This window comes from Clytia hemisphaerica, unplaced genomic scaffold (genome assembly GCF_902728285.1).
Source record: "Clytia hemisphaerica strain Z4C2 unplaced genomic scaffold, Clytia hemisphaerica genome assembly, whole genome shotgun sequence".
Taxonomy (NCBI): Eukaryota; Metazoa; Cnidaria; class Hydrozoa; order Leptothecata; family Clytiidae; genus Clytia; species Clytia hemisphaerica.
In genome coordinates this window covers 1,294,627-1,413,822 of record NW_027104166.1, presented here as the reverse complement: position 1 = coordinate 1,413,822, position 119,196 = coordinate 1,294,627, and the positions used below count along the sequence as shown (strand labels likewise).

The 119,196-nt window shown below is 35.5% G+C and overlaps 10 protein-coding genes across 10 annotated transcripts; 4 read left to right on the top strand and 6 right to left on the bottom strand.

Moving 5' to 3' along the window:
- Nucleotides 1–4,098: 4,098 nt before the first annotated feature.
- LOC136814169 (endoribonuclease Dicer-like) lies at nt 4,099–19,828 on the bottom strand. The gene is made up of 14 exons (XM_067070682.1): nt 19,693–19,828; nt 13,357–13,643; nt 12,598–13,173; nt 12,184–12,387; nt 11,753–11,977; nt 11,105–11,514; nt 10,747–10,922; nt 9,933–10,068; nt 9,502–9,702; nt 8,996–9,280; nt 6,018–7,937; nt 5,656–5,818; nt 4,987–5,059; nt 4,099–4,352 (listed from the first exon to the last, which is right to left on the bottom strand). Exons 1-14 carry the CDS (start codon nt 19,761–19,763, stop codon nt 4,199–4,201), a joined length of 4,881 nt encoding a protein of 1,626 aa, XP_066926783.1. The 5' UTR covers nt 19,764–19,828; the 3' UTR covers nt 4,099–4,198.
- A 6,512-nt stretch (nt 19,829–26,340) lies between these two features.
- LOC136814263 (ADP-ribosylation factor-like protein 2) lies at nt 26,341–29,089 on the top strand. The gene is made up of 4 exons (XM_067070780.1): nt 26,341–26,450; nt 27,213–27,323; nt 27,601–27,763; nt 28,486–29,089. The coding sequence occupies exons 1-4, from the start codon at nt 26,386–26,388 to the stop codon at nt 28,699–28,701; spliced, it is 555 nt and encodes a 184-aa protein (XP_066926881.1). The 5' UTR covers nt 26,341–26,385; the 3' UTR covers nt 28,702–29,089.
- On the bottom strand, nt 29,037–32,156 carry LOC136814168 (glucose dehydrogenase [FAD, quinone]-like). The gene is made up of 5 exons (XM_067070681.1): nt 31,173–32,156; nt 30,871–31,028; nt 30,301–30,579; nt 29,629–29,822; nt 29,037–29,363 (listed from the first exon to the last, which is right to left on the bottom strand). The coding sequence occupies exons 1-5, from the start codon at nt 32,154–32,156 to the stop codon at nt 29,107–29,109; spliced, it is 1,872 nt and encodes a 623-aa protein (XP_066926782.1). The 3' UTR covers nt 29,037–29,106.
- A 1,104-nt stretch (nt 32,157–33,260) lies between these two features.
- LOC136814166 (glucose dehydrogenase [FAD, quinone]-like) lies at nt 33,261–34,328 on the top strand. Its single transcript, XM_067070680.1, has one exon. The coding sequence runs from the start codon at nt 33,261–33,263 to the stop codon at nt 34,326–34,328; it is 1,068 nt and encodes a 355-aa protein (XP_066926781.1).
- Nucleotides 34,329–43,051: 8,723 nt separating this feature from the next.
- On the bottom strand, nt 43,052–61,792 carry LOC136814262 (uncharacterized). The gene is made up of 4 exons (XM_067070779.1): nt 61,641–61,792; nt 49,474–49,599; nt 44,595–44,662; nt 43,052–43,469 (listed from the first exon to the last, which is right to left on the bottom strand). Exons 1-4 carry the CDS (start codon nt 61,744–61,746, stop codon nt 43,266–43,268), a joined length of 504 nt encoding a protein of 167 aa, XP_066926880.1. The 5' UTR covers nt 61,747–61,792; the 3' UTR covers nt 43,052–43,265.
- A 71-nt stretch (nt 61,793–61,863) lies between these two features.
- LOC136814165 (uncharacterized) lies at nt 61,864–63,144 on the top strand. Its single transcript, XM_067070679.1, has one exon. It carries the CDS (start codon nt 61,996–61,998, stop codon nt 63,142–63,144), a length of 1,149 nt encoding a protein of 382 aa, XP_066926780.1. The 5' UTR covers nt 61,864–61,995.
- Nucleotides 63,145–63,983: 839 nt separating this feature from the next.
- Nucleotides 63,984–72,610, bottom strand: LOC136814164 (uncharacterized). Its single transcript, XM_067070678.1, has 9 exons — nt 72,590–72,610; nt 72,054–72,123; nt 69,934–70,099; nt 68,881–69,065; nt 67,939–68,120; nt 67,371–67,503; nt 65,939–66,103; nt 64,829–64,954; nt 63,984–64,533 (listed from the first exon to the last, which is right to left on the bottom strand). Exons 1-9 carry the CDS (start codon nt 72,608–72,610, stop codon nt 64,301–64,303), a joined length of 1,281 nt encoding a protein of 426 aa, XP_066926779.1. The 3' UTR covers nt 63,984–64,300.
- Nucleotides 72,611–80,337: 7,727 nt separating this feature from the next.
- On the top strand, nt 80,338–85,365 carry LOC136814261 (cytoplasmic polyadenylation element-binding protein 4-like). The gene is made up of 8 exons (XM_067070778.1): nt 80,338–81,454; nt 82,438–82,543; nt 82,829–82,882; nt 83,060–83,182; nt 83,574–83,663; nt 84,197–84,612; nt 84,774–85,000; nt 85,216–85,365. Exons 1-8 carry the CDS (start codon nt 80,513–80,515, stop codon nt 85,268–85,270), a joined length of 2,013 nt encoding a protein of 670 aa, XP_066926879.1. The 5' UTR covers nt 80,338–80,512; the 3' UTR covers nt 85,271–85,365.
- A 6,078-nt stretch (nt 85,366–91,443) lies between these two features.
- LOC136814260 (nicotinamide/nicotinic acid mononucleotide adenylyltransferase 3-like) lies at nt 91,444–104,774 on the bottom strand. Its single transcript, XM_067070777.1, has 8 exons — nt 104,646–104,774; nt 104,183–104,271; nt 103,812–103,879; nt 97,251–97,369; nt 96,581–96,654; nt 95,776–95,877; nt 92,414–92,472; nt 91,444–91,652 (listed from the first exon to the last, which is right to left on the bottom strand). The coding sequence occupies exons 1-8, from the start codon at nt 104,722–104,724 to the stop codon at nt 91,562–91,564; spliced, it is 681 nt and encodes a 226-aa protein (XP_066926878.1). The 5' UTR covers nt 104,725–104,774; the 3' UTR covers nt 91,444–91,561.
- Nucleotides 104,775–106,593: 1,819 nt separating this feature from the next.
- On the bottom strand, nt 106,594–108,555 carry LOC136814259 (ADP-ribosylation factor-like protein 11). Its single transcript, XM_067070776.1, has 3 exons — nt 108,062–108,555; nt 107,531–107,693; nt 106,594–107,244 (listed from the first exon to the last, which is right to left on the bottom strand). Exons 1-3 carry the CDS (start codon nt 108,506–108,508, stop codon nt 106,895–106,897), a joined length of 960 nt encoding a protein of 319 aa, XP_066926877.1. The 5' UTR covers nt 108,509–108,555; the 3' UTR covers nt 106,594–106,894.
- Nucleotides 108,556–119,196: the final 10,641 nt, after the last annotated feature.

Here is a 119,196-nt window from a genome sequence, read left to right as displayed (position 1 = left end):
TTCTTCAACCTCTCCATATAGGCTATTTCAGGGTCGCGGTGCATCTTGGGTAATCAGGATCAATTGGGTCAAACATGAAACCACTTAGCCAGCTACTAGTGCGAAGCTGCTTTAACATTTCATAAAATTGCTCACAGTACGCTTCGGAAGAGGTGGCGCAATATAAGGGAGATAACCAGTCGGGTGTTTAAGATAAAAACTGCAATTATTGCTCTTTTCGGAAATTATTGCCGAAAACGGCAATTTTTTTAACGATGAAATGCGATCAGAAAAATAAAAGTAAATAAATGAAATTGCCGTTTTCGGCAATTATTGCCGTTTTTGCAATAAAAGTTGATTTGATTATTGAACCGTGGTATTTGACACCCGCGCGATAAGTAGGCCCACTTTGCCTCGTTAGTTTTTTTTCAACTGGTTTTTGTTGGAAAGCAGATAGCAAATCGAGTCCTATTAAACAAATTTACAACGGGGGTTTTGTTATCTCTTTCTGGTTGTGTTTCGGCATCGATGCAGGATCTTTACTTATTATTTTAGAACTTTTCATGTTTTGAGCAACGAAAAATGAAAAAATCACTTTTAAAATCCGAAAACCTTTTTCTCGATGCATTTTACTATTTTCAAACACCTCTGACATCTTGCCCTTAAAAGGACAACACATTTTGCTGATTCAGCATTTCATCGTTAAAAAAATTGCCGTTTTCGCAATAATTTCTGAAAAGAGCATAATTGCAGTTTTTATCTTAAACACCCGACTGATACGCTGATGAATAATTGCCCCGCAAGGAGCGCAGCGACTGAGGAGGCATTCAAGCTTCACGCAATATATTGGACTGGAATCTCGATTTTTTGCGAATGTTTTTGTTTTTTTTTGCGTCGTAATCCGGCTTTCCGGCCAAATAAGTGTTCCGCAAAATATGGCGGTAAATTATACAGCGGTAAATGTTATACATTTTCATATTACGTTATATGCGATTACATTATGCGTATTACATTTATAGTTTTTGATTTAGATTGAAAACCCGAAGCGAGTGTTATAATGCAAATATAGAAAAAGTATAGTGATTACACCATAACACGAATTACAATATTACTTGTCAAATCAAAACAAACAAAATGGCAGACTGGTTATGATGATGAGCTGATCATTGACTGGAAAAGTGTTTTGTATGTTAAATTTTGTTTCTTGTCTTTCAAACTGAATACTAATATTGTAATTTAGTTAGAAGTTCATTTCAGCAATGATTTCAATTCTTTTTCTGGAATCTTAAAGAAGTTTGCTCAAGTTTTCAATGTACATTTGATATTTTTGTTCAAACTGTAATTTATCTTTGTCTGTTATTAACTATAACTAGCTTTATTGTTATAGAGCTTCTTGAGCTTTAAAGACCATCATGGTCGTAACTCGAGAAAGTCCTCTTAACTTGGTAAAACAAGATCCGGCAAGTACAAAAAATTGAATGTACACATAAGTAAAGTTGAATCCAAAAGTGTGAATGTGTTGAATGTCAATCGATGTTTTTTTTTTTGGTCCTTCAAAATAGATTTACCTCACTTAGAGTGTTTTCACTGTTTGTTCAGTGTGGTAAATCTATTTTAAAAAAAAACCTGAAAAAAGTTTGTTTACATTCGTTTAACTTTGCATGCGCACGTTCCACTTTTTCATTGCAGTTGTGATAGGGGCTGTCCATATAGTACGTACGCGCAAAGATTCTCCAAAATTTGATACCCCCCCCCCCCATGTACACAGAGAACAATAGAAATGATGTCATTTATACAATAGATGTACGCTTTTGCTAAACCCCCTCTCCCCCTTCACTGCGTACGTACTATATGGATGGCCCCATAGCCTAAATAACATACGCTCTAGGGGTTTGGTGAAATAGCTCCAATTCTACCTTTCCAAGTTAAGGCATTTAACGGTGGTTAGACTAGGCACACAGACAGTCATACAGGAACACCATAAAGTGAGAGTATATAGCTAAAAACTCAAAAATTCTAGTTTCCTGAAAGCCCATCTCTTCATTGTCTGCGCTGCAATCATATCTTCAATCCTTTCAGCTTGGAGAAAAGATTGCATCATGAAAAAGTACTATGCACTTGAAAAAAAATTAGCACATTTCAACTTTCGACTGTACGTCTAAATGGACCACAATGACATTCCTTTATTTTTCTTTGACTGCAATCAAAGCGTACGCAAGTGGGCCTGGGCCTTAACTAGGATTGGTCTATTTCAGATGGCGCAGAAATTTTTGATAAATTTTAGACCTTAAAGGAAGAAATTTTTGGCAGGAATTAATTTGGCGGATGGGCCAAAAAAGTTTTTTCAGAGGGAATTTAATTTGGCGGATGGCGGAAAATTTTTTTTTCCGCCATCCGCCAAATTAATTCCCCCAAATTAAAGATGGCCAAAATTTCTCCTTTAAGGGGCTATTGTTTACTAGGCAAAGTAGCAATAAGAGAATTGTTGAAATATATACCAGCCAATGAAAAATAAACAACTATTTCTGATTGGTTACCTTGTTGAATTATGCAGCCTATATTTTGCCTACAATCTAAGATGTCTGCAGCATTATCGGAAAAGGTCTATTTAGTGAATGATCATGACATATATTGTTGTAAGAAAAAACAAACAAACAAGGAGATGTGAATGTCAGTAAGATAATGATACTATGATTTTCGAAATATGTTTTTGAGAAGCTTTTCAATATTTTCCTTGAATTTCATTAAATTGTCAAGCTGCATGAATTCTTCAAGTATTTTGTTAATGGAATATGATTTTTTTTTCAACCGATAATTAAATCAATCAATTATTCCTGATTATTTTTTATGCTTTAATTTTTAAAGCATTAAAAGCTTTGTAAGTGCATGAGATGACCTTTCTGTGGGGGCATTTAGTGAAAGCTATGACTAGTTATAGCGCAGCTCGGCGCATACACATTCTTGTTTCGGATTTTCTAAGTCAAATCGGGAAAATCGGAATTAAACTGAGGAGTCTTAACGACGACGACCAGCGGGAAAAAAATCGCGGAACAGATTTGAAGGGTCACCTGGGCTGACCAATAATGAGGTTTCCCAACGGTTTGAATGATAGAGCAATTGGCGTGGTTTTTTCCTGCATGATAGGGCAATTGGCGTGGTTATTTTGTACATGATAGGGTTATATCAAAAATCTTTTTGTGCGTTATAGAATCAAGAATTTTTTCCTTCAACAGACGAAGACCTTCGCTAGCGGCCGAAGAGCGCACACTAAATTTGTAGGTCTCCGGCCGCTAGCGTAGATCATCGTCCGTTGACGGAAAAAAAATTCGCTTCGGTGTAATGGATCCCTAGAAATGTAATCCAATAATATCATAAAAATCTCTCGTTCAATTTTAAGGAAAAATTTAACCGGTACATTTCCTACGTTATTATATTAGCTCTACGTTTATAATCAACACGACGTAGAAATGATATCATGAAACAAAACAGAGCTTTAAGATTATTATTATATATACTAATTTACAAAAATTTAAAAATAAAAAAATAAAATCTAGTTTGAATTAGGATCCTAACCTAAGAATGCTGTAAGAATATTTTAGGATGATTTTCCCAAAAAAGTTAAGAATATCTATGATGAAATGTATTTACACCATTCTTATAAAAAAAAAGCGTGTATGTTGGCATGGAAACACGCCAAAAACACTCCACTTTTGTGGACAATAGATTGGTGGTAGTCTGGGAAAACATATTATGTAATCAGCATTAAATCTAATTTAAGAAACACGAAATTAGTTTTTGCTTTCGCAATTTAAACATTAAAAGGTAAATCACAAACAAGAGCGACAAGTACCAGCTGCCTATCATTACATGCTCTTAAAAATTATGAAAATAATTAGGTTAATAGATCGGAGTGACCACATCAAAAAATAGAAAGAAACTGATTTCTGTTTATTGTACAGCTTAAAATAACCTACAAATTAAATATGTAATAGAATTAAAAACCAATAAAATTAATTCGCTATCAGACATAAATTCAAGAAAGAAAAGGTTTAAAAGTAATCATTATTTAAGATTCTAAAAATATATCTCTAAAAACTATTTTTATCTTAATTGACATTGTTACCGACTGTTAGCATTATAATTTAGCAAAGTAAACCATACTGATGGTCCAATATATAGCCTCAACAGACATGTTTACTTTGCAATGCCAGCCTGACCATCATTCTTCTGCTTTGAGTTTTTGTAAAGCTAAATAGCAAGCCATGGTTTGAGCAGTCTTCTTATTTTTGCCAGATCCAATCTGTTCACCACCATCATAAACAACTTTACATTGCGTCATTTCTTTGTCCTCTGATTGGCTCTCTTCAGGATCCCTAAAATGTTGAATAGCTCAAATCTAGGATGCGTTGAAATTACATTGAATTTGTAATGACTTTAGTGTAAACAGGTGTAAAGATTTCGTTAAACTTTACTTTTGCAAACCACAAAATTATCTACACGTTTTTTTTTTATTAGAACGTCTTAATTTTAGCTGAGGCTGGATGTGCCTATTTTCTCATCAATTTTCAGCCTGGATTGTTCTTATTGACGTTCTTGAAATCGATTTGCTTAAAATCTAATAAAACCTTTGAATGTCGATATTGGATTAAAAATCGAGTATAAAATTTGCTATTATTTTTAGATGAGAGGAATAATTACAGTAATAATTGCACAAAATTCCTTAAGAAATCTAAAGATTTTTAAGCGAATTTCGTCAAAACTATTCGATTCTCAGGCTAAACATGTTCTTATAATGTTCTTAAATTTTTGCCAAATTTCAGCCTAAATGTTCTTACAAACTGGGTTCTAATTAAAAAAAAACGTGTAGCTTCCTTAAAAAATTATCTTCAGGTTCATGGAACACCTATATATGATGTGAAATGGCAGCACGACGTTTCAAAGAAGACGCAAATAGAAAAGAAAAACAGAATCTCCTTTAGAAACAGAATCTTAATATCTGACACTTACTCGAATTTGAGGTTTGGAAATTTTTCATGCATTTCACGTTTTGGGTTGAGCGGTGTGTCCTCGATATACGCCTCTGTATAAGTGAAAACAAAAACATCAAATCTACTGTATGATTCTCAAAACCAGAAGATCTAACGAAATAATAATTACGTTAAAAAAGTTGCGTTAAAATTCATATCCTCTTACAATCAGGGTTGAAATATATATTGGGAATTTTGGTTATTTCCTCGTTTTTCGAAATTTGAAGTTCATGCGAGAAAGTCGTTATCTGTTAAATCTAATCGGATATTTCAATTTGGGAAGGGTTTCTAGACTTCCAGGCTATATTCTGAGCCTTATTGGACCATTTCTGAACTTTTCGATACTCAGATCCTAGTCTTAAGTCTAGCGTTAAAACTCAGAGTTAAAACTCTACTCTTCTAACCTAAGTTATAGCGCTTGCAAATCGTTTGTGGTTTTGAAATTTCGTGGGAATTTCCCTTTTTTCTCAAATATTATGACCTTGATTGTAGGACCAACTAAGTAGATAACACCATTCCATTTGTTTACTTTCGGGGTTTCCACAATCAGTCAAATCAATAGAAAGGGTTAAATTCCGGACAAAAGAAAAACTGTTTGCGTAAATGTGACCCACGTTGAATCTTGTAATAAATATAGATTAAAACATACCTATGGTTTCACGCATAATCGGATAGAAGACTTTCCAAACCACCATCAGATCCATTCCACTGTCTAGGAAGACTGCTCCAGCTAAAGATTCCAGTAAATCACCAAACACTTTTGGAGAAATCAAACCACAGTGTGAACCAGGAGGTGCAACTATGAAAGGACTCTGGAAATAGAAAAAAATAACACGGCTAAAGTAACATTATTTCCTATTGACAAAGATTTGTAATATTTACCTCGTTACAATAACTTTTCAGCCTGAGGAATTATATAAGCACATTAATATAGAAATTATCAAATTTGTTACAATCAACAACAAAAGATGTGACATATTTTCATGAAGTTGTTATTTAGAAGATCATTACCTTATATAGTTGAGGATACAATTGGTCATCTGCGTCAGTGACATGACCGGTAAATTCATTCAGAACATTAACCAGAGCTGGTGAATGGTGCGATAAATACTTGTGTAATCCAAGACGAATGATATGAAAAGAGAAGACATTGTTATTGACCAGAGATGACTTGATGCTGGTGAGTTTACCAGGTGAAAGTGATTCACTGCTTGCAAAGACGTGAAGAGTTACCAGGAAATCTAAGATCGCATCACCAAGGAATTCATATTCTTGGTAACAGCCAGTCACTGCATTTCCGATGTACGATAGATGCGTAGTTGCTTGGATCAAATGTGATTTGTCTTTGAAGGTGTAGCCTATGGTCTGCTCCACGTCTCTGAGACGACCTTTCTGATACAAGTCTTCAACGTCCTTGATTTGACGAAGATTCCCGACCTCTTCACTATCTCCTCTGAGTCTTGGATCACGAACAGCCGAAGCAGCCTTTGGGAAATCACTGTAACAGCTCCTGGTACCATATTGAATTCGATTTGAATTATGTTCATCAGGATGGATTCCTTTGAACATGGTAGGGATTTTGAGAACATCGTTCATGAAAACAAGGCAATCTTTGACACCAGCGCTTTGAAAGAATGCACCGATCAAAGCTTCCATACAGTCAGCCAAAGACTTGTCTTGCACAACTTGGTATGAATAAGGACTTGAGAACGGTAGTTCTTTTTCAGGTGTGTCTTCCTCCATTGGTTCGTCAGGTATGGATCTCTTGAATGCAGGTGGTAGCCAGACGGTCAGTGGGTTTTTGTTGTCACTTCCACGATTCGTATCACCAAAATGTGAATTGTTCACATAAGAAGCTGCATTCAATTGGACGGCAATGTTGCGGAGATTCTTGTTACTGATCTGTTGTTTCCTGATCAAAGTCAACCGACCTTCATCATAAGTTGGGTGCTTGAAAAACAAGAAAATCGACACAGCTTGTTTCAAGAATGCATCACCGAGCATCTCCAGACGTTCTAAGTTGACATCAAACAAAGCTTGCCTTGTTGTCAATGCTTCGAAGATTTCAGACGGTGCTGGAAATTTTGGAAATCTTGGATGCAATAATAATCTCATCTTCTGTATCTCTGAAGCACTTGATCCCTGGTTCATCTCCATTTCACCTGCGTCTGGTAAATCCATATAGGATAGAATCTTGTTCCGGAAATCATCAGCATTCAATCCACATTCGAATCGGTACAGAAAGTAAGGAAGCAGGATAGCTTGCATATGAAGTTGAGAAGACAAGGAGCTAACTACTTGACATAGCTCTGGAACCAACTCTTCTTTGTGTCGACCACTTTCTTTCTTGCTGTCTCTCATGGTTTCTACTTCATGGTAATTGACAGATCTGGAGACTGGGACAACTTGCATTAGTAATGAATTGGCATCGACAGGACGGTTGTATCTTTTCTGGTAATAATGTGCAAAAGTTTTGTTCCCTTCCATAAAGTCACCAGCTATTTTGGTTGACGGCTCAACGACATAGTAAGGACGTCTATTCATTTTCTCATCGTCTAGATAAGTCTTCCTAATAACCTGTTGTTGGTTAGGATCTGGAATTTGATTGAGATTCACTGACTTTGAGACTGTATCCATCTGCATGAAGTCGATTGGTTGCAACTTGAATCTAAAGACATCACGTTGGATTTGAGACGTTGCTTCTGGTGTTAGGATCACAACGAAAGCTTTGGAGATTTCAAAATCTGTATCATCTCTGTAAAGCGTCAAATCTTCGGGAATGTATTGCTTGTAGAAGTCTGTAGACATATATTGACTGAATCTTTCAATAGATTCTTGTTGTTTTGTGGAGAGTTGGAATGGTGGTGATTCAAGTTTTCTCAACGTGACAGTTACTTCGCCAGATCGTGTGTACAACTTCACTGGTCGAAACTATTAAAAACGAATAAAAGTAAGTAAGTCTGCGACCGCAGTCGGAGGCGACCCGAAGGCTCATCTTTCGATAGCTATCTACCCGTAGGTAGGGGAGGGCGCCACTCTTTCTCCCTGGATTTTCCACTTCCACTTTCCATCCTTCTCTTAATTGCTGAGAATCAAGCAGAGAGGCATCAAGTACCATTTTGAGAATCTTTGGTATGACCCAGCTGGGGGTTGAACCCACGACCTTGCAAACCGTAGCCGGATGTTCTACCATTGCACCACGGTTCGCAAAAAAAAAGAATAACAGAATATAATTAACATATTTAAGTCCTGTGGTGATGGACTGTTCCTAATTTTTTTTTTAAAGGATCATTTTCCTTTAAGGGCTCTGGTCATAGTGAAAAATCAATTTCATAATTTGAAGATAAAACCTTATTTTTTCGCTTTTTTGACATGTTTAAGAACAAACTGCTTTTGAAAAAATGAATTTAAGTAATTACATCATAAGTAATTAAGGAATAAGTGTGGCATGGACCTTAATAAAACGTCATTACGACGCTATTCATATACTTTTCACAAACAAAGCCTAATCTCCTTGGGGAAATCATTTTATTGTTTCAAACTTTTTTAAGTTAATGACAAATAATTTCTTTATTTAGATTTTTTCGGAAAAATTCTCTCTTTGGCTACATCCCAAGTTATAGCTGTTTTCGTATGGAAAATTAGTGGAAAAAATTGCCAAATAATGAGATTTTTTGGAAATTTTAAAGGAAAGACTTTTTCTACTTCCACAAAAATTTTCCGAAATTATATTTTTAGATACTAAATAGATACATCACCTGAACCAAAAAAAATTCCAAAATGTTTGATTTCTACCGAGATTAGGGCTTTGAAAGGTGAAATACTCTTCTTCGAAAAACTTTTCGTTTTCTTCTTCATTTAATAAAATGCAGAAATTGCCATTTAAGTTGGTGTAAAATCGAAAAATTGGGTATGTCCAGAGCCCTTAAGCACAGAAAATGTATGGTGATGAAGCTCACTTTTGGAGTTAGCGTGAGTGACTTGGATTATTTACCTTTTCGGACCAAAATGATGCCACAAAAAGAATTATTGTAACTGATTAGAATTAGAATATTATGCAGTATAGCCCTTCTGAGAAGTTTAATATAGCAAACCTTTGGAAAATCCTTGGCGGGGAGAATCAGCCCAAAGCCTTCTCTCTGGGCAGCATACCAAAGAGGCCAGGTGGCAGTAGCAGAGGGCTTGTCATAGGGAAAAGTGAGTGTCATCTCAATTACAAAAAGATGAAAGTCGCCCTCTAGCAGGTTACCATCATATTGCAAGAGCTTTGGAATCTAAAATCATAAATAAAAAAAGACACTCAAATTACAGCAAGGAGTTTTTGTTTATGGAAACCCGCCTGAAACCCGGTGAGATTTTTAACTATGACAGATTTCACATAAAGCCATCATACTCACCTGTTAGTTTTAGGCAAAATAAAATCCCTTGGGATCGAAACTTAAGCGGTAATAATATGCACGACGTTTTGTTCTCCTTTTAAGTTTTATACTCTTACATTTCGCGTATAGCATGACCGGTTTTTTCTGGTTCCTTCGGCTGTTTTCCCATTGGCATCTTGGTCAAGATCTGTATATTTTTCTCGGTGATCGACTGGTAACAAATGCTCTTTTGTCAACTCTCCCATGTCTTTGAGTTGAGCACATATCTTGCTTGCTGCATCTTTCTTAGCGGTGTCTTTGTCTGGCATCCAAGCACTCTAAAGAAAGGAATTTCGAATGAATGGTTAATAAATCACAGATCATTTTATGTTGGATGTTTTCTGCGCTTAAATCTGGTAAAACAAACATAAACACGTTAAGCTCAAGGAGTATTTTGGAGTGAGAAGAAAGATGAATAATCCTTGTTCATTTTCAAGAAGACCCAGTTTAATTTGAGCAAAAAAATAAGCACATGGAATGAAAATTAATATAAGAGGCAAGATGATACCTTGATAACTTTCTCTGGCAATGGAAAATTCAATGGAAGAAGGCATTCGGCTTGTCTTGATCCATCTTCACACTTATGGAAACGAAATACAGGATTTGTGGAAGAATAAATATCTTGTTGTAAGAAAGAACAATACCTATGAACAGAAAACAATTTTTTTATTCAACAAAAATCACTTTTGAAAATACTGGTTTAAAGAATAATTTTTGGTCCATCAAAAAAGGTGTAATAGGTAAGTATCTCATGGTTATGAAATTTTCCGAGTGAAACGGAAAATTAAAACATTTGAATTCACGAAAACAAGCATAGGATTCCTGGTTAATCTCGTTTTTGGATTGAAATTTTGACAATTCTGAAAGACGTCAATTTAATACTGGAAATCAATCTGAAACTTTAAAAAGAGGTCTCAAAAAGTCATAGAAACGCGAATCGAGTTTTAATCGGATAGTTTTCCATTTACTTAAGCCTTCGAAGTCAGTAAGAAATCCGCAAAAGATGATAAATTTCCAAACGATGGAAATTTCACTTTTGCAGGAAATTACAAAATCTAGGAGGGGAATTACAAAAGCAAGGAGGGAAATTACAAGTTCGAGGGAAATTACAAGTTCGCGGGAAATTACAAATTAACGTAAGCAAAAACGTCAATCGAATTTCAATCAACCATGAGATTATTAAAAAAAATTCTTAAAGGGCTTAAAGTTTTTCGAATGAAAATTAACCAAAATGGCAAAAAGTTAAAATGTGGTAAAATTGCCATTTCGCAACCTAGAAACCTAACAACCTAAGTAGACTTTCATTATATGTTCCACCTGACCTGTATAACAAGCTGACAGCGTAATGAGGTTTGATTCTTGCATTTCCATCTTCCGAGAAGATAGTGTTGACCATTTCATCAATTTCATCGAACATCTGCTCTCTAATCTCATCCTCTGTTGGTAGTTCCCGGTCTTGGCATTTGTCAAATAATACTGATTCGATTTTTTGCATTACCTTGTTGATAAGAAAAATAGTTTTTGGAATGCCATTCCTTCAGCAGAAACTTTGCGACTTTAGTGGAAGTTATCTATGAAACTTAAAAACATGGGGAAAACATATAAATGCAATGCTTTGCTGCAAATGACTCGATTTTAAGAATTAAGTAGAAATAATTTCCTTATAACTTGGAAATTTACCTCAAGTTGTCTGGAAGTATCCTCATAATCTTCCTCACTCGCCATTACAATAAATTTGGAATCTTTAGCCCGTGCTCGCCCTTTAGACTGTGCATACTCTCGATAATTGAAGATTCCATCAAAACGCACCACCAGGTTACATTTGCGAACATCAAGACCTTCCTCAACTACACTAGTGGCCACCAGAATGTTAAATTCGGCAGCTTTGAATCGGGTCAAGATTTTGCTTTGCTCTGTAGACTTCATGAAACTATCTGCCAAACGGATGTTTTCATCAAAACCATGACCTAAAACATATTCACTAGAAATTCCTTGATATGTATTCGAATCAGATTTGACCATTCTTTGAATGAGTTGGGATAGAATGATGGCTGTACATCTACGTTGAACAAACATGATGGCATGAAGTTCTAAGATGAAAAAAGTTGTAAATATCAGTATGTATGGATCGTAGGTTGATTATTCATTTCAAATACACCTAATACCACTTAAAATAAAGCGTGGGTTAGAGTGTACCAGGAAAGGTGATTTAAAAAATGCCTAAAGTCTTCGCTCTTGAGCATCCCTCAATACGTAGTTTACTGTTGTTTAATGTAGTATTTAGAATAATTTGAAAGATCAAGTGCTTGAAATAGTCCGATGTTTTACCTTTATTTTGCCTTTGAAAGTTCAATTTTTCCTGCAGTAATACATCTGTCAGAAAAACATGTGCCTTGTTGGTGATAAAAGGTTGTAGAGGAATCACACGGTCTGGTTCACCAAAGCCTTCTTTGATTACTGCTTCCCTGTAACCAGTTTCAAACTTGTTGAAAACGTTACTGCAATCTCTGAGCACCTTTCCATTCTCTGTGCTGAATCTTTTTTTGTGTTTTTCTTAAAAGAAAATGAGAGAAAGTTTAAAAATGCCATATAAATTAACAATTGAAACGAAAGTTGAACGAAACTTTTTGAAAAACCTTGTTAAATCATGGTGGTATCAATTGATATCAAGAAGCACTATACTCAACAAAAAATAGTTGAATAACAAAAATAATTTTTTAAATTAGAATGAGAATAAAATTGTGGTCAAACAATTCTACCTAGTTGTCCTGAAAGTATTTCAATGGCATCAAAAGTTGATATTGGTCCAAGTGTTTCCAGAATCTGCAGACCAAGCTTTACAGCATCTGAAGCAATGGCACATGCATCTTTAAATCCTAAACGACTTGTTCTGTTGATAACATCAAAGTAGCTTACATTCCGAAACAATGACTTGTCAACTTTAGCCTGTTTCTTTTGAAGATCTGAAATGAATCATAAAAAAAGTTCACATTTTTTAAATTTGTACTGTGGTCATTTTTACTAAAAAGATGATTTATGAAACAGTTACAAAAGAGCAGAAGAAACTTAGAAAGATGAAATATCATATTATGAAAAAGCAGAATCTTTGCAAACTAAAAAACCCGAAGGTTTAACCCTAATTTTCACCCTTGGATGAGATAAATTCTTCTTACCAAACATTTCAGAAGCTTCTTGGAACTCTCTTTTCAATTTGAAAATGAACAAATTAATTTGGTCAAAGTCGTTGATCTCATATTTGCTTGAAAACATCAATACAGATTCAACAGGTTTTGTAGCATACTTTGATGTAGCTTCACGGTCAGAGCATGTAATGCACTTAGAACGCATAGTGGTTTCCAAAATTTTCATACGGTCATCAAGAAAATCTCTGATAGAATCTTTATCTGGTGATTTTTTATATTTCTCATTGATTATTGAGGCAGTCAAACCCATTATATGGGGACCACCAGTGACTGGTAAAAATTCCATTACCCTAACATACGGGTGTTTCTTTGTTGCGTTGTGGCATTCATCCATTATTAGAAGATTAATGTTTTCTCGTGTGAAAAAACCATGGGTTAATATATTGACCAAAATTTGGGCAGTCATCACTAGAACATCATTTTCATTAAATTCTTTCACCCAAGTATCTTGATCCCAAAAATCAACTCCCATATCACCTGTGTAATGTTTCACTTTCAAACTTGTGTTTTGAGAAACAGCTTTTGCTTGTTGTTCGGCAAGTGGTACTGAAATTGAGAACGAATATGTTGGTTTTTAGAAACTGACACGATAAAAAAACACAGAATTTTGTTAACCCTCAACGATACCTTATGCTGTTTTTCGATTCTTATAGAACAAGGGTTAGAAAATCATGCAAAGAGTTAGACATTGCTAATGAATACATACACAAAAACAATATTTCTACAAACCTGTGTTGACAAGAAAGAAAGTTCGTTTTCCACCATCCTCAAATTTCCCCTTGATTTGGTCTTGTTTGTCTCTGATCAACATCACGCTGATGAACGTTTTACCAGTCCCAGTACCAAGACATACTATGGTGTTGTCTTTGATAGCTTCCTCTAATATTTCTACTTGATATGGACGTGCTTGTTGGATGGCTTGTTGGTGAAAGTCTGGAACATTCTCAACTGTCCCTACAGTTTGTAAACCATTCCTTGGTAAACGGATGGGTGATGTGGGTGACCCAATTGAGCTCCTAAAATATTTGACAAATAATTCTCAATTCTTTTTTCCATTGGTTGAGAGTCTAGACTAAGAGATTTAGTTTTTTAATTCATACTTATCATTCATACTTTTTTGAAACACCTGATATTATTTCCAAACACAAATTGTGATGGCAACGTGCACAACAAAAAAATCTTATTTATCAATAACAAAAGCGCAAACAAAATTGTGTAACTGAGCAACAGAGCTAAGGTAAGAAGTTTATGAAGCAGCCCTGACTAGCCACTTTTCAAATTATGGACAAATGAAATATATCCAGACTTTGCAAAAGTTATATTAAACACAAACACTTTTTCAAATTAGTTTTTATTTCTACAAAAACGAAAACATAGAGGAAAAAAAAATCATCTCGATGCTTCATAAAATAATAAAATTGGCACATAAGGCTTCTCAAGACTTTGCCCTAAAGCTAAAATTCAGGACTTGGAAAGTGTGCATGCTGAAATAGGGGATTATGATCTTAAACTTAAGTGATCTTAAAAAAATGGCTGTCTTGAATGGCGATTTCCACCTTTTTGCAATTTTGTTTACAATTTTTTTCTTTTTCAACTTTTCCTACACTCCAACATTCACTGTGTATTTCTCATCGTCAAATTGCCTTGTCTTACAAATGACCGGAAATGTGGGGCTATCTTGAGTATGCCAGAGTTAATGCTTTCCCCAATCGAATGAATCCAACGCTGAATCAATTGAATGCAATCGAATAATTGTGATTCGATTGTCGAATAATTGCGATTCGATTGTCGAATAATTGCGATTCGATTGTCGAACGCAATTGAGTCGCAATCGAATATTACCCAGGATTTGTCGTTTGATTGTAACGTTATGTTTGATTACATTCGATTAATTCAATTGTATTCGATTTTATTCACTCTCGTACCTTACTTACGCGCTCGGCTGATCACGCTTAAAAAGCTCTAAAGGAGTGATCCAATTTAAATTAATCGCAATCAAACTTATCAAACATAATCGTAATCAAACATAATCAAAGTTAATTCACAATCAATCAAACCAAACGTTACTTGAACGCAATCGAACACAATCGAATATTACCCAAGAATCGGTCGTTTGATTGCGTTCGATTGCGTTTTTTGTTTGAAGTTGTTCGATTAACACTGTCTGGATATGTTCTTCATAAAAAAGAAAAACATTGAGTTTATAAAATCGTTATTTTAACATGCCTATTTCAGTATGCTCGCTTCTCAGTCTATTACTATTACGCAGTTAATTCTACCATGTTTGTTCATACTATTGTTTGTTTTGTGCAAAAAACCAACAAACATAGAAAATTTTCCAAATCCCCCATTTTGATTAAAAGAATAAAAAATCAAATTCCCGCTTTCTTCAGAAAATTGAAGATGAGAAAAAACCTAAGCCTCAGATTGAAACAAATATATGAAGGGTGAGATTTTACAGCTGCCCGTTGTGCAAGGCTACGGATGCCAATAAGAAAATGAGGGGTTGTGTGAAATGCGGTAATCTCATTGGTGGAAATTTGATAAACAGCTGCAAAGGAGCACCAGGAAACAATCAGTAGAACCAGATTGTGTCAATCAAACAAAAACCGCAATCGAACCAATCGAACGCGATCAAATAATTGCGATTCGACTGTCAAACGTAATTGAATCTCAATCGAACAGCAGATTCCTGAGTAAGGTTCGATTGGTTCGATTGATTATCAATTACATTCGATTAATCTTCGATTTTGTTTGATAACGATTAAATCAAATTGGATCACTCCGTTAGAGCTTTTTAGCGTGGGCAGCCGAGAGCTTAAGTACCGTGTACGAAAGCAAATAAAATCTATTACAATTAAATCAATTGAAAGTAATCGAACATAATTGAATACAATCTTAAACGTAATTGAAGCAATCAAACGTAATTGAAGCAATCAAACGGCAAATTCTGGGTAATATTTGATTGCAATTTGATTGCGTTTGACAATTGAATTGCAATTATGTGATTGTGTTCAATTGATTTGGTGTTCGATTCCTCTGATTGACGCCGTCTGGGTAGAAGAAACCACTTTCGTTTTTGTTGCAGATTTCAAGAAAAATTCTTTCAGGGATTACTTGGGCGGCAATCAAAAATATGTTCCATTTGGGTCCTAAAACATCTTCAAATCCAGTCGGTCGGTCGGTCGGTCCGTAGTAAATTTTGTTGGATTTTTAAGATCTAGTAAATCCCGATGAATCAAGTTGGCAATCAACAGAATCTTGCCGCCATCTTTAATTTGCCAAACTAAATGTGCGAGCGCATGTGTTAACCTTAAAGCGGCCCTTATTTTCGGCCCCTAGCATATTGGCCCTACCGCGTTGCTGAATTTTGACATGAAAATTTCAATAAGGGTACATGAAAAACTTGAACGGGACTCAATGTGGGTTAAGTAAACAAAGAATAATGATTCAAAGACATGTTCCGTTCGCCCGTACCCGCCATTATGGGAAAGATCTGAACATGCGAACAGCGCCCAAAAAAACCCGACGAAAAAAAATTTAAATTCAAAATGGCGGCCAAGCCCACGCTGATAACTATCAAAAATCTTTGTTTTTCAATCAGCTATTGCAGCTCAATAAATCAATGAAATAATTTGAAATAAAAAGTAAACAACCCTTGAACCTTTCAGAAATCCAAAAAAATAAAAGTATTCATCTAAAGTGAAGATTACATTTCAAAATAAAACGATTTCCAAACCAACCTAAAGTCAGTGTCTGCCAACTAAAAATTTCTCTGCGGGGTCACTGGCAAGGAGTTACGACTTCAGACTTTAGATTCCAATTCTTGTATAGGCTGCAACTACACTGCCAAATGATCTGTATTATAAATACTTCCAAATGGGTCCATAAGTTAAGAAAATGAACTTATCATATAGCAGGGGGTTTTGTTTTTAAAAACAAACTTCAAAATAAAATTGTTAATGAACTTGTTACTTAAAATATCACTTACTTACATAATTTATTTATGATATAACACCCCTTTCTTAAATAAATGGCCTCTTAAAGTCTTTTATGTTTGCCGCAAGAAGGGAGAAACATTTAATTTGACCCCCGGTTTTTTCTTTCGTTTTCTAGCTGGTTCCCGCGTGTTAGTGTAGACACAACTTTAATCCGGGAAATGAAGTGTTTTCATTGGTCTAAAATCACGGATGGTCATGTGACCAGAATTTTTATCCAGGAAATGCCGTGGCCGCAATGTTTTGCTTTAGTGAGATTGACCATTTTGTTGTTTAGATTTGAGCGGGCGAAATTTCTGAACAAACCAAAATATGGCTTTGTTGGAATAACGGTTGAAACAATTTGGTGGTTCGCGATGTGTGCTTAAAGGAATACAGCTGTGACTCTCTGCTTTTTAGGTGCTTTATATTTGTTTTTAAGTACGGGTTACACTGCACTGGGACATTTTCTGTGCACGAAGTGGATGTTGTTTATTATAGAAGAATCAAAGCAGTCAGTTATAAAAAAAGAACCACACAGATACCGTAAGTTGGTCTAATATCGACATCCCTCTTCTAATTTCGACATCCTTCTTTAAAGATAGGAATAATAGAAAGGTCGTAATCACTGATGGACTCCTCAACTGGTTGCTCAGCAAAGAAAATTAGTTTCAATCTGCGATTCTGACCTTCCTTTTATTCCTATTTTTAAAGAAGGATGTCGAGATTAGAAGAGGGATGTCGACATTAAACCAACTTACGGTAGTAGTTATCATGTGAAAAGGAGGTAAAATTATTTTGAAAAATTTTTTCTCAAAAATTTATGGTTGGTCGGAGGACGCGAACCAAACTATCAATTGGGCCTGGCCTTTTCTTGTAAGGGGACCCGTCCATATTCATTTGAAAACGCAAAACTTCAAATTGACGTTATCCTCTGAACCCCCCCCCCAGTGAAGTCAATCAAAATCAGTCAAAACGCAATTTACCTTACCTCCTGAGTTTGTCTTTGTTATGCTAAAATATAACAAACCTTTGTCATGCTGTCTAATTACAAAAACCTCCAATCACTACTTCTCCGCCATCTTGTTTCACTTTAAATGCCGTGTTTTAAAATTCCTTAGCTGCATTATATGTACGGAAAAGGTTTTCTCCAGGTTTTTTCAATCCCGGGAATAAACAACGAGGGCGGTTCCGCCCACTTATTTTTCTTTTCACGTTGAGCGCCCCGGGGATACTTAACAATAAAATAGATGTTAAGATAAATGTTGAAAAGCATATTTTTTCTATAAATTTAGGCGATACTCAACAAAAAATAAGGTGGTTTTAAACAAATCTTTGACAAATTGGCGTTTCCTTCTGTTCTAATATATGCAAATCAAGTCGAAAAAAGAATATATTTCCGCCTTTACTTTCACTTTCGCTTTCGTGTTAAGCGATTCCAATTGGATGAATACCGCTCACTAACAAATTCTGATTGGCTGTAAGTCTTTAGCTTCGGGATTCTGATTGGATCATTTCCCGCGTCACGGTTGAATTTCGATTGGTTGAAAGTTTCTGAGCGTGAATTCTGATTGGACGAATACGTGAAAAGTAAACAATAGTATGTAAGTATTTTGCTTATCAAAACCTAAAGAATTCCAGGGGGTTTTATTTACTTTGCATGACGATGATTAAGCCTACAAAACACCGAGAAATTCTATGTCAGAATTTTTTCTCAATGCCCCGTAACTAAGCTCGGGGTACCCGTTGCTAAGACCTTATGTTAAAAACGAAAGCGTTTACGGCAAAAAGTAGCGATTTTTGTAATAGGCCGATGAAATTTATATATGAGTTTACCGTCGGCCGCCCGCATCTCTAAAAAGCACCTGCATGAAAATTCCATTATTTTCAAAATTCATAAATTTTTCATTATTTCCATATTTCTTTACAACTACAACCTCTATCTTTGTTAAAATCGTCTCTACGCATGTTTACACGGGTAAACAAAGAAGATTTATTACAGAAAATGCTGCCGCCCTCAATCCTACAACTGCAGTGGGCGTCCCGCCCATATATCTGCCAAACCGCCCTGACCGCCATTTTAGTTTTTTGCAAAATCTAGCGCCACTGTAGCAATCAATCTTTATTTTTCGTTCGCAAAAGATGCGAAGGGTTGAAGCGAAGCAAAAATTTTTATTTTGAGAGAGCACGATTGGCAGAAATGGTGGATAAGGTGCTGTTGGGAAAATAATGAATAATGAATAATGAAATCATGCCGCATCTATTTTTGGGTAAGTTCACGACGGTAAACTCATATGTAAATTTCATCGGCCAACCTCAAATATTGATACTTGACTGTACTGCCCCCACCCCCCACAGATAACGTCAAGCGATATACTGATGTATACCAAAAGTTGTAGCCATTTTTCATCAAAGTTTTCCCATTCCGTCGCAAAGTCTGTACTTGGTTGTACCCGTGCGTGTATGTGTTCTTTTAACTAATGATCTTTATTTAAAAAGAAATTAAAAGCTCCACTTGGCGCTAGGTCCGTGCCGTGCTGTAGGCGTACCAACTTCTTTGCCCACTTGTGCGATATGGTTTGCTCGATCGCGCAAACAATGAAAATATGATGTAATGATATCATAGCGCAAACCAATGGGATTATGCGAGCAGCAAATTTTCATGTACTTCATACACAAATATATTTTTGACAGCTTATAAAGTATAGTGTGGTTGGTGGTTACAAATATCTGCGATTTTCACAAAAAGGTATACCTTTGATTTCTTACAGCGTTGTCAAATGAATATGGACGGCTCCCCTAAATAAAACTAACTAAATAAACAGTCGGTCGAACGAACGACCCGAACGCAACACATTTTTTATTGCCGCCTTGTCAATTTGTTGTGTCAACTTGTCAAAGGAAAGGAGGGAAACGTTATGCCGGAGCTGCGCCAACATAGCTGGGAAAATTTGAAGGCAGCTGCTCTCATCAAACCTCAAATCTATTATATTATGCCAGAGATATCCGACGCTCAATTTCCAGACTGGCAAATGTTCCTAAAACTGACATGCTGTAAGTTTGCTTGTAAAAAAGAATTTGCTCATACCTCTTCATAATCTTTGCCACTAGTTGATTTGTGGATTGGTAGATAAACTTGTTTCTGCATATTCGAAACATCAAACTTTTTCATGATGAATGATATAAAAGAAAAATTTTATTGATGACCTCACCCTCCTGGACGATTTCTTAGAAATGGAAATGAAAGAACCATTATTGAAAAGTTCAATGCAGGGCCTAATAATAAAGGTCTATCTACACTATATATCGTAAGTCTCCGTCTACATCAGCAAACGAAAGTGAAACCAAGCATAATGGCGGCGGAAATTTTTACTTTTTGGAAAGCCAAAGCCATGGTCTTATGAAAATGAACCAAAACTTTAAAAACCATTTCCTAATCACGACGATGTCAGGTGCCAGGTAGTCCAAAAGAAACTTCGGATGATTGGTGACGTTTTAGAGCTATCAAAGGGATCTGTAAGGTTGATTTTGTTGGGGAGGGTCTAACTTAATTTTGATGTATAAAACTTTTTACATTTTTGTTGAAAAGGGTGTGACCAACAATTTTATTTTTATTTTCATAATATATTTCGGGAGATTCTTCCCATCATCAGATTTAATATCTAAAAACAAATACATTTTACTTTTTTTTTTGTTTGGTTTGGACAATAAGGTGTTAATCACATATAAGTTGTGGAGTCGGCGGTCGGTGTCGGTCAGCACTAAAATCGTCGGAAAAGTGCGCTCGGAACCTAGGCAGTCAGTCAGCACTAGAATCATCGGAAAAATGCGCCCTGAACATAGGTTTGTTCGCGCGGCAAGAATTATCAAGCGCAGTAGCTGCATTATGATCTTTGTTACATATCACGGTTGCAAAAAACAGTCGCATAGCGCTTTTTAACGCAAACAATCTTTGAAAAATTACTGACGGAAAGCTTCTTTGAACTAACACTGGATGATCAAATCGGCGACTAACGATGAATGTACAAAATGCTTTGAAAAATGTTGGTTAAAAAATCCGATAGATTTCTGACTTTCCGACTGAAAAGTGTCGGATTATTAATATAGAAAGTGAGTCGGTCGGACAACGCGAACACAACTTATTTGTGATCTACGCCTAATCAGTTGACTGATTAGTCAGGGAATCCCTCAATTGCGGTAGTAATTTTTTACTGCAATTGCGGTATAAACGTCACTGTTACATTTTTCATATCCGCAATTGCAGTATATTCAAGAAATATAATTCAAGATTCAAGGGGAAAACAGGCAATTTTTGTTCATAATTGATCATATCTTTTTAACGCACAGACAAAATATTTTTTCCGTAGATCAGATTCTTTTAATAAAGAAAAGCTTTCTTCTGGTACGATTTTTTACTGTCGATGTTTGTTTATCTTTGTCGACCAGCACTATATGTAGCCGTTATAAGCCTTTGTAGGCAGTCAGGAACAAGTGCAAATTAGGATACCTGTCAGCAATCTCTCCTACTTTTAGGAGAGTTGTATCCCAATTTGGAGATTTAGATCCTAAATAGGAGAGCAGACACTTTGACCTGAATTTATGAGGTTACTGCTTCGATCCGCATTTGGAAAATTATGCAAACCTTTTCTTCATCAAGATTTGCACCACTGGCCAAAATTTCAAGTAATTTCTCTGGCGGGTTCCTCGAAAATTAACATCCTTAATAATCTGCCGTTCAGAGCCTAAAATTTTGCAAACACGAGCTAAAGATTTGTTTTTCTTTTTATGGAACGGCCTGCTACGTTCCGAATTCCAAAATGGTAGCTGTATAGAAGGAGGGGGCCTGGTGATTTTCGCGTGAAAAAAGCTTTCGGGTATGCTAGTTATCACATTTTGAGTGGTTTTGGGCTATAGTTTTGCATTCCGCCAGCCAAACTCGATGAAATTCAGTACACAATCTCATTTGCTCATTATTTACATCTTGGAAGTGGTATAAGATGGTTTTTTTGGTTTTGAGTATCCTAATTAGGATGTTGATTGCTATTTTGGATACTTTTTTGTAACCAATTTAAGATATTCTCCTAAGTAGGAGAGATCGTCGAAGGTATCCTAATTTGCACTTGCTCTTGACTGGTAGGCTAACCACAAATGAAAACTACCGCAATTGCAGTATACTGCAATTGAGGGATTTCCCTGACTGATAATAGTCTGATAGATAGTTGTTAAGGGCTACATACACTACACAATATATTGTCAGGCAATATATTGATGATATATTGCTGAATGTAGACAATATATTGAAAAGGTGTCCGCAATATATTGTCAGCTCGATTTGCAATATTCCAACAATAAAGGGGGATTGTTTACAGAAAGAAAATTCTTTTTTATAATAGAGTACCAGTTGTTTACTTCGTACATTACGGTCCGCAAACCATATTGTCGAATATTGTTCGTCAATATATTGTGTAGTCTAAGTAGCCCTTTAGGCTGTTAGGGAGAATGCAACGGTCTTTTGAATAACTAGTTACTCCAGCATCCCTCAACCAGTACAAACAAGATGAGTTACTGTCAACTGCTCTAACTTGGGACGATTGCTCAAATCTTGCCTTGGCCTTGGGATGGTTGATTTCTGGCAGTCTAGCAAAAAGTTAATTCTTCTTTCAGAAAAAAGACTATAATTTGTTTACCTTTATTCTTGCAGCTTCCCAACATCCAAGCTCTCAAACATCATATATTTGACTATTTTTAACCCCCTCTTTGTATTCTTGAGAAACAATCTTTGTATCTCTAAAACAGCTCTCTTCTTGGAGCACGGATTGTCAATCTATATCCACTTGCACCGTCAGCATCCTTTTATTGAGCTTGAAAAAATATGTTGTTGTAAATTGGTGTACACACCTCATATTATGTGATGACGTCATTATTTTTATAATTTAAGTGTCACTTTGTCAATATTCAGGGTTGATTTAAATAACATTTTCATATACAAATTCCCCTGTGTTATGACCTGTTGACCTGTGACCTGTGACCTTCGTAAGTTTCTGCCAGGTGAAACTTAAATTTGCTAAATTTTGCAACTTTTCTCATATATGTGAGAGTTTCGATTTCTTCATGGCCTCACTTACTAGATATAAAATTGGATAAAATGGATAAAATTGAGAAATAAAATATGACCACTGGTTTTTCTTCAAAATACCCCTAATGAACGCCCGGCATGGCTTCAGCCCCCCTCTCAAAATAAGTGGGGACTTGAAATTTGGACCAAATTTTAAGGGCCAAATTTTTAAATTTTCAGAAATAAGGGGGGATACATGTTTAAGGGCACAAAAGAAAAGGTAATTTTGAATTTAAGGGGGGAGTAATTCATGTGAATCCAAATCTCTTTTCATACTCTTTGTAATACCAAAAGCTGAAGCACTTTGTAATAGAATATAAATTTAAATGCCATAAAAATGACTTCGTAAAAAGCCCTGTAAATTGTAGAGAGTTAAAGATTAAGATACAAAGTTTCAGAATTTTAAAAATAAACAAAATGTACTGGGTTCTGTCCTAAATACTTAAACATGCAAATTAATGAATATGTTACTGTCTTAATTATGATCTGATTTTATTAACATTGAACAAGTCATAACCCTGCTTTTTGTAATTTCCCTGATACAAACAAAGAAAAAACATTACTTATGGCTGAAAGAATAAAAAATTGACTTTTTCAACCGACGTTCCAATCTAATATTGAAGACAAATCATAGTCATCATAAAAATACTGGTCTGGAAGGCTTTTGTCTCTTAAATTAACTTCGCCATATATATTAATATGAATTTATTTAAAATTGACTTTAATTTTAAAGAAGAAAATCATCCAAGAATATATATTACAATATCTTATCGAATTTAATCTATAGTCTAATTTCATTAAAATGGCAGTAATGTCGGTTGATGAAAACTTCGTATTTAAAATATATACGTCAGAAAATAAGTTCTTTTTTTACACTTTCCTGTTCTGTTAGTATTTCTTTTTGGAAGGTTTGATCTAGTCCGTATAAAAAACCCTGGTCTGGAAGCCTTTTTTTCTTTCCTTTGTGTCTTACTTAAACTTGCGTTTGAGAAATTAGTTTGTTTTGCTCACTTTTTGATCATGTGATTAAATCTTAAACCAATCCCAAGAGGAATACTTGGTAACGTGATCAAAAACTGAGCAAATCGAATTTTATCTTTTGATATAAACAAAGGGAAAAGCTAACAAAAAGTTAGAACAATAAGCTTCTAGACCAGAGTTTTTTATACGGACTATGGTTTGATGAAATTTTTCTTTTCATATAAATTTACCGGCAAAATATTTTTTCTTTTCGTGAATTTTCGTCGTCTAGCAGAAGTATTTTCGTACACCAAATAAATAGTTTAGTCATTCCATCGAAAAAGATCAAAAAATCAATCCTTCCTGTACAATATCGAATTTAGAAAGCTTTCCTATGCAGGAGCTTCGATGAAAACCTATTCCTTTAACAAATATTTTATCATAAAATTAGTTCTTTTCGTACACTTTCCCGTTCTGATAGTATATTACTTTTCGGAAGGTTTGATGAAATTTTTCTTTTATATAAATTTACCAGCAGAATATTTTCTCTTTCCGTGAATTTCTACCGACTGATAGTAGTTCTTTTCGGAAAATCACAAAATAGTTTAGTCTTTCCATTAAAGTGTATCAGAAAATTAATCATTTCCCTGCAATTTCGAGACCGAAAAGATATCCTTTTCGTAAATTGAAAAGAAACAGGTATTCTTTCCAGTACTTTCGGGGCAGAAAATGATAACTTTTTGGTTACAGAAAATAATGGAAATATAATCTTTTCGGAAAGCTTCAAAAGGATACTTTTCGTCCTTATCGTGCACACGAAAAGCGTCCTTATCGTGCACACGAAAAAAAATCCTTTACGGTGCATCTAAATACGAAGAAAGAAATCCTTTTCACCGTCTATCGGACAGTCGGAAAGATCATTTTTCATGCAGTGGCTTTTTATGGTTAAAATATGGAGCTTATGTACCAAAATCGATTAATTTTGCAAACTTTTTGATCATGTGATTAAAAATAGACCAATCCCAAGAGGAGATTTTGGTAACGTGATCAAAAAATTTGCAAATCGCAACTTGTGTTTTGTTTGTAACAAAAGAAAATTGAACAAAAAGCTAAAACAATACATTGCCAGACTGGGGTTTTTTTATAATGACTATAGACAAATCACAATCTCGAAAGCAAAAGAATTAAGGGGTACTTTAGAAAAGAAAAAGGAAGATTTAAGGGGGGATTAAGAAATAAGGGCGCAGTACAAATGGAATTCCAAATTGAGGGGGGAGAAATGGATAAGGGGTAATTTGCTGTTTAAGGGGGGGACTGAAAAACATGGATGAAACCATGCCCAGGCGTAATTCGCTATGCCATTTGGTGTGCCATTTGGTATGCCATTTGGGGTGCCATTTTGGTATGCCATTTTGGGACGCCAACTTATGTCGTAACTCCAAAATGCTAGGACTCTGCCATGCACTTGTTGAAATTTATTGTTTATTCTTGCTCTTTTTGTCAAACATGGTTTTTGAAACTTTGAGGTATATACTGTATATCAGGCAAATTGAAACAATTATTCTTGCCTGTGTCAAAATTGTGCTCACAATTCCAGGGAGTGCAGGGATACTTGGTATATTCATCCCGGACATCCAAACCCTATACTTAAGAGGGTGATTTTTTGCTGACAAAGAGAGACTAAAATTGCTTTAAAGGTGAGCCTTAAAGAGATTTAAAAAATTCAATTATTGAGAAAGAATCTTTCTTTTTGACCTTGGTTGTTTTTGTAATGACCCCTGGCTCACAACTGTTAAGTGTCGCCTGAAATAGTTCTCAATATTTCTCAGGTGGCATCTAGATCTCTATGGGGGCCTATAACCTGTGTAAAAGCCATGCCTTATAGGAAATTTATTGCAGCATAACACTCATTTTTCTAACATTCTGTACTGGACCTTTAGTGTGGTCGTGTTACAAAAATACAGGCTGTTTGTAGGAAAAAAATAAGATCTAGCTGAAACTTTCTCCAGACCTTCTCTATAGGATGCTTATACCTCAGGAAAAATTCCCCTAAAATCCCACTGGTGGAACATCCCTTTTTTGGGACATTTCTTTTTTCCCCAGGCAAAACCCTAAGGGCGAAATTTTTTGAAAATTTCAAACTCATTTTCAGACATTATCAAGTATACCATTCGAAAGCTCTCGAAAAACTATATAGAATACTTTCAAACGGGTATAGCCGATTTCATTACCTAACTCAAGATAATTCACGCAGAAGATGCTATTTATGGTCAATTTTGACCAAAGTGTGGCGAAAAGTGAAACTTGCGCATGAAATATCTCGAGTTAGGTAAGGAAATCAGCTATAACCGTTTAAAAGTCTTCTATATAGTTTTTCGAGAGCTTTCGAATGGTATACATGATATTGTCTGGAAATAAGTTTGAAATTTTCCCAAAAAAGGGATGTTCCACCAGTGGGATTTTAGGGGAATTTTTCCTGAGGCATAACCATCCTATAGAGAAGGTCTGGAGAAAGTTTCAGCTAGATCTTATTGTTTTCCTGTAAATTATGCTAAACGACCCCACTACTTTTGGATCAATGAACCTAAGGTGTAGTGTTACACTTGGTTACCTTTCTGAAAATCTGTAACATTCAAAATCTTATTACCATATTATTGTTTTTATAAGGAATAAGGAATTTATTAAGAAAAATAAAGAATTTGCAGAATGGGTTTGTTAACCATTTTGAAGAAAATGAAGCAAAAAGAAAAAGAAATGCGGATTTTAATGCTGTATCCTTTTCTATTATTGTTTGTTTTTAACTTTCGATTTTATTTTTCTTCTCTCTAAGTTAGATGATATTTTCTATTTTAGTGTGAGGTGTTACAAATGTAACTGCTAAAAGAATTCCCTCCAGCTCCACTCTGAACGCATATACAGTCATTTATGAAAAAATTGGCCTGAAGGAAGGCTGCCCCTGCTTTCTATTGTTAATGATTACCAAAATTTAATTGGTGTTGGAGGTGCTAGACCTGTTGTATCTGATTTGTTGTGTATGATGATGATAAGACTTAAGAGCAATGCCATAAGGAGAGCTAAGTAACCTACCTGGTCAATTTGCAAGTTGCAACTTGTCTTACCTCTTGTGAGTGACTAGAAAGGAGAACCGTCCTGTATTTTTAATCTGATGTATACAGGACGGGACCTGTGAGGCAGATTTCTGCCTCAAAAATTTTACAGTGGCAAATTCGAATTTAGCGCTGTCCTCACTTACTAAAATAAAAACCAATTTTCGGAACTTGCGCTCTCTCTAAGAAAGTGTGACCAGTAAAAGAATAACAAAATTTGATTGGCTATGTTTTCAACTGTTATTAGGATCTGGGAAATTCAAACTCTCAGCCCATACCATGCTATATATTTCGCCATCAGTATATGAAATAAGAAATCATAGCATGGATCTCCAGGTTAGTGAGTGACCTGTTAAAAAAGAGTGCTGAATTGGTTCATTGCGAGTAAGCAAAAGATTTTTTCCTTTACAAAATTCAACTGAATAGAGGTTTAGATAATGCTGGCAAAACAACAATCTTGAAAAAATTCAACGGTGAAGATATTGATACCATTTCACCTACACTCGGTTTCAATATCAAAACATTGGAGCATAATGGGTAATGTCTTCCTACTTTGTTAGTTTTATGTTTTTGTCTTCAATTATTTTACTGATTTCTTCATCAACTTTCAACAGTAACCTTCAACTAGAAACTCTTTTCCCTGATTTAAAAACAAGACTTGCTCGGACTAGAAGTCTATTGATTTTTATTTTTGGCTATTACTTGAAATAGAGCATCTGTGGGTATCTTTGGGTCTAAACAAAGAAAATCTCGAGATGATCAATACTGTCAATGAATGTGATTTCACATATCTCACAATGAATATTTCCTTCAGCTTCAAGTTGAATATCTGGGATGTAGGAGGACAGAAATCATTGAGATCGTACTGGAGAAATTATTTTGAGAGTACAGATGGGTTGATCTGGGTTGTTGACAGTGCTGATAGTTGGAGATTGGAAGATTGTAAAAAAGAACTCAAATCACTTTTGTTAGAAGAGGTATGTTTTGAAAATTATGATCCTTTTTTCAATCAAGTAAAGTAACCTTCTGACTTAGACTACGTTCACACGCTACGCTCCGTTTCCCTCCGAAACGAAACAGTTCTGAAACACTGTGTGAACGTCAAAATTGGAAACGTCAAAAAAGAAGACGTTACAAAACAAAACAGATCGAAACGGTTTCGCTCCACTATTTTCATCGGAACGGAACTGCTCCGTTTTCTTGCTCTGAAACGTTCTCTCTGATGAGTTTGAACACTTCCTATCTGTAACAAACACCACACCGGAGTGATACGAAACCGTATTAATGATCGCCATTGGTTAGATTAGGCTGAATAAGGTATTGGTTAAAGAAGGCATTAATGCCATCTCTCTTTGAAAGATATTGGAGTAAATGACCATTTAACTATCTTACTAAAGCAACGCGAGTCCATAAAAGAAACAAAGCAAGATAGATTATAATGATTTTTCTCTTAATTCTATTTAGGGGGACACAATATGTTCATATTCATGATATGCACAACTGCAATGTCTTCTGACATTATATCACAGACCCAATAGCTGATTGGTTGTAAGTGTCTTAAAATCAGTCAATAGGTCACTTTCAACCAATCAGCTGTTTGGTCCGTGGAAGACATTGCAATGGTGCATATCATAAATTACTACATTAAAGGTTTTCAAAGGAAGTGGAGTGTATTCAATTTTCACTTTTGCATTTTTAGAGACTTGCTGGTGCAACCCTTTTGGTGTTCGCCAATAAACAAGATTTACCAGGAGCTTTGAAAGCTGATGAGATTGCAAAAGTATTAGAACTTAATGAAATCAAAACACATCATTGGCAAATTCTTGGTTGCAGTGCTGTGACTGGTGAGAAGCTTTTAGATGGGGTTGATTGGTTGATTGGAGATATAGCTTCCCGGATATTTACCATGGATTGAGGAGATTCAAATAAACAAAGGAGGTTAAGTGTGGTTTTGGAGACTGTTTGCTTACATCTCCGACTGAAATTCGCCTTTGAATTAACTTGATTGAATTTCGAAGGGAAAGTAACATTGTTGTTAAATAAAAAAGTGAAAAACAATGAAATCATTGGATGCAAGTCTTCATAGACGTGTATTGGAAAAGCAATAACAGTATAATCTATTGATCACACATAATTACTTTAATGATGAAATTTATTCAATGCAATATTTTCAGTAATAAATCCATACAGATTTGAAATTTTATTACATCTAGATAGGGAATATTTATTTTACTAAATTTATAATTTGTAAATAATCAAAATCTATCAAAAAACAAAACTTGGACAATGTATGGTTCTCAGAGAACAAAAAATTTCTGCTTCATTCTTTCCAGTCCTCTTTGATCATATCAGCAGCTTTTTCAGCGATCATGATTGTAGGTGCATTAGTATTTCCACTGACAATGGTTGGCATGATTGATGCATCGATAACACGTAATCCTTTGATACCATAAACCTTCAATGTTGAATCTACAACTGCTTGATCATCAGTATGGGGTCCCATCTTGCACGTACCTACTGGGTGGTAAGTTGTTGTAGCTCCTCTCTTAGCAATGCATCCAAGGTAGTCATCAGAGTCTGAAAACAGATTTATTGTTATTACTGTAAGATTCAAATACTTATTCTTAAACTCTTTAATTTGTCGGTTTGGTACATTTAGAAAAGAGTATCGAAGCATAGGTTGGTCAGGAGATTGTATAATTCATGAAAGCCATCAAACAAAAGAAGATTCAATAGTCAACTTTGATTCTCTAACCATCAATGTAAGGTTGACTTTTCTTAATTCTTTACATTTTGATTAACAAAATACAAAATACTCATTTTTGGATCTTCCAATTCTCACCTAGCTCATGTTGCTCGCACCCAGGCTCTTTACCGCGATAAGTTGAAGCATTTAAATGTTTCATAGCGGCTGCAAGTTTCTTGGTGAATTTCATCCCTTCAACGAATTCTCTTAAATCTTCAGGGTGGTCGAAGTAATTTGGTATGATCAATGGATGGTCTTCTGCATTGACACTTCTCAACTTGATACGTCCCCTGGAAAAGATGAGTATGTTCTGGTTCACTTAAACTTACAGTAAGTATTCTATCAAATTGGCTTATTTTATGTTGTTTTTATGGCGATAGTACTTTAATCGTAGAAATTTTAGTGAGACTTATTTATTTTAACGTATATTAGCGAGTCAGGAAAATCTTGATTTTTTTTGGATAAATTTTAGCGAATACTCGTATTACATTTATTGATTGCTTTCGTTTTCTAGCATTTCTTTGCACTGAAACTCTTCCTATTGATAAAAATGTATCAAGGCAATATAACCAGAAATTTCGCGCGGATAATTTTTAGCGATCTGGCGATTCGGTGTGTTTTAGCGAAAATAGGGAAAACTCGCTGAAACGCTAAAATTAGTCTCGCTAAAATTTCTACGATTATAGTAGATAATAAGAAAAATCATAAGTTCTTGACGAAAATTTGGGATAAAATTTATAGATCTTTTATAGCATTTGAGGCTGTTACCTGCTTTTTGGTCGTAGAACGCAATACAGGATACTCATACCAACTTTTCCATCCATCTCTTTTACCAAGTATTTCCAATACTTATCATCGACATTGAAGACTTGTTTGAAACCATAAAAGTCACCTGTCAGTGCAGCGAAGATATGTATTTGTATTTCAGGCCAGTCAATTTGTTTCGCTTTCGTTGTCAAGGGTAAGAATCCACCAACGACTAATGATTGGGTGAGAGGACCTTCTCTTTGGTTTGTGAACATCTTGAACGTGTCATAATTCAGCACTCTGCGACGTAGAATAAAGACAATCTTAAGGTTACAGTAATTTATTTTTAATAATGCTTGACGAAAAAGGCACAAATTTTCTTTTCAAAACCTTGCACAAATATCCTTAAATACTCTTTAAGGGACTTTGCCTGACCGCTTAGTCGGCCTTTGGCAAGGTATAGATAGCCAGAAAAAGCACTCTAAGCATGCTCCACGTCCAATTATACCGTCTATACGTTTTTTTACGTTTCAATTCTGAAGTGTGGCACAATCACCATTGAAATTGTTATAACTGAATTAACTTTCTTACTCAGCCATATGGAAATCGCGACTGCTATCATTCAAGAGGATATAATCAAAATAATTGACATGGTCTTGTAAATTGTATCCAACTTGAAGTTCTTTGATGATCGGAATTCCATGTCTCTCCAATTCCTCCTTTGGTCCAACTCCTGATAACATTAAGATCTGTAACACGAAGTTAGATCATTAGTAATTACAATCTACCACGTTCTAAAGAACCTTTCCAGATTTGAATATCAAGATCTTTGACTCATTAGTGTAGAAAAGTTTGACTGAGTTAAAAGTAAGTTTGATGTCTAAATTATTTACCTGGGGAGAAGCGACAGCACCAGCAGACAATATAACTTCTTTTTTTGCTTTGACTGTCATGGATTTTCCATTCTTCTTATAAACAACACCTTTGGCTGTTTTCGTTTCAGGATCAATCAAAATCTTCTGAACATGTGAAAATGGACTGACGTGGAGATTTGATTTCTTGGGTTTAAGAAAAGCTTTGGCTGTACTGCATCGAAGACCGTCGCGTCTTGTTAATTGGTAGAAGAAGCAGCCTGTCTGCTTCTCTCCATTGTAGTCAGTGTTTCGACCAATCAGCGTTGAGCAAGCTTCTTCAGTATCTTTCATCATTTCTGGATATACCATTGGACTTTCAACCGTTAATGGCCCTTCTGTAGAGTGATACTTTGATCCCATTAAATCCTTTTTCGTCTGGCCTTCTGATTTCTTGAAATATGGCAGAATTTCTTCGTAAGCCCATCCTGGATTACCTTGTTCCTCCCACGAATTATAATCATTCTTGTTTCCTCTTGTGTACACCAAACCATTAATTGCACTTGTGCCTCCAAGACTTTTCCCTCTAGGCCATAAAACTTGTCCGTTAGCCTGATTTACGGAAGTAAAGTTATCCTTATGCTTTTCTGCTTTATAATTCCAACTGGATCCTGAAACGATTGCTTCATATGCGAATCCAGGAACTTCAGTTAAAATAGTTTCAGCTCCACCAGCTTCGAGAAGAAGAATTTTCCATGATTTGTTTTCACTTAAACGATTGGCAACAACAGCTCCTGCAGATCCTGCGCCAATAACCACAAAATCATATTCATCAACTATCTGATCATCTCCTGTTGCAAAGTCTGTAATGTCAGGATTTAGTTCTTTGTAAGTTTCGAAGGGAAGACGCGGTGAAAGTAAAGTCGGTATCAAAACTAATAACACAAAATTATCCCTACATAGTTTATATCCAAAATATAATGCAAAGGGCAACAGGAAGATGCCAGCTTTCTTCTTCCAACCCATCGTGCACACAAAGTCCTTATGAAAGTAATACAAGGAATTTTTTCAAATAAAGATTGATATTACACACTTAAGGAGCTCTAATTAACTCGCCACTGCAAAGATAATTGCTGAACGTACGGAATCTTATCGTAAAATTAATTGCATGTCGAAAACACAGAGTTTATGTACTTAGTCCATGAAAAAAAAAGATTGTAACTTTTACAATTTCTGACACAAGTAGTGTGTTTTCTATACAAACAAACAAGTTGAATACTCGTTACTAAAAATCCTCTTTAAAGTCTCTTAAAAGTCCTCTCTAATTTCATATCAATTTCATCATACTGTGTCTGTTAAGCGGGCTATGATATTGGGTTTGCAGAACTTATTATTTCATTCATTTTGAAACATTTTGTTGCCTGACATTATTTTCGATGGGAATTTTTAATGATCTGATTTTCACGTGGTTTTATTTTTGTTTACAATTTTTTCAAACTACATGTTTTATTTTATAAGCAAGTGTACGCCCCTTGGTCAGGATTGTGTATTCTTAAGTTCTCAAAGTATCTAGGCATGGCTTATATGCTTATTATGTGCTTATAAATCATTCTTATGATTCACCCCGAGCCAAGATTTTAGTGAAATTTCAGAAATTTTGTAAAAATTTGTTTAGATTTTGGGAGCAGTGGAATGTAGCTAGCCGTGGAATGTCTTTGACCTCTACCAAACCTTTTTAAACCGATAAAAAATGACAACTTGGAAAATATTTACATACATCCGGCTGACCTATATGCTAATGTTATGCTTATGCTTGCAAATCTGAGCCTTCGTAGGCTTATAAGCGTTAGGCTTTTATAAAAAACATATAACCATTTTACATTGAGCTATGAAGAATATGGATATTTAATTAATCACTCTAGATTTTAGAGAAAGTCTGATAAAATAGTATAAGTAATTTAGATTAGAAGGTTATTTCGGAGGCAATTAAGTATAACCATAGTCGTTACACAAGTATTTTTTATTTCTTAACTGATTCCAGAGTGTGTTATCCTTGATCTATTTTTATCGTTTCAGAGTAATCAAACTATTAAACAAATATCTTAAAACATTTCTGGCATTTCCACTAAAATGGGCTGGAAGAAAAAAGCTGGAATACTTTTTCTGCCATTAGCTATATATTATGGATGCAAACTAGTTAAAGACTATTTTATTGTTTTTGCATTGATCTTCAATTTATTGACGACAACTTTCTTTCCAAGTTTGAATTTGGAATGTTTTAAAGACTTTAATCCTGACATTGCAGATTTTGCAACAGGAGATGACCAAATAGTTGATGAGTATGATTTTGTGGTCATTGGTGCAGGATCTGCAGGAGCTGTTGTTGCAAACCGTTTAAGTGAGATCAAATCTTGGAAAATTCTGCTGCTTGAAGCTGGTGGAGGGGAAACTATCCATACCGAAGTAGCAGGCTTTCAGTACACTGCTATCCGATTAGGTGCTAGTTGGGATTATATGACAGAAAAACATGAGGATGGAATCACCTCTACCAATCAAAAGAATGGACAAGTTTATTGGCCGCGTGGTAAAATTCTCGGTGGGAGCAGCTCAATTAATGCTTTGATTTATACTAGGGGAAATAAACGAGATTATGATTCATGGAAGGAGCAAGGTAACCCAGGGTGGAGTTATGAAGATGTTTTACAATACTTTAAAAAGTCTGAAGACCAAAGGACTGAGAATTTGGTAGATTCCGAGTTCCATTCTACAGGTGGTCCACTTTCTGTGGAACAAGCCGTTGTAGACCTACCTATGATTCAAGATTGTATAAATGCTTGCTCCAAGATACTGTCTTATAACCCTGACTACAATGGAGAAAAACAGACAGGGTGCTTCTTTCATCAATTAACAAGACGCGACGGTCTTCGATGCAGTACAGCCAAAGCTTACCTCAAACCCATGAGATCAAATCTTCACGTCAGTCCATTTTCACATGTTCAGAAGATTCTGATTGACCCTGAAACGAAAACAGCCAAAGGTGTTCTTTATAAGAAGAATGGAAAATCCATGACAGTCAAAGCAAGAAAAGAAGTTATCTTGTCTGCTGGAGCTGTTGCTTCTCCCCAGGTAAATGATTTAGACATCAGACTTCCTTTTAAGTCAAACTTTGCTACACTTATACTCTCGGGTACCAATTAGCCGGGGGGTTTGGCATAAGTGGGGGNAATCTTCCCGAGGTAGTGGCGCAGACTGACAGTCGAGAAAAAACTAGATTGCCACATGACGTAATGTTTATCCATAATAATCTGTAATAATGGTAGATCAAACTTTGAGCACTTTTTGATAAATAACGAGATGGCTCATCAAATTCTTATGTTAAAAAGTTACTCTCCCGCGAGCTATCTTGTCATTTATCAGAATAACAGGGAGCACATGGCACAGGAAATTTTCTATCGAACTTTTTTTATGATTTTTCAACTGTATCAATTTGGAGAACGAAGAAGCTACATTAGAATCGTGGACTGTTAGTTTTGTACAATACCAATTTATACAGCCTGAAAGAGAGGTCATTTTTGGTGGTCAGTCATCAGTATATGCAGATATGATATAAGTTTATACATCTTTTCCGCTATATAAAATTTGACAACGCTTCTTCTCTTCTTTGAACACCTTTGATCTGATTTTGCTAATGCTTGTGATTTTAAGAAATATGCTTGGGTATTTATAATTCTTAATCATAGACTAGAACAGTCGTTTAAGAGAAAGCAACAACCTGTTGATTCAGTTCTGCATATTAACTTTCTCCATCCATCAGGAGGCAGGTCAGAAATTTTCAACTTCCCGCTTGTTTTACTTGCATCCACTGACAGTCTAAGCTTTAACTCCTACTTATCAGGATTAGAAACTAGGCTAGTCTTACCTCTCAGTATAGACTTAAACTCGAATATCAAGTTTACGGGATTTCAAGTACGGGCCGATTTTACTTTCGTTTTGAGTGGTTTCATTTTCGATTTCAAGCCAGCATCTTAGCAACAGGGTGCTCGCCCATAGTTACAGGGGTTTGTGCAAAAAACTAAACATAGAAAGATTTCCAAATCCCCCATTTCAATTAATGCAATGAAAAATGAAACTTTTCTATGTTTCACTTTTTTGCACCTATTCTTCAAAATGAAAATATTTTAAGATTTTAGGTTCTTCTTTTATTCAATGATTTTTTACGGCACTTTGTTGACAATCTAACTCTCGCATCAAATTCCCGCTTTCTTCAGATAAATTGAAGATGAGAAAAAACCTAAGCCACGGATCACGGATTGAAACAAATATATAAAGGGTGGGATTTTACAGCCACCCGTCATGCAAGGCACTGAAAGGCAACGGGTGCCAAAAAGAAGGGCTCTTTGAAATGTGGCAACCTCATTGGTCGAAATTTGATAAACAGCTGCCAAGGAGCGCTGGGAAGCAATCAGTAGAAGAGACCACTTTCGTTTTTGTTGCAGATTTCTATAAAAACTTCTCTCAGGGATTACTTGTCAATGTACATGTACACATGTGTTGTGTCAACTTGTCAGCATTGTATTGTTGTAAAGGAAAAGATAAAAGAGGTAAGACTAGCCTAGTTTCTAATCCTGATAAAGGAGTTTAAGTTTAGACTGCCTCTTTTATCTTCCCCTTTACAGGCTGCATCATTTGAAAATTTCAGGCGTGTTGTCAATCACACTCCTAAAATCCTAATTTTAGTAATTTAGGCGTGTGATAAGGAGTGCTATGCACAACTTTTAGTTGTGAAACTTACTTTATGGGGTGTCATTGATCGCACATTTTAGGCGGCAATCACAAATACCTTCGTTTCGTGTCGCCCGCCCGACTTTCGAAAATTGAGTAGAATTGAGTGAGTCGGTAAATTTGTCGCTCTTTTTCTGTCCTTCGCTCAAAAATTTTGTGCGAGTGATTTCTAGCGCATTCGCAGCATTTTGACTTTGTTTAACATTACATGCACAATTTTGGGGTCGAAGGTCACAGTGTGTTCAAAGGTCACAAATTTAAACCACCCATTACACGCGGTTGTTTTGGCTGCTGGCTGGCTGGCAGTTTCCTCCAAGAATGCACTCCAAAAATGGATGGAAAAATGGAAACCCGAAAATTTTTACGACCGACCGACTTTTTAGACCTAACGAGGATGCGAAATGAAGATATTTGTGATTGCCGTCTTAGGTGTGCGTGGAGGTGTGCGCGTGCTATCGCACGCCTCAAATGATGCAGCCTGCCTTTACAACAATACAATGCTGACAAGTTGGACACAACACAGTATTGTATTGTATTGACAAGTAATTCCTGAGAGAAGTTTATAGTGAAATCTGCAACAAAAATGAAAGCGGTCTCTTCTCTACTGATTGCTAGTGCCTTGCACGACAGGTGGCTGTAAAATCCCACCCTTCATATATTTGTTTCAATCCGTGATCCTAAGGCTTACTGTCAACTGCTCTAACTTGGGACCAATGGTCGAAACATGGGACTGGTTTATATCTGGTCTGTATTTTTCACTTACGAGAGGCTCTATCTTACAATTCCTGCATTACTAAAAATAGACAAATTGAACGACAAATTTCATAAACAACGACAAAAAAGAACAACAAATTTCATATTTTGCCGTCCACAACCCCGACCGAAAGTTGACTTTGTTTATCACGGGAAATAACTACATGTGGTCTAAAAGAACAACAAATTACGCATGCGTGTTATTAATGCAGGAATTGTCAGTCGAACCCACTGTACTGTTAAATCTCTTTGACAACAAATTTGTCAATTTTACCAATCACCAAGTTTATCAATCATACTTCTTCATTCCTCTTCTGTCTACAGACACTTGCGTGTGTTCCACTACAAATTTTTTTTCATATTTCGGTTTAAAAACCTACTCAGTACGAAAGAGATAAATCGTGCATTTTTTAATACGCCGTTCATTAACTCAAATCAAATGACTTTTTGGAGGTTTGGGGAAATGGTGGCCGAATTGCCGTCTCATGTTTTGTCAGATAGTCCCAAGTTAGAGCAGTTGATGTTAGGTTTTTTTTTTCTTATCTTCAATTTACTGAAGAAAGCCGGAATTTGATGCGAGTGTTAGATTGTCAACAATGAGGTGCTGTAAAAACTCATTGAATATAAGAAGAACTTTTTAAATTATTAGATATTTTCATTTTGAAGAATTGGTGCAAAAAAGTGAAACATAGAAAAGTTTCATTTTTCATTGCAGTAATCAAAAATCAGGGATTTGGAAAATTTTCCATGTTTTGTTTTTATGCACCTCTGTGCAAACTATGAGCAACCACCCCACCCCATTCAAAAATGAAACCACTGAAAACAAAAGTAAAATCAACCTGTACTCGAAATATCGTAATTGATACAGTATACAAGTTTAGGTCTAAACTGACTGAAATCCACTTTTCAGTGAGGCTGGAACTTCGATTTTTGAGGATTACCAGTTTTTTTGCCTCGCTAGCTCAAATCTCGCAACCTCTTTACCTTAAGGAAGATCGAAATTATAGTGCAGCATGCTGAAAAAAAGATAGGAGTCTCTAAAGAAAGGAAGAGGGGTGGACATTGGAACCAATTTTAACGGTAAATAATATCAAATATCCGGAGGCACCAAAAAAATATACAGTTTGTCGGAATTATTGAAGCTTCAGATTTAAATTTTGTTCATTCTTTTTTATTGTATAGAAGGGATCTCTCTTGATTTTTGAGCTATTCCAAAACTAACTTTTGCATGTATTTTGCAACCAATTATAAATAAGACAGAATTAACACCATTTCAATTGTAAGTTTTGTTGTTCTCTACGAGAATTTGATCTAATTAACAAAACACCATCAAACTCAAAACCATGAGGAATGATCTATTTTTTCCAAAAAAAGGTGTTCAGCTTTTTCCAAAAATATTATTTACATGGGGAAGAGCTTGTTTTAAACATATTCTTAAATTCCGTGACGAGTTTGATGAACGACATTTGCATTTTTTTGGTATTTTTATGTGTAAACAAGTTAAGTGTCAAGAGAAAAGTTTGCTCGCTGTTTTTGATGGTTTTTTGAAATTTCGACATTAAAAAAAAGTCAGTTTTTTTTAAATAATTTTCGAACTACGTTTTCAAATTTAATGTATAATAGCTCAAAATTCAAGTTAGAGCATCCTCTATACAATAAAAAAAGAATGAACAAAAAAATTAAATCCTGAAGCTCACAATATCTCGACAAAGTTGTATACTTTTTTTTGGTGCACCCGGTATACTATATATGTATATTTGAGAAAATAAACACTTAAAAATTGAGATAGCACTTAAGGGGAAAACGAAAGTGATCACTATTCTTCGGAGGAAGACATCAGAAAAAACACATTGACCAAAAGATGTATTTTGTGGTTGAGAATCGATCTTATGAAGAAGAAAAAATTTCAGAACCCTGAAAAACTCTAATTTTGATCTTCCTNAAGGAAATTTTCGGTTTTTGCTCACTTTGGGCATAATGAGTGACGTCATCAAAATAAATTTTTGTCAAAAGTTACCTTATGTGTCAAGGATCTTGTGTGCCAAGTTTCATCCAAAAAGGCCCACTAGATCAAAGTTAAGGGGTGGTACAGGAAAGCCCCCCCCCCCCTAGTTCTGACCGCCCCTAAAAGCCTAGGTTGAATAGGGTTAATAAAGAACTACTCGATACCTAGACTAGCAAGCGTCTGTCTTTCCTTGGACACAGGAACGCGGGAATAGTGCTTTAATAAAGAGTTCTTATAAAAAATAGAAATTGCCGCGGGAGAGTGGATTGGAAAGACAGTTATATTCAGAAAACATTTAAAAAAAATAGATCCCATTGAAAGTTTAATCTGCAGCGAAATACAACGACGTGGTTTACTAGTCTAGCCGGTACCCGGCGTCGCACGCCGGTCAAGCTGTAGCTGAACGCACTAAAAGTCCTTTGGATGTTGACACTGGCTTAAAAAAACGAAAAAAACACGAAAAAAAACGAAAAAAAACTCTAACCCTCCCCCGAAGATATTTTTCTCGCTTCGCTCGCATTAGCTACGCCGTCCAGTTTTCGACAATTTGAGAAAATGTCATGGTAAAGAGGAGTGAAATGTAGAAATAACAATTCTTCAGGAAAAAGCGGGAAAGTCCACAAAGAATAGTGCAACTTTGTTTTTATCAGATTTAAAAAGATAAATAAGTCAATTCTAAATTGCTTTTTTTAAACCCTTGTCATAACTTTTCGAATTTAAACATGTAAAATGACATACACAGTTTATAACAGTATCAACCACTTGAATGTTTTTATATGAAGAAAGGGGTGAACTAATTTCTTCTCTTGCTTTTTGAATGCTGTTATTGTTCGACAAACTTTTAAATTTTTATGTTTTGATTTACATTTGAAATGTTCTTTTCTATAAAAGAAACTTTTGTTTTGAAAAGAAATTCGAATGTCATTAATAAATACGATCGTTAAATGCATTCGAAAACATTTCAAACAAAAGAAAAGAGAAAAACAGGGTCGGGCAAAGCTGGGCAGAAATTAAAATTACTAAATGTAGATGGGATTTAAATTTCAAAACAAAGGCTGAATAAAGTCTAAACCAGGCTCTATCCGATCTGTCAATCAAGACATTGCTTGCGAAAACGAAAGTATAACACACAGACAAAACGACATACACAGTACGGCTATTAATATATAGATAAAATAAAATTTCTGAAGATGAATAGAATTGTTGTCGTGATCAAAATGACTCAAAATTTCTCTACTTTTACCACGCATTTTCATAGGAAAACAAAAATAAACACAAAATCAAATTCATTGAAATTCAAAAAACCAAACCTCAAAATATAAATAATACTTTAATGTGATTAATTTTCTCGGGATTAAATTTCGCGGTTGAGCTGTCTGCGAAATCTTAAGATCTCGCGAGGACTTAATTTCGCGGATGGCACTATTGGGTGACAACATTTTCACGATTTTGTGCCTTTTACTGTCAAATCATTCATGTTGGTTGTTGAAATATTCATTATCAACGCCTCTTTGATGCCATTAAATATTCAAAAAGTATTTACCAGACATTTTTTGAGTTTTTTTAAAAATATTTCGCGGATAAGGCCTTTCCAAATTTCCATTGCGCATTGGAACTTAATTTTGTGGATGACACCCAAATCCGCGAAATCCGCAAGATTCAATCCCCGCGAAAATTTATCCCATTAAAGTAAGGGAATAGTGCAGGATAATAAGCAGATATGTTTTATTATATACCTAAGGCAAAAACAAAACATTAATTATGTTAATAGTAATTAAGAAAATCATTAAAATAAAAAAAAACATTCGAACGTTCGATTATGGGAGTGTTTTAAGTGAAACGTTCGAATGTTTTTTGTTTTTTTTTAATGATTTTCTTAATTACTTTGAATCATAAAATTTGTTCATGAAATTGACAATAGATTTATTTTAATGAATTTCTTTGATACAACAAGAGCGACAAAAAAAATCAAACTTTGAAAGCAAAATTTGAAGAAAAGAAAATTCTACAATTTTTTTGTCGCTCTTGTTGTTATCAAAGAAATTCATTAAAATAAATCTATTGTCAATTTCATGAACAAATTTTATGACTCAAAGTAATATAATTAAGAAAATCATTAAAAAAGAAGGACATTTGAACGTTCGATTATGGAAGTGTTTTAAGTGAAACGTTTAACTATTGACATAATTAATGTTTTGTTTTTGCCTATAGGTATATAATAAAACATATATTCAATAGGTTTTCGTTGCTTATTGGATTTATTAACCCTCGGTGATGTATATTCAACTCGGCTTCGCCTCGTTGAATATTACATCACCTCGGGTTAATAAATCTCAATAAGCAACTTTTACCTATTGAATATCTGGTTATTAAAGATTTCCAACATTTCATTTCTACTTTTCATATCCTGGCCAAAAATATAACAGTCACGATTTGGAGTAAACTAACTATTTCTGAAGATGAAAACTAAAAAAATAACTCAAAAAATTTCTCTATATTAACACGAATTAACTAAAAAAAAAAGCAAACACCGAAAAGGATTCATACACGTTTGCTCGTGGTTTTAGTTCAACTTAAAAAGATATCGAGAAACAAAAGATTGCAAAAAGTGGCTTTCAGTGTGCTTTCTGATTCTAACAAAATCTTGATTCAACAATATCACTTCTCGATGCCAAGATAACCGAACAAAGTTACTGGCAAATTCAGCTTTCTCAATTCTAAGGTACTATAAGACATCAAGACAGCCAATACAGCAAGATACTTGAGGGTAACATTAGAGTTGTTTGAGTTGACAATTTTGAAAAACATTTCATCGAGTTGCTCTGGATCATCAGGCTGAAAAGTTACACCGATTTCCATCAGATTCCAGTTCAACGCATATTTGGAGACTGATATCTTCACATCGTTAATTTGAAAAAGTTTTTGTTTGGATTGCAAGTCAATTGCACTGAATATTTGGTTTTGCGGTGTTATCACAGTATGACATGGTTGTACAACTCTACCAAACCTTTTAATGGGGTGGTTTAATAATCTTTTCTCAGGCTTTTGAGGATCCATCGAAGCCAATAACGAAACATCGAACTCATCAGCTAAGATGACATTATCAGATTTCGGATCAAATTTGATGATAATAACTTTCTTATCTTCCTTTTTAAGTGGGTCAAAGCATCTGTCATGGAAAAATAAATATTGTGATCCATTGATGGTTTCGAATTTAGCTTCTAAACCATTCTCATCCATCGAATAAGTACCCAGCTGGCACACAACGTTGTTTCAACGTTTATCTAACGTTCACAACGTACATTTAACGTTAGATTAACGTTGAAACAACGTTGTGTGCCAGCTGGGTACGGACAAACTTCCCATCATACCCATATTGGTGAATCTCAAAACTTTCTTCCTCGTCAACAATATCAAGTTGGTGTAAATAAAGACTATCTTTAGAAAACTGACCAGTTATAGGGTGTTCTATCAACTCTGGTAATTGAATATCCACTCTCTTCCCGTGCCATATATCGTTTGCTTTAGTATAAACAACATCAAAGCAACAGTTTTCCTCGCAATCGTTATATGCCATTACAATCAATCTCCTGAGTCCTTGTTCATCACAAAAATCGAAATCATATTCGAAATAATCATATTCTTTACCATTATAATTTAGGGAAAGATCAGGCTGTTTATATTCACCAATGATCTTTGAATCAAATTCATTATCCAATAGAGGATATAACCAATAGTGATAAAGATCAATATTAAACATCACTGGTCGATTTAGGTTATCCCTGGTCGATCTCTCCACGATTTGGATAAACGTAGCATCATAAGGGTTAAACCAACTCCAATATTCCATCCGATTATCATGGGGTACTGGAAAAATCACTCGAATCAATTTTCGTGCAAGTGAATGTGTATCTTTGTTAAACCATATGATAAAAAGTAAATAATCTCCATCTAAGACGTCCAATTGAATATTTACCGGTCATGTCAAAGCCCTCTTTCTCCGTTGGTCCAAAGAAATCTGGTCCAAGTGAAATTGCTTCAACATCTTTGTAATGAAATCCTTGAGGTAGAAACATGGAACGTTTTATATTTTCCATTTGTTTAACCTGTTTTCGTTATTTTCCTAAAACAAAGAGATAAGTGATTTGTTTTGTTCTGTTTTGTTTCGAGTGATTAGCGAGGTTAATCACGGGTTTATTTTGACCGTAAAGTGCTATACCGTAGGCCTGTACATAACTTGCCAAAGCAAACCATGCAAGTAAAATGTTATGTACAGGTCTACGATATCGATCGGTCTAAATAAACACTTGCTTTAGTTGGTATTCAAATAAAAATCCTTTTACTTATCTTAGAGTTTTTAAAAGAATCTGCATGAGAAATCTTTAGCAAAAAAAATTTTTTTTTGAAATTGAACAATAAACTAAAAATAGTAAAATAAATTTTAAGTAGCTTTTTAATTAGTTATATTATAATACATACATCCGTTTCGATCATGGAGAGATCAATTCACTGTTGGTTCTGTTGAAACGGTACAAAATTGACAGTAGCCAATGCAAACTTAAGTCTCACAAAAAAAAGCTACAAAACACGCATTATCAAGAATAAAATTTAGCTAAACTTTCTGGGTTTTTACAAATAATACGTCGAACTTTAGGTCGTTCTTCCACATGAATAAATGTTCTTTCAAAATAAGGTCCTTCACCCCATTTGAACCATTGAGGACGTTCAACAAGCTCTTTGGTTATTGCAACGTTTCCTTCGCGTAACGCAAACAAAGTGTGGTCTTTACCGTAATCAACCTTTTAAAAAAAGCAAGAAAAAAATAATTCATAACTTTTTTGCGAGTGTCGCATAATCAGTTTACCTATGTTTAAAAAAAATCAAATCGTAACTTTCCTAATACATTTTTTGTGGTGTCTTATAATTAAGAATTGGTAAAATTATAGTTCATTATCAAAATTTTCACCAAAATAAGGTGGGAGGTATCACTTTCTAATTCTGTCAGAGATAAGAGTAATATTGCATCCTTCTCACTGATCTTTATAAAGTCTGGACCATCTTTGATCAGAGTATTTAGAAAAGTGGTATCTAATGACAGCACTACTAAATGTGGGTAAATTTTTAATATAATGAAATCTTGGTTTAAAATCACTTTGACCCATATCAGTAGTAGGTAGGGGGCGTACGGTATTTCGGAATTGCGGATATCGACCCTTGCTTCTTCGGAATTTTGGAAATCGGGCAAAATCCCTTCGGTATTTCGGAATTCTGAAATTGTTTCGGTATTGCATAGAATGCACCCCCCCCTGAGCTTAGGGGGGGCTAAACCATTTTTGCTTGATTGGAGGCTGTATTTTTCAAAAAATACTGGGGGCTAGCTTGCTTGGGGGGCTGAGTGTTGTGTAATAGAACTGAAGGCAGAGCTGATAGGTTGAAGATATTTTGAATTATGTTAAAAAACTTTGCTGTAGGGAAGGTTGTATCCCTCTTGAAAAAAGTTTTTAGCCCCCTCCCCCTGAAAAATGCTGGGGACTGGACCTCTCTGCACACTATATATCGGAAATCCATGAATTTTTGCTTCGAAATTTCGGTATGATAAAGTTTTTATCCCCCTTTTTCGGAATTCATACATGAAAAATCAAATTTGATGAAAAATTAGTCAAAACAAGGAAAAATACCCAAAAAAATATCGGTATCGGAATTGCAAGTATTTTTTACGAAATTTCGGAAATTTCGGAAAAATTATTCGGTATTTCGGACATTGCAAACCCCATTAGTGGATACCATTTTCAAAAAACTTTTATTAAACATTGTTTTTGGCCGGGATACTGTAGAGAAGATGGTGCTCAATGTTTATAAAGGTCAGTGATCTTACTTTACAACTATAATTGTTGCATTTCACTTAAAAAAAAGTATATACTAACATTTCTGCCAGGATGCATTCGGAATCCTTTTTGACGAAACAAGATTGCTCCTGGTTGAACTAATTCACCTAAAATATGAAAAAATATGATATCAAGTTGTTTTGAAAAAACAATGGCAAAGAAATATAGCGGGTGTTTCTTTCTTTCAGTCAAATTTCCTCAAGTTCTGTGATATTTAACAAACTTAACCCTTCTCTACTTGAAAGAAAGGGGAAAATAAACTTTTGGTGGGTTAAACCTTGGGCCAAAAGTTACTTTCAGGAATTTGGTCAAAGCGTCAAATATTGACCTATCAAATTTTTATATAAAAACGAAAATAACATTTACCTTTTGCATTATAATAAGCTTTTGTTTGAAATCAAAAACACAAATCATAAACTTAAGTCTCAGAAGGAAAGGAAAATTTCATTGAAATCATTTCAATTTGTTTCTAAAACTAATTATTTCATTAGATTTTGCCTATAGACTTGTAAGTTTCAATATAACGCTAAATTCATCTTAAATTTTTTATCAAATTTTGAATTTCAGATTTAACTTCTTGTTGAGTTGAACTCTCATTCATCAGAAGAGTGCTTGACCAATCGGAATCGATTAATTTCAGATTTAAAGGTTTTGTTTTTAAATAAGAGTGATATCGTTTGCTTACTCGTCGATTTTAATTCGCTTTTTGCTCCGGCCTAGGAGCCTTTAATTCTCTCTTCCGACAACGGTCAAGACATTTTTTTTTGTTTATCTAATCCGATGATCTATTCCGATTTAATAAAAACGGATTATCTGGATTCTGATAATATTGTGATTTGATTGGCCGAAAGTATTTAGAAAAAAATGGCTGCCGAAAGTGGGCTAGCTGACTGTGTAGCGAATGGTTGGCAAACGATATCATACTCCAGGATGCATCGTCTCTTATTTTCCTCCTATTTTCTACTTTCCTATCTTCTATCCTGATTTTCTGTCTTTCTCAAGTGTTTCTAACTGTTTTCTAAGTATTTTTCTGAAATTTGCCCGTACCGGTGAAACAGGTCTCCGACCCCGGCTTTATCTGGCACCCGATGTAGAAATTTTCTTCCGACACGCTAAAGCTCTGAAGGTCGGGAAAATTTTCATTGGCCCGCTCCTTTAGAGCTTTAGCGTGGGCGGCCGCCAATACGCCATCGGAATATCAGATAAACCCCGGCTCGAACCACCAAATGCAAGCAACCTTTGCTTACTAACCCAATGCCTATCCGCTTACGCCAACGAGACACGACAGAAAGCTGTCATTCACAAATACTTATAGCGTGTAATTTACAGACCCTAATTAAGAAAGCTCCCAACCCTACCGGTGCCCCTACAAGGATCCCTACGGGATCCTAAGTTAAGTCACAGGGTACAAATGCCCCTAAGAAGGCCTTCGGCCTTATATTGTGACTCTCGAGCTCCAACCCTAACCCTAACTGATAATAACCGAACCCCCGTCTAGGTCCGCAGATTGAAAAATTTCACTTGCATCCTGGAGTATGATATCGTCTGCCAACCGTGCGAATGGGCAAATCTCAGTGAAAAATTGATCATTTTCATCATTATTCATGATGTTTTGGACATGATTTATGAGAAGTTTGATGCATACTGGTTCTCTAACAATGTGGAAAGACTTTTGGCCATGAATCGTCAGCTGATCGAGTGCTTAAATCTTGCATATGGCTAACTTCTCTTCTTCTAGACACACAAAATCATAAAACTCTAACTTGACAATGAAACTTGCAAACACACAGCCATTGGAATTCAAAAGAAAATACTGAAATTACAACATAACAGTGTAAATTTGAAAACGATCCGAGTAGTTTTTGTGGTGTTATGTGTATGGCTGAAAATGATCCTGTTTTGTGTATTCATCATCATATTACTTCATATTATTGTTGACTGGCGACCCGTTCCTTTTGATTTTTCAAACCCGACACAGATTTTCTACAAACATATCACTATGAGAATTCAATAGAGAATACTAAAACACAATTCCTGTGTAAATTTGAACAAGATTGGAGAAATTTTCACAGTGTTATGGCTGAAAATGATCGTTTTTGGACTTTGTCGTAATTTCTGGCGGCCGGTTCCTTTTGATTTTTCAAACCTGACACAGATTTTTTTAAAACATATCACTATGAGAATTCAGTGAAGGATACTAAAACACAATTCCTGTGTAAGTTTGAACAAGATTGGAGAAATTTTCACAGTGTTATGGCTGAAAATGATCGTTTTTGGACTTTGTCGTATTAATTTCATCGCGTCTGGCGACCGTTCCTTTTGATTTTTCAAACCTGACACAGATTTTTTACAAACATATCACTATGAGAATTCAGTAAAGGATACTAAAACACAATTCCTGTGTAAGTTTGAACAAGATTGGAGAAATTTTCACAGTGTTATGGCTGAAAATGATAGTTTTTGGACTTTGTCGTAATTTCATCGCGGCTGGCGACCGTTCCTTTTGATTTTTCAAACCCGACACAGATTTTTTTAAAACATATCACTATGAGAATTCAGTAAAGGATATTAAAACACAATTCCTGTGTAAATTTTAGCAAGATAGGAGAAATTTTCAGTGTTATAACTGAAAATGATTTTTTTTGGACTTTGTCGTAATTTCATTGGCTTGGGCGACCGTTCCTTTTGAAGATTTTTCAAACCCGAAACAGGTTTTTTCCAAATATACCAATATTTATTACATACACACTATTGTACCATTTTATTTGGATTATCCTACTCTCCTCCACCAAGTATTATCCCAACAGAAAAAATAACGCTTAGCTGAAAGCTGTGGCCTCTAATTTAGGCTATTTTTCTCCCCAAAATTTTATCCGGACAATCAAATCAACGGCGCATCATAGCTTCGCTATTGGCAAGTTTAGAAAAAAATAAATTCATAACAACTTGGAAATATTGACTTCTAAATGTTTTTCTCCTTTAGCTCCAATTTTGAACTTTTTAGTCGAGGATGAGTGGGCGGGGGGGTGGTGTTGGTTCTTGAAGCAAGAAAGTGCATGTGTAATCACTTAGAAGAGCTATCCAGCTGGTTTATTTATTCGCTGCAATAGAATTATTACTTTGCTTTCTGATTATTACTTTGCTTTCTGATCTGTTCTGATTAGTAGTTTGTGGGCAACGTTCTAACACAACTAACTCAACAAACTCATCTTTCACATCTTTTAATCTCTAAGCCGGAGCTTCCAGCGCAGCTGGTTTATTCACATTGGATTGACACGGATGTGAAGCAAGGTTGGTCAGAAAGAGGAATAGAAAAACGTTTTTTTTGCTTATATCGGCATAATATAACACTGTCCTGATATGAAACGGGAACACTTATGTAAAAATAAAACCTTTAAGAATCTCAAAATATATTCTCGCTGTTGTATTTTTATAAACTAATGTATACAGGACGGATTTGAGCTGCCTTGATTTTTTTTCTAAAAAAAGTATAACCAAAGTGAAATAAAAACAGAATTTGACTGACTATGTTTCAAACTGTTTTTGGAGCTAGGAAATTCAAACTCATATAGCCCAAACCATGCTATTCATTTCTCCACCAGTATATGGAGTATAGAAATGGAAGCCGCACAGATCTCCAGGCTATGGGAATCCTAATAAATGAAAATAATTAACAAAACTAGGAGACAATGTCGATAAAAATTTTGACCAATCAAAAATTTAAGTTTATCTTTCCCTTTTTCAATGTGACAAAGTTTCCTCAACTTAAGAGTTCAAAGAAAACAATCTTTTCTTTGCCGCGCACCCAGTCAGTAGTTTGTATCACACAAACTAATGTATATTCTTCTTTAGCAGAAAAAATTAAATTCAATTGTCATTCTCATTGGGAAGAAAAGAATATCTCTTACAAGCTAAATGCTAAACTATTAAAAGAAAGCAATGTCTTATTCCCATTGTTACTTAAATTCTGTCTCAAAATAATTTGCTTTTGATCGACAAAATTGATATCTTTTGATTGAATGAATATTTTTGATAAATTTTTTGACAGTGATGGTGATCTATACAGGTACGAGCCGGGAAGTATCTTATCCATTTGGTGGACTAACTTTCTTGGGGTTTTTCTTGTTCCTTATGGTAATAAGAATATTTTAAGCTTCTGGGCCACCTGGATTTCTCACCTGGGTATCCATAATGGCGGATTTTTGGTCATGTGACCCCCGTAGAGGTCTGAAAACTTTCCTATCTCGAGATATGAACCACTTTCGTTTTCTCAATTCTGGCTGCAGTTGTAGGCGGGCTTTCATGGAGTGAGGCAATTCTTTTAGTCATATCTCAAGAAATATGCCTTTAAACATATCAAAACTTTATGTGGCCCTAGAAAAGGCATCAAAAATTGTTTGTGCAAATTTTCAATAAGTTCGCAGTAAAAATGTGTATTTTACAGACCAGAGTAAAATTTCCTTACAGTCGAAAAAAGATCTTTTTTTCTCAAAATTGGCCTTTTTGTCTGAAATGAATGAGTGAAATGTTTCCCAATAGGGTTTAGAGCCAATCACTTCTTCGTAATCTCACTCAGAAGGGTACTTAGCAACAATCTAAGATTGAAGAATTACTTTTGTGAAAATGGTAATTATACCACATTTCTACAAGAAATTGATTTTTTTCTTCTTCATTTTTCATTTTCATTTTCCTTTTTTTTTTCAAATTATTTTTACTTGATAATATTCAACTCACGAATATCTTTTTAACGAGCACAAAGTCGCAACTTGATTCGAATTCTATCAAAAGTTACAGCCATTTTTGTCTCCAGCTGCAAATTATTTTGAGACAGACTTTAGATAGTTAGGTTATATTCCCTAGGCGAATAATTCTTTCTATGGTATATTGTACAAAAAAAATTTCTTTTTTAAATAATTACCTTGATCAACTTTTGGTCCATAGCGTTTGCCTTTTCTTTTACGGTTATGATTTTGCCTTTTAACCGATCCTCCTGCTTTCTTTGTTGCATTCCTTGTTTGTGATATGAGAGGTAAGTTTCCACCTACTGTAAAAAAGTAATTTCAAATATAGTTTTATACAATCATTAGATAAATATGTTTATGGAGTAACTTAGTCAGGGGGGGGGGTACAGCCACAGGGTACTAACCCATAGCCGGGTGGTGGTGTCTAATTTGGAAATTCAAAAAAGTTAGTACCCGGTACCAATTTTAGGGTGGGGTGAGTATCATTTCAATTTTTCTTCAAGTACTCAGGCCCTGAATATGGTATATTTGTTTAATTTTTTGTTTTCAACTTTCAGGATTTTGATGAGGATTTCCTTGTTATGGCTTACAGTATCTGACAGTATTGAAAAGTTCCCCCTTCCAATTGAAGGTATTTCCCTGCTTATCAAGTATGTAGGGAAGTTTGGAGGTTGTTAGTTTCAATAGTTTTCAGAAAAAAGAACTGTTATGCTTCTATCAATAAAGAATTATTTTATTCAAATTCATGGGTACTTTCCCTACTTTCTAAGAGGAGAATTTTATGACTAAGTTATACAAATATTGAAATAGCTAATGTAAAGAAAGCTATTGTTCAAAATCAGTATTGTTTTAATTAGTGAGAAGGATAGTTCGTCTTTGATATCTCAAGTTAGAACGAGGTATATGTTTGTCATTGCCTTCTGATGAAAAGAATTACAAGCTGTTGCATCCAAAGTGATACAATCTGTCTTTTAAACAATAAAATTCTTATCCAAACTGATGATTCTTACAGCCTGGTTTTTGTTAGAGGGGTTAGTTTACACGTTGTTTTTTTTATAAGGAACCTTAACTTTGCTCTGAGCCTGGAGTTCCTTATTTTTACAGAGAATTTCAGCCTCAAAGTTCCTTATCGAGTTCCTTATTTACATAGCTGCTACGTTTGGATTCGCAAAAATTCCTTATTTTTTGGACCATTTTCAGCCTCGAGTTCCTTATAAACGTGTTCCTTATAAAAAAAACGTGTATTTTAGCTTATTGCAGTTTATATTATACCCTATAGCTTATTTCTGTTTATATTTGTTTGTTTGTTTGTTTGTCTGTTTATGACAATTAAGACGGAGGCAGGTCAACTAAATAAAGCCGACCAGAGCCAACAATGCAACTTTTTTCTATTTCAACTTCTTTCATAAGATTGACACAGTTTTGAATAATTTGAATAAATTACCAATCTATTGAAGAAAAAAATAAGGAAATCCATCCAATCCAAGCTTTCATACTATTCTTCAATTTTTATCAACTTGATTTTTACTTCTTCTGATAGATATATACTTTTATTGCCGTTATTACAGCTATATAATATTTTACTTTGCCAAGGAATTTTGGTGGTACCTAAGACAATTTTTCTTAAAAATCAGGTTAGTACCCTATGGGTTAGTACCCTGCGGATGTACCCCCCCCTGACTTAGTCAGTATTTTAGGCTAGCTCACGCATCTCTTTTCTGAAATAAAAATCCTCAGACATGGTGTCATCCCCCCCCCCACTTTAAGTGGGGGTACCTAAAAAAAAGAGGTGTTAAAAAAGCCAGGTACCTGGAAGTATTCCCACTTTCAGGGGGCACCTGATATGTTTGGGGGGACCTGTAATCTCGTCAGTGAGGGTGGGGGCTGTTTTTTCTGTGTGAGATATTTTTCTTAACTTTACTCAATTTCTCAATTTTCAACCAAACCCTTCGTTTTTACTACTTTTTCTTTCTTGTGTCCTTTACATTTTACAGTAACCCCAGTGAAGGAGATTAAAATTCAACGATTTTTTTGTTTTTGTTTTTTTTTATAAATAGAAATTTGTAGTTTGCCCACGGACGTGGAGTGGTTTAATTTGAATAAATAAATAAATAAATAAATAATGATATTGCATTTTTGCTGACCAAGCGTTTCTATCATAACAAACATGGTAGCTTGAAGTTGTTATATTTTTTTATAACTTGCGAAAATCTTTTGGATGCAGTTCCATATACGTTATTTGATTGTATGTAATTTAGTATATTTTTTAATTTGTTTTCATATTAATAATTTTCACCTATTTTGGATATTTGTTTCTTCACATGGATTTGTGGGAAAAGACATGTCTTACTCTTGTGTGTTCTTTGAATACTTTCAGCAACTGACACAAAATTATCATTACAGAGAATAGAATGCAAAAAAAAGAAATTCTTCTAATCGGCTACGTAATAAAAGGGGGTACCTAAAAAACATAATTTAATGGGGGTACCAAATCCTGGGGGCTACCTAAGAATCCAAACAACTTTGGGGGTACCTAAATCGTTGGGGGTACCTAATTTTATTGGGGGTACCTGAAGCCTGGAGGACCCTATTTTTTTTTTTTTTTTTTTTTTTTCTTTATTGAAACAAAGACACGTGTACACTACGAACATATATTACAAAACATTACTTAAACATAGAATATAGCCCCTCCCCCCGCTAGGAACTAACGTTATATCGCCAGAGGTACTAGACTATGTAAAAAATAAATAAATAAGTAAATAAAGAAAATAAAAAGAAAAAATCTTGGAGAAGGAAGCTACAGTTGTTAGGTAAAAGCCTAAAATAAAGCACCGCTAAACCTTCCAGTTTCGTTAAGAAATTCAACAACAGAACAAAGAATAGATTTATTTAGATTTGCGCCCAATCAGTTATCCTGGAGAGATCTCTGTTAAGTACATCAAGGCTCAAGAGTTGATCAATCACAAGAGAGAATAAAGAGGTATCGTCAGCAAAGATCTTGGGTTTTGACTCAAGGTTTTCTGGAAGATCATTAATATAAATTAAGAAGAACAATGGACCAAGAATCGAGCCTTGAGGTACCCCTGCATTGATTCGCTTCCACTCAGATGTTTTCCCATTCAACACAACTCTCTGATGCCTATCGTCAAGAAAGCTGCGAATTAAGGAAAGTAACGGTCCAGTCACCCCATAAGATTTGAGTTTAAAGAGTAAGCCATCGTGCCACACCCGATCGAATGCCTTTGAAATGTCTAAAAACACCCCCCTGGTATCTAGAGAAGGATCTTTGTCAAACCCTGTATAAATATCATGCGTTATGGATAACAACTGAGAAATGCAGGAATCCCCCTCCCGAAAACCAGACTGACAAGGAGAAAATAAGTTGTTATTTTCAAAATATCTGTAAAGTGTATCATAAATACACTTTTCATATATTTTTTCCAAACACAGGAAGAAGAGACACTGGTCTGTAGTTTTTGGCTATGCTCCTGTCTCCCTTTTTATAGACAGGAACCACGTTTCCTTTCTTCCACTGTGATGGGAAGATGCCAGAGTTGATAGAAAGATTGAATATACTAAGCAAAGGTTTTACTAGAGACTTACCACAGATTCTGACCATACGAGTAGAAATATTATCCCACCCATGGGCCTTGTTAACATTCAAAGAATTAATAATAGACTCGATTTTTTCTTCTTCAAATACAAGATTATCGAGTCTGGAGTTAGTAAGAAATTGTTCAGGTGGCAAAACACTGCCAGTATCGATAAGTGAGCATTGGTTTGAAAAAAAAGAGTTGAAAATATCGGCCTTCTCAGAAATATCGCTTACAAGGACGTTTCTTTCATTTCGAATAGGTGGAATTTTCGGGGTTTTACGTACGTTCAGAAACTGCTTCAGAGTAGAACAGTATTTCTTACTTCCTATGTTTGGATCATTTAAAGAGTTGCCAAGACGAGAAAAATAGTTATCCTTGGCAGTCTTGACCTATTTTTGAGTTAGATGGGTGATCACATCTGAGCAACTCATAATTTTCTATCTTCAACCTCGAATCATCGCTCTCGATAGAAGAATCGAGAAACGACTCACCAACGCAGAAGATATCAAACTTGTGAGCACTCAGAAAGGCAGTAATTTGAGCAATCTTTGAAAATTTATTAACCCAAACGCTGTTTAGATTCCAATGAGAAATTGATAAGGTGTTATCTTTCTCTCTCGGCCCCGGGTTAGACTCAATATCTCCTGCCAAAAGGAGAAGGCTAAGCTGAAAAAGTGTATAAAAATATTGTAACCAGAAAAGATGGAAACGATAGGGGAGAAGATTTGGTAACCCCCAAAACATAAGATTAATACATAGACTCAGGCTTACTCTCCCGAAAAGATATTTGCAAGAGTTAAAATTTCCAACGCACGCTCTATACTGCTGTAGACTTATTCCCATATCAAGCCATCCGGTTCGACAAATCCAAAACCAAAACAAACCTTACAGATGTAGCTCCAACATACACATAAAATAGTAAAAAAGATACGACAAGACATTATAGAAAAAAAAGAGTTGATAAAAAGTAATTAGGTAGAAAATACTCGAACACAAATGTAATGGTAATCACACCCGTAATCAAAGTGCAGGTGATAAAAAGACAAAAGAAAAGCAATTAATAATCACTTTCAGTGTAGAAAAAGGGCATTATATAAAATGCAAAAACGGCAGATGGTTTAAAAAATGTTATAAGGGAAAAAAATAGAGTTTGACGAAAAACAAAACAAAAACACAACAGAAAAAAAACTCTATGTTTTCAAGATTATGTCAGATTATGTCACCAAAGATACATAGATGCTATACATCAAGGGTGTTGACAATGACAAAAGAAGGACTACTCTGTACGCAAAATCATATCTTTGAACGTGTGAATGTTGTCGAAGAACTTGTACTGGGAGGATTTCAATTTCGCAACCACATTGCAGTTGATGTCTCCAAATACGTACTCAACGTTACAATCTCTCGTGATCAACTCTCTGGCCTCATCCAACAATTTGAGACGCTGTTTCGTCAAATCCAAATAAACTTTTATATTTTTGTTCGTAGCATTTTTCCTATTTTTGTAGATACTTGTTCGTTTATTGAAGGAGTAAAATTTAACAATCATAGTTTTACGATCTTTTCCCACACGATGGGCCCTGTCAATGTCACTTGCCTCTAAGTTGATATTCAAATCCTTACAAACCTCAGTCACCTTAGTCACACAATCTGCACTTGACTCGTTTACATCTTTTGGAATTCCATTGATCCTCAGGCAGCTTCTGCGTGAATATTGCTCCTGAGCATCATTTTGCTTTGTTAAAAAGTTTACTGAACTGTTTAGTACTGCGTTTTTATCCTGAAGGATCTGTAAATTTTCCTCTAAGTATAGAATTCTCTCTTCGTGGTTAGTAGATTCCTTTTCTAAAGAGGCAATCTTTGCATCCTGGTATACAATTTTGTCATTTAAAGTTTGGAATAGATCCCTGATTTCAGCTAAATCATCCTTCGAAGCAACAGTTTCAAGTTTTTTGTCAATGGCTTCAAACATTTTTGTAACTTCAGTAGAACTCCTTGTCTTTGCTTGACTCATATTACCAAAACCAATCAATACAACAAGCCAAATAACAAATAAAAAAAACCATAAGAATATTAGCCAGCCAAAAGATTAAGCCATAAAATTCAAAACGCCCCTTTTTCCTTGACACGTCAGTTATCCGAGAGCATGACCGTTCACTACGAGAGCATTCCTCGACTAGTTTCCATTCCTCGACTAGTTTCAAGGAGGACCCTATGTCAGATCACCCTCTAAAACAAAATATTTTCCCTATGAGAGAGTCTTTCTAAAAAACGATACTATTGTATTTTAAATTATCTAATCTGCTTAAAATTGAGAATGTCCTTAGAAATAGTGATGTTTTCTAAGTCTAAGAAAAGGACTTCTTTAAGTGAAATATTATTGTCCAGCAAAATAAATTTGTCTATTGTGTATATTATTACATGAAAGCAAGACAATTGAGTTACTAAATTAGTCATATTTAGAAATTTAATTTCAATGCAATACTTTCATTAATGACACATAAAAATTATCGACATAAATATTCTTAATATTCCTATAAATTTCAAGCAATAAGATTGCCACATAATTTTTGGAGTTGATGGTTTTTCAGCACCTTGCACGAATATTGATCTTATAAATGTCACCCTATCAATGCCTTCTTTATTTGTTTCAATTGGTGGTTCTTCTAAGATTTCTTATCTTTAGTTCTCAGACAAAAATGGGAATTTGATGCAAGAATAAGATTGCCAAAAAAAATCTTTTTGATTGGATAAAAGTGCAGCTCAAATCTCCAGCATCAAAACAATGATAAGAAAAATTTACGCACACTTTTATTTTAAAATACTTATGCATTAAGGTGTCATAGTTTTAATGCTGGATTTTCTGATTATCCAAAAGGTCTTTTCGATTGGATGTTACTTTTTAAACAATCGCACTGCACTTTTTTAGATTGGACAAAATAAAGCAATTCACTCATTTTCCACAGGGGAATTTTTATTTTTTCTTCTGTTTTTTCATGTTTGCCAATCCACAGAGTCTTTATTTATAAATCAAGAAAGTTCATGAAACCTGCTAAAAAAGACTGGTGACTTTTGCCCAGCTTTTCTATTTGGTCTCTCATTGTTTTCTTTTGTTGATTGCAATTGCACCGTTGGTAATGCAAACATACAATTCTGCATAAGATGCCTGATTGTAATTTCTTAGCGCTTAATTTGTATTTTTATCGGTCGTTAAAATGTCAAACGTAACATTTTCGCCACCCATTATAGAATCAAGAAGGAATCACATTCAGTCAGGTCCTATAACAACCCATGGGCCACTTGGTGATTTTGAACTTAAAAAGTCCCCAACTGGCTTGTGCATGTTTGGGGCATGTTTGGGGCAAATCTAGAATTTGGTGGCCCAACTTTGGCTTTGACATATGTTTGGGCCAAAAGCATGTTTTTATATTTTGGCCTGAATATGACCTGAAAATGTTTGGGATATGTTCAGGCTATACCAGTTGTGTCCTACATATAAAACAAAACCAGACTGTAGATCTAGCATACACTTACCTAATTGCCAACAATGCTTAATTTCGGACACCTTACCTACAACTCTAACTAGCCAGTCAAAGAAGTTGTTTTTGCTTTTAAAATGTGCACTTCTAGGTTACCATCATGATTGGATAGCTTTCCCTGTTAACCTAGGGCTATCTTTATGCGGCGTCACCAGCAAGGTGGCCCTTGTTATTTATCTTTAATTATCTCTACCATCACGTGGGATAAATTTGTCGTTGTTTTTGCTACAGTATATGGCCCTCAAAACGGAGACAGCCCCCAAAACGGAGGTTAGGGACCTTAAGCAACTAGGACGGCGGTTGTAGTGAGAACTGTAGCATCCAACAATAACAAATCCCTTTTGGATCAACATTTGAATCACAAAAAGATTTCATTCTTTTCATATACTTTTCTCATGAGAATACTTAGATTTACTTGGGTAATTACTGGACGTTTCAAAATAACAAGGCGACTACAAAAACATGTTTCCACGTTCTCTCTAAGAGGAAGGCGGTAATAAAAGAGTACAATAATAATTAATCATTTAAATCACTCGGGAGATAAAAGATTATCTTTCACCAAAGTTTGCTTTTGTTAAAGTCCATTCACATGCTATTAAACCATAGTAAAATCGAATAAAATTTACCATTAGATTTTAATATTTTCTCCACGTACTCCCTCAAGTCGCCGTCCTAGTTGCTTAAGGTCCCTGTTTTGCCTGATGGGGGGCACTGACCTTGACGACCGACGGGGACGTGCCGCTGGAGTTTCAAAAGCAGATCCTGTCAGAAATGAAATTTGATGAAAAATAGACCCTGTCAGAAGAAAAATTCGATGAAAAACCTACCCTGTCAGATTCTACTGTGAAAAACCTATACCCTGTCAGATTCTACCCTGAAAAACCTACCCTGTCAGATTCTATGTTAAAAACCTACTCTTTATACACGTTTTTCGCGTTTTTCGTAAAGTATAACGTGATATCAACATTTCCAGGCTAAAAAACTACAGCATTGAATAAACATTAAACCTCAATACCTGGAAAACCGACCAAAAGAATCGACGACGAGAGTTATGAAATTACAAAGTAAACATATCTTTAATATTATTCAAAATCATCACTCTCTACCTCCACAAAATGTGTTTCAAAGATAGAAAGGTCATACAATATTATAGATGTACAAGAACAAATAGAACGCTAAAGTTTCAAAAAACGTAATAATGAACTTAGATAAATTTCAGATATCCGTTTCCAGGATTACCGTAGGATCACATAAGATTCCGATTCCCGCTCTAGAATTACTGGCACTTTTCCGGGATCATTCCTCTAGTTTTCCCGGACATACTGGCAGAAAAAAGTGAATTAATCCAAGCTGGCAAATCATAAAACGCAAAAAGGAAGTAATGTTTTGATTATTTTTATAATCTGCCAACTTGTTTCATTGTTTTCAACTAGTCGGAACTAACTATCATCTGTTTTCAAGTGGCAAGTGGAATGTTATATTTATATTTATATTTCTATCTGGTTGAGTTGCAGGAGGCTTTTGAGGCCTATTCTCGCAACACTTACTAATGAGCGTCCCGTCAGCACCTTGAACTGACTACCCAACTCCCCTCACATGGCATGGGCTGACCCGGGCGAAGGAAAGTTCACTTGCCAAGTGAACTGCCGTGAGTGGGAATCGAACCCTGGCCGCCTGCACAGAAGCCAAGGTCGACTACCACTATACTACGGCACCTGGAATCAACAGCAGGAATCGGAATCTTATTTGATCCTACGGTAAGGGTCTCAAAATCAGAACTGTTTAAGTCTAGGTTTGAAAGGACTATTTTGCAAGTACCGGGTGTCTCTGAAAAAACTTCCCCCTGTTTGATTCAAAATTGCGAAAAAGTGAAAAAATATATCAGCTTGTTTTTTCGAAATCGTTTAGAGGAGGGTTTAACTTAAATTTTGGTATATCAAACTTTAAAATTGCTTCATTAGACCAAAAGAGTAAAAAATTTTTTTTAAAAAGAGCAAAAAAAGACGAAAAAACAGGGTATCAAATCTTTTGTTAGCAAAAAAGAAACTAAAAATTTCTCTTCTCCACTCAAATAGACTCGCTAAGCTTTGGAAATTTTTGGAAAATTTTTGATAAAAGTTTGTTGCTTGTTTAAACTTCATGCTCATTAATGAATCCAAAAGGAGCTCTAAATTGGGAATAAAAATCATTAAAAACGAATAATAAAACAAAAAAGATGCACAGAAGTTCAAAAGTAAAACTTTACTGTCAATAAAGTACAGTGTTTTCTTGTCTAATTTAATACCCTGTTTTTTCGTCTTTTTGCACTCTTTTTGAAAACAATTTTTTTACTCTTTTTGTCATAACTTTTGATCTAATGAAGCAATTTTGAAGTTTGATATACCAAAATTTAAGTTAAACCCTCCTCTAAACGATTTCGAAAAAATCAAGCTAATATATTTTTTTACTTTTTCGCAAATTTGAATCAAACAGGGGGAAGTTTTTTCAGAGACACCCGGTATAAGCTTTAAAACAACGCTTTTACAAAGAGGACGAGAGGATGTCAACGAGACTAATACAGAAGAGTCGAGAGTATTGTTCTGTTCTACAGCTGTTCTAAGCCTACAGCAGAATGTCTCAACGATATTGGAAGAAACAAAACATAACAGTTGAAATAAAAAATCTGAATCAAAATCTACAATAAAGTCTTGCAACATCTAGTAAAATCTGTTTGCCCCTCGCAGGGGTCTGCTCACCGCCATGTCAAAACGATTTGCAAAAGAACTCTACTTTGCAAAAACGGCAAAAACAGACCCTGTCAGACACACATCATGAAATTGCGCCCCTGTCAGGATTTTGCGATATTAGATACCCTGTCAGTAATTCTGCAACATTGAAAAAGGTACCCTGACCAGCGGCCCGTCCCCGTACCTATTTTTGCCTAAGTGCCCCCCCCCGGGTGTTGCCTTATGTGAGCTATGTTTGTACTTTAAAACCTGGGAAAGCTTCAGATTCAATCCTAACAAACACATTTCTCTTGAGCCCAAAAAAAGAAAAATACCAAAATGTCATTTTTAACATGCCTAATTCTTTTCTTCCTTTTTTTCTAAAATTAGTTTCGAAAACGCTTTTTTTGGACTAAAACAGTCACAAGTCAAACAAAATTGGAAATTAACCCCGAAAAACTGGCCAACTCTGCTCTGGAAAAAATAAACATATACCAACATACCAACTCAGTAATTCAAAGTTTTTCAGAAAATTCGAAATATTTCACGATAAAATTAACATAAGAGACTGCTAGTATTTTGCACGGGATTTTGGATTTGTGTGGTATGTTTAGAATTAGGGTGTTATTAAGGCTTAGACCCTGTCTCTTTTGGGGTTTTTATTTTGCTAGCAGCTTGCGAATTGAGGTGGGGTCTATATCGTTTCGCAACCCTATACAATACGAGGGAGACCCCCCTTGGAGAAAAAATGAAATCACGTCAAAAATCCTCCTGGAAAAGTTGGAGAATTAGCCTAAACAATCTCTATCCAGACGATCTCAATCGAACAGAATCGACGATCGAACCATTTAAACCAAATCGAACGCAATCGACCGATTGAAATTAGATTGTCGGACGCAATCGAATCTCAATCGAATATTACTGCAATTTTCAGATTCGATTGATATTCGATTGCGTTCGATTGATGTTCGATTGCGTTCGATTGCGTTCGATCCTCGATTCATTGACCCCCAGATTGTTCATTGCGTAATTTCTACGGGAAATCGAAAGTAAATTCATTCAGCTTGTAGTTTTTGAGAGCTTGGATGTTGGGAAGCTGCAAGAATAAAGCCAGACGATCTCAATCGAACGGAATCGATGATCGAACCAGTCGAACACAACAATCGAACCAATCGAATATTAACCCAGAATTTTGACTTTCGATTGAGATTCGATTGCGTTCGACAATCGAATTTCAATCGGTCGATTGCGTTCGATTTGGTTCGACTGTTCGATGGTGTCGTTCGATTCGATTCTGTTCGATTGAGATCGTCTCACGTCTGGCTCTATCAGTTACATCAAAATGCCTCGAAAATGTCAATATGAAAATTGCGTAATCAGAGAACGTATGTCTCGCTCATTATAAAAAGGCCGAGACAAACTTTCAATAATTGGATTGTAACATCGAGTTAAGTCTCTTTTGTTACGTCACCAGGGTGTAAATAAAACAGACCTTGATACATTTATCGTTCCTTTCAACTTGACGATTTGTTTAAAACTCAGCCTCCTAAATATTTGGGGTAGGTAAAATATGTACAAAGAAATTCATATTTTTCCAACCCGGCCAATCTTTAAAAAAGAAGCGAACAATAAAATGTAATTACCCTTTCCAAATAAACCTCTTCGGTGGCGAGCGTAGTCTACTCTGACGACCCTCGACATGGCCCGAGAATTCTCGGGCCAAAACTTTTATTGGAATTCGCGTAAAGCCCGAGTATGGCCCGAGCTGGGCCACGCACGGGCCACACTATATTTGCTAGTAAACTGGTCCTGGTTTTAAACTGAAGCGTGTCCACGGGAAGCTCAAACTAAACTATAAACAAAACAGACAAATCTTATTTTGTACTTATTTTGTTTGACTGGACATGCTGAATCAATTTAACATTTAACATGGCCCGAACATGGCCCGAATGACTCGGGTCATGTTCTAGCCAAAAGAATTGATAGGGTCTCTTGGCCCGAGCATGATGGCCCGAAGAGGCCCGAGAATTCCCGGGCCATGTCGAGGGTCGTCTACTCTGACGTAATTGTAAAAAAATTTATGTAATGGGAGTTTGACATAGTAATGTAATGTTGTTTGGGGAATTATGAAGTTCTCTGGAATTCCGATTGCATTTATTCAGGTTGATTTTTTATGACTTCTAATGGTACTTTTTCTAACGAGTTTGATTACTCTATTCTCACACTTATGTCTTTTTTTTTTCGCGTCCTTTTTTCGTGATTACTTTTATTTATATTTTTAAAGACAGGTAATAAGGCATATTGATGTAACTGTCTATCTAGTTTGTTTTTGTATGACTTTTCTGGGTTCAAAGACGTTCGGGTCGCTAACTAGACCGGTCGCCAACTGGGGCAGGGGACTATCTATAATAATTTAAGTAGTAACAAAACATACATGTTCGTTCTCCCTACACATATACATATACACGGCCCAAAAGTATTTATAGGGAATAAAGGAACTTACCCAAGGTAGTAGACAGTAAAGGAGTGGTTGTTGACGAAAATATTCGGCACTTGCAGGCAGCTTTTGTAAAAAATATTGACCATGCTGTTGCTGCAACGGCCGCCATTTTGAAATCCTACAATACTTTACCGGAACCGACAAAAACGTAAACAAACATTTTCTATCCAACCTTTCACGGGCTGTAAGCAGGCAGGTTGGATGCGTTTCGAACTAGCCGAGATGGCGGTCACGAAATTGAGGATTTCCAGATCAAATTCACTTCAAAAAGTAAAGAAATTTTGAATTCAAAGACTAGAAGTTTACAATAACGGTAACTCGTATTTAACATAAGCATTGTAATAAATTACACACAAAAATGTTACTTTCAAGAACGTCAAATGTGATATACAAGCCATCGTATTATTGTTTGCTGTCAAATAAGTTTTCTGCTGGTTTTGCACCAACAACTTGGCATTCTTCTTCTGCAAATTCGCTTGTGAGCCAATTTGATAATGAATTTAAGAAGACAAAAGAGGCCTCTTACATTACGTCTTTGCTTCCAAATGAACTGAGGAAACATAAAACTGTCACTGTAGTCTCCTCATCGAATAAAAATAAAAATTGTGATTGTGATGACAATAATATTAGAACAACTGCTGTTTCAATGAGTGAACTAAGAAGCTCTTCAATATTCAAGAAAATAAATCCATTAGAAGATGTTTATGTTTATCAAGTTTGCAAGAAAAAAGAATTGAGTGGTAGTTGTATATCTGTCAATGGAAGAGAACTGATGCAAATGAAATATTATTCTCGCTTTCCTGCAACTAAATGTATCAATATTGGTAATAATGCATCAAATTCCAATGAGTCTCCTCTCTTGAATTCTCAAAGTATTGGAAGTACAGAAGAAAAGCCTTTAAAGAAAAGCAAAGATAATTGGAATGATCTACCAAGTGAAAGTCAAATGACAGAAATGATGCTTTATTTTCATGATCAAGCACCAAAGTTATTCACAACATTGGGTTGGTCATACATTCGATGCAGTTATAAGGTTGTCTTTGAGAATCAACTCATTGGAACCAAGACTGAAACATTAAATTCTTACATTCTTCAAATCAACATTTTAAAAAACCTTACAAAGATAGTGTTGTATAATCCAGAGCTCAGCATCCTACAAATGAACAAAAATTCAACTAATGGGTCTATCCATGTTAGATGGCAAGTCCAAGGAATTCCACGCTACATCAAACCTCTTTCTTTGATCGGCCTTGTTGATGAAAGGGAATCTTCAAGATATATTGATGGGTATTCAATTTTCTATATGAAAAGCGATGGATTGTATCATAAACATATTTTAATGAAGATGACCCCAATGAAGAGTGATGGATTTAGACCTGTTTACTCACAAATATTTTCAAATTTGATGTATAGACCAACACTAAGACCTACCGTAAGTTGGTCTAATGTCGACATCCGTCTTCTAATTTCGACACCCTTCTTTAGAGATAGGAACAATAGAAACTGAGGAAGGTCGAAATCGCTGATTGACTTTGTCTAGCGCGATAAGAGGAAAAATCTTTAGTCTATCAGTGATTTCGACCTTCTTATTATTCCTATCTATAAAGAAGGATGTCGAAATTAGAAGACGGATGTCGACATTAGACGAACTTACGGTAGTTTAGGAGCAAGTAGTGTCTCTCAACATTTAAGTAGTAACTCATCAGAAATGTAAAAAAATTAACATTCAAATATTTATTACTTAGTTGATGAAAGTTTAATTTCATTACCCCCTGATCATAATCTACATAATGTGTACGCAAAGTACTTTTTAACACAATTTAACAGCATTTCTTAATGTAACCAAACAAATTTTATTTTTGCGTATTACTGTAAAGTTTGTTCTTATAAATATTGATAAATGATTTTGTATTTGATTTTAATTTCTTGATTTTTGGATTGTCATTACCATGTAGTATATTCCAAAATCTTTGTTTGCAAATGCTAAAAATTGAAAAACCCATTCTTTGCTTTATTTTTCACCATATAAACAAAAAAAACCTTCTCGAGAGTCTGACTTGTTAATGTTGATAGTAGATGATTGATTAGTTCCCTGATAATTCTAGATTCGTGTAATAGGGTTTTCCATAAAGTACCAAATGCCTGATTTTAAAACAATTGCCTGTGAAATAAAGAAAACATGTGTCTGATTGGCTGAAAACTAAAGAAAATGTGTTAAAATTGTGCTATTTACTTTATAAATTTGTGTGGATTAATTTTTGCAAAATTTAGTGCTCACAAAAAATTTAAAATCCCAAATTTGGCCAAAACCCCTAAGAAAATGAAAGGAATTAGTGAAAAACAATATAAAACAAATGTCTCTACAGTAAGGTATTTTAAAGGGCTAAGAACAAGAGAACATTTTACTTTGACCTTTTAATCAATAATAAGATGGTATATAGTACAAACATAAAAAAGAAAATGTATAAAAGAAATTAAAAAGTAATAGTTATAAAAACGCACATTCATGAAAACACTTTTATTTTATAAATTATAGAAAATGTAATCGGTATATAAAATCCTATTTATAAAAATGAACCTGGATCCTTAGAAAAATATAAATTTTATTGATTGTGATACCTAAAATTACAAGTTTGACACAATTCAGGCCTGTATTTGTTTGATTAACAAAGGGAGCATGCTTTTTTACAATTTTTGATCATGTAGTTGTAGTGTTGACTATTCGAATTACAATAGCCTTTTCCTTTCCACGAGTTGCACCACTTGTTGTTATCTTTACAACTCGAGTTATCACATGATTTGCAACTCTTTTTACAATTCGTTTTAACATATGCATTGCTTTTACAGTATCCATATCTAGCCCAACCACCACAGCTTTTGTTCTTGTCAACACAATCTAGATGAAATAAATATTGAATAACACTATAATGTTTGGATATTGTTGGAGCTCTAATTTTGTCGTTTGTCGAATGACAAAGTTTATGTAAGTCTATATATGTAGGTCAATTTTGAATGGACATAAATACAGCAAAGGGCCTTTACCCTTTCAAAATTTCTGTCGTAATGTAATGTCATTGAAGTCTATTATATTTTCTTTTTTGGGGGGATGCTCGGGGGATGCTAAATTTGATCTATTGAAATTTGTATGTTTACTACTAGGATGTCTTTGTAAAATTCGAGTCATTTTATACCTTTATTTCCACCGTCAGGTTTTTTGGTACTATGGGTGGTGGTGGTGGTTGTGGTGACTTTTGGTGGTGCAACTGTAACAACTGGTTTTGAGCCATCACAATTCATGCGGAAGCTTGGCGGTGTTCCTGGAAGAAATGAAGAAAATAAGAAACAAGTGCTAAATCAAGTCTGATAGAAAGGTGAGTCTTTGATTAAAATTTTATTCAATAAATTTGGTTATTACAAACTATAAGAACATCATGCTTTGATGACCAAAATTTTAAGAACGAAAGTTAAGAACATTTTAAGGCTTTGCGAACTTTAAACCAATTTCTTAAATACTTAGAAAATTGTGAAAATGAAAATATTTTTGGGCTTAAAACTCAAAGGTTTTAAAGTTTGAAAGATATGTAGGCGATTTCACGAATTTCTTGAAATTGCTAATTCACCAAATTGATTCTTGTAAAAAATTAATGAAACTTTGCAATATGGTTAGACTATGTTATAGTCTAAGACGAATCACTATCAAAGAAAAAAGCCCAAAGCCGAAGAAAATTCGCAAACGGGTTTTTTTTGCCGAAATGAGTTTACAGTCGGTAGAGTTGCTAGTCTTCTTCGAAACTCTCCCGCCGATTTTTTTTCCGTATACCGCCATATATAACGCCATACCGCCATCTTTCCCATCTTTACTATCACTGTAACGGACGATAACATCGTCTACAATATGGTCTGCAAAATTAAATCCGAAGTTTCGAGTTTACTCGCAAATTGTTTTGGTCTTCGAAGATAATAAGTACCTTAAAATTTGGCGGATTTGACGGACTTGACTGAAATCCGCCAAATTAAGTTCCCGCCAAAATGTCTTTTTTCTGCCATCCACCAAATTAAATTCCCGTCAAATTAAACATTTTGAAAATATATCTCTTTTGAGGTGTTTTTGCTATTTTTTCGCTGTTTTGACGCCATCTTAAGGTTAAATTTTTAAGCGACCGCCAAATTAAATTCCCGACAAATTTAGTTTTTTCGTCCATCCGCCAAATTAAATTCCCTCTGAAAAAACATTTTTGGCCATCCGCCAAATTAAATTCCCGCCAAAATTTCTTCCTTTAAGGTATTAAGTTTGCACTTACCTCTTTTACACCGGTCGTGAATGATATTTCCACATGGGAAAACTTCTCTTACCAAGTTGTACAAAGTGATATCGTAATTGCGAAGTTTTGATCGTGTATTGACCGGCCCGTGGACGCCATTAGGTCGGGCCGCGTAATCGTTCACTTCAAAATAACTTTGAACACCTATCAGCAAAAATTATGATTATTAAGAGCAAATGTCGTTAAATTTTTAGTAATTTTGGCCCTAGTCAACATCGTTCCCTGATGATTATCGGCTTTTTTATGCGTCATTATTTTCTGACGACCATCAGTAACGTAAATAAAGCCTGGATGGGATAAACGAGGATGAGGTTGAACTCTGGTCTACTTTAATAATTTGAATCTATTATTTAAATCAATGTATCATTCTCTTCAAAGCTCTAGATCAATTACCATCATGTCAAAATCGATCATCATCAATCAAACAAGCCATCCATTCAAAGAAACGTAAGTTGATATAATCTATCATTCTTTGCTGTTGTTTGGGAATGGGTAAAATATTTTGAAGGATGTCGTACGCTACATATTCGTTATTCCTTCAACGGGCCTAAGATGGGCGCTATGCCAGAAAAACAACTGCTATTCCCCATGTTACAAAAGTCATTTCTTGAAGGTTAAATCTTGCTTGGGTTTTAGCCGAAATGAGATACCCCATACCCCAAGGATTTTTCGTTTACTGTTAAGAGATTCCCTGGACTTTTTGCTTAGTTTTTGAGCTACAACTATGACCATAATAATTGGCGCAGAAGTAATTTCCCTGCAAAATTTAAAAACCGCAAGTAGAGTTAGAAAGTAGAATTTTAACTCTGAGTTTTACTACGAGACTTAAGATCTTTGAGGATCCAAAAGCTTGTGAATGATCCGACTAGGCTGAGAATATGACCTGGAAGCCATTATACCACTCCCAAATTGAAATATTCGATTAGATAAAGTAGAGCATGAAAATGTCATTTTCGCCCAAACTCTAAATTCTACAAAATGATAAAATACCCAGAAAATGCCAACATATTCTGACCATGATTGTACCCTCTTCCTCTTGGATTTTCACAAAGTCCCAATAACTCCCTGTAACCTTTACGAGCACCGCCATCCACAAACCCGACCCCTCAAGACTTTTTTCTCAAATAGTGCAATGTTTTATTCCTATCGTAGTTTATACTTATTGGTACACGTTTTTCATAAGAACAAGTCATATAAGAACATAAGGAGGCTTCGATGACCAAAATGTTAAAAACAAGTTAAGAACATTTTAAGGCTTTTGGGACTCTGAAACACTCAGTTTCTTAGGAAAATGGACACACTCACAAAATGGGGGAAATAAGAACATGTTAGGAACATTTTTGGTTCAAAATTCAAAAAGTTAAGAACATCCAAAATTTTGGATGTTTTTACAAAAGAAACGTGTACATACCTTCAGCAAAGTATTCTTGTACTGTACTCATAGCATACGTATTTCTCCATAATCCGCGATATTTTGCACTGTTGTAAGCACGTTGGAGACGACCAAAATAACCTGGAATCCCTCCACCACGAATAGCCACTTCCTGTATATCATGATAAAATCAATTTGTTTCAAACGAATAAAATTTCACGAGATTTAACGCGAATATTTGCTATTTTCATGAGATTGCTGACTCACGAAATTAAATCCACGTGAAATTTTCGAAATCTTATGATTTTTAGCGTAAAGTACACTGTAATGTAAGTGTGCTATTTTTCGGGTTTGTAGGGCTATTTTCGACAAAGTTTTGGCTGATTAAATTAAGTCCACGCTAAATTTTGCTGACTAACGATATTTTTAGCTCGTTAAATTAATCCGACCAAAGTAGTTAAAACTCCTAGTTACAGAAAAAGGAGTTTATTAGCTTGTTATTGTCGAAAATGATGTCTCAAATCTGCATACCTGATTTGCTGAGGATCGCCGACAATTCACGGACTCAGCGATATCGCGTTTTCAAAATGGCAGAAATTTGACTCACCGAAATACCATGTGAGAATTCATGAAGGAAGATGTCTTCCCTTCGATAACGATCACTGCTTCGACACAACAAGTTCTCTTCGCCACCAGTAGAAATTGGGATACCTAGCGTTCCGCCAAGACCGCGAGCTCGGGTATCCCACCAACTTCCCAAATGGCGATGCTCAGGGATAGTTGTTGTTCCTAAAATTATATTTACAAAAATATTGTTGCTTTTTCTTCGGAATCTTTTTCTAACAGTTTGAAAAAATTATTTAATAGCTCGGTTAACTTGGGTGATGAAAGTATTCGCATGTTTTGTAGGCTGTATAGATCTGTAATACAGACTTCGTGCTTTGCTTACTTTCAGATACGAGTGCCAGATATAGTCCCGTGTGTGGAGCAAAGTACAATTTCAGCTCTTCACTTCTCTAATCTTATTTGTTTAAAATCGGAAATCAGGCTAGGAAAACATCACCCAGTTTGATTCATGACGTAATGCTTCCACGGAAATACCCCGGTTTTAGCCAGTAGTGGCAAGTTTAAACTAGACAAAAGTTTTATAAAATTTGCCACTACTGGCAAAAACCGGGGTATTTCCGTAGAAAACATTACGTCGTGAATATCATGAATTTTAGATGCAATTTTCACTGTGAAGAAATTGTGGTAATCTCTTTTGCAAGCAATGCTTTGGACAGAAAAAAAATTGGAAATGAGTGCTTTTATAATAAAGATAGCGAAAATGGTGATGAAACAAAAAGGCCCGAAGTTGTGGTTTTAAGGTATTTACCGAGTTTATATGTGTGTGTTTTTGCTGCGACGGAGGTGGTAAGGTTCTAATTTGTCTAAATCCTGACTGACTGACTGAGGACGAAGGTAAATCGACACATTTACCGTCCTCGATTTTGCTTTTCGTTTCCGATAAGCTAAAGTTTGAGGCGAACTCCGGAATTTGAACTCTTACCTTCATTTTCGGCCATTATACCAAGTCGTCCATAATTCTTATATAATGATTGTCTGAGTCGAGGTCGATCGGCCAACAGGAAGCGAACAACGTAACACGCTCTGTTCAAGCCAGCATTCGAGACACGGTTGGTACTAACAATAGGTATGCCATACGCATGCGTATACTTTTGATAATGGTTGTATCTAGGAAGGGGAAAAATTAATAAAATTTTTTAAAATTTTGTAGTAAGCTCCGATGAGTTGTAAGCTCTTGATGAAATTTCTTTTGCCGGTAAGGAAATAGTTCTTTGAATAATCGAATTTCAGAGAATCGGAAGTATTGTTTTTCACGTAATATTCACAGCAGTAGCGTGGTGGGTTGACTAAAATTCGGGCAAACTGGAGAGGCAATTTTAGAAGATTTTGATTTTGACGCCCGTTATGAAAAGTCTCTCTTTTTGGCCTAAAATTGCCATACCTAAAGGGGCGTCGAAATTAGTAATCGGAGAACACCACGCTACTGTTCACAGACAGAGGAAGATAGTCGAATGGTAGCGCGCATTTTTCCCATGGGAACCGTGTTAATGTACATGATAGCGAGGTATCACCTTTTGTGTCGTGTTGATGACCTAGATAATGATCCTTGGGGTCATATACTGAACCATAAGTCAAAAAAGATATGTGACCGGTTTGATACACGTTTTTTTATAGAACATCCAAAATTTTTTTGAAGCCTACGAATGTTTTTAATTTTTCTTGATAGTGTATTTGTTGAAGTCAATTTCTCGGGTATAAATGAAAGGTAGCTGGGCATAAACACAATTTCTTCAGATTTTGCTTTTATTTTTAACGTCGATATTTTGTCAAGTCAAAATAACACTCACTGTAGGTTTTAATCCGTATTTGGATATTTAGAAACTTTGCAAAAACTGTTCTGTAGACCCGAATTATAAAAATTCTTAACTTTTATTTGTAAAGGATAAATACGTTGGCAAGAAGATGGATATTGAGTTTTGGGGATTTTAGAAATTTTCTAAAACTCCTTAAAAAAGGGGGCTTTGAATTTCGATACCTTGTGATGAAATTGAGGTGTCTTGGTACAGCTGTTACTCGTCCACACGCATGCGTATCTACTGCATTCCCAGGTCTGTTACCACGGAAAGAGAATGGTTTTGTTCTATCCAATGCTTTATTGACTTTCTGTTTGATATTCTTTGGTAAATTATCAGTGAAAAATTCTAAAAAAGGGAAAGATTATGGTTGACTCGTACTGTTTTCCTGCATGTTACGTTCGCGTTCGCGGCATTCGACTTTCATTTTATAGGTTTCCTTTGCAAATAAACGATACATGTAGATTTTCTTTTAACGAGTGAGATTATTTACGTGGGTCCCGTGCCCTTGTGGGTCCCGTGGGTCCCGTGCCCTCGTGGGTTCGTGCCCCCGTGGGTCCAAAAAAAAAAACCCGTGGGTCCAAAAAAAAAAACCCGTGGGTCCAAAGAAAAAATCCGTGGGTCCGAAAAAAAAACCCGTGGGTCCAAAAAAAAAACCCGTGGGTCCAAAAAAAAAAACCCGTGGGTCCAAAAAAAAAAAAACCCGTGGGTCCAAAAAAAAAACCCGTGGGTCCAAAAAAAAAAAAACCCGTGGGTCCGAAAAAAAAACCCGTGGGTCCAAAAAAAAAACCCGTGGGTCCAAAAAAAAATCCCGTGGGTCCAAAAAAGAAATCCCGTGGGTCCAAAAAAAGACCCGAAAAAAAAAATACAACTTCGTGGATTTCATTGGTTGGTTTCCGGAAAAATAAATGTCTCGAAACATTCTATTGTTTGCTTGTGTGTTTTAAACTGCGGGTCGGTTTTAGATATTTGCGAGATTATGTATCTGGAATTCTCTACGGCTACGGCTAAAGCGGCGAGTAAGGCAAGTAATGGCGGGTGAAAGCAAGTTCGATATTTGACGTACGGCATTATGTCGACTTTGCTTATAGTACGGGTGTTTTGGTGTTTTTCCCGTACAGAGCACAGTAGACGACGACATGTCGCCTTTGGTGATGACCCGCATGGGCAGCCGTAGAATATCTCTGATACATAATCTCGCTATTGTCTGCGGGAGACTGAGTGTTCGAAAGTCTTTTTCTCGAGTTCAAGGTAGGACAAAACAGTTGAATATCAACTCTTTCAATACCGCCAGAAAGAGAAAGTTTCCGGATTCTAGCAATTGACAAATGAGAAAGTTTGTTGCAGGGCGAATTCTCACTGTTGAAGAGACTTGCTTTATTTTTGCTTTAATCGAAAGTAAACTTCATTAACTTTGAAGAGACCCCTAATCAGACCCAAATCAGGCGATCACGCCAAATTTCAAGTTCAATCACTCATCACGAAAAATGACCAAATCGAAGTTCATCACGCAATTATCGGCAATACATACAGAGCAAAATTTCGTTTAATCACGCATCACGCTCCAAAATTTTGTCAAATCGTGATCACGTTCTAACTTCCAATCAGGCAATCAAGCCAAAAAAATTCGGAATCGCGCCATCACGCTTGAAAAAACCCCCCGGTCACGCCATCACGCAAATCGCTGGGGAGGCCTCTCTTTGAAGAAAATTCAGTTTCAAAGCGAGTGGATGTTTCTATCAGAGGCTATAAGGTGAAGAAGACGTCGTTCCAAAAGGAACGATTTTTTGGGATTTTTTTTGGACCCACGGGTTTTTTTTTTTTTTTTGGACCCACGGGTTTTTTTTTGGACCCACGGTTTTTTTTTTTTTTTTGGACCCACGGGTTTTTTTTTCGGACCCACGGGTTTTTTTTTGGACCACGGTTTTTTTTTTTCGGACCCACGGGTTTTTCTTTGGACCCACGGGTTTTTTTTTTGGACCCACGGGTTTTTTTTTTGGACCCACGGGTTTTTTTTTTGGACCCACGGGGGCACGAACCCACGAGGGCACGGGACCCACGGGACCCACGAGGGCACGGGACCCACGTAAATAATCACACTCTCTTTTAACCAGAAATCATGAATGTATCATGATGAAAAATGCTGTAATCTACTTACCAATTTTTGCCCACGAGAGATTTTTATTCAGGGTTTAGTATCCCTATTTTATAATGGCCTTCTGAACAGTATTCTTAGAAAAGACATGTTACTTTCGTAAAACTTGCGTAAAACTCTGTCGCTACAACAAATGCCTCGACTTACTGTAGTTGTAAAGGTCTACGGGGCCGGTGTTCTTCTTCTGTCCTGAAATTGAGAAGTGAAATTTAAAGAACTATAAAATACAATGTGATGCATTGTTTTGGTATGACATTTCGACCAATACAAAACTGAATGCAGTAGCGCCAAAAAGAATAAATTTTTGCGGATTTCGCAGATTTGGGTGTCATCCGCGAAATTTAGTCCTTATCCGCGAAATTTTTTTGAGAAAAACTCGAAAATGTCAAATAACTACTTTTAAAATGCTTACTAGCATTAAAAAAGCGCTAATGTGCGTATTTTGACAACCAAGATGCACAAATTGGTGTAAAAAGGCACAATTAGTGAAAATTGGTCTCCCTATAGTGTTGCCATCCGCGAAATTTAATCCCTGCGAGAATTTATCCAATTATAGTATACAATGACAATGTTAGGTTTTTATCATAAGTTTTACATACAAAGTTCAAGTTTTGTTTTCCTTGATACCAAGCGAATCGACAGGAAATTATACTGTACTTTGGTATATACTTTTTTCAGCTCACCCAGTGCAATCGTAATACCATATTATATGGCGGTCAAGGCATGCTCAAATTAACATAATAGATATTGTTTGTTAGCTCCTGGATTCTTTTAGACGATGCTATCGTCCGTTATATAAGCGTATAGCATGTTCATACGCATAGTAAGGGCGTCAGGGTGGTTTACGGGAAAAAAGTGACGGCAGAGTTTGGAACAGACACTGTAAACACCTCCGCCACTGTTTAATCTGCCCGAATTTATCACCTCCAAAACTATTCCCTTTTTTAGTAATCCTGTGTAGACGATCCTTTAGAAGATGACTTTTCATTTTGCCTTGGAAAATGAATGGAAATTGAAGAAAATATCACAGTCTCTTCAGCTCCTTGAACTTACTCTTCAAAGCCAAAAGCATTCTTCTACAATTGAGCACTGAATAAATCCTTGTCTGATTTAGGACTTTTGTCACAAACCTATCTAGATTTTTGATGTCTAAATCAGGTGATTTCGAGCAAAAGATAAGACTGTCTCTTAAATGCTAAAAACATTTTCAAAAATTGATAAACGGAGGGAGGGATTGATTTAGATCTCAGGAAGTTAAAATATAATCGGAAAATGAAAAGACGGGTGTGGCGTTTATTAGGCATTTGAAAGTAATGAAAGTGGGCCACCATTCTCTCCATCCCATTGTCCCCCAAGGAAACTTTACAAACCTTGTGATTCGGTTAACAATATATCGCAACAACGGCGAATAAAAAAACTGACTTCATTGCTTGTACGGTGTAGTGACCAAACCGCAAAGAAAACGGTGAAAATATGTATGTAAGAAAACTTCCTTGTAAAGTGAGACCTATCTGAAAGAGGCTCTCTGATAAACTAATTTAGAACTAGTGCTAAAGTTGACAGTTATATAAACGACGAAAGGTCAAAAGAATTTGACACTTTTGAGAAAGATCTATTTACTTATGATTGTATATCAACATTGGATAAAATATGATAATGTAGCTTTATATACAGACATATTATGACAACTGCAGTGTGTTTAGTTTCTGTTATTTATCCTCGTGACTAATAGTTTAGAAAAGTTATTCGTCAATACACGTTTTTTTTTTATAAGAACGTCAAAAATTTTCGAAGCCTTCGGATGTTCTTAGTTTTTTGGATTTGAAGCCTAAAAATGTTCTTAAAATGTACTTATTTTCAGCATTTTTTGAGCATTTTGATGTAATTTCTTAAGAAATTGCATATTATTAAAGTCTCCAAAGCCTTGGTATGTTCTTAGAATGTTCTTAAATTTTTGGGCCTTGAAGCCTTATGTTCTTATATAGTTTGTTCTTATAAAAAAAAAAACGTGTAGTTCACGACTGTGTAATACACCTTCTTTTTCGTTATAAGAATGGTTTTTTGATATTTTAACTTTTTGAGGATAAAAAAATCCTATCAATATTTTAAGTTATCTTTCATTTATTTAAAAACTAAAAAGTACATCACTTGGAGTTTCGTGCAAACTTACGCACTAATCCCGCACTAATGATACAGAAATGATTGAGAAAATTTGAAATTCGACGTAAAAAAACAAAAACATAACTGGATAATTGGTGCAATAATCTTAGGTAATAAAAAGAATGGTGGAAGCATTAAAAGTGTTGAAGTCTGAATCGCAGGCGTAATTGTATATTGGTTATCATCCTTGACTCCCGCCTGGGAGGCCCGAGCTCGATACCCACCTAAGATTCACTTGGCAAGTGGATATATCTTCGCTCGGGTCAACCCATGCCATGTGAGAGGAATCGGGTACCATTACTCTAATATAAGAGTGTGGGTAGATTAGACAGACATAATGAGGTGCCATGGCACTCATAAGGTTCGGCCTCGCGTGAGTATCGCTCTCCCAGTGTCGTTCGAGTGTCATGGAATACGCCATGACTTGGCAGCTCGTGTCTGTCAAGTCAAGTGTCTGTCAGCGCCGTGATTCCTACTCGTGAATCGCAGACCTCTGCAAAACTACTGGAAGGTTAGTCCTGCATAACTTAAAGCACGATTTCGTTAGAGAATGTCAGCATCCTTAAGAAGTTCTTAGAACATCGGCAAATAAATGTCTCTCAAAAGCACATGTCAGAGTACATGTTTATTTATAAGAACAAACTATATAAGAACACTAGGCTTCGATGGCCAATAAAATAATGAAATTAAGGACTTACCTTTAACCTTAACTTTTTTTTTGAAATGCAAAATTTCCAGCGCCCAACATTTTTTGAAAAATGTGAAAAGGAAAAATGTGAAAATTCCTAGCTTGTATTTAGTTTGTACCTTCAGAGTTAAACAATGGTTTTGGTACCATTGAAAAGGTATTTTAATACTCTTTCTAAAAACATTAGCCCGGGGGGAGGGGTACTACCCTAGACTATGCTATAGTCTAAGACGAGTTTCATCTAAGAGGAATAAACGTGAAGACGGGAATTTTTTTTCGGGGGTAGCTGTTGTCTTAGACTATATCAACTCGGCAAAATTACGTTTTATAATATACAAACTATATTATATCATAATAATATATTATACGGCCGATAGCATCTCTAGTACTACCCTTGCCGACCGACGGGGGTGCTCCGCTGAGGCACCCTTCGAGGGACTAATTTTTCTGTTTTTGTGTTTTTGCGATATATGGCAAATTAAATACGTAATATACGTCTGCCGTGTTTGAAAGGTTAAAAACATTTTTAGACTAGAAAAATTTTGGATGTTATAAAAAACATGTATGTACCTCATTCCATAAGTGTAATGTATGAAAGCTAACAAAACCACACCCTACACCTCCAAATCACCCCCGTCGAGTTTCGTCTTATGACGTCAATAATTGGATTAATAAATCAATCATTCAGTGAACATTTCAACAGTATGAAATTTGATGAGCACTTCATGATTGATTTTTTGATACCCTGCTTGTTTTTTATACCCCTATTAGTCGTGTACCTAGTGCAAAAATGCTCGTATCAGTTTCTGTTTGGTCAAGTGCATGGTTTGTACATACCGGTCCGTATTTTACCTCAAAAATGCTCATTTTCAGTATAAACCACTCTTGTGTAGTTTTGCTTAGAATTTTGGCTGTAATGTAAAATTCGTAACAGTTGTCAAAATTTTATATAATATATATACCGTTTAGCGAGGGGTAAATTACTCGAAAAAATCTCGTACACTTCTTAGAAAAATCACAAAAAAATCACGCAAAAAATCAAAAATCAAAAAAAAATCACAAAAAAAATAAAAAAATCATAAAAAAATCACAAAATCACAAAAAAATCACAAAAAAATGAAAAATTCACAAAAAAATCACAGAAAAATAAAAAAATCACAGAAAAATCAAAAAATCACAGAAAAAAATCAAAAAATCAGAAAGAAATCACAAAAAAATCACAGAAAAAGATCAAAAAATCAACAAAAAAATCACAAAAAAATCACAGAAAAATCAAAAAATCACAGAAAAAATCAAAAAATCACAAAAAAATCAAAAATCAAAAATCATTTCGTACGCTTTTTTCGAAGTGATTTACACTTAAATAAGGGTGAAAAGTCGAAAATTTTCTTTGTCGCCCAACCATAGTGGGCAACATATTTTTTTGGCCCCCTTAATTCGATTCCCACGCTGGGGGCCATGAGAGCACTTAGAATTGGTAAAATTTGGACAATATTTTACTGTCGATTTTAGAAACCCATCCCTAAGTTCGGTTATAACTGCTTGAAAAGAGGAAAAATTGTAGTTTCTTGCAATTTTTTTTCCAAACTGAGGCTGGGCATGTTCTTACAATGTTCTTAATTTTTCGCAAGAATTTCAGCCTCAATGTTCTTATAAACTGGTAAATAACTAATAAAAAAAAACTTGATTGGCACTTGCAGTTGCCACACAAAATTTGTCCAAAAAAAGTTACAGGGTGTCTTTATTTCGGCATTTTTATTGATTTAGACATCATTGATGGAAATCTGAGGATCTAAATGTTGCTTTATCTGGTCTGCATTTTTTACATGATTCATTATTGGCGTGAAATAATTTTATTTGCCAGTTTGTTTTAATCGAGCTGGATAAAGATTTTTGAAAATGTATTTTACTTACTGAGTTATTAGACAGGTACGAGCGTACGAGCCGGGAAGTATCTTATCCGTTTGGTGGACAAACTTTCTTTGGGTTTTTCTTGTTCCTTTTGGTAATAAGAATATTTTAAGCTTCTGGGCCACCTGGATTTCTTACCTGGGTATCCATAATGGCGGATTTTTGGTCATGTGACCCACGGTAGGAAAAACTGAAAATTCTTTCAACCCAAATATAAGCTTATCAATATCATATTTCAATCGATCGGAAATTTGACACTGATTAATTTTGAGATACAAAGTTGGGTCTGTAAACTTTCCTATCTCGGGATATAAGTCACTTTCGTTTTCTCAGGTTTGGCTGCTATTGTAGGCGGGCTTTCAAGGAGTGAGGCAATTCTTTTAGTCATATCTGAAGAAATATACTTTTTAACACATCAAAACTTTATGTGCTCCTAGAAAAGGCATTAAAAATTGTTTGTGCAAATTTTCATTAAGTTTGCAGTAAAAATGTGTATTTTACAGACCAGAGCACAATTTCCTTACCGTCGAAAAAAGATATTTTTCTCTCAAAATTGGCCTTTTTCTCTGAAATGAATGAGTGAAATGTTTCCCAACAAAGTTTAAAGCCAATCACGTCTCCGTAATCTCACTCTGAGGGGTACTTAGCAACAAAATAAGGGCTAAATTTGTCTGGTCAGCACTTTATAAGCATGATTTACGGTAAGAAATGATTCCTAAAGTTTATAAGAACTGGAAGTGGCTTGTGAGACTTAGAAGACTGGAATTAAGCTTGGTACTTACGTATTAAAATGTGGCGTTTAACAGTATACCCGGGGGTGGGGGGATACTAGGGTTGGCGGATGAGGGGTACGTGCGGACGGGACCTCCGAAGACCGACCCTTAGAGAGACTGATTTTGGGTGAAACTGTGACCTGTAGAGAGACTTTTTTTGAAAAATGTACTTCGATTCCTGAAAAAAGTGTACCCTGAGAGAATTTTTGCACTTGAAATCAAAAAAAATTCCTAAAATCGTGAATTTTCCGACCCTTAGAGAGACTACTTTGAAGGGTGAAAAAACCGACCCTTATCGTCCGCACATGCACAGCACCCCGGGGGGGGGGGGGGGGTACTCCAAATGGAGGGTACGGTATGTGCCGCCCTTAAGGGTACCTTTTTTGGACTTCCAAAGTCCCGCTAAGGCTCAGAAAAATCAGAAAATCAAATTTTAGTCCAACTAAGGGTCGGAAAAATAGGAAAAGTTCAACTTTTTACCCCCTGAAAGATCGAAATTTGGTCAAAATTGGTCAAATTTATCCCGCTTAGGGTCGTAAAATTCCCAAAATTTCCTTTGTTTTCTCCTTTTTAGTCCTGGTAAGGGTCCAAAGTTCGAAAGTCGGGCGGCACCCCCCCCCCCTGGGCCCAGCACCCATTTTTGCCTAAGTACCCCCCCCCCCGCCGGGAAGTACACTCATTAGTCATACTACAATCATGGACTTTAATGTTTGAGAAAAACACTGGAAAATGCTCTGGAAAAACCATGGAATGGTCCCCCTCCCCCCCCCCCCCAGTGGCAATGTTTAGTGCGAACGACCTTCCCACCGACTTTTCCAATGCCTGCCACTGGGGAAGGGGGAGGGTTGTCTCACAATTTTCGTCCATGATTGTAGACTAGCAAGCGTCTGTCTTTCCTTGGACACAGGAACGCGTAGGAACGCGGGAATAGTGCTTATAATAAAGAGTTCTTAAAAGATAGAAATTGCCGCGGGAGAGTGGATTGGAAAGTGTATTCAGATTGTTGACGTCAAGAATGACGTAAATGCTGACGTCAGCAAAAATGTTGGTTGCTACATATTGGACACCCGATTGGACGAGGGGATTCTCCTTTGCGTGGGGCGTACGGGGGTCGCAGACACCGAAATACCGACGCATATTTCTTGGATTACCGTCAACACCGACAGCAAAATTTGGTAAATTCCTTATTTTGTCACCGCATGGCATGTTTGACACCGAAATACCGTCACTTTTTTCTTCAAACACCGAAACACCGACAGAAAAAAGGGTTAATACCGTCACACCGTCAAACCCGTACGCCCCCCTGCGTGTAAGCCTCGGTAAGCTAAGCCTTGGCTGGGGCTGAAACTGTAACTAGATTCGAAAAGACATACTATTTGAAATGCACGCTTTTTTATTTGAATATACTTTATAAGAATGAGAATTAATTATGATGAAATCGGCCAAAAAATTAGAATGAATTTAGATAGAATAACCTTGGAATATACCGTAAGAATATTTTGAGATGATTTTCCAATAAAGTTAAGAATATCCACGACGTATAAAAAAGCGTGTATGAGGTTATATGTCATCTGTCTTATCTGTCATCTTGTCAGCAAGGGTCACTCAGGTCCCATGTTCTTTCTCTCTACGGTAGGGGGCACGTAATGCATTCCAATGCACGTGAGTTCCCATGAGAAATTACCTTCGTTCGAAATGTAAACAAAAATGTTGCAAAAAGGCACGTGATAAACAATGCAACAAAAAGTATGTTGTATTGCAACGGGAATTCTTTATAAGAACATTCTATGTTATCAAAGGGTACAGTATTAAATTGTTGTATTTGTATTTTATATAATTTAATTTTGGGGGAATCCGGGAATGAAATCGCATCGATATTCTGATTTTCTGCTATTAGAAAGTGGATAGTATTACACAGACTGCATTTCTTCGATCATTTTTCGTCGTCTTTAAAACTAATTTATCTCGGGGTCCATCTTCTCCTTTTATTTTAATTTCTTATAAAAAATGTGAAAAATTACAACAAAAAAATAATCAAGATTCACTTAGTCTACACAATAGACAGCTCCAGGCTTTTCTTTTATTCCCCCTAGAACGAACTCACTTCTGTCACTTTCTGCCCTCTAATGCTTCTTGTTATAACATTTTCTTTCGAGGCCTTTTGATTGCACAATTGGATTTTTTCGTACAAAATTTGATTAAATTAGGGATAATTTGTTCGAAATTTTTATTTCTGATTTCAGCAAATCTTACAATCAAAACATACAAAAGAAGAGTGTCTAGATCAAAACATGAGTTTGAAAGCTGCTGGTAAATCGTACCGAACAAGAGTAGGTTATTATTTTGGCGCGATTTGTTTTAGAAAGCAGCATTAAACATTGCAAGGTTTCAAAATTCCGGGGGAGTAAAGCGCTTTGTATAGCGGCTTTCCAGGTTTCATTCTGAACTTTGGAGCGAAATCGGAAAATAAAACTAAATAATGGACCGGAAAAATATTTTTTATTTTGTCGTTTCACTGGAAAGATTTCACCTGCTCTTATCTTGTCACTCAATGAGAAAAATCTAATGTTTGTAAAAATTTTCTTTACCCCCGTCTATACAATCGAATTCATAAAGTAGAAGATTCCATGGAACACAGAAAAATTCGATTGTATATCCGGGGGTCAAGACTCTTTTCTCTTCACGAAAAATTTCAAGGTTATTGTTTGAAAACTATCAATCTGTTTATTTCTATCAAATATATTAAAATGATCTTTTGTTATCATTGAGTATATGTAAAATTAAGAAAAACAGCTGCGTGGAATATTTTTCCACATTTATATATTTTATAAAGTTTTACTACATAACCCCCTGATAGGTTTTGAACTTGTTTTCCTTTGCATCTTCAGTTAATTTTATTGTTCGTCTCGCTCGTTCGTCGAGAGTGGAAGAGAAGAAGAAACAAGTTGAAATTTTCATACGTGGCGTGGCGTGTTGTGTGTAAAAACTACCTTTGGACATTAAAAACGAAAATAAATTTGGAAAAAGAAGACAAAAATTGATAAGAGTGGAGGGTTAAATTTATATACTTGAAAATGGGTGATTACGGGCCTACGACGACGACCACAAATACTTCAAGTTTCGAACCGTTTAACGCAGATATTTTCAAGGAAGCAAAATTGCAAAAGGAATTGAACGACAGTAAAGACTCTGATGAAGGGTTTAGCTCATCATTTTCACCTACTAGTGAATCTTCCATGATTCAAGGAGAGGCAATTTCTACAAGTTTACATCTGTGGGGTAACAACTCTGCTGACAAAGACGACCAATATTTTATCAATTCATTGGCTCCGGTGAGTTCAAATTCCTCCTTCCTTCCTCAAAGTTCAAGACGTACAGCACAAGCACCATCTCCTATTCAAAATGTCAAGAAGCCCTCTCCTGCTTTATCAAATTATTTGGCCACAAATAAGGCTGCAGCTCATTCGTTGGGAGTCTCATCAAATGGAAATGATTGGAATCAACAACAACCCCCAACTCAAACTTCAAGTTGGCCCATGAACCCACCACCACCAAATCCCATTGGAACAAATGCTAATTGGAATTTGCCCCACATGAAGAATGGTATGAGTACCCATACTCAATCTGCTCCTGCTTTGCAACACATGAATAATGCTCAACAGATTGCTTATCAACTTCAACAACAAAAGAATATGCTGACCAAAACAAATGGAATCATGACTAACGGACACTCGTCTGGAAATCACCCTTTCCCTCCAAATATCGTACACTCGAAGAATATGAAGAATAGTATTCGTGGTTTTCCTGCCTCCCAAGTTCCCCTTACTTCAACAGGAAGGGCCCATCATCATCATCATAATCATCATCATCTACCTCATCATGGAAACACAGGAATAGATTCAACAATTGTTGAAGATATTGGGCATTTGACAAACAGTTTTTCAAATCTGTCTACAAGCAGTGAACACTCGCATTCAAATTCTCATCCTGCTAATGGCTTTTCATCAAACCATCAGGTAAATATTTTTTTTCGCTTCTTTTTTTCTCAAATGTCTTGATATAGTTTTGTGTAAAGAGTGGTTCATAATATTTTTCATTTTTATTTTTGGTATCTTAGCGACATTTTTGAAAACAAAAGAAGTGCGTCGACCCGAGAGAGGTTTTGTTACTACGAAAAGTTTTTTATTTAGAATCAGCTTTTTTGACAAATAATATTTTCATTTCTAGTTATGACATCCATGCATACTTTTATGATAAACAGTAGAATTTTCTCTCTGAATATTTAGATATCTTTTGTTTGCTGAGAGTTCTCGTAATAAAAAATTTAGCTAGCTTTCTCTTGAAGGGGGCAGGTGTTATGAAAAAAAAAGTTTTTTTTTATTGCATGATGTGTTAAGATATAAAAAGGTTTTTCATACTGAAACATGTTGGATTGTGTGAAAAGAACGCATGTCCATATATTTTCTGTTTCTCACCCGGCTACTTTTCTCTTTTTCCTCTCAAAAAATTTATGCAATCTTTTTCATTGCACCGCGAAAAAATAACAAAAGAAAACTCTCAGAAACCGCTTTCCAAGTAGACAAAACGTTTGACTTACTGCTCAAAAATTATAAGAAAAATTACAAGATTAAAATGAATTACGAAAAAGTATGAAAGAAAATATAGTAATTGGAAAGAATTATTTTATTGTTGTGTCAGTAACGATTGATTGGGTGACCTAATTGACCTTTTTGTCACTTTAAATTCAAAGTGTGTTGTTAATTGATCAATGTTTATTGTGAACATGTGTTTCTTGTCAGACGCACATGGATGAACTGTATTTGCTTTTAGCGTAGTACACCGGTGCTTCTACGTCAGGCACGTGTTTTAATTTATAGAAAAATGGACAGAAAAAACAAGCCTTTTTCTATTCGAGTCTCATTTCTATCTGTGGGCTTCAGTGAGTAAACAAGTTTGTCTTGAATACAGTTGAATAATGAAGTTGTATTTCCAATTTCAGGATAGACGCGGCGAGGATGGTATGAAATACTCATCCCTCGAAAGTCGCTTCCTTGGTGATGTATTCAAGTCACCAATTGATTCAGATAATCTCAATAACTATGACGGTAAGTTGGTTTTCAATCTAGCCATTTTTTAAAAAGATTTTAACAATATTGTATTCTGTTTTTTCTTCTATTTGACCTCCCCTACTTTTTTTGTCCATCATTTGCTTTGAATTATGTATAACTTTAACGAGGCTATTCAGCGCATTCAAAAACGTGTTTTGGCTTGAATAATGCGCCGTTTCGACATTAATTAGTTTTTGCCGTTTTGATTTTTTCATAATGCTGTCCCTAGTTGCTAGGAGACAAGTGCACCGATTAAATATTACAAGTGATTTTTTCTTGCAGCTTTTCGAGCATACAACAATCAAAAGAGTAAAGGCTTCCCCAGAGCTAGAGAAGGTTTGTTTATTTTATTAGTATGTTAACTGTAAATGCTTTAAAGGGGTTATTGTGTAATATTGATTAGGCTTTTACTTTGCCCCCTTTCTTACCCTTGATCAAAAGATAGATCGTCTTTCGAGTGACTCACTTTCTTCAATTGCTATTACTATATTTTCCCATTTTTTAATTCTTCAGATCAAATTGTTCCTTCTATTGGCTCGTCATTAAATGGTTCTCCGAGATCTGACTTGGATTTTGGAATTGAAAGATTCTCAAGAAAGGTTTTTGTTGGTGGACTCCCCCCAGACATCGATGAAGGTAAGTAGGAAACTTCTCTTATTTATTTATTTATTGTGAAACCATTGTTCAATGACAACATCGAGCTTGATTATGACTCATTGGCATTTAGAACTTGTCCCCATGAGATAGGAACATCTGCAGTATTTTCATTGTTTGAAGGGAGAAGAAAACAAAAAGAAGTCATTAAATATGCATCCCCCTGTACATTTTGATCAAAATTTTTCTTTTCATTTTCGCTTCCCCATCTTCTTATTTTTTATTATATTAAATAGATTATATCTGGTTTACAAAAATATGGCACCCTGAAAGGCTTTTCTCCTTTATCATAGACACATTTATTATTCCTTATTTTGGGAAAACATGAGTAATTTCTAAATTTATTCACAATTTCTCTGCTCTTATTTTTTAGATGAAATTCATGCAAGTTTTTGTAGATTTGGCCCCCTTACTGTTGACTGGCCCCACAAAGCAGAAAGCAAATCATATTTTCCTCCGAAAGGTAGATTTCTAATAATTTGACATTCCTCTCATTAATTTTGTATTGTCCTAATGCTCGATGTCACATAACATAGCGATACTTTAAAAAATTTGTTATACAAGAAAGGGTTATACAATGTAAACTATATTGCAGTTGCAAGCTTAAGATAAAATAATCTGCTCATATTATTATATTAAAATATTGCTTGGCAGGTGAAATTTTTTCAGCTATGGGCTTTAATTTGAGTAATTGAATTTAAGCCCCACGTTAAATGATGAGATTTCAGCCCCCCCCTCCCCCCCAATTATATTAGGTCCCCTAAAAATTATTGTACTTCCAGCCCACTCCTATTTATGGAAAGGAGGGTGTAATCCCCTCTTTCCGGGGGGGCTGATGATCAGGATGAAGTGTTGGTTCTGGTTGGTTCACTCCTGGGTTGATCTATCTCAAAGCAATGGCTGTCCACCCTTCAATACTAAACAGAAGGCTATTGTGTATCCCCTTTATCACTTTGTTACATACTTTTTAAACTCTTATCTTAAATTCTTTTTTAGGGTATGCATTCCTCTTGTACAAAGATGAAATATCTGTGCAAAGACTCATTGATTGTTGCATCATGCAAGATGGGAAACTCTATCTCTGTGTGTCTAGCCCAACAATCAAAGACAAACCAGTCCAAATTCGACCATGGAATCTGGCTGATGCTGACTTTGTCATGGATGGCTCACAACCCTTGGATCCAAGAAAAACCATTTTTGTTGGTGGTGTCCCAAGACCTCTTCGTGCTGTTGAATTAGCCATGATCATGGACCGACTTTATGGCGGAGTCTGCTATGCTGGTATTGATGTTGACCCAGAACTGAAATACCCAAAAGGTGCTGGAAGAGTTGCCTTTTCAAACCAACAAAGCTACATTGCCGCAATCAGTGCAAGATTCATTCAGCTGCAACATGGAGAAATTGATAAGAGGGTAAGTGTCAACTCACTATAGTTGCTTTAGCTCACCTGAATGACAATGTTTGACAATTCCTGAATAATTATCGAATTAACTTCACCTTACTTTTAATGGCCCTGCAAATAACTACTGTGTTTTTAGTTACTTTAATCTTGATGAATCTTTCCATTGTCCAGGTTGAAGTTAAACCATATGTCCTAGATGATCAAATGTGCGACGAATGTCATGGTGTCAGATGTAATGGAAAATTTGCTCCATTCTTCTGTTCAAACATCACTTGCCTTCAATATTATTGTGAGCAGTGTTGGGCAATCATTCATGCAAGACCTGGACGTGAATTTCACAAGCCACTTGTCAAGGAAGGTGGTGATCGTCCAAGACAAACAAGTCTTGGCTTGAGATGGTAAGCTACTACTTACATTATCACTAACATTGGTTGCCTTGGCAGATTGTCAACCAAATTAGAATTAATTTTGTTAATCAAAAATTTCCACAAAAAATATTAAGGTCATTTCAGATTGTGCATCATGGGAATAGAATTTTGCATTGTACTTCATTAAGTGGATTTGTGGAATTATATTTCTTTTGTTTTAAATCTCTCCTTTTTTTTCTGTTCAGGCCCTTGAAAACCACACCCCTTGGTGGAATTCCTTCCATTCCATTACTTCAGTGATTGCCATACAAAATGGAATTGGAATCATCAATGGGATCAAAATCAGAAAGAAAAATTTGTAAATAATACTTTTCTTATTACTTTCTAAAAATTAGCATTGCTAGTTAATGCCTATTTTTTATTAAAATGAAAACGACAGTTTAATGCAGCAGAGGTCAAATAAAGCTCTTTTCCAAGTCAATGATAAAATTTTACCTTCTTTGAAGCATAGTATTTGCTCTCAGCTGTATTACTGTCCAGATTACATTTTTTATTACTTTCTTTCTTACATTCCACTTCAGCTGCATTTCTTTTTTATTTGACATGGAAAAAGTTTTTTCTAAACATAGATATTTTAAACGTCTGAAATGCTAAGTTTTCTTCTGTCATGCAAGTTTATTAAAATTCTTTAATTTGATAATTTCTTATTTCTGGCTGTGCCAGGCTTCAAAGGCTTTTTTTGATGTGCACTTAAAAAAATGCTTAACACTTTTTAGTCATCGCCTTATTTCTTGCAATTTTTTTAACAACTGATATCTTATAGAAAAGTTGGCATTTTTATGTTTAATACTTAGTTTTTTGTATTTGTTGGGTTTCGATACTAATTATTAGTTCATTAGCCCAGCTGAATTCACGATTTTTTCCAATAGTTTGTTTTTTAAGAAAGAGTTTATTTTTATTTTCAAGTGACATTTTTTCAAAGCAAAATTTAGAATTAGTTTCTACTGATTAATTGTTTAAATGTTAGTAGGTATAGTCTTTTGAAGCATCTGCTCTATTTTTAAGTGGAGTGAACGTGTGGTGTTGCTTTTTACATTAAAAAAGTATGTACGATGTTTTTGTGAACAACTGCTGACACACTCAACATTGGCAATCCACCATATCATATTCATATTTTTATGTCCATTTCTGTGGAGAAGTTTCTTGTACGAGCTTTCCTATGTTCATGTTGTTTACTGAAAGTTATTTATTGTTACTACTACCTTCCAGAATAATTTTTTAAAGTAAATTTTTTAAGAGAATTCTTTTTTGATTCACCGTTACATATATTCTATTTATTCTTTTGTGCTGTGTTTTTTTTACTGAATGCTTGATTTGTATACCTCTTCCTGAAAGGTTGAATTATATTCAAGTCTACCTAAAGAATGGTTCAAACTACTTTTGGCGTGCAGTTTTCTGTCAGAGAATTATTTATTTTCTTATAGAATTTTTTAAGGTTTTCACACTTGTAGCTTACAGCGATCAGCAGAATTTCATTTTGTTTTAGTAGTGAGATAACTTGACATTTTTTGGGGCAAAGCAGCATTGATTTCCTTTTTTATATTAAATTTATGTATATATTATATAGGTCCATGTTCCCAAATAACTTTCTTTAGCTATTATTCAAGATTTAAGTTGAAGTTATTAAAAAATCCTTTATACATTTTAAATACGGTTATCTATGTTTTTAATAAGAAATTAATAATAGTTTTTGGACTAGTTTTTACGTTTATCTGCTATACTATTTTTGTTATTTTACATTTTTTCTTAGTTGAAAATATTTTGTCACTATTATTTTAAAAGATTTTTTGCCCTTTTTATCATAAAGTTCAAATTTTTTGAGAGAAAAAAACATAAAAATACCAAAAAAATATCTCGGTTATTATTACAAACTTTTACGTATTATTATATAAAGTATATATATTGTATTTTATCATTTTTAAAACTATAATGATTTTTTTGAAAGGGTATAAATTATCATTTTTTTCAGAAAAAAGTTACTTTTGAAAAAATCTGATTGTGTCTCTTGACTGCTTGATTTCTAAATCGACCAATACTCAACGTGAACGTTTTTTATAAGAACATTTAAAACCTTTTATTTAAGCCATTTTGTGAGTATTTTTGTCCATTTTCTCAAGAAATCGGGTGCTTGATCCCTCAAAGCCCCAAAAGGTTCTTAACATTTTGACCAACGAAACCTTATGTTCTTACATAGTTTGTTCTTATAAAAATCATCTCTGTTCCTATAAAATTGTTGTAATAAAGAAATGAGCGCCAAATTTTCCATTCAATTTCATTCAGAATGATACTTTTCGTTACGGTTTGTAAGCAAAACTACGATCATGCGTCTTCTTGGTTGAAAGATTACAAAAAAACCTCGTGACAATTTTCGCACGTTTGCTGCATTAAACTGTGCGCCAAACTGTGTCAATAGCTTGGGAAAGTTATGTTCAAATATACTAATAAGTTGAAATAAAAAACAGGGTCAAAAAGGGGTTGGTCTAAAAAGCAGGGTAGCCAATTGGGCTAGGTTGTGGGGTACCTAAATATTTTACAGACCAGAATAGAAATACCGAAAATGAATACATAGAACCACATTTTACTGACCAGGGAGCACGAATCTGATTGATACTTAGATTGATCATGTATGATTACAAAGATAAACAAAGATATAAATTACCACGTGTTAATGCACGAGGAGTAAGAAATAGAGCTTCATTATAATAGAGCTATTTCAAAAGACTTTTTGTACCTATTATAAGCTGCCATATCAAAAAATTTTGAAAGGAATTAATTGTTTGAAACATCTAAACATGATATAAATTAAACAATAGATTCAATAACAAAGGATTGTTAAGATATGACAAGATTACAGATCATATGGCCCAAGGCGATTCCAAAGCTATTATCATCGAATTACAGCTTCACGGAAATAACAATTAAAAATATAAATAAAATCTAAATATTAAATATTAAAAACTGTTTTGTATATATTTTTTATTCGGGTCTGTAAATTTTCAAACGAAGCCAAGAAGGAAGACAAAATGGCGCCAGGACTCTTGAGAAGTAACAAAGTTCAGTACCTTTAGAAAAAAGGCTATTGTGGCTGAAGTTCGAAAGGAATCTTAAATTTTATTACATGGAATCATTAACAAGATGTTGTATAGTTATTTCCACATGAAAATAGGTTTCAGATTTCAAAAGTTTAGGCAGAAAGAGGTACCCCATAACCTAGCCCAATTGGCTACCCCATTGGCTACCCTGCTTTTTAGACCAACCCGTCAAAAAGAGATTCAAACTCTATTCGTTTTCATCGTAGAAATTTTAGCGTATATTAAGCGAGTCAGGAAAAGGATTTTTTTGGATTTATTTTAGCGAATCACGATTTCAAAAAATTTTGCGTGGATCAATTTTAGCGGGGGCAATGATTTCGAAGAAAAAATTAATGCACGAAATGTTTCCCTGAAAAAAATTTCATCCCTTTATGAAAATGATAAACAATGAAAGAAAAACATACTGGATTTATTTTAGCGAATCAGCTTTTCGAAAAATTTCGCGCGAATAAATTTTAGCGAAAATAGGGAAAAATCGTAATATTTCTACGATTTAAGTACTTTAATGGGATAATTTTGCGGGTTTGGTTGTCATTCCGCGAAAATCCGCGAAATTAAGTCCCAATGGAAATTTGGAAGGTCCTCATCCGCGAAATATTTCTAAACAAAACTCAAAATATGTCAAACAAATACTATTTGAATGTTTACTGGCATCAAAGAAGCGCTAATAATGTGTATTTCAACAACCAACATGTTTGATTTGACAGTTAAAGTCACAGATTCGTGAATTTATTGCCACCCGCGAAATTTAATCCCCGTGAAAGTTTCTCCCATTAAAGTAGCCGTGAGAGTTCACCCGAAAAAACAACAACTGCAGTCCAATTTTATGGAAAATTAGCCTGCTCCCTTTCCCGAGGGAGGCACTCGGTTTTAAAACGACCTTATCTTTGCTCATTTCGACACTGTTCGGCAAGCTTGTAAAAAGGACCCTTAAAGGTCGCACAGTAAAGCGGTTAGGGTTAGGATGGTACGATAAGTCGTAAACCTTGAGTGCCCCCCCCCCCGGGCTTCTTTAAAAATCTAGTGAAGGTGACCAGCGATTACCCCGGGGGCCACTTATAGCTTTTTGATAGACTGGATGGCAGTGGTAAGAAACCAGGTGTTACACGTTTTTTTTTTTATAAGAACGTCAAAAATTTTCGAAGCCTTCGGATGTTCTTAGTTTTTTGGATTTGAAGCCTAAAAATGTTCTTAAAATGTTCTTATTTTCAGCATTTTTTGAGCATTTTGATGTAATTTCTTAAGAAAATGCATGTTTTTAAGTCTCCAAAGCCTTAGAATGTTCTTAGAATGTTCTTAAGTTTTTGGGCCTCGAAGCCTTATGTTCCTATATAGTTTGTTCTTATAAAAAAAAAAACGTGTATTTGGGAGGCTTTGTTTTTTCGCTCTGCTTGAGGTGGTAAAAAAAATACATGCCACTAGATCCAGTCCCTTTTTAGAGAAAAACAAACAGAAAACCATGACCAATAGCCATTCTTTTTTAACATGTTTTTGTATAGTTTCATAAACTTTGATGGAATTTTAGCATATATTTTATTGTTTTGTTGTTTTCTTATAGTTTTTGAAAACGAAAGTGAAAAACTTCTAGATGGCGAAATCCTCTAGTCTACTTCAATGGACTCAACGGATTCAACGCCATCAAAATCATCAGAAAGCAAAGTTCAGTCAGAACACCAATCCGCCGCTATTGAAATACTTACCGAGTCTATGTATCGGAGGTTATCCAGGGTGACGGCAAGTCGACGGTCTGATGTCAGCTTTGCTTTATACCGTCCCCCTCGTTCTATCTCGAATACATAAACTCGCTACTATTGGACATCAAGGGAAGCCGAGAGCATGTCTACTTAAGAGTCTTTTATAAGCTTCTAGGTAAACTCCCACTACTAAAAGACCTTAATCATATAACTCGCACACAACCAGATGACCATTCATTGGTGGAAATATCCACCATCCGAAAATATTTTATTTGTGCTTCAACAATGACCTTTTTTTTGCGATTTGAAGGGGTGTACGATATGAGACTTCTAATACTTGTCCCCAGGCCCCGAAAATCAAACTTTTCAAAACAATAATAATTTTTCAAAAAAAAAAAGATGTTTCCAAGGAATTGCTTAGATATTCACAATAACACAATGAACAAGTGAGCCAAATTTCAGTTAAATCCGACCATTTTTGAAGTCTCCAGGCTGCCCCCCCCCGAAGTTTACATACATTCTCTGATTCTAGCTTAACTCGATGCTTAAATTAACTGAATAATAATTTGGCTAAAAATACATTGATCTATTATGCTTATAAATAAAAATAGTGATTCTTATAGATAAAGATTTGTTTTTTCAGCCAAAAGTTTTTTTATGAAAACCTGCTTGAGCCAGCTTTTACCATAGCCTACTTGTACCAATCCAATTTTCAGTAAGTCCAAAAAACCCTATTTTTAGCCACTTTTTGGCTGAAATTTTCTCAAAAAATCTCTTTTTCGAAAATCGGGCTCCGTCACATTTTGACCACCACCATTTTGCACCTTTGTACCAAAAGTCAAAAGATTCCTATGATTCAATCAATCCTAAGAAAACTTGGTAACGGACGAACGGTCGAACGAACACAGGTTAATTTATAGAATCTCCAGGTAGGCCCAACAAGGGGAATGCTGATATAAGACCTACCTGACAAAGACTATAGGGCCGATCCGGACAGACGGACCGACGTCGGACAAAGGTTAATTTGTAGGACCTCCGGGTAGGTCCAAAAATGAACCAACGAGTGACACTTATTCGGTATACTAAAGTACTCAATATAATAGTAAGAAAAGAACTCGAAAGGAAGAGTCGTCATTAACAGAAAATTTTATATTCTAATAATACAAATAAATAAATGTACTAATTACCAAATAAAATCAAAAATTATTACAAATACTGAAAGTAAAAAAGTTAATGTAAATGAAAGTATCGATACCAGTCATCGAGGCCCCCCCAGCGGACCCTCAATTCACGCAATCACGCAAATTTTTTTCGAAATTCACGCATTCACGCAAATTTTCCTCGAGTTTCACGCAATAACCCAATTTTTCAGAAAATCGGAAAATTTCCGAGAAAAATCGGAAAAACATTGAAAATCAGGAACACTGCACACAATCAGTGGAAAAAAGGGAAAATTCACGTATTCACGCACAAAATAGCCCAGTTTCACGCATTTACGCAGTCAAAAAGTGTATTTTCACGTTCACGCAAGTTTTTTCAATTCACGCATTCACGTATTTTTTTTTTCAATTTTCACGCATTCACGCAACCGAAAATGCCCATTCACGCATTCCGCTGGGGGGGGGGGGTCGTCATTGTACAAGACAAATTACCCCAAATTCGCATGTTTATTCATAATAAATCGCATTAAAATAATTCGAAATGAAGGGCTTCATTTGTTTGTGTGATTTGTTGAATACATCTGTTTAATTTGAATACAACCCATGCTCCTTAATGTAATTAATAACAGGATCTGGAACCAAATATTTGATGCTTTCGTTTTGATTTAGCGCAGATCTAAAAGGAGAAAACTCTGATAGATGATCAACTTACTCAATTTTATCTTTCCAAAGGGTGTTGTCACGATTATTATTGGTTCAGGGCTATTCATGATATGCACCATTGCAATGTCTTCCACGGACCCGAAAGCTGATTGGTTGCAAATGATGTATTGACAGGTTTTACGTCAGACTTACAACCTTCTCATAGACCTGTTAGGATTAAAAATCTTTTCATGGCTGTGGATTTGAATTCCATTGCTTTCGAGTCAGAAAATTCAGTGGGGACAAAAATTAGAGTATAATTTTCCACTTTTCTAGTTAAGCCAATTTTTCCAGTGGGGAGGGGTCCCAGTAGGTCAGTGAGAAGGGGGTGTGATAAGTCAACATCAGCCCCCAAGTCAACCCTAACAAACACTGGCCTCGATCTCGATGGTGCTTGAATGAAGAGTAATTTAGGGATACGAATAGTTCCATTTCAAGGAGAACATTTTCTTACGAATTATCTTTCCCACACAAACATAAAAAATCAACTTTGCAAGTTCCTTGTGTAAACTTAACCAATTAATTATGAAGGGTGTACTATTTTTCACTTATGATTGTGAATAAAAAGATGCAAAGTATCGTTTGATTGTTCAATGCCGTTTCTTAACCTGACGCCATCGGCGAGAAAGAAGGCTGCCCGAGAATTCGAAATACCAGCCTTTTAAGAGTTGTCCAAGTGAGGTCGAGTGTTTTTAGTGCCTGCCTTTAAAGAGCTGTTTTAAGAAAGTTTGTTACCTTATTTTGGTTGCGCTGATTTCGTTAGGGATCCATTCCTCAACCAGCGTGATATTGTCCTATGAAAAAAGATATTCATAAAAATGTAAACGTGATGGTGAAAGTCTTTTAACCACGGTGGAATTACTAAACATTTTGCAAAAACTGGACAAGCTGAAAGAAAATCTAACAAGTTGAAATTCTACACGGAAGTTCTCAATATAGCTTTTTAATGGCAAGGCCCAAGTAATGCTCATTTCCGAGCTCTTTGTGGGGGGCTCAGTAGGACTCTTAAGTAATTACTTTAACATTTTCGAAATTTCCAACTCGTTAAGACCCTGTTTGTTCCCGCTTCAGTTTTAAAAATATCGAGCTGTGTAAAGATTTGACCGATGTATAAGTTTATCAAATAGTAAATAAAATTGGACATTGGTGTAGAATGTCAAACTTAATGGAAGGGGCAGTTTTCCTGGGGTGGGGGCAAGTTTATGGAGTGGATTTTTCTGGGGAAGGGGTGTTTCTAGAACTGTTGACGTGTACACATGCAAAGACGAGCTAAAAAGACTTGGAATACACGTTTTCTTTTTTATTAGAACCTAGTTTATAAGAACATATAGGCTGAAATTCGTCGAAAAATTAAGAACATCTTAAGAACATGCCCAGCCTCAGTTTGGAAAAATGACAAGAAACTACAATTGTTTCCTCTTTTTAAGCAGTTTTAACCGAATTTAGGGGTGGATCTTCAAAATTCGAGAGTCAAATATTGTCCAAATTTTGCCAAATTTAAGTGCTCTTTATTTTGTATCATATTGTCGATTTAGAGTAGTCTGAAAAATTAAGAACGCATTTAAGAACAATTTAGGCTGAAAATTGCTAAAACAAATAAGCACATCCAGGCTCAGCCAAATTTTAGGTGTTCTAATAAAAAAAAAACGTGTAAAACAAGACATTACATCTCATGGAAATGAGGCAGATAAAATGACGAATTCATAGTCCTGAAATTCTGAAGACTCAAAGAGAGAAATGGGAAGCGCACAGCGATTATCAGTATTTATCAGTACTTGATGACGTCATTCTGGCGGGAAGTCTCTGATATTTTCGCCTTTTTATAACCTCTCGATAAAGAAAAAGAGGGGAAAATGAAAATCACTGGAAATCATGAAAGTTGGCAGGTATGATGAATGGGGAAAATTCGAACGGTAGCAGATTTTTCTTTTGCTTTCAAAGAAGATTCATGGGAAGAGAATCAATGAGAAAGAAAGGAAGAAAAGGGATTTTTTTTTGGAAATCATAGAAAGCCAATATTTGACCTTTTGATTGACAAAAATTAATGAAAAGATGACATCTGTGCGAATGAAAAAAAAAGAAGAAAAAGAAAGAAAGAAGAAAAGATATTGTGTAATAAAGATAAAATGAAAATGAAAATGCTTTTCGAGACGGGGGTTAGTTGGAAAAGAGAGAAATTCTTTTTCATAACCTTCTCGCGAAGTTTGTTTTCTTTTTATAAGAAAATTGGGGGTTTCCAGAAAGTTATATCAAGGGGTTTTCTTATATCGTTACTTTGGTAACGAATAATCATCAATAATTTTGAAAATGGCAGAAATGATAAAAAAGTCGACTCTATCCCTACGTCAAATAAATTAGTAAATGATACGCTTCGAAGTGGCAGTGGAAGCTTTTCACAATTTCGCAAGTGCAGAAAAGTAGCTGGACAGTAGCTTTTGAAATTTTTTATCCAAAAAAAGTGTCTAAAGAGCCATTTTCTTCTCACTCGTTCAAACTGATTTAGAGGTGTGAAAAAAGGAGCATAGTGACTAGCGACTAGGAGCCTTTTGTCGACCCCGTAAATTTCAACGCAAAATCAACCTTAGCAACCTTGCTACCAGTCTAATTATTACTAAATTATTTTAAGATTTTGAAACCATTAAATTGCAGTTCATCTTAGGAAAGTCAGTGTGGTATAGTGGTTATCATCCTTGAATCCCGCCTGGGTGGTGCGAGTTCAATACCCACAGTGTAACTACGATTTGCTTGGCAAGTGAATATACCTTCACCCGCGTCAACCCATACCATCTGAGAGGAATTGGGTACCACTACTCTGATACAAGAGTAGATTAGACTGGCATTGGGGCGTGGTACTCGTTAAGTTCGGTCTCGCGTGAGCATCGCTCTCCAAGTGTCGTTCGAGTGTCATGGTATACGCCATGACAGCTCGCGTCTGTCAACTCGCAGTGTCTGTCATCGCTGTGAATCTTATTCCTTTGGGACTTTAGGACCCATCCCGAATGATTCGGAGGGCATATATCTATCTTATTAAGGTCAGATTTTCGATGACATATTCTTAAGGGCTCTGACCATAGTCGGAAAATTGATTTTAGTATTTGAACATAAAAGTTATGTTTTAGGTTCTTTAACACTTTTAACAAAGAATTGCCTTTATAAATTGCTTTTTAATCAAATCCCTTCAGAGTAATTAAGAATTTAATTGCAGAAATGACGTTATGAACTTTAAAAAGACGTTAATAATATGTTGCATCACCTTCTTTTATAAAAAGCGCTAAGTTTTAATGGGTAATTAACCTTTTTGTTTCAAAATTTCTTTACATTGTCCGCAAAGAATTGAACTATTTTAAATTTTGCGGAAAATTTTTCTAAAAAGATGTGTCAAAAAATTATGACTGTTTTTTTAAGCAAAATCCAGATGAAAAATTGATGAAAAACCACTATTTTGAAGATTTTGAGACAAAGAAGCATTTACAAAAATTTTCCGCAAAAATTTTTATTGTTTGGTGAAAGATACACCATCTACTGCGAAAAAATTTTCAAAATGTTTTTTCTTCGCCGAAACTAAGCTCTTCAAAGTTGAAATATTCTTCCTCGCAAAAGTCTTCATTTTCTTCTTCATCAAATTATTTCATCGCAATTTTTGAATTTTCAGATTCAGGAATAGTTTGTCTAACAGAAAATGTATAACATGCCATAGTTTAGTTGGTTACATCAGTCAGAAAACACATTTTAAACACGGCGATTATGAAAAATTCACTATGGTCAGAGCCCTTAAATGAAGGTACCCCTATTGAAGGAGATGGTACTCGAATCAGCCAACACCAGGGTATTTGCTGGCGTAAAAGTATATAAAGGCCGTGCGCGCGCTTCGATCGCACTTTTTTCGAGCAAAGCTTCCACACTATTGGTCAAAAGAAAAATGAAGCAAATCCATTGGCGCGATCTGACGTAACGGTTAAAAAAAGTTAAAATGTGTTCAACGTTTTTTACAAGGGCGCGCTAAACTTTTATTGAAGCCAAAAAGTGCGATCGCAGCGCGCGCAAGTGGAGACCGGCCTTAAGTAAGGTCATAAAAAAGCCAAAAACACAAAACATACCTTGAATTGCTGAAGGATATGATGCTTTTCGATGTATTGTTCTGGATTGCACCCTTCTCTTGTAATAACAACAAGGCCGAATTCACCAACAATGCATTTAATCTACTAGAGAAAGAAAAGATTACATAGAAATCACAAATAAATCGAAAATTGCATGAGCTTTTTCCTCCAAATCTCTAAATAATTCGAATTATCTATCGAAAATTTCGGAATCATTAACTATTTTATCGAAAATTCCACCGGCCCGGACGAAAAACGGGCAAATTGCTCTCCGTCATCTATCCTGAAACCAACCCTTAAGGCCTATCATAAAAGTACATACGTTTGACTATCGACTTTAAATCCCTAAGGGCTAGAGTGGAATCTTCCCAAATGTACCTTTCTTTCTTTGCCGCATTTAGGCGTCGAATTAAATCGAGAACTTTCTTTGTTTTCACGACAATGAAATAACATGGCACGTGAATTTCTTTAATTAGGCATACAAATACTTCTTCATAAGTCAGAAATGATAGTTGATAATGCCTTTAGTATAATAGTTTTTTTGGTGGTGTGTAACTAATTTAGAGGTTGGCCGAAAGGCCGATGGCGGGTATTCAATTTCGTGGATGGCCGATTTTTAATTTAAGTGGCCGTTTGTTTCGGCGAATTTACTTTATTGCATAAAAATTTCGCGCCATGAAAATTTCGCGGTTTCCCAGTCGAGGCCGAAAAACCACGAAAAACGATTTTGGAGGCCTAAAACCGCAAAATCAGCCAAATTCAGTTAATCCTTGGAAAACCAAATAAACTAAAAATAGCAACTCACATCTTCGTCTTTCCACAAGCCAGGCACACTGAATGATTCCATCAAATCTGCACCACATAAAAGTCGCACGCGTACTGAAAGAAGTAGCGATGTTGTTGATGTAAAATCTCAAATTTTATTCAAAATATAAAAAAAAAGTATTTGGTAAGAAAGCTCTTTGCAATATTCAGAAATTTAAATTATTTGTATTAGGCTACCAGTCAGATCTACGGTAGCGGAAAGAAATCTTATCCAAAGACATGTCAATTTATGAGACGGAAATTAAAACAAATTCTTGGAGGCTTTTTATATGCAGTTGAGTTTCAGGAATAGTTTAGGAGGTGGGATAAATTTGAAAATAGTGGTAAGCCCGGGGGGGAGTGAGTAGTGGCGGAGGTGTTTACAGTGTTTGTTCCAAACGCTTATAGAGTAACCTTACTCTATAATTCGAATAAATTCTTGTTCTCCCCTGCGTGTTCGAGTTATGGAGCAGGTTATAAAGTATTTTTAGCTGAATGGACAAGAAAAATTGTTCGTGTTGAGGATGCATTCGAGTTAAAGTTGTTTGATAAAAGACCATACTGTACTTCACTGAGACGGAAATCGAAAGACGAAAGAACTTTTGACAATAACTTAAACTTGGTGACCCGTTCCCTCACCCGACTTTACAGCAAAGTTCAAAACTACAAACCATTATCTGGAAGGGTTGTATAATTTGGTTGTGTTTTTTGTTTCGCATTCTCCTGGATATGCTTCAAAACAGTTATTGTGGTACTCCAAGCAGCCTGCTCCGATTCCCATAAGCTAACTCTAAAAGGTAAATGAATTTAACAAGTTATTTGTGGCCCTTTGAGTGAAATCAACTTTAATTTTTAAAAAGTTGTAGGGGGCTCGATGTAAAACATTTTTTATGGTTGCTTGATCGAAATCGAAATTAGACTCAGACTGAAATTTTCTTTAAAAAGTACATGCAAAGTTGGAAGAGCGTAGCATGACGAGAAAATATATACGTCAAAGTCATGGCGTGCTAGATTTAGAACGCCATGGTCAAAGTCTCAATTATATATGGGCCGATTTCTTGACACACCCTTTAAGATAAAAAATTTTATTCAAATCTTCTTCCAAACTAAAGTTGATTCAAATTTCCTTCAAAAATACAAAGCTTGTGTTAATTTTCTCCCGAAAAATCACAGCACATTTATAGTACAAATTTTCTTTCCAGAATGCAAATCAAAAAGAAATTTTGCCGTTTTAAAGTACAAACCTAGTGCAAATTCCATCTAAACTTACAAGAAATTTTTCTTTCAAAATGTCAAGCTTATACGAATAGTTATCCTTCCCAGAGATGCAAAGCTGACTCAAATTTCCCTTTCAAACTTATACAACGCAACTATTCATTTTCCTCCCAAAGTTCAAAGCTAACATAAACTGTCTCTCCAAAATATTAGTGCAAATTTTAGGGATCGATTTTTTTCTACTCAAAGCTAATGTTATTTTCCTTTCAAAATACAAAACTAATAAATACAAAGCTGGTCTCAATTTTCTTTTCAAAATGCAAAGCTAAAACAAACAAGAAGCCCGTTGGGCGTGAAGGCCCAGCGAAAAGTAAACGTGTTGAAAACGAGCGTGCAAAACAGCAAATGTATTTTTTTTTTTTTATCTATAGTATAGTAACACGAACAAATAGTACAAATCTAAAGGTTCCTATCCTCCCGCAAAAGGACCACCAGATCATACCGCCAGGAGGAAGGAACCCTTACAAAGCTTACAAAATGAGCAATAATGACTAAGAAATGAAAATATATATAAAAAGAAAAAAACAACAAAAACTAACTACAGAAAATAATTGATAACAAAACGAAAAATAAACAAAAAGAGCTAGGAGAGCACTTGGAGCATAAGACTAGAATAACGGTCCCGCAAAACGTCCAGTATCGCAGATGAATTTTATCGTTATGCTCAATATATCATGATTTTGGACAACGCTAAATTCGGGGTCACCATAAAGAAGTATTCTACACAATGTTCTGGGATTAAATGGAAACAAAGTTATGTCAAGTTGAAGAAGACTGTCAAACATAACAAGTCTGCCGTTAGAGTAATCAGAGCAATGCACCAAAAAATGCTGTGTTGTTTCGACTGAATTTTGTCGACAGTTGCAAAAAGGATCGACTGTGTCAGCAAAATTGTGCCTGAACTTATCATAGTGGGCAACACCCCTCCAACCCCCACCTGAAAAAGGTCACCCCCACCTACATAGGGTTACCCCCACCTGAAATCTCATATCAGCCCAACCCCCACCTTTTTCAGCAACCTCGCCGGTAGAAAGGGGCTACACCATACTCCAACTCATATGCGCAAAACGGCGCAATCGAATCACACCTTCGAATTTGGAGGTCTTGTTCCTTTTAGGAACACTAAAGATCCCAGTTAAAAGTCCTGAGGACTACAAACTGGAAAGGAAAAGACTGGAGAAAAAATGAACTCTTTTAACCTTCAGAACTTATGACAGTCATTTGTTTATATTTTTATCTAGTATAGTATGTGGAAAGTTGAAAAAGACAAAAAAGTACAAAATCAAACGAAGTTAAATACAGAAAACTTGACAACCCCCACCTGAAAAATGTTACCCCCACCTACATAGGGTTACCCCCACCTGAAATTTCTCATCAACCCAACCCCCACCTATTTTTAAAAATCTGAAAATCCTCAACCCCCCCCTGAATCCAGGGGGGTTGCCCACTATGCTTATGCTCACGAAGATGACTGAAACCAACCCTTAATCGGTTAAGGAGAACTACGCCCTTGTTGTCACTAGCTTTGAAAACTGAGTTAGCACTGGGTCTGAGGAATTGGAGAATTGCTTGCTTAAAGGACTTAATAGTTGGAAGATTCCGTATATGATCTCCGAGGTTATTCCATTCATTTATGCAAAAAGGAAAGAAAGAGGCACGATAGCGCTCGGTTCTACAGAAAGGTGCCTCGAGTGGTGGTTTTATCCTTCGCCCTGCATTGCGCTCTTCCTCTCCTCTCTGGGGAGGAAGAATATTCGTGAGATAAGCAGGAGCAAAGCCATTGATTATTTTATAAAAAAAAAAATACGAGTCTTCTAGTTAACCGCCTGTTTGCCAGGTTTTCAAATCCTAGCTCAAGGTAGATTTTTTCTCTGGATGTTCCTCTGAAGCATCCGGTTATTGCAAGACAAGCATCATATTGAACAGACTCGAGTTTTTCAGAGAATGAGGAATTACCAGGACGATCATATACGATATCTCCATAATCTAAGTGTGGTCTAACATAGGTTTTGTATATAGTGACAAGAGAATCCCTGGGTAGAAACTTGCGAAGTCTGCGAATAAGATCAATACCTTGATTAGCCTTTTTTATTTTTTCATCAAGGTGACGGTCAAAGGCCAGCTTTTGATCGAGTATGAGACCAAGATGTTTTTGATGATCCTGAACTGCAATGGCTGCATTATTGAACGTAATTTCTGGGGGGTCAGGTGGATTTAGCCTCCTGGTAAAGTACACTTCAACTGCCTTAGAAGGATCAGGGTTGAAGGACATTTTCCATTGATGAGCCCACTCACTTATCTTCTGCATGTCACTGTTCAACTCTTGAGAACAGCGAATATGATCTAGGATGAGTGAAAACAGGGACGAGTCATCAGCAAAAATTTTGATTATGGAAAGAATTCCCTCAGGGAGGTCGTTAATGTAAATAAAAAAAAAGAGGGGTACGAGAATAGATCCCTGGGGTACACCGGCCAAGATTTCTGCAAATGTATGACCCTGTTGACATGGATCAAATTGAACACAGGAAAAATCTTTTCAAAATCACTGCGGTACTTCTCATTGGTTAGACGCTTGAAATTTTATTGAATGGTCCCCTAACCAACCGGGTCTACAGGCGCAGGTTCACCCGGTTGAATACTCTCGGGTACCTAATAGCTGGGGGGTTTGGAATAAGCGGGGGGGGGGGGGAGGTTGAAAAAATCTCAAAACTTAATAAGCGGGGGGGGGGGCTGGAATAAAAATGTCCTAGGTGGAAAATTTCCATAAATTATGCGCGCCCATAGAAAAACATAAAAAAACCCCGCGAATATATAGTGAGTGGGCGCTTTTTAACCAACTAGGTGCACTCACATATGTAGGGAGAAATATCCCTGCAGGCATGTTAGTTGGATCAGACCGTAAACCAGAAGAATAATCTTTAAAAAACTAGACGGTGAAATAGTTTACGGTCTGCATATCCAGGCTAATAAAATTCATGTGGTTAATGTGAGTTAACAGTTAATGTGACAGATCCAGAAATGACCATTTTTTACTGTTCATGCGTTGCAACCATGAAAAATGTTTCAATCTAGTTTAAATTTACCCATGAGCTGCATTTTAGTGTCCATTAACAGATTCCAGAATCAGTTTATACTTTAAATAATTATGTGCTAGTTTGAAAAATCTAGCCACCGACCGTTTAATGCAACAGATCCACATGAGCTCCATTTTAGTGTCCATTACCAAATTCCAGAATCAGTTTACTTGAAATAATTATGTGTTGAGTTTGAAAATCATACCGTGAAGTCGGGTAACTTGCATCAGTGGAGGCAAACATGCATAGCCCTCAAATGAATGACCAATAAAAGCAGCAAAATTTAAAAACAAATGAACTACGCAGATCCACTCGCAGCTCTATTCTACCATTTTTGTTTTGATTTAACTTTGTATTTTAACATTTAATGACCAGACAGGTCCTTCATTTGAGGGCTATGCATGTTTGCCTCCACTGATGCAAGTTACCCGACTTCACGGTACCCCGTCCCACCACTGACTGTTGTTTTGTTAACAGCGACAGATCCAGAAGTGACTGTTTTCTTGTGTAGCATCAAGAAAAAAGTTCCAATCTTATTCAATTTTACACATCAGCTGCATTTCAGTTTATTTATTTCTATATCAGAAGCCATTATTTCCTAAAAATAGAGTCTTTTTGAAAACAAGAAACTAAAAATGAAAGTGATTTAAGGTAGAATTTTCACTCATAAAACTTTATGAAAACTTGAGCAAAGACTATAAGATATGGCAGAATGTTGAAAAAGGTTTATAAAGAAAAATCATTACAAAATTTCTTTGGTTTGAAAGTCTCTTGACCACTAAAGCAAAGAAAATGTTCAAGAAAGTATGAATCAACACATGAAATCAACCTCCTCGCTTCGACCGCCATCTTGTTTTGTTTTGAAAATTGTTTTGAAGGAGTGCGAAATCAGAAAATATATCTTTTATAGCCAGTATCCGACGACAGACGGCAAAATTAAAAAGTGTGTTACTGGTTTTAAGCGCCGTTTCTACCAAAACGGACGGACAGACGGAAGGACGGAAAGTTGCAAATGAAAGGCCCTATCGCTAGCGCTGGGCCAATAAAAGTACAAATTTAAAGTGATTGTCCATTTTTTTCCACTCCTAAATAGGTACTCTCGGGTACCTAATACAGGGTTCCCAGCACTTAAGAGAAATATTTTTCCCTGACTTTTTCCAAAAAAAAGGCCCTTTTCCATGACTTTTAGATTGACCAAGGTGCCTTTTTCCCTGACCAGAGCAGAATATTGGGTCTTTTTCCCTGACCGTTCACCCAAACGGTATTTTGAAAAACACCATATTGACATAAAAAAATAAAACTTAACACAATTTCAATACATATATTTTTTAAAAAGTGAGTCTACTAAAACTCCACTAAAACCAGGATACAAAAGGGGTACCGTCGTATGTATGTAAAGATGAACGTGCTATCATTTGAATGAAAACTTTCCTCTTTCCTCTTTCTAAAAAGATTTTCTTCAAAATTTGGCTTCTATCTGAAATCGGACTCTTAGAGTGCAGTGAATTTCCATGAAAAATCATACCCTTACAGTGCACTTTTTCAAAGGGCAAAAATTTTTGCAATTTTCCAAGAAAATGTGAAATTTTTCCTCCAAAATTGACCAATTTTGTGCCAATTTTACCAAAAAATTGGCCTTTAATCACAATTTCCTACCCTTACAGTCCAGTTCAGTGCAGTTTTGTAATTTCCTACCCTTCCTGAACTATGGAAAACCTACCCTTAAGGGCCGAACGTCTGGTAGGTCATTTACCTTGAGTGCCCCCCCCCGCGGATCATTTTTCTACCACTAAAACGAAATAAAAGAAACTAATGAAGAGATAAGTAAAACAAAACTGTCAGAACTGTGGACTAAATAAATATCACAGAGCTTACAATACACCAATACTTACTGGCTGATAAAATACCTTGCAAAAATGAAAGATGAAAAGGATAATATCATTTCAATTATCATTTGTAATTTGGAGTTGACTGATTTTGGAATTCCCTGACCTTCCCTGACTATTCCAAAAAAAGTTCCCTGACTTTTCCCTGACTTTCACTACTTTTTCTAAATTTTCCCTGACTTTTCCAGGTTTTCCCTGACTTTTTCCAAAAAAGCTACTTTTTCCAGGTTTTCCCTGACCGCTGGGAACCCTGTAATACCCTCCGCTAATTAATTTTTGGGAAAATATTTTTGAAAGTTCCCTCTTTTGTCCTATTTCAGCCGTATGAGCCTCCTTTTCAAAAATTTTCCACCCAGAACATTTTTATTCCAACCCCCCGCTTATTAAGTTTTGAGATTTTTTCCAACCCCCCCCCCCGCTTATTCCAATTCCCCCGGCTATTAGGTACCCGAGAGTAATAGGTTCTAGAATCCAGGGTTAGGATGGTATTTTATTGTCAGCCATATTGGAGGTGGGTCGGGCGGTCAGTCAGTATTTTTGTTATATTTTTACCATTTATAAAAAGTTTTGTTTACACTTGGGTAATTAATTCTGAAATGAAAACGGACGAGCTAGAAGGGAATACATATTTTTTAAGCATAAGAAATAACGAAACAGACACGATAGAGGCTTTCATTTAAAATTCTCAGCCGGTTTCGAGGTGACGGTAAATCATCAATTAACCCAACTTTTATCACTTTTAATCACTTTTATAGCCTGTTAATTACTTTCTGAAGGCGTGAAACAGCCTGTTATGTTTTTAATTTTTAAAAGAAAAATAAATTTTGAATTTAGCTCTACCTTGGTATAGAGCACTTTGTCACCACAAGTTACTGGTGTTGTTGATAAATCATCTTTTTAAAGTCCAGCTTCAGTTCAAATTTTCCATCAAACAGTTAGGTGCCCACATCACAGTTATAAAGGTACACAGTACAAGCAAGTCAAAGTCGTATCTCACCTGATCCAATCCGAAGATTTTGTTCCCAGTTGACACATTGCAGTTCGATGTTTTGATTCAATCAATCCCTGAAATAGAATTATTGAAAGTGTAATAAAAGTTTATAAGGAAACCCAAAGGTATAAAAAATACAATTTCAAGCTTATCATTTACACATTCATTTTACAAGTACAAATTATATAAGAACATAAGGCTTCGATAGCCAAAATATTAAGAATATAGTTAAGAACATTTTCGTTAGGCTTAAAACTAAAAGTTAACATCGGGAAGGCTTCAAAAATTTGAAATATTCTTATAAAAAAAGGGTGTAACTTTTAAATAATATCAAAACATGAACATTTTAAGCAAAATCCAGCGATGGACAAACGTACAGCTTTTTTGTAAGCATCGTGTGTAGGAGACATGATTCCACCAACCACTTCAAACAAACCAGTCTTGTGCAACGTATCTCTTGCTAGCTCTGAAATAAACAAAAATGAGAAACAATTTGTTGAGATTTAAATGCTTAGGAGTTAATTTCCAAAGCCTATAAGGCTTTCTCTTAACAACATTTTCAAGATTAAAATTTATTTTCATTTAAAGCGTAGAAGCAGCACTCCTGTCTCATTGACCCAGTGTTTTAGATTTTCGGTATGAAAACAAAGGAGTGGGAAGTCAAAACTCTATTTATCATTTACAGTTCAAAGTTCAAAAAGGATTCTTAAAATTTGAATGCTTTTCATTAAAAAAGAGAATTTCCTTTTCAAGCCAAATACAATTTGGTCCATATTACAGTGTAAAATAGAAAATTAAGGGCTTATTTAAACAATGAAATTTAAAATTGCGTCTCGTTACCAAATATCCTTAGATGCATGTGTGTGATAGGATTAAAGCTTCCACAACTCAACAACAACAATTTGGTTTTTGAAGACATAATTTGATATATTTGTTTTCTTGAAATGGTTTATTATTTTTATTTGTTACCTGAAAAACAAAAAGAACAAAAGTACACCTTGGCATACTGTATTTTAATACTTTTCAAAAAAAAACTTGTAGTCACTCTATCCAAACATTTGAGACAATATGAAAAACAAAATGATAAGATACAAGGCTGACAGTAAAAATAATACAGAGAAATGACTTAAGACATAAGAAGCAACAATCAAGGGAATTCATTGACATTTGCACTGCCACTAGCTAGGTACACAGGTCCGGCGGAACAACAGTAAAAGTGGGGACGCTGAAAGCTCAAGACGAGATAATACTCTAAGAATTTGAGAAAAAAAATCTCATTTGCTCAAAAGTGCGGAGGCTGAAGTCTCCCCAGTCTCCCCGCTTTCGCCGGGCCTGGTAAAAACTAATAAAACCCTAATGATTTGTCTCAGATTTAGAAACCACCCAACTGAAGTCACTTAAACAGTTACGGCGAAGGAACTGAAATTTGTTTCGTTTCACAGTCTTGAAAATCACAAGGAAAATCAAGATAAGAGTCAACAATGAAAAGTGTAAGAGGGCGTACAAATTTCATGACTCCCGAAACTAGAAATATACATTATTCAAGTACCAATTCAAAAAAAACAGAAGCTAAACTCCGTCTAACCGGTTGAGAAATGTTAACATAAAAAAGACACCTGTCTTATATCATAGTTAACCGGGCCTGGTACAAAATAATAAAACCCTAATGATTTGTCTCAGATTTAGAAACCACCCAACTGAAGTCACTTAAACAGTTATGGCGAAGGAACTGAAATTTGTTTTGTTTCGCAGTCTCGAAAATCACAAGTAAAATCAAGATAAGAGTCAACAATGAAAAGTGTGAGAGGGCGTACAAATTTCATGACTTCCGAAACTAGAAATATACATTATTCAAGTAAGAATTCAAAAAAAAAAAGAAAAGAAGTTAACATAAAAAAGACACCTGTCTTATATCATATTCTGTAGACTGCTCCGTAATTCGACGTTCTACTATTCGATAATATTGAAAGTCACTGTCAACAAGAAACTCTCAAAAGCAATGCTATACTACTATTTGACGCGCTCCCTTGTTCAACGAAATGGTACTCTCCTTGAAACTGCTTGAAAATCGAATTAGAGAGCGTCAACTGTATTATTTATTAATTTTGCAAAACAAAATGCTTGAACAGAAAAGACAAACTTTTTAGAAACCAGTATGAGGTTAGACCATTCTTACTTTTTTAGGATTCTCAGGCTTGATTTTATTTTCACTATTTTGTCTCAGCTTTAGAAACCACCCAACTGTTGTAGCTCACACAGTTATGGCGAAGGAACTGAAATTCATTTCGTTTCATTTTTCTTTCAAGAAAGAAAAAGAGCAATCAAGTAAAATGCAATTGGTATACAAATATATGGCTCTATGAAACTTTGTAAATTAATTAATTATCAATGAAATTTCGAACAGGCTGCTACTGCTGCTGCTACTGCAGAAATAAAAGCATTACATTTAAGTTAATTTTCTTTGGAATAATACCTCTGGTTATAATATTTCATATTTTAAATTTGATCTGAAAATAATTACAATTTCTGGACCATAAAACCCATCCATTTTCTTTTTACAAAGTCTTTACGTACGTAAGAAAAGAAATAAATAACAACTTGAACCCTAATGATATGAACAGTAAGGATATTATCTGTCTAAGCAGGTCATTAAATTAAAATCTAATTAAAAATCCTGAAAAATCTGTACATCTTAAAAAACGTCTCTTTTACTGCTTTCTTCGAAAAACTTACTGTCTCTACACATATTTGAGTGTCAAAACTGGCTGAGAGATCATCTCAAGATCCCGTAGATTACATACAAAGATTTGGCATTTTAGTAAAAAGGCAGTTTTCTGGTGAATTTTATTGGCCTTGACTACCTGAAGCAAGGTTGTTAATTTCCTGATCCAGCTATTTCTTGTGGTTGACACCTCATTTTTTGGTTTTAGAAATTTTTAGTGAAATCTGAAAATCTATTCGATGAAACTAGTTTCTATTTGAGACATCAAAATAGTTTCATTTTAAGTAATCTTAATACCATCATGATTCAAACTAACCACAAAATCAACAAATTGTATCCACTAAAACCATCAAACCAAGCATTTTAATTACAGATGGACATCATCCTCTTCATTTAAACAGCGTTTCTGTACTTCTTCTAACCCAATATTCTGTGAAGCACCACCAGTGCGTACAGCTACCTCAACCACATTAATCTTCATACCATCCAAACCCAGTGCATGTTGGATTTCATCAGCCTTTGCAGCTCCTTCAAGATCAGATTTTGTAGCAATGATGTGAAAGTCACTGTTCTCATTAGCCTCACCAATGATGTCGTTGAAATATAACTTGGCAGCTGGAAATTTTGTTCGGTCACTTGCATCAACAGCAAATAGTATGAGGTCTGTTGATTGGCTGAAGTTCTTCCAGTACGATCTGTATTCTAGTGCACCGCCAACTAAAGTGGTTAATCAAAAGAAAGTAAATAAATTCAGGATGGATAATCCATGAAATATACTTTATAAATTCTTACATAATAATTTCAAAGATAGAAAAAACACCCCAAACAATTCTAGGTATCCAACGAAAAAGCATACAAAATCTCAAGCAACCAAACTTAAAGTTTCTCATTTGAAATAAAATCGTAGACTAAAAGACAAACAGACACATTTAGACAAACATCTTAAGATTCTATGTAGCTCAACCTAAGTTGAGAATGTTCGATGAGAAACCTACATACTCACCTTCCCAAATGTTCAAATCGATTGTGTCAAAGGAAATGCAAACAACATTGAAGCCTTTAGTTGGTAAATAGTTTGAACAGTCGGTGCCTTCTTTGGAAAGTTGAGATAAGAGAGCTGACTTCCCTGCCTGCTCTAGTCCCAAGATCAAAATCTTTCTTGATGCCTATTGATTGATTAGTAAAAAATATATCTAAGATATTTCCTTTCGGGCAAACTTTTGTTTGAAACAGGAAGTTTACCTAGCTGGTCATCTGAAAAACAATTCAGGCTGGACTTAAAAAATTGTTAGTTAGCAAAATTATAGCATAAATACAAGGCTCTGTGTCTTAATAGGCGTATTTTGAGTGAAATTTAAGCAGACCAGTAAATTGTATGCATTAAAATGCTAGTTGCCTTTTGGATTGATTGCTATTTGTCAGAAGTATTGAATTATTTTGTTTTAAGGTCATTGCTTAAAAAAGAAATCTAATCTAATCTGATCCCACAAACATATTCATCAAGCAAAAGTTCATAAAAAACCATTGTCATCACCTTGCGGTCCACTTCTACATCTTCGTCCATGGTAGATTCACTTTCAACTGGTTGACGTGGTGAAAGTTCTCTAGGTGTGCCCTCAAAACTTTCAGATTCTGTATTTTGAACTTCACGGCACACTAGATTTCCATTAGAGGGTGTAGGCGTCACCCATCCTTCAGGATTTACTTCATCTTTAGGAGTTTCAATTACATGCATGCTACGAACACCAACATCCTCGGGAGTGTCACATCCAATATTATCTTTTAACCAGGAACTAGCTTCACGGACTGGAACAGGACTTGTTGAACCCTCATCTCTAACATCATCCTCATCTACTTTTCGAGAGTTTTTATGTCTGTAAATTGAGTAACTGAGTAAAGCTACACTTATACCAGCACCAGTTACAATAAGGGTCTTGTGAGCTGGTTTCAAAGTTTTAAACCATTCCATAGTTAATGTCATTTTTTTTATTTTGACTTTATTATCATTTATTATTATTTCTTCATTCTGAAAAAGAATTACGTAATCTAAAAAAGCGAAATCAGTAAAAGCACAGCGCAGTGTAAAATGAAGACTGTTGAAAATTTGTCACTCGAGTGTAGACAATGATGAAACTGGATGAAATGGGAAAATGTTGAAAAAGTTTGAAAAAATGCGGCCAGGTGACGACAAAAAGATTTTCACCCGGTCGGTTGACCGGGGCTTCCTTGGTATAACAGGAGGCTAAAAGGGCATGAAAAATAGCCTGGTTTTTATTCTATTCGAACTATGTGGTCTGAGAAGGGTGACGGGAGTACAACAAAAATGTGCCTGTTTGGAACGATCTTTGCAGGTAGTTCAAACTAAAAATTGAATACAAAAGAAAACTATCAAAATGGATGAAATGCTAGGCTATGAACATAGACTACTGAATGCTAGAAAATTGGACTATAAACATAGAAAATTAAGGACTTAAGGAAAAATTGATTAAGACAAAAACAGACAAAACTAACTTAAAAAAGGCTAAGCAGTGCAGTGAAAGGACACAAGCAAAAAGCAGAGAAACAAACAAAGGATAGAAGCTTACCAGCATGCACAACCAGAGTTGTTGTTGTTGATGGAAACTTGAATTATGCTTTACCAAGCATAACTTTGGCGACCAAGTTTCTTGGAGTCGAAAAGGCGTTTTAAAAAACGTTTTTTAAAAACAGCTATTTTTTAACATTAGTTCGAATAGAATAAAAACCAGGCCATTTTTCATGCCCTTTTAGCCTCCTGTTATCGGACGCTGCCCATACTAAAATCACTGAAATTTTGGTAAAAGCAGCCTTTTTAGTGGAAAAACATATGGCCTGAAAACATACCTGATCAACACAACCAAACCTTCAGTCTTGTTTTTACTCTTTCAACCCCAACAACTTTTGCCTTTGCTTATGTAGGCAGATGTAGGTTTTAAAATCCACAAGTAATGAACCTCTTATAGCTTTTAAGAGAATTTCTGAGGGCAAAAGTTTTCAAAATTCAAAACTTCGCGAGAGAAGAAAATGCATGTATTTCCAAGGAAATTGAATTAAAAACGGCAAAAAAGAGTGGAATTTCCGACGCATTTTGCAAAAGTACATGGATTTTCATTGACATTGGAATTTCTGACCAAGGCTAGAAATAATTAAAAAATGTACGTCCTCCGACAAGGGTAACGAAAATTTTCTGAAATGACCCATTTTGAAGGAAACAAAAAATTAAAAAGGGCGCTAACAATCAGCCAATTTGATTGACTTCAAAATTTGCCATACTCACCAACTTTGCCAAATCCACAATTTCAATGTCAAAAGATCATAGCTTCATGGCAAATTTGTACATCGGTACGCTGCCATTATGATTTCCATTTTGAGATGCTTCGTTAGCAGTTTTCTGTCGGCGTTTGTAGAGCGCGAAGTGTTTGTACGCGCTGGCAATTTTTTAAACCAATCAAATTGCCGATCGGCATTGTTTTGCTTTAGCATTGGAAGGTCTTCTATTTTTCAAAATCTTTGCCAAAAGTGGCAAAATTGGAGCGAAAAGAACACAAGTCTCGTGGGAACAGTGTTTTGTATGGAGATGTACGGAGGTAAGTTCCAAAAATGCCAAGAATGCCAGATTCACCACATCTTTTTTATTTGGCATTTATGGCACTCAAATTTTGCCACATTTGCCAAATTTTTGTCAATCGAATATTACTTTATTTATTACTTTACTTAATTTATTGATATTACCCGCGTGGCAATGTGTGCTATAATATTTTGGTTTTGTTTTCGATTTCAAGCAAATGTCTTAGCAACAGGACGCGCATTCGATTAATAACGAGGCTGGGTAGAAAAATCTAAAAATAGAATTAAAAAATATACCGATCATCGGATAGAGCACTAAAAAATACTCCCTTTCTATGTTTAGTTTGTTCTACCTTGGATTATAACTGAAAATATCTTCAAAAAATCTTTGTCCGCTATCAGCCTGCGCAGTAATCTTTACCCGCTTCAACTCTTAGATAATAATAAGAGGTGCGCTTAGCTAAGTCGTACTCGCGGGCGAAAAATTTATGTTTACTTATTTGTATATTTTAGTTGTATTTATCCAATGAAAAAGATGTTGACAGAAAATGCACGGCGCTGACAAAATTAGTCTGGGTATCCAGACTCAAAATTTCAGAAAAGAAACACTTACTTCAACATACAAAGTTTCTAAAGTTCTAGAGTCTGGTGCAACTAAAAAAGTCTAAAAAAGTTTGAATGACACAGTCTGTGAGTAAACCCATGTTGACAGAATGTCAAAACTTTGGAAACCCAGGCAGACACTCATAATTACTAACCAAAAAACCTCTTTTACAAACTCAAAAGCATTTCAAAACTACTTTAAACTACATCCAAGCATTAGCCACATTTGTCAAAAGCTCCTTTCCATCAGCCATTTTGTTTAGAAATGAACCTGTGTTTTCATTTTCATTTGTTTATCTTTTTTTTTTGCAACATCAGCTTTTTCCATAAATTATGCGCACACATAGAAAAATATCGAAAAACCAGCGAAAATTCTGCTTAGTGACTGGGTGCGTTTTAACCAATTGGATGCACTCACATTATTATTATAATGTAACAAAGTTCTAGGCGCACGAGGGCCTCTGGAACTGATCGTGATTATACGTATTTTACAATTGTCTTGTGTTGAATCTTTTCGGGTGTTTACTCCATGCAGTGTTGAGTCTTTCTTTGAAGACTTTGACTGTCTTTGCCTCAGCGACATCTTTTGGCAATTTATTCCAGGTTGGTATAGTTCGATAAAAGAAGGAATTCGTTTGTACACCACGGAGTCCATCGCTTCCAAAGTTTGGAATCATCTCAAAGTTGTGCCTTCTGTTTGGTCGCGTTCGACGGGCTATCTTGTTTGGGATGGTATCTTTTTCGTAATAGTTGATGTGCTTGTAAAGTTGGACCATGTCACAAAAGTGTCTTCTAAACTCGAGCGTAGGAAGATCTAATTCACGCAGTCGTTCTTCATAAGACATATTACGACATTTTTGAACAAGTTTTGTTGCCCGTCTTTGTACTCCTTCAATCAGATTTACGTGTTTACGTAGAAACGGAGACCATACTGACTGAGCGTACTCCAGATGCGGGCGAACAAACGCACAATACAATGTTTTGAATGTACTTGTACTCATATTTACAAATCCTCGATTGATTATGCCAAGTATCGCGTTTGCTTTTTTGACTTGCTTTGCAATGTGTTCTTCAAATGTAAGTTCTGAGTCAATGAGGATTCCAAGATCTTTTTCTTCAAAGACGTGTTCCAATTGGCGTCCATCTAGGGAATATGGATGAGCATGTTTGATGTTTCCAAACTTTCCTAGCGTCAGAACGTGACACTTTTCAGGATGGAATAGTAATAGCCAGTCTTTCGACCATTCTACAAGTGTGTCTATATCATTCTGAAGGGAAACAGAGTCTTCGACGCAATTGACTTCTTTGAAGATTTTGGTATCATCAGCAAACAGTAGGATCAATGAGATGACCTTTTCAGGAAGATCATTGATGTATAGCACGAACAGTATTGGTCCCAGTACACTACCCTGTGGAATACCACTCACTACAGGGTCTGTAGTCGAGAAGGACTGGTTCACTTTTACTGATTGAGTTCGACCTGTTAGAAATGACGTTATCCATTTTAAGATTGAACCGTTGATGCCATATGCTGATAGTTTCTTGCATAGTCGACGGTGGGGTACAGTGTCGAAAGCCTTCGCAAAATCGAAGTAGACACTATCAACAACGCTTCCTTTAGAGATGCTCTCATAACATTTATCCAGATAGTACAAAAGCTGTGTCACGGTTGAACGGTTGTTAATGAAGCCATATTGTTTGTTCGATAAAAGATTATGATCAGAAAGGTGCTTCATGATGTGTTTCCTCAGTATTGATTCCATTAATTTGCACACTACCGATGTCAAACTAACAGGTCGATAATTGACTGCCAAATTCTGAGGTCCCTTGTTTTTGTAGATAGGTGTGACATGTGCCACCTTCCAATCTTGTGGTAATGAGCCTTCAACTAAAGATTTGTTCATGATTACAGCCAAGGGTAGAGACAGATAGTCAGATAATTCCGCTAGTATCCTAGGGTGTATTTCGTCTGGACCGAATGACTTATTATGGTTGAGCTCTTTCAATTGATTCTGTACCATCTCCTCAGAGATGTGAATATCTCCGATGGATGAGTCAGTTCTCTTTTCAAATGCAGGAAGCTCACCTACTGCTTCTTTTGTGAATACACTGCAGAACTGTCGTTGAAGTATATTAGCTTTTTCGTGGTCTTCATGCTTTAACGAGGTTTTGACATTTGGTGATTCAAGTAGTGATGAAACTGTACTAGAAGATTTCATCTTGTTACGCACATGTGACCAGAAGATCTTCGGTTTGGTCTTTGCGTTATCACAAATTCTTTGTTCGTAGTTCCTGTGAGCTTGTCTCATCAATTTGCTCACTCTGTTTCTTACAGGGGTGTATTTTGCTCGATTGTATTCTTTTTCTTCGGGCAATGATTTCATCCATTTCCGATGGAGGCGTCTCTTCTCTGCTATTTCTTTCCGAAGTTGAACTCCAATAGGTATTTTACCTTTCTTCTTCCAGTTTTGACCACCGATGATCTTTATGGGTACAAAACGGTTTCGTATATCCAAAATCTTCTTTCGGAAAAGCTGCCAAAGCTCCTCGGTTGACTTAGAATTAGCCATCTCCGGGAATTGCTTGTACCAATCATCAGAATTGAGATCTTGTTTCATTGCTTCAAAGTCTGCGTCCTCGTACTTGTATCTTTCTGATTTAGGTTTCAATACAGCATCACATTTGATACTGAAGGTCAAGCAACTATGATCGCTTAAACACAAAGGACTGAGATACTCTAGACATAGAGCTTGGTTAGCTTCACCTGTTAGAATGAGATCGACTAAAGATGGGTCGTCAGTCCCACGGCATCTGGTTGGTTCTTCTACACTTTGGTGGAGAAAGGAGTCGCGAAGGGCATCAAGAAATCTTTCTTCTTTACTTTCCTCGAGATGTGGCGTCGTCCAATTTTTCCAATTGATTGTTGGGAAGTTAAAGTCCCCGACAAAGCATTTATGAGAGTATTTGTTGTTTGATGCGATATCTTTGATTAGATGATTCAACTTGTTGTTATTTTCAGCTGACGTGTCATTGTTCGTAGGGGAGCGATAGATACAGGAGAAGACCAGGAGATCGTTTCCGGATAGACGAATTTCGATTGTAGATACTTCATTGAAATTGACTTGGTTCATTGATTGGTTGACATCGGTGACCAAATGTTTGATCGATGAATGAGCAAGAATAATTATCCCGCGACCGATGCCAGTGGTCATGTTCGTATGACTGACACATTTATAATGTTTAAGCTCGTGTTCGTGTAGCTCTCGCAGTCCACCGTGCTTTGGTTTCACCTCACATATCGCAATGATGTGGGGATGATGTTTCTCTACATCAAGCACCAGTTGTCGCTTCTTCTCAGGTGTTAGCGTGTCGGCGTTGCAATAAAAGATCCTGATTTCGTTGATCTTTATTTCAACATCATCTACTTGATTTACGTTATGGTTTTCTTGAATTATTGTTCTCCGATTGTTTTCGTTTGAGTAAGATTCTTGGCGAATACTACATTCTTCGTGTCTGTCTTCTTTGTTTGGGATCTGATTTTGACCTTGATGATGTCGAATCCGTTTTTTGAGTCCCCTCGAACTCTCCATTTATAGATATCAGAGTTATCATTCTCATTTCTAGTTTTAGCTTTGAACGATAGTTCCCTTACGTTCTTTCTTTCATCTGGTGTTAGATCTTCAGTTATACTCGTTGTCTTGTATTTTTGGATGCCCTTGAGAGAAGGAAGGTTTCCGAGAAGTGAAAATTTTTCCTTTTCGCTAGATAGACAGATTAATAAAGGGCGCTTCTTTTCCTGGGATGGTTTTCCGAGGCGACTGACACGTTTGATAGTAGCGCGTGTGTGAGTGTCTTTAACAAGACCTTCGGCCCATGAACTGTCATCTTCTTGTTCTTGTTCTGCTAAGCCATGGATGACGACGTTGCGAGATCTTTTGATTTTGTCATTTTCTTCTGCTTCTTCTACACGCCATGCATCCCTAATAGCTTCTCTGATAGTTGTTTGCTTGGCAGATACCTCAGAGGTCTTTGTAGCGTCAGCGTAAGACTTTTCCGACAATGTCTTCATTTCTGTTTTGATAAGTTCTTGCATGCTGTGCTTGAATTTCTCCATGTTGGTTTCAATCTTTTGTTCAACGTATTCCAAAGTGTGGAGTGCTGGATTGTTGTCCAGTTTCTTTTTGAGGTCAGCGAGTTCTTTTTCTCTGGCATCGGCCGCAATTTTGTCTGCTTTGAACTTCTTCAGAAGCTCTGCTTCTTTCTCAGCTTTGACCTTGATAATGTTTTCACAATTTGCCACGTCCCTCTGCAGAGATTTCACCTTTTGGTTTGGGGAAGTATATGCACCAATATTCTTGGTCATAGTCACGCAGTTCACGCAAATGAACTTTATTCCTTTCGTCTTTCCAACAATCAGCTGGATGTAGTATGGAGGAAGTTCAGAACACGAATAGTGAACACTTCTCTCGCACTCGGTGCATTTGAGTCGATCTTTTTTCCTGTCGGTGATACATCGTGATGGTGTACAAGTCTCCAGATCTTGTGAGCTTGCACTCAATTCTTCCAATGATGATGGTGATTGCAATGGTGAAGGTGTGACTGTTCGACTGCTCCGAAGAATTCTCTTCATTATGATGGATATGAATGAGATTTCCGTTTAAAATAGTCAAAATTGTTGTTTTTTGAGCATTATGCAGGGACAAATATCCCTGTAGTCGAGTTAGTTGGACCAGAGACAAGATCTTAAAAAAACTAGACGGTGAATTAGTTTACGGTCTGGATATCCAGGCTATGACAAAACATGCACAGCATTGATTATGACATCATTAAATATGTCAATATCGATTCAACACCCGTTAAATATAAATATTAAAAATATCTAAATATTTTCAAAATTGTGCGTTAAAATCAAATTACACCTTAAAACCTACAAACATTGACCCCTTGATCACAACTTCAGGTGCTGAACCGTGATTCAATTGATCAAATACTTGTAAGAAATCCATTCCCAAAACAATATTTGTATTTTTCAGGATTTCATGCCCATAATAATGCAATTGTGCCTGTTTTTTTGTCAAAAAACAGTATTGTAGTTTAAGGGTCAAAAATGGATTTAAATCTCAGACTTAAAAGAATTGGCACCTGTTTGTGCATTTTAAAGACCAGAACAGGTTCCCAGGCTAAAATGAATTTTTTCCTCCAAATTTCATGCTCGTTTAGAAAAACATTACAACCCATATCTGAAAATGAAGTCAAAAAAAGTTATTACGCAAGGCTTTTTGAAAAATGACGTAATTGCTGATGTCAGCAAAAATTCAAGGACCACAAAAAATTTATTTCTATCAAATTAAATAGAGGACCTTTCAATGTCTAAATGGATAGCTTTGGTTGAGAGTTAGAGTTACTTGACATTGAATATTGCGTTTTATGACCCTTTGAAAGCCTTAGGCTAAATGGGTTGGTGAAAATAATTTTAACTTGGGAACCTGTTCTGGTCTGTAAAATAAAAGGTGCCAATTTTTTGGTCTGAGATTTAAATCCATTTTTGACCCCTATTTCTATTTCTATTTCTATTTCTATAAATCAATCCAAAGGGTACATATGTACATTTTCCCGGATATAATTAAAAAATTTAAATAATAATAATTAAAAGCACTAATAGCACTAATAAAAGCAAGATTTAAAAAAAGAAAATTTGCGAGAAAATTGAGACTAAAATTTCCTAACACAAAAATAGTTGAGATTTAGACTACAATCTTAAATTTTACACTACAATTGTGCAAAGTCTCATGCTTGTACACCTTTGTGCACAATGTTGACGACTTTTGGCACATTTAGACTGTGCATTATTATACTAATGTTTTTCTAAATCTCCATCAAGTTTGTGACATTTTAGTATGCAATATGACCTGGTTTGAGAAAGTCGACTTTCAGATTTTATTGGCAACTACCATAAAAAATGAGCTTTAAAATGGAACTTTGAGGATCTTACAATTTCTTTGGGGTGTAACCATGGAGAAGAAAATGATTTTTTGTACCTACCATAAATATAGGTACCTAAAAAGTATAGCATTTTATGACCTTCAATTCATTTGTGTTATCGCTAGGTCCGAAAACTTGATTTTTTGAAGGGATTTTTGATAAAATTTTGAATAACTTTGAATTTTACGACACTTTGCGATAATTAATAAAACTCTTGAAATTAGATATTTTATGAAAGTACCTATTAGAGGTAGTAAAAAGTAAATTATACAATATTAAATTGAGTTTGGTGGTTAGACCAGACGTAACTAATTGAACAGTTCGATTACCAAACTAATTGAACTTTGTCAAACTTAATTGAACGACAAAAGTCTGATTAAATTACTTTTCACAGTCAGGAGTTTTTGAGTATTTTATGATTTTCCTGACTTTCCGAATTAGATAGGAAAGTGCTTAAAAAAGTTACCTTTTCAGGCCATATTTTAGAAAGGCAGGGCAGCGTCCATTGGTGGCCACAAAGGGCACTTTTTCTTGTGTTTTTCTGCTAAAAACGCTGTTTTTACCAAAATTTTAGTGATTTCAGGAGGGGCAGCGTCCGGTCATCGGACGCTAAAAGGGCATAAAATGGCTTGCTTTTCTACTAATCACTTTATAATCGCAAGTTCTAACCATGACCATTAGTTGTAAGTCAAAATTGATCTATGTGCAAAAAATATGAAATCTAATGAGCGGAACGTTAAAAAAACGGCCCGAATGAATAACTTTCCTAGTTAATAAATTTAAAGCGTTAAAGCCCCGGATACATTTTGAAATTTTGTTTCTGTATCATGTAGAAAAGGTCTTATCAGGTTAGTCTTTTTTCAAAAGCCATATCTCAAGCACCCACTTGAAATACAACTTGAAACTTTCAAATCCTCTGGAGGAGGTTAGTATCTATTAAATTATGCTGTTGGAAACATGCAACTTTTTGTAGTTTTTGCAAAATTTATAAAAATAGTTTCACTTTCCTAATAGGAAAGTTCGGAAAAATAGTAAAAAAACTTTCCTAATTAGGCAAAAACTCCTGACTGTTTCAAAAGTCCCTATTAGTACCGTCTGGCAGTTGGTGTAACTACCACAATTTTAAGCATGTTCAAAGTTCACAATTATGACTTTCTTTTTATTTCGGAAACCAAACGGGTGAGAACAAGTCATAAAACATAAAGTCAGCGCTCCGTGGGTGTGATGTAGTTTAAGAAATTGTTAAGATAAAATGACATACTTTTGAAAAACCTTTTTCAACGTCATTTTCATAAAGCATCTTTGTAGGAGAATGTGTGCTTCTATAAGGAATTTTATAACACTTCATGGCAGATTAAAAAGACAATCAGAAAACGAACGCTTCTTCGCTTTTCATTTTCACATTTAGAGTCAAGTTACCTGTGCTCGAACTTTTAAAAACCTGTTATCTTCCATCACACAAAATTTCATTGAAACATGTTAGTTCATTAATTCAAAATCAATATAAACATATCACCAGTAGTAGATCCACAGTCAGGACCTCTTTGGTCTTTTTTTACATTAGTTCGGATAAAAACATACCTGATCAACACAACCAAACCTTCTGTCTTGCGTTTACTCTTTCCTTCCCAACAACTTTCGTTTTTGCTTATGTAGGTTTTAAAATCTACAAGTAATGACAGTCAGGCACATCCTGGCAAATGAACGGGGTGAGCATTTGCATGGGGCATTCGTCACCCAGTGTAAATGAGATAGGACGTCTCAGGCTAAAAGCGTGAAAATGAATAAAAATGAACTTCAAACTGAAAATGGGAAAAAAAGGAAGAAAACTGGGAACTTTAATTTTTTTGTTAAAAGTTTCTTCAATCTTCGAAGAAAAAATTGACCCATGGAAAAAAAATTTCATCAATGCAGTTCTTCAAAATTAAGCAAAATATTTCAAACCCGGTTCAATTGCGTGGGGTATTCAGCACTATTACATCACTTTTGTTTTCGACCCCTTGCATTTGCCACCAATCATAAGTGAAAAATACCCCGTTCACTTGCCAGGATGTGCCTGACTGAATGAACTTCTTATAGCTTTATCTGAATAAATCTGGTTGAAAACCTTTTGTCAGGTTTCATTCCGTACGTTTTTGATCCACGTGGTGAACCGGTTTCCCCGATTTCCCGATAATTAAAAATTGGAACTTTCCCGTGGGCGCGATTGGGTGTACCGCCATCGCAAAATATTTTTCGTGAAAATTTACCGCATTCTAACGCTAATATAATCTAGATATGCGTTCGACAATCGAATCGCAATTATTCGATTGTGTTCGATTGCATTCAATTGATTCGGCGTTCGATTCGTTCGATTGACACCGTCTGGTTATAATCCAAGGTAGAACAAACTAAACATAGAAATTTCAACCTGACACAAACGTAAAATTTTGCTGCAAAAGGAATACTAGACAAAATAGAACGAAAATTGGTTAATTTTTCAATCATGATCTAATCACA

What these genes read in the sequence shown, in the direction of transcription:
- LOC136814168 (XM_067070681.1), bottom strand. Translation starts at nt 32,156, where the DNA reads ATGGGTTGGAAGAAGAAAGCTGGCATCTTCCTGTTGCCCTTTGCATTA. An exon ending in GTGCTGTCGCTTCTCCCCAG is followed by an intron (nt 31,029 to 31,172) that starts GTAAATAATTTA and finishes TTCGTGTTACAG; the next exon opens with ATCTTAATGTTATCAGGAGT. An exon ending in CGCGATTTCCATATGGCTGA is followed by an intron (nt 30,580 to 30,870) that starts GTAAGAAAGTTA and finishes TCTACGTCGCAG; the next exon opens with AGTGCTGAATTATGACACGT.
- LOC136814169 (XM_067070682.1), bottom strand. Translation starts at nt 19,763, where the DNA reads ATGTTTCGAATATGCAGAAACAAGTTTATCTACCAATCCACAAATCAA. An exon ending in CTTTCAAAGGCAAAATAAAG is followed by an intron (nt 11,515 to 11,752) that starts GTAAAACATCGG and finishes TTTTCATCTTAG; the next exon opens with AACTTCATGCCATCATGTTT. An exon ending in GCTGTCAGCTTGTTATACAG is followed by an intron (nt 10,069 to 10,746) that starts GTCAGGTGGAAC and finishes TTCTGTTCATAG; the next exon opens with GTATTGTTCTTTCTTACAAC.
- LOC136814263 (XM_067070780.1), top strand. Translation starts at nt 26,386, where the DNA reads ATGGGTTTGTTAACCATTTTGAAGAAAATGAAGCAAAAAGAAAAAGAA. An exon ending in GAAATGCGGATTTTAATGCT is followed by an intron (nt 26,451 to 27,212) that starts GTATCCTTTTCT and finishes TCAACTGAATAG; the next exon opens with AGGTTTAGATAATGCTGGCA. An exon ending in AAAACATTGGAGCATAATGG is followed by an intron (nt 27,324 to 27,600) that starts GTAATGTCTTCC and finishes TATTTCCTTCAG; the next exon opens with CTTCAAGTTGAATATCTGGG.
- LOC136814262 (XM_067070779.1), bottom strand. Translation starts at nt 61,746, where the DNA reads ATGGCGGCCGTTGCAGCAACAGCATGGTCAATATTTTTTACAAAAGCT. An exon ending in TGGACCAAAAGTTGATCAAG is followed by an intron (nt 44,663 to 49,473) that starts GTAATTATTTAA and finishes TTCATATTTTAG; the next exon opens with GTGAATTAGTTCAACCAGGA. An exon ending in GAATGCATCCTGGCAGAAAT is followed by an intron (nt 43,470 to 44,594) that starts GTTAGTATATAC and finishes TTTTTTTAAAAG; the next exon opens with GTTGATTACGGTAAAGACCA.
- LOC136814261 (XM_067070778.1), top strand. Translation starts at nt 80,513, where the DNA reads ATGGGTGATTACGGGCCTACGACGACGACCACAAATACTTCAAGTTTC. An exon ending in TAATCTCAATAACTATGACG is followed by an intron (nt 82,544 to 82,828) that starts GTAAGTTGGTTT and finishes TTTTTCTTGCAG; the next exon opens with CTTTTCGAGCATACAACAAT. An exon ending in ATCATATTTTCCTCCGAAAG is followed by an intron (nt 83,664 to 84,196) that starts GTAGATTTCTAA and finishes ATTCTTTTTTAG; the next exon opens with GGTATGCATTCCTCTTGTAC.
- LOC136814166 (XM_067070680.1), top strand. Translation starts at nt 33,261, where the DNA reads ATGGGCTGGAAGAAAAAAGCTGGAATACTTTTTCTGCCATTAGCTATA.
- LOC136814260 (XM_067070777.1), bottom strand. Translation starts at nt 104,724, where the DNA reads ATGTCTTCAAAAACCAAATTGTTGTTGTTGAGTTGTGGAAGCTTTAAT. An exon ending in ACGATGCTTACAAAAAAGCT is followed by an intron (nt 103,880 to 104,182) that starts GTACGTTTGTCC and finishes ATTCTATTTCAG; the next exon opens with GGATTGATTGAATCAAAACA. An exon ending in ATCAGCGCAACCAAAATAAG is followed by an intron (nt 91,653 to 92,413) that starts GTAACAAACTTT and finishes TTCTCCTTTTAG; the next exon opens with ATCTGCGCTAAATCAAAACG.
- LOC136814259 (XM_067070776.1), bottom strand. Translation starts at nt 108,508, where the DNA reads ATGACATTAACTATGGAATGGTTTAAAACTTTGAAACCAGCTCACAAG. An exon ending in ATGTAGAAGTGGACCGCAAG is followed by an intron (nt 107,694 to 108,061) that starts GTGATGACAATG and finishes ATCAATCAATAG; the next exon opens with GCATCAAGAAAGATTTTGAT. An exon ending in CGATTTGAACATTTGGGAAG is followed by an intron (nt 107,245 to 107,530) that starts GTGAGTATGTAG and finishes TAACCACTTTAG; the next exon opens with TTGGCGGTGCACTAGAATAC.
- LOC136814164 (XM_067070678.1), bottom strand. Translation starts at nt 72,610, where the DNA reads ATGGTATTACGATTGCACTGG. An exon ending in CACCTCAATTTCATCACAAG is followed by an intron (nt 69,066 to 69,933) that starts GTATCGAAATTC and finishes TCCCCTTCCTAG; the next exon opens with ATACAACCATTATCAAAAGT. An exon ending in AATTCTCACATGGTATTTCG is followed by an intron (nt 67,504 to 67,938) that starts GTGAGTCAAATT and finishes CATGATATACAG; the next exon opens with GAAGTGGCTATTCGTGGTGG.
- LOC136814165 (XM_067070679.1), top strand. Translation starts at nt 61,996, where the DNA reads ATGTTACTTTCAAGAACGTCAAATGTGATATACAAGCCATCGTATTAT.